Source organism: Chanos chanos, chromosome 2 (genome assembly GCF_902362185.1).
Source record: "Chanos chanos chromosome 2, fChaCha1.1, whole genome shotgun sequence".
NCBI lineage: Eukaryota > Metazoa > Chordata > Actinopteri > Gonorynchiformes > Chanidae > Chanos > Chanos chanos.
In genome coordinates this window covers 16,499,643-16,643,821 of record NC_044496.1, presented here as the reverse complement: position 1 = coordinate 16,643,821, position 144,179 = coordinate 16,499,643, and the positions used below count along the sequence as shown (strand labels likewise).

The 144,179-nt window shown below is 40.2% G+C and overlaps 5 protein-coding genes across 5 annotated transcripts in view; 1 reads left to right on the top strand and 4 right to left on the bottom strand.

Annotated features, from left to right (window-relative positions):
- Nucleotides 1–40,905: 40,905 nt before the first annotated feature.
- On the bottom strand, nt 40,906–52,317 carry slc6a5 (solute carrier family 6 member 5). The gene is made up of 15 exons (XM_030765112.1): nt 51,841–52,317; nt 50,514–50,661; nt 49,814–49,945; nt 49,494–49,667; nt 48,415–48,562; nt 48,094–48,226; nt 47,283–47,417; nt 47,005–47,108; nt 45,169–45,293; nt 44,921–45,033; nt 43,627–43,758; nt 42,669–42,768; nt 41,888–41,988; nt 41,228–41,395; nt 40,906–41,064 (listed from the first exon to the last, which is right to left on the bottom strand). The coding sequence occupies exons 1-15, from the start codon at nt 52,315–52,317 to the stop codon at nt 40,906–40,908; spliced, it is 2,349 nt and encodes a 782-aa protein (XP_030620972.1).
- Nucleotides 52,318–55,777: 3,460 nt separating this feature from the next.
- Nucleotides 55,778–90,341, bottom strand: prmt3 (protein arginine methyltransferase 3). Its single transcript, XM_030765844.1, has 16 exons — nt 90,321–90,341; nt 89,892–90,012; nt 89,620–89,702; nt 89,441–89,490; nt 89,154–89,259; nt 88,421–88,577; nt 86,472–86,616; nt 85,158–85,223; nt 84,268–84,389; nt 81,720–81,819; nt 72,421–72,499; nt 68,203–68,390; nt 66,727–66,813; nt 62,065–62,115; nt 61,451–61,538; nt 55,778–56,027 (listed from the first exon to the last, which is right to left on the bottom strand). The coding sequence occupies exons 1-16, from the start codon at nt 90,334–90,336 to the stop codon at nt 55,918–55,920; spliced, it is 1,569 nt and encodes a 522-aa protein (XP_030621704.1). The 5' UTR covers nt 90,337–90,341; the 3' UTR covers nt 55,778–55,917.
- Nucleotides 90,342–93,765: 3,424 nt separating this feature from the next.
- On the bottom strand, nt 93,766–96,575 carry htatip2 (HIV-1 Tat interactive protein 2). Its single transcript, XM_030765987.1, has 6 exons — nt 96,441–96,575; nt 95,861–96,044; nt 95,620–95,727; nt 95,054–95,191; nt 94,813–94,874; nt 93,766–94,612 (listed from the first exon to the last, which is right to left on the bottom strand). The coding sequence occupies exons 1-6, from the start codon at nt 96,554–96,556 to the stop codon at nt 94,396–94,398; spliced, it is 825 nt and encodes a 274-aa protein (XP_030621847.1). The 5' UTR covers nt 96,557–96,575; the 3' UTR covers nt 93,766–94,395.
- Nucleotides 96,576–118,770: 22,195 nt separating this feature from the next.
- dbx1a (developing brain homeobox 1a) lies at nt 118,771–121,720 on the top strand. The gene is made up of 4 exons (XM_030766881.1): nt 118,771–119,128; nt 119,405–119,503; nt 121,010–121,212; nt 121,388–121,720. The coding sequence occupies exons 1-4, from the start codon at nt 118,771–118,773 to the stop codon at nt 121,718–121,720; spliced, it is 993 nt and encodes a 330-aa protein (XP_030622741.1).
- A 3,633-nt stretch (nt 121,721–125,353) lies between these two features.
- nav2a (neuron navigator 2a) overlaps nt 125,354–144,179 on the bottom strand; it is a 75,764-nt gene continuing 56,938 nt past the window's right edge. Inside the window, exons 14-38 of the mRNA XM_030765111.1 lie at nt 143,617–144,179; nt 142,607–143,026; nt 142,091–142,156; nt 141,479–141,523; nt 140,630–140,796; nt 140,088–140,267; nt 137,255–137,307; nt 135,244–135,267; nt 134,736–134,810; nt 132,501–132,584; nt 132,243–132,366; nt 131,733–131,875; nt 129,542–129,714; nt 129,232–129,385; nt 128,942–129,104; nt 128,533–128,633; nt 128,227–128,322; nt 127,895–128,066; nt 127,524–127,759; nt 127,217–127,371; nt 126,890–126,961; nt 126,276–126,472; nt 125,937–126,055; nt 125,610–125,810; nt 125,354–125,479 (exon numbers count right to left, since the gene is read on the bottom strand). The exon at nt 143,617–144,179 is cut by the window's right edge and continues 146 nt beyond it. Of these exons, the coding sequence (XP_030620971.1) occupies nt 125,354–125,479; nt 125,610–125,810; nt 125,937–126,055; nt 126,276–126,472; nt 126,890–126,961; nt 127,217–127,371; nt 127,524–127,759; nt 127,895–128,066; nt 128,227–128,322; nt 128,533–128,633; nt 128,942–129,104; nt 129,232–129,385; nt 129,542–129,714; nt 131,733–131,875; nt 132,243–132,366; nt 132,501–132,584; nt 134,736–134,810; nt 135,244–135,267; nt 137,255–137,307; nt 140,088–140,267; nt 140,630–140,796; nt 141,479–141,523; nt 142,091–142,156; nt 142,607–143,026; nt 143,617–144,179 (3,909 nt within the window). The remainder of the gene's footprint in view (nt 125,480–125,609; nt 125,811–125,936; nt 126,056–126,275; nt 126,473–126,889; nt 126,962–127,216; nt 127,372–127,523; nt 127,760–127,894; nt 128,067–128,226; nt 128,323–128,532; nt 128,634–128,941; nt 129,105–129,231; nt 129,386–129,541; nt 129,715–131,732; nt 131,876–132,242; nt 132,367–132,500; nt 132,585–134,735; nt 134,811–135,243; nt 135,268–137,254; nt 137,308–140,087; nt 140,268–140,629; nt 140,797–141,478; nt 141,524–142,090; nt 142,157–142,606; nt 143,027–143,616) is intronic.

Below are 144,179 nucleotides of genomic sequence, written 5' to 3'. Positions count from 1 at the left end.
CAATAAAGCAAAATGTCACAGGAGATTTTTTTATATGGAACAATTAAATTTTAAAGAAATAAATCTATATGAGATACACTTCCCTCTACCCTCAGCAAGGTTGTTCCTGAATAATTAATCTCTCATGTTAATGCAGCATGTTAATATCTAACAGAAAAATCCCTGAAGAGTAGAGAGTATCTCTGAGTTAGAGAGAAGACTGGCATCTGGGAGCTACAAGCCAAGCAAGCAAATTGAACTCCAGTGATATATCCTTCTGGATTTACCTCTCCTACACACTCCGCTAGTCACCACACACACAACACATGTTGATTTCCAAAGTTCGAGGATGGCACTGGCAGATGTGAAAGTGTAACTGTACCCTGCTCTATCAGTAAACAGTAAACAGAGCCCTGCTCTGTCAACCCAGAGGTGAGTAAACTGTAAGAGAAGATATGTGTTCTGTCATTTTTCTTCTCTCTGTTCATTCTCTGTCGCTGCTTTTGTGGGATAAACGTTTCTCATGAGCATCAGTATAGAGTCAAGAAAGATTCTATTCATTATCTGAGCTGAGAAGAACCTTAAGTGGTGAAATAGAAAATACTTATGTTTGTGATGTAGACTACATTACACACATGTCCTGGGTACAGTGTTACACAATATGTCATTACAAATCTTAAATAATTACATTAGGCTTCAGATTGCTAAGCCGAAGGCTGATAAGCCTGTGTGTAAAGATTCACAGCCACAAATAGGAGTTCAGTGAGTGCCGTTACAGTTGCATAGAAGGACTCATATTTACAGTCTTTAGAATTTAATGAGCCAGATGAGATGCATTGAGGTGGTATCATTTATCCATTTTTCACTGTTTTCCATAACCTTCTGTGGATGCGTTGCTAAAACAAATTATGAACTTGAGATGTGACTAGGGGCACATTTAGAGTTGCCATGTTCATATTTACTGAAGAGTATTTGAAGAAAAGAAAATCACCAAGTGATTTTTTTTTCTGTCAGCACCTATGTAATTAAGGGACTTTTTTTTTTTCAGAAACAAAGTGCATCTCCTGAATAGTTCTAGATTGTTAGTGCCCTTGGAACTGGAATCCATACTGGGAAAATAGCTGCCATTATTTTATTTATTACTCAGAACCTGTGGGCTGCCCATTATTCCTGGCAACAATAATCATAACATTTCCTGATGTGAGTAGGTGCTTTGCTGTACATTTATTACAATGTCTTTAAGTGATAGAGGGAAAAAGCTATCCAAAAAAAACACAAGTTTATTTTAAAGATCACAACGCGAACTTTGGAACAAATGCATTTCTACATTCTTCAAAGAGAAAGAGGAGGCAGTTGGCTGAGAATAAACTCCATAGACATAAGACAGTATTATTGTGTATGTTTGGCGAGACAGGGTGGCAGGCTGTAGCCCACAGGCACTGCTACACTGTAAAAAATTATTAGTTGAATCAACTTAACTTAAGCCAAGTCATCCTGTTGCTTTGAGTTAAATTGTCTAAATACAAAGTATTAAGCTTGTTCAACTTAAATAGCCTAAATTTTGTGGAGGCAGCCATGCAATGAATAGACTCAGCTGTTTATTTCAAATAATATTGACTTTAAAAAAAAATAGTTTAGACAACAAGGACAATATTGGTTGAGCTTAATTTTTTCAATTTTTCCAACTATGCAGAAAGTCAACTTGACCTGATACAGTTCATTTTCTCAACTTATATTATCAAGTAATCGCATAAATATATCGAACTAGATATGTGCCACCTGTATTGTTTGTGGAGCTGCTGACTGCTGACTTTTTTAACAGCCTTCAGATGACTTTTCTGGGAAGCCACATGATGTGTAGAAGTTCATGCTATGCTCCCAAGATCCATACACCACTAATCAGGGATCCCTGCAGCAATGGTGAGACAATTCCCTGCCAGCTTCCCACTCACAAACACTGCCAGTTGTGTCGGTGTGGAAGCCTGGCAGAGCTGGAAGCGCTGCTACTAGAATGTGTAACTGGAAGTTACTGCAGTGTTTGGTTACTGTCGTTTCTGCTGCACCATCCAAGCCCCTTGAAAGCAACTTAAAAAAAAAAATCAAACTTATTTAAAAGGGATAGAAATTAGCTTCTTGTTTGGTGCAAAAGAATCATTTTTATTAACAAGAACAATTCACACTGTTTCCGTTAAGTCAGACCAGTGACTAGGAATCTCAGAAAATTTACATTTATACAAGATATACAATAATTATGCCCATTAACATACTCATGAAGCTCTACCATACATTACTTTTTCAGCTCAACTTGTGCCACATCCTCACTCACTCACTCATTATCTCAGCCGCTTATCCTAATTAGGGTCATTGGGGGTGCTGGATCTTATCTTAGCATTCATTGGACAAAAAATAGGGAAACACCCTGGACAGACTGCCCATCCATCACAGGGCATGTACCACATCCTCTCATCACATATTTACATGTTCACATGGACAAAGCAGCAGGCCACCAGTTCAGAGAGATTTAGATTCAATTTCCATTAAAAAACATTCACCTTACCCATTGAAAAAAAAGAAAATAATCTCACCAATATCATCCCCTTCTAATCTTAAAACAACATTTTTTGAGGATAATCCACCAGCCAGAGTCATAACTGAGCAATGAGTGCTACTGATACTACTATTTATTCAGTTCATCTGAAGGCAAAAAATCATTTCATTAAGGAAAATACCGCTTAGACTTTGAACATATTCAGGGACTGAGAATTTCTCAAAAGGCAAGGCTAACAAATCGGAGGGAGCTGGAGATCCTGTTTCAAAAAATGTTCAAAGGGGTGACAAATAGACTTAATGCTACCGACGAGCAAGGCAAAGCAGGATGCTTTACAACAGTGAGTAACAACACAAATTGTTTATCTTGAAATGAAAACATTAATACTTGTGAAACATTCCTCTGGGAGCTCCAGTTTCCTCCCACAGTCCAAAGACTAGCAGCCTGTCAAGGGTGTTTCCCCGACTTTCGCCCTATGAGCAATGGGATAGGCTCCAGCACCCCCCGCTTATCCTGATTAGGACAAGCGGCTTAGATAATGAGTGAGTGAGTAAACATGCATACAAAAAAGAGCCTTTCTTAATATATTGTGTAAATTACAAATGTGTAATGATGAGTAAAGAAAGGAATGGGCATTTGTGGCATCTGTCTCCTCTCTCTCTCTCTCTCTCTCTCTCTCTCTCTCTCTCTCTCTCTCATCTCCTCATGCCTGTAGCCTACCTTCCCAGTCAGCTGCCCTCTTCAGGGGCTTGTATGTGCAGCATACACAAACCAATATCTTGCATACCACACAGTTTTCACAGGCCACAGTCCAATTGCATTTGACAGCCTAGTAGTTTGTTCACTGCTCTCCTCCATTCAAGTGATTTCTCTGGCTGCTGTTTCATCATCAAATGATTCGGTCAGCCTCAATTCTTAACTCACATCGATCATGTCCAATTCAAAATATTTGTGAAACAAGGGAGCAAAGATAGGAATTTTGGTCCAGAGAAGAGGAAGAGTGCAATGTATGCTTTGGTTCCGATGCCAGTTGCAATATTTGGCATTACAAGGGGGTACTTGGCATGGAAAGCACACTAGCTTTTTTCAGCTGAATATCTTAAATGTCAAAATATATAGGCATCTAAAACACAACTGTTTAGGAAAATAGATGGAAAGATAAGAATACAGCTGTTGCAGGCCTTTAATATTTTAAAAACAAATTTAAAGACTGTCGAACATTGGTTTGACAGTTCTGTTGTGTACGGCTCCTTGCATCTCAGAGATTAGAAAACATGCTCTTTATCTGATATGTATGATGAATGAAACTGCAATGCTTATTGCTAATTCATCACAGATATAAAAATAGGTTTTTGTCCTGTTATCTGATCCAATGAATTTTGAAATAAGCTTCTCACACAATTACCTTAAACATCACTGAAGACATTATCCACATTTTCATCAAATAATATTCTGATTTACACCGTGACAATAAAAGCTACGTTACCGAGGAGAAGATTCTATACCGTGGACTGTCATAAATCAAGACCAGAACATGAGCAACATCTGGCAACTGTGTCATTTAGCATTTGAAATCAAATGAATCATGGGTCTATAACACAGCATACACATGAGTGTACCAGAGGCAGCAGGACTAGGATGAAGCAAAGAGACGGACATGATCTGGACTCAGTAAGTGATCATCTTGCAGCACCACGGGCCAAAACAGTCTCTGCTTTAGCTACGGTTCCACTCTTGAGCACAGTGATAGGAGAAAGAGAAGCCAACATTCAAAAGAGAGCATGTGTAACTGTGCGTTTCTTCATAAGCGTGTATAACCTTTGATCTGCTTTATAGTTTTATTACTGTGTCATTAACAATTTGTATGATAATTGTTACGGTATAATTACACGGAGGAGAAAAACAGAATAAGGCATCACTAAAATCACTCTAATAATTGTTGTAATCGGTTTTAAGGGCTATCAGTGCAATAAGAACTCAGTGTAGCACATTCTGTAACATACAGCGGAGGTGATGAAGAAAGAGGCCTGAGACAGTGAATATCAGGGAATAAATATAGATAAATATCATGATGGCTCATTCTTTTTGGGAAAAAGAAAGCAACATCAGCAACATCAACACTGATGTACCAAGTGGTGGCTGATTGTACTCCATTCACACATTGAGCCTACTCACTCGAATACATTTTTGGACTGAAGCTTTTGGATTGAACATTACAATATTGTTGGAGTTATTAGGTTATAAGGCTGACAGGCAAATGTTGCTCTTTTAGAATAATCATGTCCTTTACAACTACTTTTGAAAGAAAGAACATAAGCTACACAAACACGCAGCATGTTTTGAGAAAGCTTTGTGTAGCGTTTTCATGTCACACTCAAGTCCAGTTATGACTATACACAACCCTATTTCTGTAAGATTTCACGCAGTCCCTTGAGAGTTCAGTCGCTTGTTTCTTCACATTTGTCTAGGACTGCAAGAGTTCAAATGCAAATTTACGTCTCATGTGATCTCCATACATCCTCCCTTATGTAAAAGAGACAACGCCAACCAACTAACATTAAAAATAAACATAATGAGACCTTGATGTATTGTAGAGTTACTGGAATATTTCATGATAATGGTAAGCAATTCACACTCTAGCTCACATTGTGTTCTTTGTGCAGTGACAAGTATTGATTTGATCCAAAATTTTTGGATCTGAACATTTTTCCAAAACAAAAACCTCAGTGTGAAAACAGCTCAAGGGGGTGGAGGTATACGTCCCCTAATCAGTTTGTACCTTGGTTCTTCAAATTTTTTATTTTCTTTTGCGACCCCTGCATAAGTGAGCACGATTTAACTTTCGCTCTTTCGAAAAGCCTCTGGATCTGTTATCACGCAACTGATTTGAAAGTGACTTTCACAAAATACTTATTGCAAAATGAAGTCGTGAAGTTTAATCATGAAGTGTTGGCTGGAAGGGAAACCAGGGCACTGTGGCCTGAGAAAGGGATGGTGAAACATATCTGCTTTATTTAGTAAAAGACTCCATGCCTCACTCTCCCTCCCTTGAGATCTCAAAGGCAAGAGAAAAAGAGACATGGAGAGCTACTCTTTCAACTGCAGTGTGCTGCAATTGCAAAAAGATTCCAGTGGTTCTCTCTAACACGCCATTACATTCTATTGAAAAGCACAAAGGTGTTCGAGACTAAGGCCCACTCCAGGGGATGCAGGCACATGTAATTATGGTGAAATATGTGCCCTGGAGATTTGAATTCTGGGACACTTGCTTTTGAGAAGGTGTGGAAGATGGCTTCCCTCGCAACAGGACATGCGAGGGCAACTAAAATGCTGAGCACCATGGGAATATTTCAGTTCTAACCTGGTTAGTGTGACAAAATTAATCTGAATCTTTCAAAACTCTGTTTCAGGAGATTTGTTTCAATATTGACCTTTCCTTCCTGCAAGGCAGGATAATTGAACTAATATGGTTATGAAATGCAGAGCACCTGGCAAAATCCCCCCAAATAAATGTTTGCAATTGCAGTCCCTTTTTAATTACCGTTAAGAGTGCCAGAACAGAAGCACTTACACTTTGGCTGCTGCTACAGGAACCCTGGAGGGTCTGAACCAGAACTCTGGAGCAATGCCAGTCCTCTATTCGGGAATCCGCTTCCCCCTCTTTACAAGCATCTTTGGTAAGTGTACAACGGCCATATTAAAGTGATCTGGTGAAGCCATAGTATTCACAACAAAAGGGAAGAGAGAAAACAGTTGCTAGTTGCTGGAACCATTCCAAAACAGAAATTGTCTGGAAGGCACTTTGGTAATTGCACTGATGTCTCCAAAGACCTGTCTTTCTTCTGTCACCCATTCTAATGCAAGTTTCCATCTGAGGCCTGGTCCAGTTGTGTAGACTGTGATCAGGAAAGACAGTTCAATACATCCACCTCCTGTTTGGTTGTTCATCAATCAGCTCTGCTGAAAGCACAAATTATGCTCTAAATCCTATAATGACTGAGAACTACAATCTGTTTGCCTAGCACTCATTGCTCTGATTAAAGACTAATTTGTTTACTTGCCACTTAACACAAGCTTCTTTCTTTACACAGGACATACCTACACAACACTATGAATATACATATACACATAAATTATGTGCATACTTCTACATATGCCATACACTTATACATATATACATGCATGTATACATATACATTTATGCATACGGCCACAAACATATACATATAAATTATGGCACCTCTTCGAGGTGGTTGGGTGAGGGGCTTTTTTAGAATTCATTATGAATTTATTACAGTCTTTCTGGGTTTACCTGACACTACACAAACCTCCCAAGGCTTTGTTCCATATACATATACACTTCCATGCATTCATTGAGAATTACTGAGTGGTTTGAACCTTCTGTGACCGTCCCAGTGAAACGACACTCTGCTCTCTAGCTCTTGTTTTCCTGTCATGTCATCTGTTAGTTAATGACTGAAACCAGACAGAGGGACATTGCAGGGTAAAGAAATGCCTCCTCACATCTGGCAGTGCTGTGAGCGGTGCATGTGCAGGAGCAAAACTGTAGGTAGGGTCAGATAGGAAAACCATACTGAAATTAATTAGCGGTGCAGCAATGTGACTGTCACTCTGCACAAGGTACACATGGTACCAGGTGAAAGAAGGCAAAGAGAGCAGGCACAGGGCAGGGACTGAGACCTTACCTCTGCAGATGGTGCCACTGCCCACATAGCCAGGTTTGCAGGTATACAGGTGGCCCCTTATGATGTTGGTACAGATGGCATTCTCATCACAGGAGCTCAGCCCATACTGATCATGGGGAGATGGTGTGTGTGTGTGTTTGTGTGTGTGTGTGTGTGTGTAGGTATGCATGTTGATAAATTCCTGTTTATGTGAAGTATATTTTCCTTTCAACTCTCTCCATGTCCCCTCCTTCCCTGCCTTATCTCACCCAGAAGTGTGTGAGAATGGGATTTCAGTGAATGAGATTTCTTCAGGAGAAAAGTCTAAAAACTGTCCTCATCAGCATGCAGAAACTATTTTAATTACTATTAATACATTTTCCTCTCTAATGAGACATGCCCATCAAGTCCCTAAAGCAAGTTATCAAATTATTAATTTTCTCAATTTTCTCTTTCAAGCTTTCACAATCAAATTAACAAAGAGAGCAAAATACCATACTTTGATAGAGTGCAATTAGGTCAGTATGCTGCTCAGACTACAAATTCCTTTAGAAGTGTATTCAGTGGCCAAACTAAAGTGTTCTGTCTGTAGTCATCTCTGTTTAGGACAAAGCCAGAGAGCTGAAAGTTAAACCACCTTCGGAGAGCATCAGAGAATGAGATTTATCTCCCAGCATTAAAGTAATCGGTCCAAACAAATAGTCCTATAGCAATGAATTACAGAACAGCTCTCACAAACAACTGTTTCATGTTCCTAAATCTCTCAGTTCACAAACTAAACATAAACTTGGCAACAAAAGTCTAATCACTAAGAGCTACTCACCAAAGGCACTTATCTCACTCTGTGGTTCAAAAAGGATAAATAAAATTGAATGAGCAAGTAGAAAGCCAAGCTATTAAAGAGCATTCATGACCATGAGAGGCGATCCATTTTTGGGAGGATCAAAACCAGCCCTTGAATGCACAATGACTCAGTCAATGAGAAATGAGACAGTCACAAATGATACAGGATCAGATGTTACAGGTGGAAAAAACTAATTATGGTTGAAACTATGCTGCAAATGACCAGAATAATCTGGTGTGTCATTGCTGGTAGCTTTTAGGATGAGGATAGAGCAAACGCATGCTTTTGGCTCTAGCCTCTGCTCAGAGAGAAAGCAAGTACCTGCCAATAAACAGGTGTATACAGACATTTGAAAAAAAAATCACATTGAGGGAGGAACTGATTAAAAGTGAAATAACTTTTGATTGAACAGGATCAGCTAAAAATGGCTAAATCCTGACAGTAGCTATTTGAACAAGAAATGTTTGTGCTTGATTTGGAACAGGCGGTGCGTCAGCTTTTCCATTGTCCTTGAGGAAAAAAGAGATCTCCCTCAAGTCATTTACTCATCTATGAATATATGTATGCAATCATGCTGCTTCTGCCACATAGAGACATGTGCTGAATATGGATGTAGTACTAAGCAGTGGAGGCAGGTGAAATATGTCAAGCAAACTGAGGAGGTTCACCAATTTAAATACAATTGTATTTTTTTTCCCTTTGATAAATCTGAATGTAAACTATGTTCATTCAAGAAAGAAAAATATAGGGCATATGACAGGTGTTTGGTCCTGTTGGTCTGAAATTGCCTGTTGGTCATATTGTAATCCGGTAAGGACGAGAAGAGAAGGTGGATAGACACATCAGGAAAACAGTCAAGTGACATTTGCCTTCTTCATTTTCCACAGACACACTTTATGTTTAGCAAATCCTCTGATCTGGGGGTTCTACTGTGATCCTAAACCAAAGATCACCTATTACAATATTTTTAGCCACTTTTAAAATGTATAAACTGCTGCAAGCTCAGTAGTATTCTTTAGCTATACACAACAAGTACAATTTGCTCAAATCAAGAGTGACTTCCAAAATGTGAGAGTTAAGCAAAGAGATAAAACTATGAAATACTGCCTTCCATAATGCAGTCATGAGGGGGAAATGTGCATTTGATAAGTCTTTTGATATGCCCTGAACCCCAACAAAGGCCCTTTGCCTCTGAATTCATCTGGAAGCTCACTGAAAGCCAATGTGGCTTCTAGGACAACATAGAAGACACAGGAGGTCAAAGAGAAGCAATTTCTCAAAAGTCTGTTAGTAAGCATCTTGGTGAAAAGGTAAGATGAATGCTTGCTCAGTACATGTGTAAACTTAAACTAACTTTTGTTGCACTTGCTATTCACTAATGATAATGTAGGAAATAACTTCAAGTTAATGTGATCAGTAGCACATCAAGAGAGTTCACCTCTGAAGCACATCATCATTTTTGAAATCAACAAGCAGTAATAAAAATCACGTATGATAAATGTGCTGATTGCTGATTGCTTGAAAGTCCTCTTTTTTTAACTGTATTTTGGACTCTTTGTTAATAAAGAGCAGTTGCTGATTTCACATTAAATAGAATACGGATTAAGTCTAACTTCTTCCACATTTTGAATTTGAAGTACAGGTGGACGCTGATTCTTTATTTACACCAATTTCCAAACCCATGATCAAAGGCTTCGGCACTTCTAGATCAGTTTAGAGTTCAGAGCTTTCTGAGGAAAAGGACACCATCTCATTTGTTGACCACATCTTAATTTAGTCCCATTTAAAGCAGATCAACTGCTCTGCAATGATCTGAGCAGTTACCTTACAGGTATGATCAGATACCCTTGAGTGCAATGACTCATCCCCAATCTCTTAATGATATGTGGGAGAGACATTTCTCTGATCATCTGACTGAGCTGCTCAAAATTACAGTGTGCGTGATTCATATCATCTTTTGCTTCAGGTGACAGGCTCTGCAATTACCAGTGACCCCTGGACAATACCAAGACTCTTAGCAGATGCTCTTCATTCATTACTGGCCAGGTGCAACAAGAATACTGCAAAAAGCTGCTGGTATTCTTTAGGCAGATCTACAATGTTCATCACTCCACAAAGTTTGAGAAGGAAATTGGATTCTGTTGAACAAGCCTGTGCATTCAAGGCTCCGATTTGACATATTGAACCTGGCATTGGACATATTAGGAGTGATTCATGCCATCCTGTGAATTAAATGCAATTAAAGAGGCAATGTTCAGTCAAGAGTGTGCCAGTCACTTGGAAAGGGAACTGCCAACCCCAAGTCTTACGAAAAAATTTAATGTCGCTTACAGCTTGGATCTGAAGGCAGCATCTGAAATGAGCAGCACTTTCTGTTCCTATCCAACCCATTCAGCATTATTTAGTCTGGTATTGGCACATAGATCTTATCAATGTTCCCTGTTAGCAGAGGCCTTCTGGCTGCTGATGGGCTCAGGAGAGGCATGGGACACAATAACAGTTTGTGTTGTCTTACATCTTGACAAGGCTCATAAAGTCCATGTTCAGAGACTGAAAGCTGTTTGATTCTCACAGCACTCTCTTCTGTAACAGCAGGCAGTCTGAAGATAATGTGATTGCCCACCAATTATCAATTCAGTTACACTCTTTCTACAGAATATATAAAATCTAAACGGGTCTTTTTTATCCTTAATTAATGCTAAATCAATCTGTAACACTCTGATGATCATGTTTAAAACATACAAAGCTTCAAAATATGCCATGTCTTGTAAAGACCTGATATATTGTGTGTATTAAATATTGATGAAAAACAACCCTAAAACGTGATTCTTGTAATGGCTTCTATGAATGTCTTCCTCACAATGAATATTAAGTACATCACTAAAAAAGCATGACATAGACAAGAAAAAAAAAACTGCTAATAAACATGTATTCCTTAGCACATACAGCGCTTACGCTACACTAGTATTATAATGTAAAATGAGGCAAAGAGTGGCATAAACAGAACAGTCTACTCATACACGTTGACATACAAAACCAAACCTGTCTAAGTTCATTGACATGTGACTTTGAAATCATTGAGTCAATCAAGTCGTCATGTAGTGATTTGAGTAATTAATCACAAGTTTGGTATTTATACTTAATTAATCACTACAGATCTACAACTGGCTTTACAAGACAATGTAGTTATATCTGGTAAAGGAAGAGCACACAGCATTGCAAATTCACAAGTATTAAATGAACTCATACTGACCCACCCTCACTCACTACCCTTGGCAGTAATCACCGACTATTAAAATTGGTCATTTTCAATAATTGGTTCTGACAGCTGAGTTTCAACATGCTTACAGTAGCATCCCTGGCTCAGAACCATGGGAATGTATGAGGCCACAACACACTTTTCAAGCCAAATAATAAAATGACCAAATAGTCACTGTAAGATGTTCATGCTAAAAAGGTAGAACATCACATTCCCAATTTTCTCTAAATCATTAGAGATTAAGAACCGTTTTATCGACACAAATGCATTGCAGTGAATATTCTGTATATGCTAACTGCAATACCCTGTTACAGAACAAGCACTTTATAACTGCAGAGTGATGTCATAAAGTATAATGTGGTTTCCCTGATTTAGAGAGTAAATCCAAAACATGCATAACAAAATAAAGTCTGTTGGTGGGCTACTTGATGTTCACTGACCACCACTGAGCAGCAGGTAGTAGTGTAACTCTGTAACAAATCTGTCCAAGGGAACTTCACCGACAGAATTTCCTTGGACTTTGGGGAAATGCATCGAAAGTAGAATGCATGAGTGTTTGATTTCGGACACACTTGTATGCTGAGAGACAGAACAATACCAGGGTGTGTTGCTTGGGAATCCCCTACTGACTTCTTATAAGGTAAGAACAGAATGTTGAAAAAATGACATTCTTATATCTGAGTTTTCCCCTTAAAATGTTTAGGCTCAGTCTGAGATGCAATTTAACAAAGATTTCTGAGAGTCAGGCTTGAACTCTTGAACTCTTGAAGTTTCAGCAGCGCAAAAAATTGGAGTTCACAAGTATCTAGTGATCAAAGACCATTCCTGGTACTTCAAATACAATGGCTGGTAATAGGCCACCAGCAACTGAAAAATGCTGAGATCCTTAAGCACACAGACATGGGTTGTTGATCAGCAAGCACAGAAAGACCTATGAACATATCTGACACAAATACAAATAAGCATCTCAACACGTATTTCACACCAAAACAGAGAACAGAAAGTTAAGAATTATTTTGTATTCTTTTTCTCTCTCAGACCAGTATGTGCTTTACAGTCCATTAAGCTTGCTGCTTTTCTACCCAAGCTCCCTATCTGAACCTTGTCTGGCCCCTGTATTAATAGAATGGGCTTATTTTCTTTGATGGAACATTTACTTTGATTAGAAATCTTTCTTGGGATTAACAGGGGTTTCTTTCCATCACAGATTTCAAGGTGTACAGAGGGACTTTATTGATCACAGGAGGCTTCGATCACAGCTTGCTGTCTGTTTTTGACCCCCTCATTGGTCCGAAACAAGAGACTTAAGTGGCATGCTATGGATTAAATCCTGAGCATCTGTTTTTTTCCCTCTCATTGTCTTTTCAGTCCAGGACAGCACTGAACAAGTTCAGGAACATTCTAGAAGCATTAAGTAAATATCTTATCAAAGTGGAACAGGATATTACTTGCCATTTGTGGGCTGAAATTTATTTAAAGCAAATGTAGTAAAGTCAGTCAGAATCTAAAGGTAAATGTTTTTTTCATTTTGCTTACAAAGGTACGTGGTGAAGCTTTGAAAATTCTTTCTTAAAATCAGTTAGATGCAATACACAGTGCCACCAGAGAGATGCTGTTCTTTTGATGCATACTAGATGCAGAGGCACCTGCAGTGAGGGAGTAATGAGACTGCTTCACAATGCCTGAGGAGAAGAAACTGTTAAGCCATATTGCAATTTCAGTGCTGCACATTTGATCACTCTGGAGTTAAAACATTGATTTTAATGATAACAGACCATGTAAAACACAAAGGAAAAAAAAACTTTAGGGTACTCTGAAATTTATGAGCAATATGGTAGTAAAAATAAAGACCTGGCTCCTCATAACACTGCTAAAGCTGGCAAACACTCCCATCTCCCAAAGCGGTTCCCCTCTCTAAATTGCTTTCATTCACACACATAGCCACAGTGGACTGAATCTTGAGAGTGCCAATAACAAACCTCTTTTCAGAGCAAAGCTATTGTTGTGACTCATCCACCCCAAACCCTCTGTCCTGAAAGGAAACCAATCAGCACTAAACAAGTAGAAAACTAGAAGAAAAAGAATATATTCCTATTACAGTGTCACTCTTATAGGTCTACATAACATGCTCTCTATGTGGAACAACCAGGATATCAAAATGTTACTGGATAGGCTATAACATTTCAATGAACTACTGCAATACTTGCAATATTTTCCCATGAATTCTTTTTACTCTAAATTACAAAGATGCCTATAGCTCAGATTAACAAAAAGACACTTGGGTTTTGATAGGAAATCACAGACACACCTTAATGTGAACATGAAATATGTGGCAGTACAATTTTATTCAGTCCATTGTGAAATGCTTATAGAGCAGCTCTACTTCACCTATTTAAAAACTTCAGCTGATCACCAACTTTACAGTGTGGGAAGGCAGGATAGATCATTTTCTGTCTTTTTTGTATTGCTTCACATGTAGTGCTGTCCATGCTCTACTGCTGAGATGGAAAAGCAATGGAGAACATTAATTAAACCTCCTTAAACGCAAGGGCAGCATTTAGGATAGATAGGGAAAAGCAAGTGTGTACAATTTAATAACAACTCATCATATTACATCAAACGTATTTATATACAATGCTCCTTATCATTATTCACTAGTTTGGAATAAATATGTATGTATCCATAGCTTGTGATGGGGTCAAGGAAAATGTCAGTGTCAAACATTTGTCAGGTGTCTTTGCAACATGACACATGCATAAATTAGAACTGTCATTGGATCATACTCTTAAATTTACTAATTTGCATGAAGCAAATGTAGCCCTTCACATTAAATGACAGTCATTCAGAGACCTGGTGACTTGACATATAAGTACCTTGTTTGGCTGTAACTAATAAATCACTTGGATGGCAACTCTGGTCGTTCCATGGGGATGTTCATGTGCAAACAAACATCATTACTCAAACTGGAGACATTTATCATCACTAAAATTTAAAACTTCCTTGCAAGGCATGGAAATATTTACAGTTGTAGATCTGTACATTTAGGTTTTTGTTGTCCATTTGAAATGCACCAAAGATTCATGGAGGTTTACATCACTGAACAACAGTATTAATTAACTACTATTAATTAACTGTTCCAAGAATTACCTACTATTAATTAACTGTTCCAAGAATTACCTAATGTTCTCTTGCAAGAAACCCCCTACACACACACACACACACACACACAATTCTACTATGAAATGTGTGTGTTAACATGGGTCAAATCACCTGAAGCCGGTTGCTAAAACATGTTATAGATCCCAGAATTTGGTAAAACAGGTGTCATATTTCCTTAAAAAGGCAAGGCTTCCAATTTTCTTTTGTAACTCACAAGTTACTGGTGAATAAGAGGCAAACCTTCTAGAAAGGAGACAAGCGAAGTAGTTGAAGAGATAATAAAGAGTAAAATTCAAATTTTATCCATTAGCACACTTATTACCATACAATAGACAATTAAATGAAACGGAATTCACCAACTGGAAAAGCATCCTTCTTATTTCAGTTTATTCCAGAGAATCTGCAGTCCTTTCCCTGGAGAACAACTGTTAGCTGTGACAGAGAATATGATCATGAACCTTAGAAACAACATATTCAGTATTCACTGAGACACTGAAAACAATGACAACTCTCTCTAATAGGAACAGTAAGGAACATCATAATGAAAGATGTCCATTAGCAGACTTTCTGTGAAGGATTAGCTATCTGAATAATGTGAATGGACATAGAAATGAAGATTTACACAGGGTAGGAGTGCATGAGGGAATGCTTGTCACAGATTCTCAGTAATATTTTATTTGTGCTACAATTTTGTCATACACAAGGTGCTGCGAGATAAAAGTTGGATCAGGGCATGAATGATGTCCTGGCACGGTTAAGTCAAATGTCTGGGGTAAACATGGAGGCTCAGTGCCTTTGAGAACCATTCATACCATGCTGTTCAGAATCTGCTGTTATCCAGAAAATTCTCAGTCTTATCAGTGAAAACAGGCTCATCTGGATCTCTACACCGTTATGTTTTTGTGACCCCCAGTTAAGAAAGGCATGCTCACATGTAAACACACACACACACACACACAGAGCTTCAGATACCTGAATTACTTTCCTTGCAGACAAATTTTCTCAAGGCTCAATAATTCATCTCAGATAGGGGGGGGAAACACACTCACCCCTGTGGCCTGATTCTCAGATTCCATCCCTCCTCCTTTTTTTTCCTTTTTTTTTCAAAAACGATCTTTCACCACTGTCAGAGCACCTCATCTGCTGCAGTGTTTAACACTCACCCAACAGTTAAAAAATGTTTTCTGGTAGATTAGGCCATTTTAACTAGAATGGATTTAAGAGTCCTGAGTTCTGATGTTCCTTAACTTACCAACAGAATCACATTATCAGTCTATAGTTCAGCTTTTCAGCAGTTAAGTTGGGGATTCAATCATCGCAAAGAGTCATGGGACGGGCTTTGCTCAGCTGTAGCAGAGTATTGGTGGCATGAATGGCCAAACCATGATTAAAAAATGTAACTTTACATTCTTCACTATGTGAGGGTGAATAGTATTTGAAACAGACTTAGAGAGAACATCTTACAATGTATGGCTTTCTTTTTGCATATTACATAGTTCTAAAACGGGAGACAGAAGAGATACTTGGGCTTATGCAATGTCCTCAGCATTGGCAGAAAAATAAAACTAGACTATGGAAGGAAAAAATCAACGCAGAAACAATTCTAGATTTAAAAGAAATCACAAATAAGAAAAATGACACAAGTTTGTGATTCTGTCATAATATCAATTCATTGAAAAGTAGCAGTGGTCTCGAATGCTTGGTTTCCATGGAATGGCACAGAATAACAACAGAGGAGTTGATTATAGGAATAAACTTAATCTTACGTTTTCTTTACTTCTTTTTCTCTTTCAACCCTCACTCACATACACGCAACCACCTTTTAATCAAAACACATCAAGAGACGACTGACAACAAAGATAATAGAAACTGAATAGATTTAGCAGCTCAGATCCTGAAAATGGGTGACAGATAGATTGTTCTTAACAGGTAAAATACATAAGGTAATCACGAATTTGTTCTAAAAGACGTGGAAAAGTGAGTAAAAGGCAAAAAAAAAAAGGATACACATACGCACAGCAGGAAACTGGAGAAGAATACCATAGCTTTGTCTTCTCTTTCTAACATCCTTTTAAAACCAGAAGAGTCAAGCTATTAAAATATACGAGACATTGGTCCTAATCTTATTTAGTCCTCACGTACCATGTAAACGTTATGTCTTGCAATCCTTCCCATCATTTTAATACATGACTGCAGCACAAACAAATCTCAGATAAATAAAGTACTCATTGTTGTTTAATCATGAAGTCATTACTATGTTGAGTGCCCACTCTGAATTGCAAATCAGAGTTTTGTGTACGGAAAGACAACCCCCACTGATCAGCTTTATTGGCCTGTGTCGTTTGCATGCTCAGTAATGCAAACAGCATGCTGATGGATGATTACAGGTGAGCGTGATGTACATTTCTAAACCATCAGGGAGAGCAGTTCAAACGAATGGAAAGATTTTGGGTGGAGGAGATTCTCTCTGTTTACAAAGGATATTTAAAACGAACCCATCAACTTGAACCCTGATTCAAGGTGTAAACACTTCCAAATTCCTAAAATTGTGTTGTGGTTGAAATATTGATGTTGATAATTATTATATTATCATGCTGTGAGCACGGTACGTGCCATATCAAAGTATCATGTGACAATGGTGGATATGTAAATTTTTTGCATTTGCACAATGACAGTACATACGGGCTCCCCAGAAATCTATTCACATAAAAATCTGCACATACATCTCAACACTTGGCTCTTTGTAGCCAAGCATTGTGTGTGTGTGTGTGCTGGGATCATCTAACATCTATTAGGAGCAGAACCTGTAAACATTACTTGCATTGTTCACAGAGAGTTCCATGACACTGACAGTGGCTCAAACTCACTCAGCTCCTGGAGTCTTACATGCTGATGAATGATAACATGTGTGCTCTAATTTGAGGACAGGCCCGGCTGATCTAAATATTTAATCAAACTGCATATTCACATCTCTGCATCAAATTATTTGAAATAGCAAACGGTACACAGTCCAAGTGTTTAATCAGGGTATACAAAGTACACTGAGGCAGAAAGATTTCATTGTATTAGAACAGTAAAAAGGATATAAATGAGGGATGATACCATCACTCTGTTCATTTAACAAAAACATGGAAAAGCTAATGACCTTATAAAAAAAAAAAAATCTTGCTTTACATTATATAGATAAATTTATAACAGTGTCCTCAGATTTTCAGAGGCCAAAACATCTGCTCGGTTTATTTGAAAAAAAAAAAAAATCACTAGAAACATGATTTATCCTTAGAACTGCCATACTGTGGAACAGCAGGCACTTTGTCTCCATTCAGTCTGTGTGTGTCAGGGCTGCCTTTAATAATGGAACTCCTCACTTCCTCTCAAAAACAAACAGAAAATTTTGAAATGGATGAACTGACATTTCCACAGCCTGTACCTTGCACAAACTGGGAAATGCAAATAGCATTCGCTTATGAAGAAGTATGGTACAGCCCACTCCTTCAAACACTTCTGTAAGGAGACTGTAAACACAGACAGTAAGGTTACATCAATTTCCTTTATTCCATTTCATGAAGGATGACTGATGATGATGACCTGAGGGAGAGCAACTAAGAATTGTGCTCAGTTATTCATACTTGCCAACAGTTAGGGAAAGGTAAGGCTGGAGAAAGTTTCAGTCTCAGGCATGTGAATTGGTTCACCAAGTGCTTCATGCAACTTATCCCATAGGAAAATATATTTGAGACACTGAATGAATTTAATGTGGACAGCATTCATGCATATTTACTCAGCAGTATTCTAAAAATAGAAAATGATGTCTGTCCCTATTCTCATGAGTGTGAGACAGTGATGTACACAGCCTTCATGATGGAGGAAGTGCTCTACGCGCCTAATCTGTCCCTCCACCACACAAACATGTATTTTATGAAGAAAAAGAGCAAGTAGTCAAATGAAAATGAATATATATTTCAAGGCCCCCTTACACTTGTCTCAGGGGAGGGGATGGGGGTGGGAGATTCCAGATGGGCCAGAGTCAGAAACCTCAACGTAACCCATCTTGTAATAGAAAAAAGTAAATGTACCTTACATTTCCGGATACTAATATACAGTAGGCAATTTGTAGGGGGATGAGGGGGGATGCCATCACCCTTGTTAGCAAAATGACCAGAATGCATCTTCCTTGTTAACCTGCCATCCCCCTATATACTCTATAGAGCAGTGTCAGTGACCATTGGGCCATCCCCCCTGTTGGCCATTGTACCATCCCCCTGTTGAAAAAATAACAGATCACCTACTGCTTATATATTAATATCATAAGAGCACAAATGAGCAACAAATATTTATATGGCTGTCTTGCACCCAGTTAACAACATGTAGCATATGTCACCAAATTAAAACAATTTCCCCATATCATGAAGCATCGTATTTATTCCAAGATTCATTTCTGAGCGGGAATCATTATTTTTCCTACTGTGGGCATACATGCAGAAAACACTGATCTAATAACAAGCAGTGCTGTTCAGTGTTGGGCAACTTACTGTTTAGGGAACCTAAATTTGCTACATGGGACTCTAATTCTGACTTCCATAGCCTCTAAGCAATTTGCCAAGAATTATCCTGTCTAATTAACCCGACCACTCTACATTAGGCTTGATTTGTTCCGTAGGCACTGGATGGAGTCTCTGTTCCTTTAACCTGTTCTGGCAAGTAATTCTGAGTCACTTTAGTTCCACTGAGTATTCAGGACAACAATGCGCTTTCACCACCTATCAACTTGCATGCTGCAGCTTAGAATGGCAACACATAATCAGCTTACATCAATCTAGCGTGACAGTACGTAGTATAGGATTCACTAAACACTAGCCTACATGTGAGGGATATGTAAATACACTCAAATCACCATTTCAGCTCACTTCTTTTTGCCTGTGAATTTCACACACACGCGTCCTCAGACGAAATGTCTCAGCAGCCATTTTCATCATGGCATCTGACGAGACAGCAAGTCAGCTTGGAGCTGACAGCAGTCTTTTGTGCTATATATTGAATATGCAATAAGTAGCTGTTATGAGAGAGGGTTTTAGATGGGGTGAAATGAGAACACTGTGAACAGAGCTTGTGTTATATATCTGAGAACATCTTCAAACACAAACCCTGTGGAAAAAGCTTTGCTAGGAAGACAGACAGTCAGACAAGATGCCTTTTACTGTAACGCTCTGAATAATTGCAAAATTAAGGAAACAACAAAGCCTGTAGACTCCAGAAACTATTAACTCTTGTTAATGAATTAATACTATACCAGAGAGTGTGTATTATTGCTAAGTTGTTCCAGCTTAACACATTCAAAGTGTATTAGGTTAAGTCAGGCATCACTGCCCAACCACTGAGTGTGCTGTTGCAGTTAGGTAACAGATAACTGATCCTTGAAGATTTAGATTATATACACAAAACATTTAATTATTTCCAAATATTCTGCCTTATTTATTCAAGTGAATAAATAAACAAAAGTCCCACACTGTGATCATTTTAGGCATAAGCAGAGCACGGAAATGTTTGATATAGGCATATAAAAAAGATGAATGAAGCCAACTCAACAGCCTTGTAAAAGTTTGCTGTAAAGAATTTCAGGCTAGAGCTTTGTTTTTTCCTTTTCATTTCCAATTAACTGAAGGGTCATAGAGCAAGTGATGTGAGCAAGTCCTTTTCAAACGTTCATGCATTTCCCTCCTGTAAGTGTGATATTCAAACACCATCACACGTTATTTCTGGCCAACACTTATTCACTAATCTGTATGCCAATCCCCACTGGCTGAGAAACCGATGACTGTATTTATTTAGAATGGTTCAGGGCCATTTCACCATTTGAACAGACTGAATCAGCTGGTGTTTACAGAGCACTTCTGGAGGAACTTTAAACGAGTGTTTTCTCACCTGTGCATCTTACATTTCTCCCTGAGCTCTAGAACAGAGCCAGACCTGCTCTCACAATGGCTCTCAGACCCTGCTCCAGTTCATTTCAATCCCATGATTTAGCCCATCAAAATATCTCCTCTGGAAAAAAAAACATGGCTGGATGATGCTCCAGCTATCACTGGGGTCAGATTAACTTTGGGGAGTACGCCAAGTTTCTATGAATGAGGAGACACAAGTACCAATGCCAGTTAATGATGCACAAAAAGTGCTATGGAATCGTTTTGTTTTCTTTGGCGTTTTTACCCTAGGCTAATCTCTACATCATTTTGGGCATGAGAGCAGAATGTGTGTTTCATGAACATCAGGAGAATGAGACCCAAGAGAATGAGTGTAAGGCCATCATTATATGGGTCCCTGATCATGTGCAAGGAAGTAATGATAGTGAAAGGAGAATGGTCAGGGTATTCTAATTTGAAAGACAGATACTTGCTGAAATGGGAAGAAGAAATTTCGCATTGTGTGTGTATGTGTCTCCCAAAGAGAGGAAGGCAAAGGGAGAGAAAGAGAGAGAGGGAGAGAGACTGCACTCTAAATTAATTTGAGTTCTGATGCAGTATTTGAGCAAATAACTCACCGTGGAATTTACTCTCTCAGTTTCTTCTTATATATAATAATTATCTAATTATAGTGTCGTCAGTATTATAATTCCACTGTGTTTCACTGCTCTTAAGGAAATGTGTTTCCCACAGACCTTCTTTCACATTTGAATGTTACCTGGTCTACACTGGTGATTGACATGTAATTCTTACACACAGTAGGAATTATCCTCCTTCAATCAAAGAGCCTGAGCAGTTCATCCACTGGGATCCTTTTATTACCTTAGCCCAGAGAAAACTCCATTACCTCGTACAGAAAACATTTCTAGATAATGGTAATTTATTGTTTGCCCTCTCATTTCAAACTGAGGACTTGTTATGGCTACAAGAACTTCACTACACAGAAAAGCTATCAGTCTTATTTTATTTAAAAGTTTCTCGTCCAGCGCTTCCCTTCTCAAAAGCAGACAGAGTTCCCTTGTTCACTCCTGAGTTTCCTTGTTCACTCTCTCTTCCCAGAGCTCAGTCATGCTGAGAACCTCTGTTTGATAAATGAAAGAAAAGACAAATTTGATTCGAGCTAGACTTTCTGTCCATCCTTACCATCGTGTCATCAAACACCACTGCAGGGAGAGTCCCAGTAATAAAGTGAAGGAGCACTACATCAAGCACAGGATAAGTTTAAGGTATGCCTTAAACTTATCTATTTAACTACACTACCGAATGGTGACGTGGATTAGCGCTTAGCACTTGTCTGTGCTCAGACAGCTAAAAAAGCAACACTCCATCTTTTCCTTGGTTTGCAGGTGCAATTAGAAAGAGCACACACCTCCGTCCCACAGCTTTAGTGGCTAATGTACAAGTACAAGAGCAAATGTATTTAAAACGAGATTGATGTATTTCATTTTAACTCCATAGACCATAGCCTACTGATGAACTTCTTGAGACCAACAGAAACACCATAGATCCAATAAGTGTGAATGATAGTGAGCAAATCCAGTAGTGAGAGGATAGGGTGTACATGTCAATTTTCTCCACTCTCTGTGGGGGAAATGGGATCTGGAGAAGAGCAGCTTTCTTCAAGCATGACAGACTGGTTTGGGGATGGCAGGCTGTGTTGATTCCTCTCGCACAACAAAATCTCTGAATTACTAAGAGGTGCTGGAGGCCACAACAACCAGCCTTCTCATTCAAGGAGAAACCTGGCTACTTCGATGTTGTTTTATTATCCTCAGGGTAGCATTTCATTTAAGTGCCCAAATAACCGTGTATTTACAATAATTCCAGACTTAATTAATGTTTTAATAATGTTTAAAAAGAAACACTTTTCCAGTTCAGACCAGAAAGTCTTCTGTTGTGAAATTACTCAATTCCCAATTTAGTAACATAAATGGCATTCTCACAGGCTTGCAAATTACAGTCGCGCCTGTCTGTGCAATTCTAACGTTCACAGTGTAAAACTGTTTTTTAATAGAAATATATTAGATGCCCACAGATTCTTTTCCATGTTGTATTGCATGTAGCTCAGAAAAAAAAAAATTTAGGCTCCAGCACAGATTCACAACACACTGCCATGCCAAAAAAAGCAACATTTTGAGGAACCGGATGAGTGAGACAAAGAGAAAGACCACGAGTCTTTTTTTTTTCATGTGATGAGGTCTCTGAGAGACCTGAGTCTTAGTGAATTACATTCTCATCTTCACACAGCCATGGCTGGGAGACTGGGAAATGAGATGCCAATTAGGCCACTAATCCAGCAGTGCTGACATTTGTGTTGGAAGGCAATGCCGGAGACCATTGAGAAATCATCTTGCCATCCAAAACAAAAAAAAAAAAATAAAAGGGGGGGGGGGGGGTGACAAGGGTACAAGAAAACAGGTCCTCTCATCTCTCACTGATTTATTTCTTTTCCTAGAAAATGAAAAAGGACCAGTGATGATGATAATAACAATAATAACAGAAATGTCCTCAGTTACAAAGCAAAGATGGAAATGTTATTTTTTCCCCCCCTGTGAAAAGCTCATTGATGACTCAGAATATATAAATGGCAGTACAATGGGAGCTGATTTTGTATTTCTTCTCTTGCTGTTGTTCAATCACCACACTGGGAATTTGGTTTTCAGAATTAATTTCTTTTGGCTTGGCAGGACGAAGGGGAGACAAATGAGGAGAAAGAGCACACAAAATGAACAACAGACAACCCGTTCACTGGGGAAGAGGTTGAGAAATGGAGGATAAAGACCAGGAACAGAGCATTGTGTAGGAAGACAATGGGAGGTAATTCATTGTTATGGGAAGTTAATCCATCATTACACAAATTGGGCAAGAGCTACTCTATTTTTCTGTCTTTAATCAGCCTCCTTTATGGAGGACCTTAAACCTGGATGGGGAGAGATAAAAATCGGAATAACATATTATACCGTTGTTTTTGAATATATTGTTCACTAATATTGCTCTATTATAATTACAAGGTTAAAGTTTGCTTGCTTGTGGTTTTCATACAGAACAAGCAAAGAATAGTTCTCTTGGTTCTATGAGAGTATCTTTATTTTGTGCTGCATTTAAGCATTCAATAGTGTGAAGCTCTCACAAATCTGCATACTCTGAACAATAACAGAGGATTAACTGTAGCCCTAACCTATACGATTAGATGATATAATATCCATTTCCAGTGAACCTTTGCCCTAATGGTAAAATACCCAGAGCACCCAAATGTAATATAAACCTCTTTCTGTTTAATAAAAGGAGTCATGAATGTTGATAAAAAAAAATTATTCAGTGGAGAGTTTTTAACTGCTAAAGCTTTAAAGAGCCACTTTCAAGCATGTTACAGTGAAGTATTTTATTTTGAAAATCTTTTACATGTTTTTACGTAAACATATCAAGCATAAAGTTCAGATACTGGAAAGGATGCCAAGGTGCTATTCAGTATCTTTGGAATAAGGATCTTAGCTTTTGGTCAGTTAAGACATGCTACAATCTACCTACTGCTACGATATATCATTTGGTTATGTAACTAATCTACATCAAACATGTCACCTAATGTACTAAATAGCTCATTGTCTTGATACAGTATTTCCATTTATATTTCAATATTCAATGTTTCAATCACATTAAGGCACTGTAAAAGGAAGTACAATTGGTTTTGCGACAGCTTCATTAAACACTCACATCATACACACACAAACCATCCTACACACACACACACACACACATACATTCACTGTATACTTCATAGGCCCTGTTTGTGAGCAGTAAATACTGCTCAACGCAAGCTCAAAACAGTCGTTTTCAAATGTTGCTATGGAAACACAGTGATCATTATACCTTAATTTTGAAACTCAAACACAGCAAAAAATAAAAAGGAATTCATAACAAACATCTTAATGAGATGAAGTGATTTACTGTAGAGTTTTAGCACACAGCAAAAAATGAATATCTGTTGTCCCTGGAAGCACCAGATAAGATCCGTTCAGTTTATTGAACAAATAGCCACATAGTAGTCATAACAAAAACACATTTTGATTTGCAAACGTCTCATGAATAAGGTAATACCACCGTCCTCTTTCTGTATGGTGAACTGGATTGGAGTCTATCTGCAAAAGATACAAAGATTATGGAGTACACTATAATCTACATGTAATAGTGCAGTTTCAGATAGCCATACATTTTGTTTAAACCATAAGTGTTGTTGTGTTTTTTTTTCATCCTCTGCAAGCAAACAGAGGACACTGAAATAATGATGCATTTTTTACTTTATTTTTCATTTATTTTACAACAAAATGTTTTCTGTACTTGGCCTGTGAAAATTTATTGATCTCTAGTGTAAATTCCTGCATCCTAATACAACACTTCAAAGAGTGGATAGCTTGAGATGGGGCCCTCGTTTCAGTAATCACTGTAAAAATGCATTTCTAAACTGTGTGGAGTTTTAAATATTTCATAGTACATTCATGATTCATATCTAGCTCTTTACTCATTCCCACATATCCACAAATCAGGTATACTCACAGAGAAGTCATTTTATACTGGTCTCAGTCAATTCTCAAGTCTTTCAGCTAAAGTATGAGTCAAGTCTCAAGTCTTTGAGTCAAAAATCAAGACTCAGTCCTAATTTTGGCAATTGCTGTGTTCTGTTATGACTGAAAGTAATGAATTTACATTTTAATGAAGCTTTTGCTTTGACTCTTGCAGACCTGACTGATGCTTACTGCCTGAGGAAAAAACATTTTAGATCTATTTACTGTTAAATCTCTTAAAGTAGTATACAGGTTGTGCAAACTTTAACCAAACAGCACTCACACCAGCACGGCCCACTCAACAGGTCCTTTGAGCTGCTCTCAGAATAACACTGGCCTGCGAGTTTGAAAGATTTTTCTGCAAAGGGAGGAAAGAATTGATGAGGATAATACATTTTTCAAACGAGGTTGGGCAGACAAGTATTTCTTTTTTGTCAACATGTACAAAATTTAGAGTGAACAGTATACAACAGGGTTGCACATCTTTATTAGGACTAATCTATTTACTTACAGTGAAATATAAATCAGTGGGAGGTGGAGTCCAGATCAGAGAACATTTAAATCCTAAAGATGGATTGTGACATGTGCTATGACATTTGTATAGGGGAGATTCAAATAAAGTGTCCAATGTTTTACACTACATTTATAATTGAGAAAATATGATATGGTAATATTAACATTAACTGTTTTGTATACTCACCTTGGGTAGTGTTATTTAGGTAAGCAACAGATATCACTGTTGTGCCCAAATTGTATATAATTATATTTTTCCGCTGAAAGTAATTGATTGTCAATTTCAGTGGCCACTTCAGAATGAGTTACATATAGGGGTTACACACAAGTTCATTATAGTCACGGTCACTCTAAAGTAGGTCTGTGTCCTCAGGCTTATCAAAAATTGGCTCTGCCAGGAGCAGACAGCAGTTTAAATCTACATCCAACCCTCCATTGTACAGTTAGTAGAGAGGGTGCCAAAGAGAAGCTTCAACTTGCCATTCACTGACATTTAAAGTTGTCCTTCATTTAGCTCTATGGCAAAGGGGGTAATTATCTGGATGGGGACTGCCTGTGCATTGTTACAATGAACTGGAGGACATATCCCTTTATTTTTTGCTTTGACTTGGAAGTCCCTATATTGATTCTGCACACAAACTGTATTTTTACACTGAGTGAAATGTACAGCAGAGCAAGATGGGACATCTGGAACAGAGACAAATCAGAGACCCGCATACAAGTACAACAGATGTTCACCCATACTTTGTACTCTGGCATGCTGCGCTAACATTTTATGGAATACCCGGGAGGAAGGAGACTGAAATAAGAGCATTCACAAAATGTTCTATGCAAAGGGAAGAGAACTGCAATCCTGTAATGAGATACTTGAAACAAAGCAGGCACACATACACACACACACACACACACACACACATATGCATGCAAACCTGTATTTGATAAAAGAGATATGAAAAAGGCCCTTTACATTGCCTCCAATGAACACCTGAAAATACATCTTTAGGGATAGTCTAGGCCTGCCTCCTCTTCTGTTCTCTGATTCATTTCTCTCTTTATTCTCTTGCCTGTAGTCATCCTTTCACCCAAAGCTCCTTTTGCTGACATCTCTACATCTGTTCTCCTTACAGCACCTCATTGGTCTATGCTGCGATGTTACATCAGATGGTGTAAAGTCATATACAATAGTTAGCACTCAAACAGCATAATCAATATGTCCACCTGGTTATATCTTTGTTCCAGAACATTATACAATAAGTGCACAAGAGAATACACAATAAACAGGGTTACTGGGGATGAGACTAAGAATCAGAATCTGTGAACAGGCCATTATCAGTACCAGAACAGGAGAGCCAACTAGGAACAGGACAGCAGGCTAGGACAAGGAAAGACAAATAGGAAGTAAGAAGACAGAACTAACACATGGAATACATAGAACAGTACACTATGGTTTATGAGAGATTTTAACAATAAGTGTAAATACACAGAGCTAATGAGGCTTGATTATGCAGAACAGGTGTGAGTAATGATAAGTTAACCAGTCCAACGATCTAATAATCACTAGGCAGGAGAAGACAAATGTTGATTGGTGGATCCTATTGGGACTGGCAGTAAGGATATGACACCCACGGCATTTCAGCAAGGGGCAAGATGAAGCTGGCCAACTGGCATACATACAGATAGTCTGAGATACTAATAGATATGTTAATTAGTATAAGATTTGACACAGTCGATCAAAGTAAGGCTGATGCTTTCTGTCCTCAGGTTTGGTAAAAACGCATAACACCTCTTAGACATGAGAAAATTATTCAAACAAATCTGTGCCTAAATCATTAATGCAAAGCGGTTAACAAAATGCAAATCTAGTGCTGCGAGCATAAAGTTTTGTGAGTTTTGTGATCAACTGCCAAATGGTTGGATAACACCTATGCAATATATAAACCATGACATATCATGATTGACAATACCACTATAAGGAAAAGTGCTTCTTTGGGCATGTTAATTTAATATTTACCACACTATTTTAGTCAAATCAGGAATGTAGAATACAATTCTTCCCAAAACTGGCAGCAAACGGGTTGTCATAATTAATGCCTTTACTGTAATTGCTTCAAGAGAACCCTGACCTTTAAAGTTGCTGAAGTGAATTAATGATGTGAAGAGAAAGTTGAAATGGAAATTTTGAATATATATTCACAGACTAGAACATTATTCCTGAGCCAGAAACTACAGAGCTGTTTTTGGTAAGGAAGAAACAACTGATCTGCACCAACCGAAATGCAGTCAGTTTTAACTCGGCTCATGAAAAATAATGTAGCTCATTGTCTGATAAAATTTTGCACAACTAGCATCAGTGCCATGGATTTCAATGTTTGTCTCTGGTGATTATGCAGTATTTGTCACTTCATATTAATATGACGAATATGCATATTCATGAATCTAGATAAAGCATTCCGTGAACCATTTCAGATGGCAAAATTGGAAACATTTTCCTTTCTTCTTATTTTCGCATTAAAATCTTTCATCACAGAGGTTATAAAATTTAAAATAGATGTTTTCCTCCACTGGTTAAAATCATCAGGGAAATGGCAGAGGGGAATGAAATAAAGAAGCCGCTCTGGCCTTTTTTCCCGCAGGCCCAATCTCACTGGCCTGTCTAAAATCTGATGGTTTGTAGATAGAGTGTTCAAGGAGTATTGCAGGGGCATCACCTGCATTCTTTCTCAGGATCAATTTTAGAAGTGTGGAACCAATTTCAAACCTGTAGCACCTCATTGGTGACATGCAATGGAGAATGGGCTGCTCTCTGCATTGGAGGATTAAACAGAACCACAACAATCTGAACAGGAACTCCACAGACAGTTGTTACAAAGAGACAACTAAGAGTAGATCCAAAAAATGATAATATCTCAACTATTCTCAAGAACACTCAAAGTGTTCACCATACAGAATATGTCCAGTGTATCAGCCTGATCTGCTTTAGATGAGGTCCTTTGTCCTAATTTGGAGGTGTGTGTGTGTGTGTGTGTGTGTTTGTGTGTGTGTGTGTGTGTGTGTACGTGTGTGGGTGTGGTGTTTGCAGAGGAGAGATCTGAATTTAGCATTGTTTCTGAGGGAAGGACATAAGGGAAACTGATTAAAAGTATATATTCCTGTGGCATAATATCTTGTACATGGTTCTAAGATAAAGAAAAACAGAAGCAAAAGAGAGAGGCAACTCAGTCAGTTGACTGCAAATATCAGTCTTGTGTTTGAAGTGTAGCTTTCATCTGGAACAGTACTTCACAGAGAACTTCACAGAGAAGGGTACAATGGTTAAATTGCAGTGCGTAAACCTAAAAATCCACGCTGGTATGTAGTGTTGTGGTGAACTTGGTTAGTGGTCTGCTGAGCAGAGGAAGGTCATGTGGACAGACGAGTCATCCTTCACCCTGTTCCCAACAGGCAGATGAGTTCATGTGTGGTACAATCCTAAGGACACGTATTGGACTGAGTGTTTGGTTCCCATGACATTCTTGTGACCGTTATTGTGTGAGGCGCACTTTCTCAGAGTGGTTCAGTGCAATCAGCTCCCTTTACAGAAAGGTAACTACCAATAAATATAGAGCCATTCTGAGTGTTGGTCTCTCGATGACAATATCCCTATTCACGGGGAAAACTGGGGAAAATGCATAGTTTTCACAGTCTGTTTATATATGAATCAAAAACATCCATAAGCGTGTTATGAAACTTAAAAATTTCAGTAAGGTCTGCAAAACTTCCTTTTCCCTGCCGTACAGTGCACCTATATTTTCTCACAGGTCATCTGCTCAGTGCATGATTAAACTTAATGCATGTTATTTGATCTTTACTGTTGATTAGTTCCTACGATGATTGTTTGTCTTAAATATATTTTATTACTATTGACCCTTCAGGTCCTCTATAACCGGTTTATGTGAATTGTATTAAACAGCATACCTGCTAGAGTGGGTTCCTACTCCAGCTGTCTGTTCAACTGACAGTTATGCTGCTGTTCTTTACCAGATGTACCAATTCCAGTAAGACAGAGCATGTGTCATCACAATGTCATTTTAAGTGTAAAAATTTATAGTAAATTCACGTATCATTTTCTATGTGTTTCTTCCTGACAAGAAGTAATGAAAACTTGGCAAAAAGGTCTGTTTGTGCTGTGTTTAGCCTCTACTCAATAAAAGATTCACTGAAATGTGCCTTTTAACCAGGGGGACCCAAATTTTGGACAAGGCATAAAGAGATCATTTTTAAGTATTTGATCTTAATTACTCAGCCAGTACTTCAGCATTCAGCCTACTGATATTTGTATTATTGCGGGCACCATTTGGTTTGACTGAATGCAACAGCTACGCCACTTTGGGAAACAAATCATAAGAAATTAAGAGTATGCAGTTCTGAGAAGGCAAAGCGTGATTCTTTGTGCAGTGAAGAACAATAAGGTTGTCAGAGTCAAAATAAAAGTTTAAAATTTTTCTTGAAGGCATTTAAAAATGAATAAGAAATTCAAAAGTCCTCTTTTTTTAAAACAGTCTAAACTCCACGTGTCCATCCATCACTGAATCCATGAGTCCACTTCCCATTCTGTGTGGTGTCAGGTCTAGTAGACTATCATCGCTTGTGTTTTCCTAGCTGCCTGCTTCACTCAGCACTGTTGGAAAATATGGTTCTAATAGGGCTTCTGCAGTTGACATGCCTTGGCAAAATCAAGACTCTTCTGACTGTACTCTTTCTCTTCCAGCCTCGCCTTCTTTTGTTCCTACCACTACCTTTTTAGCTGTAGAGTGAAACAAAGTCCCCACCCCACAGTCAACTCCCAGTCAGCAGGCAATCAGCACCAGCAATATGGATTCGACACCTTAGCTATCAAATAATCAGTCATTTTTGAGGAGTCAAGACATTGCCCCTCAGAGGAGTAATGCCCCCCTCAGTCCTGGGCATGAAAGAGAAACAGTCCATTGTGAACCAAAAAAGCGAGCAAACATGAGTCACATGAGTCACAAACAGTAATATGCCCAACACCAAATGCCCCGTGAATACAGCAAGATTCAAGATATCTTAGTGATTAAGCCTGCAATTTGAAAGTCTTCAAGTCTTATTTGTAAGTGACAGTCAGATGGCTTCCAAAACCAAGCTTAAAATGGCAGGGTATTTAAACTGTAACATTAAGATAAGGTGATAACAGAACATTAACAGTATTAACACTAACACACTGCTCTGACAGCACACCTGCACTCCAAACAGTGTCTACCAAAAATAACATTTCAAAGTAATGTGTTGTGAGCAATGTGACTGCAATTGCCACATCAAGCACAGAGCATTCATCAATATTGTTTTCATAACACCCAAGAACAGGGTCCAAAAGTAACTTTTTGGTCTATCTGCCAATGGCTGGTAAACTGAAAAAAATTACCAGCCAAAATATTTTTCAACCGGCCATAGAATTGCATAAGATACAAAGTCATTAAAAACAATGTAATTACTAATTATGCATCGACTGACCTTTTCAAAGAGAACTATAATAATCAAAATTTCAGATGCTGTTGTAAGGAGTCTCAACTTTTATTTTAAAATGTTGATTGATATTACATCTTATACACATACTCTGCCAACAACACTCGAATCCATATGCTCACAATGCTCAAAATTAGGCTACGTCCACACTAAGCCAGGTAAATCGAAAAACGCAGATTCTATGTAAAAACGTGTATCCGTACACACAGTTTCCAAACTATTTTCCAAGTGTTCTGCGTCCACCACACCTGAAGGCTGAAACGCCTTAGAGTTGGCAAATTTGATAGACAGAGCGGCACTAACTACATTTCGTCCATTATGTTTTTTTGGTGTCTCGCAAGTGTCATGGCAACCATACGTTATCGTTTCTGAAACTCTCCGTTTTCCCTGTCCACATTACAAATTTATGCACCTCAGAGAGAGTTTTCAAAAAGTATCGTTTACGGTGGCGGAAAGGCTGCTTTAGTGTGGACGGAAGAGCTAAATGGAGAAATAATTATGAGTTTTGAAATCGACCTGGGTTAGTGTGGACAGGGCCTCTTATGGTTGTGTGCCGGCAGTGCGACATATCATACACAACCTACTACGATTTAAATTTCAATGTCTCTTGCGACGGCGGACAGCAAGAGTCAATCAAAGAATTACGAAACGCAGTCAATCAATGTATGTGTTGTAGCAATGAACATTTGTGGAAAAGTAGGCCTATTTCAACAAATGGCAACTTAAATCATTTACTTTATTCGCCAACCTGGATTTTTACTTGCATTTGGCGAGTGGCGGGTGCTAATTTTGGACCCTGTTCAAGAATGGCTATAATATATCCGGATTAAGATGTGTAATATGTGCTCACGTATGTATCTTTTTGCAACACATTGATCACTCAGTCAGTACTGCAGCCACGATAGAGCTGTGTCAGTAGTGCACAAAGGATTTTTTTTTTAGCAATGACTTAACCTGAAAGGTCAGATGTGTACAATAACTATGAAACACTGCACTGAATCACGCCCGATTTTACAGCTGAGACGTGTTGACAAGATAGAACAGTGCCCAACTGAAGTCTCTTTCTGAGAGTGTCTCTGGTTATGTCTCTTTTTGCCCGTCTAAGGAGAAAAGAGGTGGATGTTCTGAAAACTTGCAGCTTTGCAGCTGAAGAAAGTATGTGTCCAGAAAATCAAAACTCTGCTGTTATTTGTGATAATATGGAGTCAACGGGTAGACTACTGAGTCTCTCGTCAGAAGTCAGATCAAAGAGAAACTGAACTCTGGGATCTGGAGCATTTGGAATCTACACACACAGGGCTGCAGCACACAGAACTGCTGACCACACCTTTCACAGTACTGACCAGTTCACAAAACAACCCACATTGGTTCAGCTTGACCATCCCTATGCACCATGTGTTCAAGAATAATCTATTCAAATCCCCAGATTTACTGTAGTGTAGTTTAAAAATAGTGTAATTTACAAGTGTCTCAGTCTTTCACTGGACTCGATAACAAATTCATGGTTCAAGTTCTTTTTGATCTCCAGTATGGGTATGATCTACCCAGTATGAACGTGCGTGTATAACACAATTGATATTTAAGTGGAAATTCAACAAAGCAAATTTATTTCTTGTAAACCAATCACATGTGTTTCATTTTATTTAATATTCCATTTATTCAAAAGAAGAAAAAAGAAAGAAAGAAAGCATTAGTACCTAATGCTATGAATTCAGTGTCAAATGTTTTCATCCAGTGTGTGAGAACTACTCCACACATTACCCTCAGCTAATCAGTTTCCTTTTGAGATTTCGGAAGTTTCATTTGCAGACTTTTCTTTCAAGGTCAGAGAGTCCCATAGGAAGATATGGTTAAGTAAGAATGATTTCTATGTCAAGCCCACACGGCCAGCAAAAAATAAATAAATAAATAGATAAATAAAAGCAGTAGGGGCATTGTATCGGCTAAAAGTGTTTCCAAGGAAAGTTTACTGATGTTAAAATAAACAAACAGATAGCAAAGTGTACCACAGTCAAGTGTGGTGAGAATGTTAAACAGAGTTCAGTCACCGTTCACTCCCTCACTGAGGCTGAGTAAAGATTGGTCATACAAGGTCAAACTCAAATAAATTTCTCCTGTGGGCGCAGACAGGCATGCCAGGGAAGATCACATGGAATCCGGTTCTAGGCAGCACAGTACAAACTTATTGATTAGGTGCTTCAACACACATTCAGAGCGCGTTTAAAACCAAACTGAAATGTTTTGTCGGTCAGTCTCTCTGCACAACTGCTGACCATGACAGTAGAGAATAAAATATTAAAATCAAAAAGAATTCCAGATGTTACACCCTACTTATTGTTGAACAGCTCCTTCTGTCTCCCAGCTGCCTGGCGAAAAAGAAGCAGTAGAACTAGAGCTTTGAAGGAGCGTTGAGTTTAGAACATTTTCAGCTGCAGAACCCTTCTGTCATGTGACAAAGCACCTCTAAGAAATTACAAGATACAAAGACACAACTGTCTGTCACTAATAGGAAAGGCATATTATGGTATTTGTATGGTACAACATTTTCCCTTTCTTAACAGCAATACTCAAAACAAGAAACAGCCATGGGCTAAAACCCACTCTTGGTGCAGTTTTTAAATCTCTCCAGTCTTTGATCATGGGAGTCTGGGACAGAGTAAAGCAGGAGTTCTTGACAGTGCTGCATTAAAATGATTGGGACTGCTTCAGATTTCTGTTACATTTTATAGCTTCAACATTATCTGGTTGGTCTACATTGGACAGACAATGAATAAGTTGAAGTGGATAGTAAAGTTTATGACCAAACTTTTAGTTAGCATGCAAAAGGCATGCCTACAGCAGTTGGTTAGAGCAGTGAGTTATACATTGGCTTTGTAGTTGCGAAACATATACTGTAATAGAGAAGTGCTATCAACTGTAGTAACTGATTTATTGTCTAATCATGGCCATTCAGCAGATATGTCATCAGAATGGATGGACAATTAGTGTGGAGTGGAGTGTCAAATGTGACCACAGGGTTTATTTTCACATGTCAATTTTCCAGAATCCAAACTAAATTTCAGAATTCATCCCAGATTTAACCCCAGCCACACACACACACCCAAAAAATTATAATATGTGAGTGGTTTCTCATATTTATTACTGTCTCAGATTTCCTGAACTGGAAAACAGCATTAATCACTGTAAACAGACAGCTTTCTTTTTGATAATTAGTAAGCCACTCAGACCATTCCTACATCTTTTGTTGGATCTATTTTCATATCCCTCTCCTATGCTTTAGTATTTGCATACTGAAAATATGTGAAACTTTTTCCAAAATTGTCCATATTAAAAAAAAAATGTGTGCAGTGATTCCACATTTAATGAGTGGGAAAAGGTGGAGCCCTAGAGTCACTCAGCAAGGCTGCAGTAATCTCACTCTCCCCTAATTGCCTTATGTCACTATTACAACAGTACTATCTAGATTCCACAAACCAGGACGCTTGCCCAAAATAGTTATTCCCAATCTCTTTGCTACTCGGGTTCTATGACAACTGTTTTCTGTGGAACTTTAAAGATTAAGATTAAATGATGTGTGTGTGAGCATGCAGAGCATATGTTAGGGGAATCTGTTTGTTATAGATTTTATGTGCTGTGTGTACTGTGTATTGCGGTTACATCTTTATAGAATGCACAGCTTTGTTCACTATGGCAACGTTCCTGAATGGAACTCTGAACAATGAGTATACTGAGATGTGTGTGTGTGTGTGTGCGTGTGTGTTGTGTGCAGAGATGCGTGTAGTTTAGGTGTTGATTCATAATTAACATGATGTTTAACAAGCTGATTCCTGTAGAATGGGAGTTTTAAGTGCTTGAGTATTTTTGGGTGGTTACTGTGGCAAGTTTGTGAATATGGTATGTCTGCTGTCAGTGGTGTGTGCATACTCTGGTATGTTTTTTTGGTGTCATGTCTGTGTGATGTATAGAGGTGTACAGGGTTGCCAATCATCCATACATTTACAGAGACTCCGTAAAAATGTAACAAAATTTGAACCTTTTCGTGAATCCTTAAAAAAAAGCTTGACTGTCTGTGACAATATTCCATAACATTCCATCAAATCTAGAATCAAATCAACGATAGGTATAAGAAGAGTCATTTCCACTCACGTGAACTGACCAACAAGAACCATCTTCTCAATTCATATCAGTAAGTGTGTATACCAGTCAAAACTGTCAGAGCGAGTACAAATTTTATTATTGTCAGCAAATTCAACTATGCTAAAAAATAACAATAAAAATCATTATTCTAAACAAACTATTATGAATTTCTGGGCACCATTTCGTTTGTTTGTTTGTTTGTTTGTTTGTTTGTTTGTTTGCAAGACAACGTGCATTGTCTCTTGTGTCAAGTCCTGCTGGGTCCTGAGGCAGATCTGTAGTGTTTCCAGTTTGAAGGGACTAGGTGACCTAGTAACAATTTCATCATGAATCCTTCATCTTGAATTTCAAACAGTGGACTCAATTTGCACCTGGATACCATGCCAGTTATGGCTTGCAGGGTGTGGTTTGTGATTTAAATTTTTTGTGGACCACTGGTTGTCACTTCATAGCCCTCTCAGGACAAATGACAGCAATGAGGACATGTTCTTAAAATAGTGTTTAATAATAACATATTGTAAACCATAATGTAACTTATTTTAATGACTATTTTATCTAATATTATTTTATTCAAATAGCAGTAACCTGCTACAGTTTTTCCATAGCGCCGAGTAATCAGACATCATTACAGTCTCCTCATGCCACCAGAAGCATACTGAAATTGATATTAGTCGTGAAATCAACTCTTGCCACGTGCTACTTTATTTAAGCAGCTTGCAGGTGAACTGACCCTAAGGGAAAGAAACTGGCCTGTCCAATTCACAAAGGCTGTCCAGACTGGAGAACGTTTTGAAAAGTGATAATATCATCAGTGTGGACTGGTCTGTGGCCCTTTTTATCCTACTGGAGCACCACACTGCTGGAATTTTTCCTGGATATCCTGATTGGCCAGTCCATCACTGTCCATTGCTTAGCTAAAGTTTTGCTACTAGTATTCCATTTTCATGGTATTTCTGAAAACAGAAAGCTTCAAAATGGGCTAAAACTGATAATAATGTGTAATTATTAGGGTTATTTAAAAATGTGTTCTGTCAAGTTGTGTTCAGGCATTTGTGAATCCTGTGAATAATGACACTCTAATGATTGATAATACTACAGAACTAGTGAACATACTACATACATGAGGAAAGACGCTCACACTCACAGCGCCACCAAGTGGTCAGTGTTTACCACCTCTACTATGACATCACCCATGTTATCAGCAAGAGAGACCCCCTGTGGTCTTTCTGTCTTGTTGCAGGTAATCAGATGGAGAGAGAAACCCCAGGGTTAAATTAGTCACTTAACAGTGACGTGTGCTGTCTTCTGGATATGTGTAGGACAGCATCAACGATTAACTATCTAAATGGTGGTCTGAAGTCAGTGCTTTGTTCATAACTTACAAATAGGAAAGCATGGTACAGATGTGGGAAAGGGCTATGGCGTGAGAAATTAGCATTAGAAATTTGACAACTGAAATAGCATCAAAAGTAGATAAAGAACGAACTCTTGTGCTATCCAACCACTCGGTGCAACATTGGTATAGGTAGTATCAATGCGCTCCACTTTTTGTAAAAACAAAGCTGCAAAGCGCAAAACTATGACCTATGTAGCATGAAAACATTTGATGATCAGTTACCAATCTACAATGTCCACAGTTGTTCACAACTGTAAAGAATCACTCTGTCTGAATTTATGAGAACATGTGCAATACTGGGCAGCTCTGTGAACAGTGGTGCTAAGCCTGCCGGTCATCAGTGCTGCCTGATTCCCGCTCCTGCCAACAATCATCTCCCAAATCAACACGGCATGTACTGGGTGTGCCTCGGTGATGCATGCCACTCAATGATATCAGAAAACAAATGAAGTTGAAAACATTGACATTTATTTACTGATTTAGAGGTTATACATTTTATGACAGTTATGGTTTTTATTATATTATTGGCAAAGATTCTCTAATTCAATTGCATTTCTATACATAAATAGAAAATCTGAGGTAGGGCCTCAAGAATTAATGACATTTAAAATAAATAATACAGATCACATATATGATTCTTTTCTCTTTTCTGACACTAGATTCAAAACATACTTTTTTTCATTAGATATTCACATTATATTTTTTAAATTAAAGGATGTCATGATCTGTTTGAGGTATATCTGTATCCATAGGCAGATTTACCTCACATAAAACACACAGAAATATATGACATTACCCAAGTAATTAGAAATTTTACCTATGCAGTGATAGGTCCACAATAAAGTGCCAAAAGACACAACATACATTACATTAGATTGACTATATATAGATCTACTATTAGCTACTCTGTATCTTTACTTTGAAATACATACAATAGTCTATTACCAGAGGACATCTATAAGGCCAATGGTTACCTGAAGATGTGGTGTAACGTATTGGCAAACATCAATGATCACTATATGGAAGATGAGCAGTATCTGGCAGTATCTCAGTTTCCTAAACACGTAGATAATAATATATTTCATTTCTTTATGATTTTTTTTAAATTATTATTTTATCAGAACCCTTCAAAAAGTTCTCCTTCTTTGGTTACCTACTGCTCAGCGTTGTCCCGTAGGCATTAAATGGTGTTTTTTTTTTTTTGTTTTGTTTTGTTTTTTTGTCGTCGTTGTTGTTTTGTGGGGTTTTTTTCTGTGAAGGGAAAAACTAAGTTAAATCAAGGCCTCCTCACATTCTGAAAATGGTAGTCAGCTAAAGCTGCAGTATGAGAGCACATGCAGGGAGAAAGGGGGCGGGGAACAGAGGAGGGAGGAAGAGCATACATGGACAAAAAACACAACAACACAACCAGTACATGCAAGTCTGGTACCTATTTGTCTCCAAATATTAGTGATAATGTCATTGAGTAATAATTTTAGGCCCAAATACAGAAATACAGTAACACAAGGACTAATTTAGACCATGACCTGTGGTAAGAAAACAACATTTGTTGGTGCAGCCAACATGGTCCTGAAATTCCCAGCCTTCAAGCAGTTTTTGATCACTTGTTTGTTGCACTGCGTAACTCTGGTGAAATTAGTTGTGATGCAACACCGGGCATGGCTGTGGCACTCAATGGGGCACTCAGTAAGTGATAAATAAGTAACAAGGTTGAATCGCTGCCTGAGTTGTTTCAGCCCTGTAACAACTGTCAAAGAAATCTGCTTTTTTCAGGTTAAAGCCACGAGGGTGCTCTGAAAGGCAGCCATTTAAATAAGTCATACTGCACTATATAGAGAGCAGAGAGAGTGAGGCTTTGACCCTCCGTGGAACAGATCCATTACAGCTCCTGTCATTTCCCTAACCTGCCTGCCTGTGCTTAGCCATGCCCATAACTGGATGGCTGGTTAAGCATTAATGAGATCAGTTATCTACATCTGTACACACACACACACACACACACACTCACGCAGGGTCATACATACACACACACACACATGCACACACACATACAAACACACAAACACACATACAGAAGACATCAAGAAAAGACTGGACAATTACTGGAGAATGCAACATGATTAACACTAAAGTACTCAAGAAATTATTTTTTTTCTCCCATTAGCATCTTTTTGTGCTGTGTAGCTTTAAAGACGATTAGAGGAACATGTTTGTATGTTGCACTTCATTTCACGGTTATGAAACAGCATGCGGTGGTCCAAGCTGACTCAGAAATCTCCGTGTTACAGCTGCCAAATTGCTCTTATTGTATCTGCAGTCTTCAATTAACTCTGTGGCCCCAAAGTCTATCATATGACGTTAACTTTCTGAAGTCTATCAACCTAAATACAGACTTTTTCTTATACCAGGAACTGTATTCAGTTGTCAGGTAATGTTCATTTAAAAAGAAAAAAAATTCATTTAGATTGCGATGGAATGAAAGTGCATTCATTTTGATTTGTATTGGGTTACAGCGCAATCTAACGCCTGATTGCTTTCCCAAAGCAGTACCTTAAGGGCATTGTATCAGTAACGTTATCTACTTTTCCGAAATCACCTGCTTGTGTGTCATCTGCTTTAAGTTTCGACCAATAAGTCATGAAAGGACAAAGGTTTTAGTGTTTTGAGAAGAGTCAACTTATATTCACCTTCTCACATGTTGCTTTCAGTCGACCTTTGAGGGAAATGAGCAAGTTAGTTGATTGCTACTAACCACAATATTTTTCATTCAACACCAGTGGCTTATTACAGACCTTAATTATTGTTGTCAGCCAACGACACATGAACATACTATTTGTAATAACTGTAAATTTGGTAATCTGTACAGAATCAAAATCTAAGGCTTTTAAAATGAGTTTCCTCAAATTCTCATCAATAACGTGGAAAAAAAAGTCTATATGATTTTCACGAATCAACAATACCTCTCCATTCAATTCCAACATCTTGGAAAATAAGGCCAAATAAAGCAAGTATACCTGAGACCCTGTTTCATGAAGACATACAGACAAAGAGACAAAGTTCTGGAGGAAAATGGTCCCCAAACATCTATCGCAAGATTTCAAACAAAGAAAGCAGTCATGTTCTAGTCTACTCCTCTTAACTACTGCTAGCAACTGTTCAGAACACCGGAGGGAGTCAATAACATTAGCACACAGCACATCTATACATATATCTCTGTTTTTAAAATATACATTATTCAGGATACAGTTTAACTCTGTTCAATAAAAATAATTAGCCATACACATCTCACATTTCTCATCTAATGTCTTTTTTTCCCCTACTGCGGCTGAATATATGAGGAAGTGGGGCATCCACAATTTCCATAAGGAGATCACAATACATACATGAAAGCGTATTTAGTTTTTTGAATCATTTTAAACACATAAACATTGTATGGCCACTGAGTATTATTCTAAACAACACAGAGGATATCATTACAGTTTTGCATGGCCGTTTACGTATGTATTTACAAAAAGGGAGAATGGGCCTACACTTTTGCATCCTATATTAGTGTGTCCTTTATTCTGCAGTAATATAAGAGAGAAGGGAGGTCAGGTATTTGAAATCATATAAATAGACTGAGGATGACAGACATTAAAGTACCTTAGCTTACGGTGAGTAAAATGTGCCCTGTCCTACAGATGTGCGGAGATACAGTAGAGCAATTGATTAGTGTGATCAAATAACATATTAAGAGAGGAAGTTCGAGGCACAAAATACAGATATAAGAGGAAACAGGATAAGAGCAGAAATTTGCCATAGAAAACAAATTGTAGTTATATGCATACTCGAAGGCAGTTAATTTCACCTAGATTGCCAAATCGAATTGAAAAGGTAGATGCCAGGTTTCTTGCCCATAAACAGATGCAAGGAAGGAAAGTTTCCCTGTCAAACAGCTTCCCAATTCGCGAATGTGAAAAACACACATCATTTTGTCTACTGAAAACGCCATCTAATATTGCCTTGGCAGTCAACAGTGGGTCATGGTTCTCTTATTGCCTCTATGACAAACTGCCATGTTGCAGTGTGCTGCTGAGACTGGTGTGTCTGCAAGAGAAAGAAAAGAGAAAGAGAGAGCTAGCTCCACTCTCAGGGGGTGACTACAGGTGCTCACCAGAGAAAAACAAAGCCAGGAAAAACAGGAAAGGAGGGAAGGATGTGTTTTCCACCTGAATGACCTCCCCTCAAAGGAGAAAGAGCAGGGACATGGAGTGAAAAAGAAAACAAAAGGAAAGGGAGAAAAGGGACGAAGAGCCTGCTCATGGAAACTTCACCCATCAGCTATGGCTGGGAGCAGAGAGCCATGGCTACTGGTACTGTGCAGCCAACTGGAAGTCTTTCGGGGGTAGTTTGAGCCCTAGCGAGCTGGTGCCCAGGGGGTCGATCATGTTCTTGTAGCGGTCACCACGGTGCTTCATTAGGAATGGCCCCCAATCAGGCTGAGGTGAGCATACCAGCTTCAGCCGCTGCACACAGACAGAGGAGTCACACAAATGTCACAGATGCCTGACTACGATGCTTAGTGCTAACAGATCTAATAAAGTAGACCTATCCACTTCTTGTGTCTCCTTGGAGATTAAATAACCGAGAATACCTACATTCACCACTACAAAAGCTTTGGATATTTACCTCAATTAAGGACCCAGGGGCAAGGTGCATTTTGATAACAAACATGATGGGAATCCATATGACTGAACAGATGACCATCAGCCAGCCCAGAACCATAGACCACGTGGGGTAGACGTAATCTTCATATGTCATCACTTTCCACTGGTATAGACTTAACGCCAGAATAAACTATAAGAGATTGAGAGAGAGAGAGAGAGAGAGAGAGAGAGATAAATCGGCACCAGAAACCTCTGGCTGAAGGAGATGGGCTGTGAGGCAGAGGGTGGAGTGGCCGGTCAGCACTGATAACACTGATGTATGGGAAGTGTCCCACAGTACCGACACTGTCATTTAAAATAAGCATTAGCCATGTCTGTGCCTGCCGGAGCACTGACACTTAATGTATGTCCTGTGGGAAAGCCTATAGAACATCTGAGATGAGTGTGTGAACAACTCTTCATGAGAGATATCAGTGATGTATGTGTAGCAATCCTAAATAACAGCTTGTAGAAGCTGTCACAGAACCACAGCTTCAAATGAGAAAAAAACATATTTTTGGTTTGTTTTCCCTCCAGGTTACCACTTACCTTTCACACTTAAGTTTTGCTTCTGATTTTTATAGGAGATAGAGGAATAGATGAGCACGAGCGAGTAAACCTATTATGTATGGATTGGACCTACTGTAAGAATAGTTGGAGTGACAAAAGCCCAGCAGAGCCTCCAGAACTTGTTTGGCTGAAACCCAATCATCATTTCGATGTCCTCACAGAATCTTTGTAAGCCTAAGTCAGATAGAAAGAAATAGGGTAGGACCAGAGAGTAAACAGAGGACAGCAATTCATTGTTCCATTCAAGCAAAGCAGCAACACTGAGGCACAGTGGAAAAAATGACCTAGTTTCTGTTTGACTGGAGTCAGAGGGAGGTAAAACAACATGTTTAAAAGTGTAGCATCTCCAGGGAAGGACAAGAAGGCTAACGAATACAAACAATCTAGAGTCACATAATTTTTTTGTCTCCTGAAAAGAAATAAGTTATACATAGAGAATGAAACAAAATTATCACAGTTCACAAATATTTCTGAATATGACATCTGTGGATAGATTGTAGGTATTGACAGAATATAGCTACACAGAGACATCTAGTGGAAACAAATGGAACAATCTTCCGATTCTACCTCTACTGTTGCATAAAACTGGTCTGAAGTAAATAAGAGGCTTCAGGTGAGGGAAGACTTTATTTTTATTAAATATCATTAATTGCATATGCATCCAACATACTGACTCGAATTACTGTTGTAAACCTTTTGCTGTGACAGTATTGTACCTCACCAATAAACGAACAAATCCCGATGACTGTGGTGCTAACATTACAGTTCATGGCTTACACAAGTCTCCTTGGCTTGACCAAGAACGGAAAATTCAGAATGACAAGACTGAGCCGACATCAATTTCACAAACTCACCATAGATGTATGAGACTCCAATCAGCTCAAATATGGCTATAATGACCAGAGAGTAGGAAGCTGCATATGTGTCAACCAACTGTAGCATGTACATTCCACTCTGTAGGAGCAAATACAGAGAAAGCAAGACGGAGAGACACAGATGAAAAGAGCAAAAATTTAGACTCTGTCTCCACAACCCAGTCTGTGGACCATTTATTCCTGCTGGCCCGCTGTGTTGACAGGATCAGGCATAACCCCTTTAGAGGCGTACATTTGTCCTAGATACACACTCAGTTAGCGCTGGAGTGATGAGGTTCTAGGATGGGGAGTGGTGCAGGCTACATGTGTGTGTTTTTAATTATAATTAATAACAGTGAACACGGCACTAGGTTTCTGTTGGCTGTGGATTTAATGATGGCAGTTTGTCCAGTGTGCTCTACCTGAGGGGTCTGCTCATTATCATGTGTTTGACTGATAGGGGGGAATGAGACACTCAGAGAATCATGTGACCACACCTGTCAGCAAAACCCCACTGTTAAAATAATAACTCTAATTAACAGGAACAAGAAGGATTACGTTCACTTGTTCCTCCTTCATTTTCATCTCCTCATTTTCTGCTCTTTTCCTCTCTATATATGTCTCTCAGGACTGCTTGTGTCACACTTGTCATCCCTCTTCTACCTGTCTTTTCACGTTTGCTCAGGCCCCCTGTTCTTTCTCACTCAATTCTATCTCTGTCACACGGCAAGTCAATGAGTAGAATAATGTTTTTGGAAATAGGATGAAGAGCTAACATATCCTGAATCAGGCTTCAGTGGACAGGTTGCTGTCTAGTTCTCCTCCATAGCTGTGCTGGATATAAAGCCAGACTAAGCCTATAACCAGATATGGGCAGACAGGGCCTATGAGGGATGAGCAGTGGAGCTGTCACATGTGAAGTATGTGAATGCTGTAGATGGAATGAGAGCTTGAGTACCTCTGTTATCATGGGGAAGCCCAGCACAAAGAAGCACAAGCAGCACACCAGAGTAAAGAGGGGCTTATGTTTTCGCAGGTATTTGGGATACTCATCAGACACAGACGTCACTATGGTCTCAATGGTCGCAAACTGGGGAGATAAGAGGGTAGTGGGGAGAAAGAGAGAGAGAGAGAGGCAGACAGACAGACAGACAGACAGACAGTTCAACAGACAGACAGAAAGAAAGAAAGAAAGAAAGAAAGAAAGAAAGAAAGAAATGGTTTCGGGGCAAAAAGGGAGAGAGAGAGAGATTCAGGAGAAAGAAGAAAGACCCATTAAGAATCACCAAGGTGAGAAAAGAGAGCTGAACAGTGAACCATCACAATGACACCTGTAGACAGAACTGGAGCAAAATACACCCAAAGAGACTGAGAGGGCAAAGCAGAGGGCAAAACTGCTCTCTGGTTTGATGTGTGCATAGTGTGAATGAAGCATCAAGGACAAATATTATACGTTTAAGATAAAAGAAATTCAACCAATTAGAACTTTGTACAGAGGCACTGCTGATGTGGGAGAGCAGCCACATTAACATTTGACACACTCCCACATCTGCTGTGTGTCACATATATTCACATATTTTGTGCCACATGATGATTCACAGATTCACACTCGCATCAAACATGGTCATATACATATACACATAGAAGACACACGGTTATGTTAAAAGACAGAGGGTTATTCACGCTACTAAAATATATTTCTCTTTACGTTGAAAAATGTTGTAATTCTAGTATTTTTACATTCACAGTAGAGCTGAATCTAAGGTGTTCTTTCCAGTGGTGGAGAAAACAGTATTCATAGAACATGCTTCTCTAGAGTGCTAATCTAAACACAGCGTTCACATACTCAGAATGAAACAAGACATGTAATAAAAAAACCGTAAGTGAGGCTGTGCTGCATGTTTTCATGTGTTCTTACTTGGTTCAGTCATAGTCTATCTAACTGTTTCATTGTGATGTATCCTGGATAAATGAGAGTTGAGTTTTGGGAATTAAGTGTTAGGTTGACCTAAAGCTTTTCCCCTGAGCCTCAGCTACTACTGACATTAACTCACAGTGGCCATGGTAACAGCACTACTCCATCAAAGTAACAACATTTCTGCAATCTGTGGTAATCTTCAGAGGCACACAGACACAGACACACACAGACACACACATACACACACACACACACACACAAACACACACAAACACACACACACACACACACACATTAATTTTCCACGCTGGATGGTCAGCAATGTAATTGTTACCATGGTATCGAGGCCAAGTGTGAGCAGCATAAGGAAGAAGATGATGGCCCAAAATGGAGAGACTGGCAGCCTGGTCAGAGCCTCTGGGTAAACCACAAATGCTATGCCTGGCCCTACATACCACATAAAACATGACATTATCACACTCAAGATTAATACAGAAAATGTTTACACGCACATATATAACATTTGTTAAAGTGCTTAAAAAATGTCATAAGATAAAGTGACCCACTCAGCTTCCACTTTACCTTCATCTGCCACTTTTTCTATTGGCACCTTCAGCACATGAGCCATGAATCCAATTACCGAGAAGATGACAAAACCGGCAAAAATACTGGTGGCACTGTTAGTGCACGTCACTATGATAGTGTCCCTGGAGATGAGGAAAACCACAAAGAAAGTACAGTAAATATTAATAACTAATACAGAAACATTGTCAGCTTATTACTTGATTAATTAATAACACAATTATAAATGTCACATTAATTTTCACCTTATTCTGTTAAGAAGCTCAAAATTATTGTAAACATGATGTGCAGTCACAATTTAAGCTCAAAGGAAAGCATCAGAATATTTCGTTATATTTTATACAATTATTTTCAGCATTATGGGATTATTTTGCATTAGTAAGAGATTATTTTGCAAAATGTAATAAGAACACCTATCTGGCTTCAAATGAACATAAACATTAAACATGAACATCCCCACTAACCTCTATCACTCGTGCTGCACAGTTCACATTGTCAAAGTGAAGTTTTAAAAAATTGGTAAAAAATGATCAAAAAGAAAATAGCAAGACCTTAAAATGTTGCCGGGGTGCACAATTGCTCGCAAATTTTAGCAAGATGTCTCCAAATAAATGATATAAAACCATCATGTTGTTGTTTACATTCACATTTAGTCATTTCACAGACGCTTGTCCAAAGTGACTCATAGAGAACATAGCAAATAAACCTAAATCAACACATTTCAGTATGCAAAAACAAGACAAGATTAAGTGTTTTATTGGGTCAAAAAATAAGTAAGTAAGTAAGTAAATAAATGAACAAATAAATAATAATAATAATAAAAAAATACAAGTGCAGTTAGTGGTTGAGATATCTGAAAGATTTGAACAAGGTGCGTTTTGAGGTGTTTATTTTTAATATATCGAGTGTGTCAGAGCCTCAGATAGGACCTAGTCCTTAATATGTTCTGTCAGTGTTTTGTAGCATGTCCAGTGCTATTAAGGCAGATGTGTCTCAACAGCTTGTCAATTTAAAGTGTTCATCACTGACCTCTAGTGCATGAAAGTGGAAGTTCAAACAATCACGAAACTGTTTATTGAACATTATGTTATTTATGGCTGTTTGAATCAATTTAAAAACCAAAGAACTGGACACAAATCTTGCTAATAAATATATAGCATACTCATCTTGCACTGAGACTTTAAACCCATAAACATAGTAAAAGAAAAAAAAATGTATGTATTGTGATTAGTGAGATGTCTGTGGTACATTTATCCTGAAACTGGTGTGAAGGAGTAACTATCACTTAGTATAACTAACTGACCAACCTGTAGCATATCTCATACTCTATTAACCCTACAGTATCTGACTGTATATAATCTATTTTATCTAGGACCACTAGTGACCACTTGTGGTTGTAAGATACAGTTGTGTGAAGTGGGGGGAAAAAAACAAAACATACAATATAGTGTTTTGTAGAGATATTGTAAAAAAAAAAAAGTGCTTGATGTAGGTAATTGTGAGTTTGAGGAGATGATCATCATCTGGAGATTCATCTGAATCTTTTGCTTTCTAGAAAATATAGATATCTTGTCGGCCATGACACTCTTTCCGTAAATCAGTGCTTGACCCAAACTAGACAAAATATTGGTGTCTCAGGACAAATGAAAATTCTCATCATAGTTACAGCAGGATGTCTGGCTGTAATAAACACTGTCTGCTTTCTTAAGTAAACCATCCATTGTGTTTTGTTGAATGGATTAGCACATTTTCGTGATTTTACATCTTTATCTGTATAACTCAGTTCAGCAAAGGTTTTTGCCAAGGTTTAGCAAGCTGCGTGGCAAAGCTGATTACCTGTAACAGTTGTTATGGAATTTATTGTAGGAGGAAAGGGTAATGAGACCTCCCCATGCTGCAGACAAGGAGAAGAAGATCTGGGTGGCAGCATCCTTCCACACCTACACAGAGCAAAAGCGAGAGAGAGAGAGAGAGAGAGAGAGAGAGAGAGAGAGGGAGAGAGAGAGAGAGAGAGAGAGAGAGAGAGAGAGAGAGACAGAGACGCTGATGTCTAACAGTGACAGCAGCTAAACACACCACAGGGGAGAGTAAGAGTGACGTTATCTGCCTTTTACCTTGGCATCATTGAGTTTTTCCCACTTGGGCGTGATGAAGTAAAGAATGCCAGATCCTGCTCCCGGCAGGGTAACCCCTCTGATGAGCAGGATGACCAGTACCACATAAGGAAATGTAGCTGTGAAGTACACCACCTGATCGCCAACAGGGAAAAAAACAGTTTAAGTCTCAGTGACTTGCAGCATTCAGACTGTTTATGCTGAACAGACTTTTTTTTTCCCCCTTTGTGGCCTGGTTAGCTGAGACCTGATACATATGTGAGTCCACTGTTCCCTAAACCAGAAACTGTCTTACTATAGGTTCAGTTTGAATTTAGTACTGATCTACAAACAAAATCTTGCTTGGAGTGATTCCTACTGCTGCCAGTGTTTGTGCTGTGTGAAAATCAGACCACCATCTACAGCTTGATGAAACAGCAATGATTATTAATTGGGACAGGCATTGGGTAATGGTCTTTCATAGTAATATTTTCTAAGTCTGGGAAGACTGATCCACAACCAAATGGACTCTGTAATGCTTAGTTTCTATTTAATCTCATTTTTTGGTTTCCATGGAAAATATTAAAGCTATCTAATACAAGCTAAAAGTAACACTTCAAATAGAATGCGCGTGAGGTCTTCAATAACAGACATTTATCCGAAGGGAAGTTAATTGGGTAGGCTTGCAGCTACAGTAAAAGAATATATCCACTAGAGGGCTCCCATTTCATTAGGATGGAAAAGATCTGCAACGGCATCTCATTCATTGAGTATCTTGCAGGTCCTTAAGCCTGATGCTGAAAGAGGTTGGTTAAGAAATGGTGAGTCTTACCTTCCCTGATGACTTTATTCCTTTAGCCAGAGAGGCATAGACAATGAGCCAGGCCAGAAACAGGCAAGCAGCCAAAGGCCAACGAATATCTCCTGGGTACTCAATCCCCTTAGAAATGTGCAACACATTATACCTGATGAGCAAGAATGGACATCAGAGAATGTTATCTTATGTGCTATAATGCAAAGCAGCAGACATCAACTATCATTTTTCTGCTCTATTATTTCAGACAAAATTATGTGAAAATGTGTAATTCAGATCAGCACACAACTCTTCAGATGAAGCACTTATAAGACTAAGCTTCCTTTTATTTTAACTTACTTAAAGTACTCTTCACTGGGACTGGCGTAGTTTTTGTCATCTGATGTAATATTTAACAGTTTACTCAAATTTCCAACGGCATTTTCAGACAAACAGAATGTGGTGTTCCTAACAGATGTGATGTTTCTATCCCGCAGAATACATGCATCTGTCAAAACGGAACAAAAGCAGTCATAAGAATACAAACACATATTTGACTTGTTACATTTTGGTTGAATATGGTCTAATAAAATTTGAAGAAGCTCATTCTTACATATTTCCATTGAAAAATACAATATGATCGTAGCAATAGACATATAACACAGCAAGATAAAAATTGGGAAAATTGCCAATCAACCAAAAATAAAACTAAATCAAATAAAAACGGATAAATCAAAATTAAGTTACATCGCATTTTGGTTAAAAACATTTACTGAGCCGCAAGAATATTCCACAAGAATATAGCTGATTCAGTAAAACAGCAAATAATGGCCATAAGGAGGCGCTCCAGCACACTGCGGCATTGCAGCACCGGCTTTACAGTAAATTTGTCAAGCAAGCATATTTTTCTGCTGAATTCACTAAAACGCGTCGACAAATAATTCGATTTTTAAAAAGTTTAAGAGGCAAATCTCAAAACTATTCACTACCTCTGTAAAGAAACTATACCAAGACGCCCTAAAGATCACTGTAGATGAAGAATTATCAATTTAATACACAAATTTCTTCAGGAATAATTGAATCATTAAGCATTTCCACATTAATCATTTTGGTTATTCTTAAAATACATTTTACACAGGAGAAAATCGTATGTAAAGTATATATCTCTTACAGAACATGATTGACTTTTACATGAGGTTAATCCTTATCCAACATAAAAAGATCCAAGCATTTATTATTTTATTTTAAGCAGTTTAGAAATGGGTGACAGTATGGAATGAACACATTAAAATAAAAATTTCGTTTTCTTTCTGTCTACAGAGTAATTTGAACATTGCGCATAATTGCATTGCGCTCCACAACTCTGTGCTGAAAGCGGAGGTAAAGACAAGTTGCGCAATGCGCATCTGTAGTTTAAAGAAATGTCCGCTCATCCTTACCTAAAGCCAGCATGTCTTTGTCTTTGCACTCCGGCGTGTTCCACTCATTTTTACAGTTAGCCCAGGGTAGTGAGCCCTTCAACGAAGCGAACAGGTAGTACAGTGTCCAGCACATAATAATATTATAGTATATGGCTATCAAGACAGATATTATCAACATGGCAATCCCGCAACCTAAAATAAATAAATGAGACGAGATATATAAATTACTCTTAAGCAAGCAAAACGCTGATTACCATTAGTTAATACATGTAGTTATGGCGACACTCTTTTATTCGGAGATGTTGAGGCTTTAATTTGGCCGTTTAAGCGCAGTTTACCTTGTAGAGCCGGAATGGCCTTCCAAACGGACACTGGGCCTTGGCTGGCGAACTGGCCCAGTGAAACTTCCAGTAAAAATATAGGGATGCCAGCGAGGCCCAGCATGATCAGGTACGGGATCAAAAAAGCACCTACACAGAGGAATATACTGTCATTCAAATAGCTTTTAAGTTTGAGGATTTTTTTAGAATATCTAACTTTCTATACTTTATTGGTGCATTAGTAATAAAATAATTTGATACTGATATTATCATTAGATATAATTTCGAGCGATAAACTATAATAATAATAATAATAATAATAACAATAATAATAATAATAATAATGTCACAGGCTATAAAAAAATAAATACTTTTTGTCTATATGTATATTTGTATGAATCAGATTTCTGAGCAATAAGTCCTACTCCCAGAAAACGAAAAGAATGATTCGAGCTAACAGATAAGGTAACTGAAAATGAGCTGATACTGCAATAATATCTGAGGAGTGCGCATAAAATCTTACATCAGGTCTGCTGTTTTAATTACTTACTTATTCTATTTGTGCTTATTTTACAGATTACTAAAAAATCTGTAAAATTACATTCATTTGACGTTTAATCTGACTGATTTGACTGATTGAATAGCCTTTCTGGGACTGTTGCGATGACTCAGAGCTGTGCTTGGTGCCACATGGCAAATTTAGTGGTTTAGTCCTCACCTCCTCCATTTTGGAAGGCAAGGTAGGGAAATCTCCATACGTTTCCCAACCCCACCGCATAGCCAACCATCGATAGAATGAAATCCAGTTTATTAGACCAATTTCCCCGGGCCTTATTCTCATCTCCTCCGGCGTCATCATCATCGTCCTGTGGGGAACAGTTTTATATGGAGCAATACTATAAGTGTGTGACTGTCAAATTTGAACCACCTATTACGTTCATTCTGGGGAACGCATTCTACCAGCAAAGTCAAAGTGGTGATGCAAACTACACAAAACTTTTTTTTTTTTTAAGTTTTAAAATGTAGTTCACCAAATACACCGAGAAATGTTCTAAAAAATTATTTCAGCATAAAATGGCTCACACCATGTTTGACTGAATCCATTAAAAGTAATCCGTTAAAAATAAATAAATAAATAAATAATTGGTTGCGCATGCAAGAGAGAGAGGTGAGAGGTGTCTTTTGACTTGAGCTGAATTGCTCCTGAGGGAACTGAACAATGGAAAGACTCCGCAATCTTATGTAATACATTATCACGTACTACAAACGCTTTAAAGAAACTAATCCCCAGAGACAAAATCACCGCAGCCCTCACCTGGACGAAAGATAAGACTGAACACAAGCAATCCAAGTGACATCTGGCCATTGCATAGTGATCGCGATGCAAACTGACACTTGATTTTTTTTTTCCATTTTCTAATTTTTTTTTCTGTATTGTTGAAATGAACGCATTATCCCAGCAGTGTTCTTCGGCCTAACTGAACTAGTGATCCCGTTGGTGTTGAGGGTTAGAAAATGAATTCGCTTTATAGATTTATGATTACAACAAGATCCACTTCCTCTTCCCTGAGAAGACAATAGTAATTACTGAGGTGTCAGCGACAATCGCAATCACCCAGTGTCGCAGAAATGCCTGCGCAAAAATCGAAACATTTCTAATCTGGCAGTTTCGTTCTTTGTTTGGAGAAAAAATATATATGTTTGAGGGATTGCATACCAGAACATTAAAATATTCTTTAAATACTGGATTCAGCTGCAAGGCCGACGAGTTCTAGTCTATCTCCAGGGAACTTAATGACGACTACACAAAGCCAGACGTTGCATCTTTGGGGGGAATAAAGCACTATACAAATAAATCTTATCATTAATCCCACCGGGATGGAAAAGTGACAAAGCGCTGTGAGGTTTAGAAATATGTATCTATCGAACTCCACTGGCCAAAAATCGTTTGTTCTTGATCAAAAGTAGCCCCTATAAATGATTAAAGCCCGCGGGGTAATTGGCTAACTCTGTCTGAATTGAAACGTTCATTTGAAACCACTTACCCCAGTCACGGTGCCAGGCAGAACAGACGTATTGCCATCTGTGCCCAGTACGATGGTGGTCTGGCTAATGGATGTCCAGTTGCCGGTAGCGTTATTTTGCTCCGGCATGCTCCTCACGGTACCTTGCTGAGGAAAAGCGTCAGACATAGCTTTACCTTGAACGGTTGTAGAACCATCCGTTTGGGGCGGAGCTGAACCAGAGGAATCCTTACGAAGTGCGGAGTTAAGTTGAGTAGGCACCGGCGCCGGTGCGATATTTTTAAACGTCCCATAGACTTTACTGGCTTCAGTTTCTCCAGGTTTATTTTCCGTGGGACAAAAAGTTTTCCTTTCGTTTGCAAGTGGAGGCTGCGATGCCGGTTGCGTGTCGGAAGACAGGCTCTGGCCATTCTCCGGTTTATTAGCTGTAAGTCCTACGGCCCCTTCGGGCTGCTGTGGTTGATAACCAGCAGGACTGTTCGCGGGTTGTCTCAACATCTCTCTCTGGTCAGAAAAATCCTGTAACATTAAATCTGAATATCAGTGTCTGAAATTACAACGATATTTTAAAAAAAACAACTAACAGTGAAGAAACAACATATTTTTCCAACTTGCGACTATGCCCTGTATAAAATCTGGCAAATTCTCATTTAGCATTAGATGTATGCAACCAATAATGCAAGATATTCTGCACCTACGAAGCCTGTTTTCTGTGGTATTTTAAAGCCTCTCTTCGCATGTTTGCTCCGGGTCTTTGGTTTTCAGCTCACGACTGGTCTCTGTTTGGTTCTCGGTTTTACCATTACAGAAAGATTCTTTCATTTTACGCCCCATTTCCCCGCTGTCATTCAACGAGACACATCCCTTGGTTTTATAGGCAATAGACAAGCTGCCGGGCTCAGCTTAGACTCTCCTCCCCGCGGCAAGCACCAGCCCCGGTACAAGCTCTCCATACAAATCCGGCAAAACGTGGTAAATTACATCAACATTTACTCTGCTTGCAACGCCAGAAGAGAGGGAACATTCCAAAAGCAATGAGTTAAAACGAAAATACCGGGGTTATTTTTAACCTCCCAGGAACAGAGGTTGGGAACTTATAAGGTCCACAGGCTGTACAAAAAAAAGAAGCACGACATGCATTTTTAAGGTACAAATTTTGACAGATGTACAGATGAAATTTCTAATGGTTGATTATGTGTGCTAAAGTTGCAAACGCTCTGTTCACGAGAATCGTAACGTTGTACTATTCACTGTTATGTAGCTGAAGTAGCTTAAGTGAGCCTTACAGAATTTGTCAGGACAGTTTAAATAAGTTGTGTGAACTTCAATGGGTAGTGAGTACTAAGCAAGCGCATTAAAGTTTCAGCACCATGGACAAGACTAATTTATCCACAATACACGAAAACCCATTCTTTAAAAAAAAAAAGTTATTTTAAAATATAAAGGAGCACAAAGAAATATATCAAAGTGCACTCTCAGAATTAGAGCGGACATGCAAAGAAAATGTGATCTACTCACCATTGGTGCAGAGTCAATGGATGTTTGTAAGAGCCTGAAAAACAGCTCTAAAGACAGCAGGCAGACTGAATTTGGTTGTGCTAAGTGCAAAGCTTTCTATATCTCCGTGGGAAAGATTTGGTTTGCGTCAGTGCATAGCAAGGTGCCCTTCGCGTGACATTTTCTTGATAATAGGAGTTTGATAAATCATTGGCCTTGAATTCTGATTTTTAAAGGGGCAGCAAGGGAGGACGTAGACTTGTGTCACACGGCAGCTCGAGCCTGCGTGTTGGGACAGACTTGTTCGCGCCTGATTAATAAACTTGTCCCAAGGGAGTGTGTAAGCTATAGGTGTTCAACTACGATCGTTACAGAAAAAAATGCAGGTAGAAGGGTTGGACACTGTACGTAAGTCTCCACGCATAAAAAATAAAATACTCTTTAATTCCTCATTTCTAAGTAATCTTATTCCTGTTTATATTTCACTCACTAGTATTACTTTCAGCATTCAGGGGACCTTTCAAAAGTTATAAGACCTTTCGAGATTTATCATGTTTATTTTCATAACGAATAGGGGGGCAAACACATTCGGGACATACAGTGTGTCGTCTATATTTTGCGTGCCTTGTGGGCTATTTGCTATATACATAGTTTCTTTATACATAGTTTATATCGCAGTTGGTTAGTTTACAGAAATGCCAAAATGTATTTAATTGACAATTTCTTTCTACAGGGTAATTATTTTAGGGGTTATACATATTTTCTACAGCTTTGACAAATTACACTGTGAACTTTCTAATTAAACTCAACTGTGCAAACGCCAACGCATATATACGTTAATGTGTGCGTCACTGACACAAAGACTGATCAAGTGAAAAAAGTGGGCGAGGTCCTCAACAGCGTCTGAACTTACTCATTTGTTAAACTTTTACGCAAGCGAAGGAAGGCGTGATATTGTCTATTTTTATCTTAGGCCAAGTGTAACTACCATTCGCTCTCCGCCGTAGATTACGAAGGGCCAGCATTATCGTGAAAGAATACTGCATTGCGCTTGGTCGTGTAACCCCTTAAATAAAATGCAAATTAGAATGTTTTGAGTCAGAAAAAATGTTCTATTTCATTTGAGTCCCATTTAAATATCTGCATTATTAAATGAGGGGCCCTACTTTTAAAAGCTAATGTGTATAGAAAAGGTGCAATGTTGTTTAGCCTATTACCCGAGTGATAATTACCCGAACTGCACGCTGCGACCGAGACGTTCATAAATCTGCAGCCAGCAGTGATAAGCTTCTCAGTGGCCGGATTAACTGCCCACTCCTGCTTTAATTACTTTGTCAACAGAGAATAATTGTAATTGATTTCTGCTCCATTCTCCCCATCCCCTCGCACCGTAGGCTACTCTTTACGCTGCAGGGGAGAACGGGACTCAGTTGGGTATGTACGCCTGAGTTTGGACATATCCTTTTAACTCAATGCCTGGTCTTGAACAGAATGATCATGGGGAACCGCGGTAATGTAATTTCAATTACATCAAATCAGTCGGATCTTTGACACTTTTTCGGGTGAGAGTATTGTTAAATCTTAAAAACTGTGCTCGGTTACTCACAGAGCTCTTATCAAATTGTCGATAAATCACAAGTATCTGGTCTTAAAACAGTATAAAACCAAAACAGTTCAGTAGGCATTGCGACACTCCTTGACCCGATATGATAGTGCCGGTAATCAGATGGCCGTTAATTAAATACGCGGCCAATATAATTAATTCAGCACTCAGCTGCTTTTTTCCCCCTGCAGTTCGAGCTTGCGCGATAAGAGCGAGACTCCAGAACAAGAGTCGTCAGAGAAATGAGATCTACTCACGGGTCAAGACACGAGATTGGCACTTGCAGAATGTTAAATACCTCTGTGCCAAGCCGGCATACATGCACGCACCAACTGTGTGTATAAAGTTGAAAAAATAAGGTTCATTCTGTTAAAATGTATTTTATCATGACTCTCATATTACGGTAAGTGAATATCGGCCACACTACACATTAAAAAAAAACAGTGAGGTATTCATTTCAGTCTCGGTGCGATAAATTTAAAAATGAGCATACCTTTATTAGAACAAAATCTCACAAAATCTAAGCACTATCATCAGTTAATTCGATGGATGTGGCAAGGAAGTTTAGAGCTACTGTAGCATCAGCAGGGATGTTCAGCGACGTATGCCCTCATCTTCTGCTAGCACTCTGAGTTGCAATTTCATTGGCTGCTCTTTTTCAAAGAGGAATGGAAGAAAAGGGGCTCTCTCACACAGAATCACACTCATGAAGTCAGTAATTTCTTTTCGAAATATGAAAAGTAGATAATTATATTAATTTCATGTATAAACACCATACTGTTAGGAAATCATGTGAACATTAGCTGTCCAGTATTGCATATTTATTTAAAAGCACATTATGACAAGAGATCCTTGTGGTGGATGATCCAATAAAACAATTACATGATTACTGAAAACATTTCATGAGTGTTTTTCAGCTTCAGAGCATGATGCTTTGAATGAGGCTGAAACGATGATGTCTTTGTTTGTCCCATTTGATCCATTTTAGAGGTGTGTCTTCACTGAACGCTGTAGGACTGTTTCCTGTCTGCGACGGCAAGGGTTACGAGCAATGATCGGGGGTCCTTCTTGTTCTTACGAACTGTGATCTGCCCTGGCAGCTCCTCACCTGGACAGAAAACAACAAGAACACATATTTAAATTTGTTCTTCACTGATTCTTTACTGAAGCTCAGTCAGAACGTCTAAAACAGTTTAGTATAGACCCAAGTCTGAGACCAGGCACAGGCCAGATAGATGGAGCATCTTTCTAATTATGATATTTTGGTTTTGTATGATGATCAACCTTAAGAGCAAGAGGAACACACACAGCAATATGAGAAGATAACATCAATGCTTTTCTCTGCATCAGGTCTTGCATAAAATGTGAGAGCCACATTCAAAAAATGAGTCGAGCTGATGAAGCTGCTGTACAGAACAACTCCAGATGGCTCATATGACTACAGTAAACTTCCAGGCCCCACACACACACACACACACACACACACACACACGCGCGTGTACACACACACACACACACACACACACACGTGTTCACAGGGCTAGAAGACAATGATGATGATTATAGTAGATAATCACTTTGATTAACTTCACGTTTCACTGCCAGGGGTAAATGAATGTTTATCCATTTGGCAAACAAGCATTCGCCTCCTCCCTCTCTCCTCATCTCCTCTCATTCTCCCACTGCTGGAGGTTAAAAGGGGAAAACGCTGACTGCAGCATTTTGTGCCTGGGGACGGAAGCAGTCAGACATGGTTGTCACCTAGCACTGCAGATGTCACTCTACTACAGATCAGCCTCTGATACTGAGGCACAAAAGGGGGGAGCAGGAAGGAAGCCAGCTATGAAGAACAAATTTATTTACAGGTATTCCTTCAAAAAAAAAACAAGCCTTCTCTCTGTTCCTGATCTCATCCAGTCACTTAAAAAATAAAAAAAAATAAAAGCCATACCAAAAAAAAAAAAAAAAAAAAAAAAAAAAAGGCAAGGTACTCTTTCCTTTGAGTCTCATGCAGGTTTCTCCTCGTGTCCTGGTAAGGATACAGAGCAGATACGACAGGAACGCTAATGTTATTGAGTTTTGCAGTGAAGTGTGAGGACTGACTACGTGGCTGGGATGATTTTGCATTAATAATTGTGACAAATGTAAAACTCAGTCTGTGGACGCGAAGGAGGGGGCAAAAAAAAAAATCCTTGGCAACCCCTAAAACAAGACAAAGACTCTTAAAACAAGAGGAATGAACTGTCATCGGAGAGTTCCCAAATCTGTTCATCAGCATTATGTGGAAGATTTCTTAAATGGTGAAGAGAGAGCATATTTCGCAAAAACAACTGCACTTACCCTGGCTCTTTTAATTAAAATCATCCAAGCAATGAAGGGTTGGCAGAACACAATACATTACCTCCTTCAGTTACAAATGTTACACATTAAGTCATCTCACAGACATAGAGCAAAATGTGTAAGACGATAAAACACCTATTAAAAGTCATTTTCTACAGTTGGTGAAGGGGCTCCGGAGTTCACAAGCTATTATTTTCATTCTGACATTGGAATAACAAACTCTTTACTCAATATCACAGCTTGTGAGTTAGATACACTTTTAAACAAAGACCAGTGCAGTCAACTCTACAGGCCAGACAGAAGTCTCCTGAGGTCTGGTCACCAGACCAAGAAAGGGCAAGAGTGTAATTGCTTGACCGCTGATTCCTTTGATAAAACTGAAACTGTGTAAGTAAGATTCCCTCTGAAGAGGGGGAAAAAAAACCCCAAAGTTTTAAAAAAGTTTTATTTTTGTTAAAAACAAAACTTAAAAAGTAAAAATAACTGCTCTCAAAACTGAATGTGATCTAAGGACAAAAGCACACGAGTCCATTATTCAGCAACGGCTGGAGAGGGAAGGGTGTAAATTAAGGAGACTTGCTCCTTCTAGACTTGTTATGATTTCAGAAGGTCCCTGCCGTAAGGGGCTTAACCATGTGTTGAAGTGAAACCCAGACATTCTGTTGGTCCAAGATAGACATCATACATCACTGTGCCATTTGCACTGAACAAATCAGTTTCCAAATCTGCAATCAAGAGCAATGGAGGCTGTAACTAGAAATGGACGCACGGCTGTAAAATACCCACAATATTCCACAGAGAAAGAGCAAAATATGCAAAGAGGAAAAAAAAAAAAAAAAAAACACAGGATGAATAACATCCAAATGATTAGGATTACTGCTTATGAACTCTCAGCAAATTGTAAATAATGAACAACCCACAATATTGTACCTGGACAGAAACAGGTTAGATGAAAACCGTACATGAATACTGACAGAGGAGCACAGGCCATCACTAGTTCATTAGTTCAGTGGATTCCTAAAGCTGAGGGTGGCAGTTTACAGTTGTGACTGTGGACACTGCAGTACCTCATTATCATACAGCTCCTTTCTGCAGCACAACAATGTGTCGTATATTAACAGCACCTGTCTGAGAGAGGAATAAAACAGGCCTTGATAATCAGCATCACCAACCCCCAGACCTCTTCAAATATGCCCCCACCCTCCTCGCTCTGAACTGCACAGACATTTCAAGGACCCTACTGCATTACAGACAGGTCCTGCTATTCTAAAGAGTTACGACTGCTCGGCGGGGAGGAGCAAGGTTCGGCATTCTGTGTTTGGCCCAATCAGAGCCTTTGTCTCTGAGTGTATCACCCATGCCTCAGTCTCCGAGTGCCTTATTGGAGAGTGTGTATAATAACAATGCTTTTGTTGTGTCCAAAGCATCCTTAAGTCTGTGCACAAAGTGTGACCTCTTTCTAAAGTCAGCTCTCTCCGCTAGGTGACGGCACAATAGACAATCGTCCTCATGAACATTTCCCACCTTCCTTTTTTTAATTGCCAAAACAAACTAAACCATGACAAATGACAGCCTGTTTAATTTATAGACCTGCCAAGTCCAGGCGTTTCCAGAAATGTTTTGTTCCACACTGTCGCACGCATTCCCTTTTAACACCCCGACAGCACTAATCACAACTCAAAAATTTAATTACCAAACTTACATAAACAAATCACATCAATTCTGAGCTGCTTCTGACTACGATGAGGTCTCTCTATTTTACAACTGTGCATTTTTTGTTAATGCACCATTTTGAGCAGGGACACCTGCACTCAAAGCGTTTCCCTGTTATGGAAAAAGAGTGGGATAGAAAGGGTCTGAGGAGTTTTTGTCAGGGAAAAAAAAAGTCTACGAATCATAATCTGTACACTATAAATGCTGTTTTGAGATTTTATGTGACAGCTGCTATTAGTAGTGTTATGGATTGAATGAGAACATTCTGAGTAGTAAAGATGTGAACATAAAGGGTTTTAAGTACTGAGTTTTTATATAAGAGGAGAGATGGTGATAAGGTTTAAGGTATTGCTAAGGGATTGTTGTAGATTTTTTTTCCCCCCAGTGTGCTTTGACATAAACTGAGATCTGTTATTCCAGGTTGTAACAGTGAAGAATCACAGATGCACTCAGGCTTTCCCTGTGCTGCTGAACGTCCAGGGAGATGTGACATGGTGATGTTGGTGGTAAAAGGCGTAATCGCCTTTGGACTGACTTTGAGAAGTTTGCTGTTCTCGGAGTGTTGATTCACACAGGGAGCGGGCCGTGCAGTGTGTGTGTGTGTGTGAGAGAGAGACCTGGTGGGAGCTGTAAAGCGCTCTACAGGACCATGGCAGGCAGCCAACCAGCACTGTTAAAAACTTCATTTCTGTTTTAACATCCAGAGAAAGGGGGCCTGGGACTGCCTGGTTACTGGATTGGAGAGAATGAGTCAAATGAGAGAGTCAATAAATCTCTCTCTCTCGCGCTCTCTCTCTCTCTCGCTCACGCTCTCTCACACGATCTCACACTTTCTCTGAGTTTCTTCTTCCTGCTATCTGTCTGCCATGTTTCTGAAGTGATCGTTTCATTACTTTCATAAGAATGAAACATGAAATATCTCATCAGGTGAATCATTTCGAGACAGTCTTGCACCTGGTCTTTTCTTGAAACAGACAAACAAACAAACAAAAAAAAAAATAAACTGATTCGACTCCAATTTGATGACAGACCAAAAAAAGACAGGCAGTCAGTTCCACATTACAGCAGCAAAACTGGTGAAGAATAGAAGAAACTCCAGAGGCAAGACCTCTTCTGAAACGCTGTGTGTGTGTGTGTGTGTGTGTGTCTGTGTGTGTGTGTGTGTGAACATTCACAGCAGTGGCAGTGATGAGAGTAGCACTTTCACTGCTGTCAGAATCACTTAGTGAACACAACCACATACAGCTATGAGTTACATTACACTTGAGATTACAACAAATTCTCCCTCTATCAATTTCTCCCCTTCCCCTACTTTCTGTGTCTCCATGACGATAATTCCACGCTTCATTTCTCCATAGTTATACGTGCCTATCTGGTCTGATGTAGTAAGGATACCACATATATGCTGTATCCTGGATACTAAGGTCGCATTGACCAATCATAAAGGACTTTGCTGCATGTAATTAGTTGAGAAAAGACTATGCAATTATCTGACGTATACATCAGAAATGCCATGATAGTGTTAACTGAGAATCAAGAGGATGGAGCTCTTATCATTAGAGGGCTCTGGCCAACGTTTCCCCAATACAGACGCCTGCGGATAGCGAGCGTTGAGCCAGGGTCATTTATAACGGCAGACTGAATGTGAGACAGTGGAGAGCAGGGACGAGAGGCCTCATCCATCTGTACATCTGATGACACCTCTCAGATTCCCATTACGATAAGACACACTTAATCTCTCACCAGCTAGACCACGACGTTCCCGAGGCGGCCGACAAATTTGCAGCTTTGATCTCCCCATAGATACGGGTTTCGTCCATGCTTAACCATGAGCCCAAATATTCTGAGATGAATCATAATTTATCTTCTTTCTGTCCCTGTACGAATATGGTGTGATACTCCTTTTCAAAATTCTGCTTTTAAGCATCAGTGGTGTAATTTAACTATTCTGTTATTAAGACAATAAGATTGCGAATTTCCTGTTGGCTGTATTGCACAGAGATTCTCGTTGTGTGATGAAACAGAAGGGGCACTGATAGTTTTACAGGGTCTTCATAGATGTTTCCCGTCGGCTGTCTGTCTCTTCATCACTGACAGATAACTAGAGTCAGGCTGGATGACTTCACTGTCACAGCGCTAACAGATAAGATACATCAAAATGGCATATTCACAGAAACTTTGAAAGTTTAAAAAAAAAAAAAAGAAAGAAACAAAGATATGCACAGACAAAGGTGATGTCGATGTGCAGCGAGATATCTTGATGGGAAGAAGGATAAGGGAAAAGGATAGTTCAAAAGTTAAAAAATGCTATGGTGGTAAAAAATTCTTCAGTTGAAATCAAAGAGAATAATATGGACAGATTTCAACAACGATGTAAAATGGCAAACAAAATGTATAAATCAGTTTAGCATGAGCCTAAACATACATTCTCAGTCAGAAGGTGTTAGGCAGGAGTGAGTCGGCAATAAAAGTACTCACCTGCATGTACAGGGATGGGGTCCTCTAGCAGGAATACTGTCTGTTTCCAGTGGGTCTTAGTACAGTGTGGACCAGTGGAAAACATCACCTAGAATGAGAAACAAATTTCCTCACAAAGAGTGTAACAACACTAATGAAACAATAAAAATGCACACAGAAGGGGGCTACATAAAATATGTGGATCCCAAGAAAACCCCAAAAACAAACAAACAAACAAAAAAACACGTGACATCGACCGCAGATTAGCCACATAAAATGGCTGTTTGACAGCAATACCTAGCATGCTAACTTTACTGATAAAATACATTAGTGTATCTGAGAGAATTTTATTAAGATGCCAGTCTTTTACAGGATACATTTTTCTTTTACTACTATGAAAAGAAATGGTGTGGTGTGGCAGAAGACATGAAAGCGCTATGGAAGCACTTTGGTGCCTTGCTGCTGGTGTGTGCCATTCATTGCCTGTACCGTTTGGCCACTGGAGGAGAGTAAATGCTTATTTCAGCACTCAGGTAGGATGGCTGCCGACTGCCCTCAGATTGCCTCAGGCCCAAAAGACACCAAAGCGTGACCGTAATTGGCTTCCTGTTAAATAGCACAGCAGTCCTGCTTACCTTGTTTTCACAGCCCTTGTCGAAGAAAATGTCAAAATATCCCACAACAGCCTGCAATGAAATATGAGAGACATGTCAGAACATGGCAGAACTATAAACACTCACATTTGTTTGATTCACCAAAAAAAGGACGGAAGGAGGGATACTCAATACACTACATGCAAACTCAACATAAAGCATATTATGATTATACAGCATGAAAAAAAAAATAACACATAACAGCAGTTATTTGTAAAATAATAATTTCTAAAGTAATACCGCAGATTTCAGCTGGTTGAATGCCATATAAACGTGTGCCATATAAAGAGTGTGCAAAGACATCAATAAAATATTATGCTTCAGTACTGCTGCATCCCTTCAGTACAAATAATTAACTGGAAAAAAAAAAAATTACTGCAGTTCTACTTCAAACTATTTGCAAATGGATGTGATTTTTGATGAACGATTTTATATTTTCATAACGGACGTTAGGTGAATATTATGACTTTAAATCGCTCTGAACTGTTAAAGTATGTGATATAAACCATTTTAGCATTTGTGCTGCATGACATTAGGTGTGCACTCTTCATGTAGTCACAATGTTCATACTGCTAAATACAAATTTCATTTGGACTAACCATGAGGAAACAGTAAACTGGAGACGGTTCTTCTGAGATGGGCTATACGGGAGGGGGAAAAAAAAATACCCTGAACGGCTTTTTCCACCCAACCTGCCCCTGAGAAAGAGGAGCAACTCTATCAATCTGTGGAGCATTACTTGTAGTGGCAATGATGCAGAACTAATAGCTTTTAATCCTGACGCAGCTGACAACATGAGGACCGACTCTCACACAAAGAGCACAAATCAATGCGCGAGGGAGAAAATGAGAGAGGGAGAGAGAGAGAACGAGGGAGAGGAGGAGAAACAGGAAACAGAGAGAAAACATGGGAGGAGAACCTAAGATAATGCTTAGGATGAGAAAAGGCTACTACAAAGTGAACAAGATGCTGTACTGGGTTATTTAGCAGTAGAGGGTGGGAGTTTCAGATAAGTAAGAAGGGAAAGATGGCATGGCTCTTCATTACAAGGTTTAACATTTTTTAAAGACACTACAGGGGAAAAAACAGCCATGACAGTAAAATGGGACAACGGTGAAGCAGCATATCTTGAAGTTTGATAATTAAACTTCTGATGAAGAAAAACAAACCAAAAAAAAAAAACCTCGCAAAAAATTATAATGACAAATTTGAGTCAATTCTAATTTATTTTCTTACCTACATCTTCAAAACCTCCGCATTATGCACAACAATAACATTTTGCAGTTACCAAATGACATTTCCATATGTCATAAGAGTACACCTCACATAAAACACCTCAATGTTTCCTCCACTAATGTCTTAAAACATAAAAAAAAAAAAAAAAACCATTCTCCTAACACATGTCTAAAACACATCATTTCACGTGACACGTGCACAGCTGTCAAACACATTCTTCAGACACAAACAACAGAGATTTTATTAAAAGAGACAGCCAAAAATGGGAAAAGCCACAAAGGAGGAGAACAGAGGAAAATCATGTCAGCACAATGTAATTATAGTTTTAATGAATAGCACAGGACGTTAAGCCAGGTCGTAATTACAGGATTCATTACTTGGTAAGGGGAGTCAGGAAGGGTGGAATCACCTACACTACATTTTGCTGCAGAGATCAACTTTTGCCTGTCAGTCGTGACAAGAGCTCATAAACAAGATTGATTGAGGGGCTGCTGTCACCTCTTAGATTTTAGACTTTCGGGGGAGATTTATGGTTACCGACACACAAAATCTGAAACATTCCAGGTCACGATAAACTTCTGCAATAGTTAAGCAGTGTTTCAAGTTACATAAACTGTGAATATATACGGATGACAAAACGATAACCATTTCTCCTCTTTTTCCAGTTAAGAAAAAAAAATTCAGATTTGTGAATGTCATCTGACCTTCAGGAAATAGTCATACAATTCAAGTAGAACTGGTTGTTTAAACGCAACCTTCGGTAGCTGATACCCCCATCCCCTCCACACGCACACACACACACACACACACACACAAGATGGGGAGAAGTCACCCTCTCTCAGCTCCCAAGAGACAATGAAGTGATAATATGACCCTTCCAGTGAAAGTATCCCAGAGACCTTGCGGAACAGAAATACAGCCTTGACTTCATGCCAACACCTTCCTCACTGCTGGACAGGAGCACAGGGAAAACCATTAACACGCTAAAAATAGCCTTAACTAAGACAAATCAAAACAAAATAAATCCTGAACCTTCAATTAACATGAAACTTCAGGCATGTAACAGCCAGTGAAAAAAACTGTTACATATTAATATTAACGTATCAATAAATTTAGCCACCAGAAAACTTTACAGCAAGTTGCAATATTAGCGTTTTCCTTTGATCGTGTCTATCGGTATTCCCTAGTGTACGCCCAAAATCTGGGTCAATACAAAAGAGCAGGAGAGACCCAAGTCTGTGGGGTCAGAGCCAAGTGGCTCAAAACCGGGGTGCGACTCCGTAAACTCACGAAGGCGGAGAGAGGAAACAAAACGGGAGAATGAAGGTGTGAAAATGGGACAAATCAAAATGACTGCTTTTTATTCTCATCAGTGTTCAGCCTTCACACGCGGGAAATGTCGTGGATAAGTGATGAGCTCGGGCTTTTCACCCGCCCGAAGAGGTGGTGCAAGGACTCGAGCGTTGGTTCTCAGGGAACAGGACCAGGGAAAATTAATAATTATCATCATCGCTAACACCAACAGGGAGCAATTCATCATCGAGCCCTTTCCGCCGCTATCATGTCGAAGGAGCGCGTGGTGCAGCCAGATACAATTATGCGGCGCAGGCTGCAGAGGAGGGCGGGCTAATGCGCTTTTGATGGGGTTTATTCACGCGTGCAAGGCGTTACACTCGACCACCTCGCCTACCCTACCCCCTGGTGCACAGTGGTAACCGCAAAGTAAGGCTCACACTACACCACCATTCACTAGAACAATACTACAAAACCCAGTTGCGATATGTTGGGAGACTTTTCCATTCTTGTGTTCCGCCGCAGTGGAACGAACGGGAATTAATTGAGAGCGATTGCAATACCACCACATAGCTCAAACGCACATGCACGCCTGCGACTATACATGAATGGTAACCTTCGGGTAGATTTTCTTGACTTCAAATACTACACAATCCACACGTTAACTAAATGATGGGATTTGTGAATTGTAGAAATTCTGAAAAATTGATATCAACGCAATTATTAAAAGTAAGCAGAAAAGCAGTTAAACTTTACAATATAGGTTACAAAAGACAACAAACAGCCTTTGTATATATGTGTGTATGCGTGCTTGCGTGTCTGTCTGTCTGTCTAAGCGGTGTGTAAACGGACACTGTCGTGCCTGTATTTCTGTGGACAATGTGTGCTAGGCCCTGGCGCAACCAACTGCGTTATTTGTCTTCCATCGGCGATGCGCGAGTGCGAGGGGTTGCGCTGTTCATTTAATGCAAGGTTAGGCAGCCTGATGTGATGAATGGACTGTCGGTGGTAGAATAAAAGCACGCGCTCAATCACAAGACCGACAGCATTTTTACTCGTTTTTAGGAGCCTCAATAATTCCCACGTGAGGCACAGCAAAACGTAGCACAGAATCTCATCCGCCTTTATCAGCGAAATCTCTCCCAGTAAAATCTCATCAGCATTAGTTTACAATCGTTTGCCTGGTCTTGCACGGGGTTCCAAATATAGCAGTAAGGTTCTGTGTTTATAGAAAAAGTACCAAATCAAGAAGACCCATTTTCCATTATTGGACAGAGTTAGAAAAATGAGAGGATGCGCACAAACTCCATTAAACCCAGAGCAACTCCAAAATGGGAAGGAAGATAATAACGTGGTATTGATTAATCCATAAAACCAATAACAGTGCACTAGAGATAGGGATCCTACCATACAAAACAAAACCTTAACAAAATCAAGAAACAAGAGAAAAATTATTCTGGTTGTGTCAAAAGAATTCTTTCTACCTCTGTCTTTCTACCTCTCTCTCTCTCTCTCTCTCTCTCTCTGTCACACACACACACACAATAAAAAAAAACAACAAAACATACATTCAGACCCCATAATACACATCAGATAACATTCCTCACCAAATAGAAAAGAAAAAGAAATAACACATGCCACAAGGCACACACATGTAACAACACACAAGTTTATTCCATAAAGTGCACCTAAATCAAGTAAACAATCCTGTTCCATCCTGGAGTTACTTTCACCTGTAGACAAGCAGGCCGTCTATCAATCATGCAGGTGCCTTAGCCACCTGATCCATCCCAGCCAATCAAGCACCCCATCCATCTCTGCACCTCTAATTAATCTTCACACCTGACAACCTTGATTAGCTCAGGAGATAGACTAAAGTGTGTGTGTGTGTGTGTGTGTGTGTCTCTTTGTATGTGTCTGTGTAAGTTTGCTTTTTGAGGAGGAGGTGTTGAAATTTAATATGCACTAAAGTGCACTTAAACCCACAATATAACCAAATTCTCTTTGAGAACAGATATGGGTATGTTTCATGTTTTTGATGTGATTTGTGGGTGTGGGTGTGGGTGCGCACGTGTCTGTGTCTGTGTATGTAAAGGCAAGGCTGACTCATCTCACCGTGCAGTGTGTGTTGCTTGTTATTTTCAGGGTGAAGTCTGCAGTAAACTCCAGCTCAGAGAGGCACACTGTGTTACAGTCAATTGTCTAAGGAGAAAGAACCACAACCATAATCAAAATAACTCAAAGGAAGATTAGAGCTACATACATGCTCCCCATATACCCCAAAACAATGGCATCCAGATCATGAGAAACTAATGCATGTCATATATAGCCTTTGTCTTTGTACAGGATGAGGGAGGTGACATAAAAACATACAGACAACGAGACAAACACAAAATTGAGTCATTCATATATGAAAACAGTGACATGGTTTGAATACATTTCTTTAGACTAGACAGATTCATATATGAAATCAGGTACTTTGTGGTTAAAATGTGCAGTAAAGTTTGACCTTAAACATACACAGATGAACTACTGTAACATACATGATTATTTAAATACTACGAAACACCGCGAGTCTGAACTGAAGGACTGGTAGAAGAAAAACCATTTAACTTTCACAAGGTTCCACTCAAAGAGGTACTAATTTTATGGCATTCTGACCACAGTAAGAGAACAGTGTTAGATTGGATCAGTGAAGGAAAAGATGGGTTTGTGTCATTTTTCAAATCTTCAGAAAAATGACTGAGTTGAATGACAGATTTTTATTACTTCCCATGTTATAGATTTTTAGGAAAGAAGAGATGGAGTGTGCACAGCCATTAACATTTTTCAATTCAAAATCACAGCTGCCATCTAAATCTCACATTAAAACATCTCTGACTAGACAAAAAAAAACCCCAAAAAACAAGCAATTCTGTAATATCAGAATATACATAATGTAATATACGCATTGCTTCTTACAACAAGTATCTTCTTTTAAACTAACTGTGGTTCTACAATACCCTCATGAGCCGTACAAACAACATGTGTGTTCACATTACAGTAATGAAAAGCAAACATGTATATATTGTACGTATAGACAATGCTGAATTCTCATAAAAATTTTGATTTGATAAGTACTATGTGCATAAGAAACTTTGTTGTAATAGCAGTCTTTATAACCTAGTAATGACTATGTAATGGATAACTTTGCTATTGCAGCACTCCTGCTTGTGAATGTATCAGCCTGAGTGTAGGTGTCAAACGGCTGGGCTGTGTTTCTTGTTCATTTGAATGATTGTTTGAAAGTGTCGAGTTCTGGGAGGAGACGAGCGGCGAGAGCTGATTGGAGGATTTCCTCATCAGCGTGCGAGCAGAGCCGAGGCCGCAGGGGTGTAGGAGTAATGAAATTTACTAAAGTGGAATTTAAACAAAGATTAGGCTAATCAATCAGCACCACTGTCACAAACAGCCTAGTGGTCAACGCTTCACTTCCCTCTTCATATCTCTCCGCACTGTCTCATACACACATGCACAGTCACTCACACACACACACACACACACACACAACACAATATAATATAAAACAACCCAAGTGTCTGTGTTGTGTACCTGAATGATAGCAGGTTCTGAGATGACCGTTTCGGGCTTCAGTACTTCCACCACCGCCTCAGGTACCACAGCCTTCTTCATACACGCCATCTTAAAACCATACACATCATCCCAAAACACAATGCGCTCACTGTGCTTCTGGGTGTCGCCAACCGCTGCCAGGCTGATGGTGCAGAGGTCAGGGTATACTGAGGACAGACAATAATGAGAATGAGTGAGGAAGAGTGTACACATTTAAATTAAATCTACATGTAACACACTCACATAAAGATAACAATATGCACATAAGGTAAAGAGACAAAAAGTATATATATATATATATATATATATAAAAAAAAAGACTAGCAAGATGAGGAAGAGCTTGAAGAGATTACAAAAAACTTGACAAGGATACGGGAAAGCCTAGTGACGAGCACAGGGCTAAAATCAGTGTCAATTCAAACGTTCCAAGGACTGTGATTTATTACAAAGAAGAAGGGAAAAGAATTGGTATTTAAGAGGGTTTATAAGTAGTGGTGTTGAATGCTATGGTATTTACTGCGACTCCAAATAGTGGGAAGTGAACACAGATCACACACTTTACATATCTGAACTCAGTTTGATTATTCTGACTGACTGTGCAGAAAGAGGGAAAAGTACTGTTCATACGTATTTGAATAGTTTCCAGATTACATCTGTTGAAAACGAATGATTATTTGATTAATTTACACCAAACATTTTTGCACAACGTGTTTGAAATAATATTTGGTGAAAAGGACATTAAAAATATATATAAAATAGTGGTATAGCACAATTAATTAAATAATTTCATTTAATTTTATGGTGTTTTACTTACGGTAATTTATACATTCACTTCTAGGTTGTGAAATTTCATGCATTTTCATCAAACTGTGCCCTGATGCCTGTAATTCTAATTCAGTTCCAATTCTGCATCCACAAAGCTAATGCCCCTTGAAGCTTCAATTCAAATTTTCCATGAATTCGCAATACCACCAATAGTTGACCTTAATCATAGATAATAAAGCTGGAAAAGTCTTCACAGACTTTTCCATCTGACATCTGACATCTTCAACATCACAACATGTCCCACATTCATGGAACTCTTCACATTAGGCCATCCATTTACATTAGCTCAGAAGACAACTTTGTGAATCATATCTGATGAGAGCTAACAACCCTCTTCCAATAAAAATCTGAAATATATACATATATGGGCTTTTACTCCTCAACACCAGATTTTACCATTTAAGATGCTTGCTTAGCTGAATCAAATGCACTGGATTTGGGGTTAAAGATAAAATCTGCACATACTACAGCTCCACAAAAGGACAGTTTCCCTTCACTGAAGTAGAGAGTTTAGCTGATACTGAATTTACGTTCAGTAACAAACATACAGAGAAGGGAAAGAGAAATGTGTCAAAGTGATTTTCAGTGCAATCCTAAACTGATTGCGACATCAGTTAGTGCGCAGTCCGAAAGCCAAACAAAACAAAAGGTTTGTCTTTGTGTGGGTGTATAACATCTCATCTGTTACATAAATGTGCAATATGAGAATATTCATCATGTGATGGCAAACCATGAACACTGTCCAACTGTTCCATCTCTTGGTCTCTTCCATTTTCGTTTATTACTATCCATCTCTCTCAGAGAGCTAATGGAATTTAAGCTCACCAAACAGCCACTGGCTAAAAAACTATGTTATCTAATGGTCATAATAATATATTTCTACATATATTAATAAGCCATTAATGCCCTTCTTAGTTGCCATAACCCAAGGGTTCAAAGCAATGTCCACCTCCTGGAGTGTTCTATTATGTAAATGTTAGAAGAACCCCCATCAAATTTCCCACATTCAAACTCTTAAAGAATACTAAAATCAAAAAGAAAGAGAAACAGAGAGAGAAGATGGTGTAGTTTCAAATAGTTATGGTGAAAACTGCAAAGCAAGAAGCCTGGATATTGAACACATGAAGCCAAAACAGTCCATACATACAGAGTCCAGATTGTGTGCAATATGTTCACTCCCCAGAACACTAAGTGTTTGTGCCTCCGTTGGGAGGTAGTAGTGAGAAGCCTAGGCAATCAGAGGAAGGTAGGCAATCAAAAGGTGAAACAACCCATTTTAGATTACAATCTCACAATTTCATTACAACTCCAGCCAGGCCGGTGGGGATCGAAAGCTAATACGGACAGGATACTGTATTATCTAATCATCATTGAGCATCCACTTTTAACAATGCGTATGTACCATCAAATAATGAACCCTGTGCCATATACACCTGAGAGTTCTCACTCCTAAGGATTATCAAAGTGGGAGGGTCTATGAGCATGGATGGATGGTGACAGCAGGGTGACTGACAGGAGATGGCCACATGTGATTGGTTGAAGATTTCACTGTGACCCTGTAGGTGTCAAGCGGGGTGAAAAGTCACATTTCATTGTCACACACCCTCTCTGCCTGGCTATGAGGGATACGGGCCCTCATTTTTCTCTGATTAGCGGCGCTCTGAGTAATTACCATGGGAACCAGGTGAGTGCTGATTGGGCAGGAACAGAACTGTCCTGTGCCATAGAAGAGGGGCTGTCCCAAGATTCATAGCTTTGACATCTGCGTCCTTCTCGACTCGGTGCCCATGGCCCGTTTGTCATGCGCCTCTCCCCAACCCCCAGCTCTCAGGGCCAGCCATAAAAGGTGGAGTTTGGGGGGTGGGGGGTGGGGGGGGTGCCGGCTGAGAAAGTGAGAGACACGTAAGGAAGACAGCGGTTAATGATGAGGGGAGGAAGCAGAGCTAGAGACTGTTCGCTGCATAGACTTACGGCCTGATGAGAAAGATGAACACGGGACAACACTCCCTGCAGTACTTAAAGCTTTAGTGACTCAGTGTCACGCTGCTTTGCAAATGTCATTTTGTCAATCTGTTTCACATCAGCTGTGCAAGCTATAGGCTTAACAGCAATCGGAAAAACCAGACATAAAGCGCTGTGTCCTGAGGGGTAATCGAGCATACGCCTCCAGTCACCCGGCCCCTTCACCTGATGGACGGTGGGAAGACTTGGTCCCAGTGAGAGATTTGAGTTTAGTTTTGTAGGCTCTTCCCTGTGTTAGGCCCCTGTCAATCACTAATCACCAAACTAAGACTACAATGTGACACAACGCATTATATCTCAAATACTGCACAAAGCATAAAGCATAACATTTCCTCAACACATCTGGGTTCTTTCTAAAATGTCTACAAATGTGTACAATCTTGAACAGGATTCAGTCATCCAACATGAAGGAATATAAGCACATGAATATACCAAACTACCGAGCAAAACACAAACCTGCGACTGCAATTAAAACCCCTATGTAGCTGTTTAATTTCTAGCGGCAGGGAAAAATACTGTGGAATGTGACAGAACATAGAGCACTCTCATTCCCAAACTGACCGGTGAGCTAGAGAAGGCAAGAGAGAGAGGTCAGCGTCTTGTTCTTCCATCACTTTGGTTACGCACTAATTTTTGCCTTTGAATTTCACAGAGTAAATCAATATGTTGTAAAATTGCGAAGCAATGTGTATGGTTGGAGATAAGGGATTTCACTTGGCAAGCATAAAGCTATACTGCAGTAAACACACTCATTTACTGCAGAGAAGCAGCACAGCGGATGTACCAATCTGTTGTGTCAAATAACGGCTGGTTTTTCAAGAGTGAATACAGCACCCAGAGGTTACTCCCCATCCTTTAACAGCAGAGGGTCCCTCCCCACGCATATAAATATACACACACACACCCCTTCCCTCATCTTCAGGGGAACGGTCTAACTCCTGCCGTATATAACTCATCGCCATGGATGAGGGAGCAGGCATGTTTGTGCTCAGGCAGATGCTGGAGGGAGTTTCTGAGGGACAAGAATCCGCCCTGGATACACTTAAAACGCTGCTGTTTTTTACGAGTTCTTTCAGCTAGACTATTTCATGCAGTTTGCCTATTCACCCACACTAGACCGCGTTTAGCGTGACTCCGTGCATTGCACTAATTGCAAAGGACTAGCATTCCTTGTCCTTTTTTGTCCTTTGCCCACATTCCAACCTTTGTTCAAGCTAAATGAATTTGGCAACTCAACACTGATGGATCAGCATCCTCATGAAGATGTTTAGTGTTTGCTTGGGTGCATGCATGAGTGTTTTGTCAAATGGTGAGATGGGAGAACAACTCAGACACACTGGCGTGACTCACCTGTGCCTCCCTCTGCCAGGTACAGATCCCTTGCGTGCAGGACAGAATCCAACATTGATTCAAACAGAAGAAAATAACCCTGAAGGGGCAAAAAGAAGGAGTGATTAAATTATAACAATCGAAATGAACCAAAGAGAGATAAATACAACCACAATAACCCTCTTTGCCATCTTTACTGATTGAAAATCAGGGAGTGTAGCAGACGCACACTGTACCATGTGGAAATTTAGCTGTAGGATGTGGTGTGATGAGTTTTAATGCAAGAGCAAAGTTAATTAGTATTGCTTAGTAGTATCTTCACACACCAAATAAAACCGATGTTAAAACCGCATGTGAGGATACGGCTTTCCCCTTCTCGATTTTCACCATTAACCATACATGCGTTTACACACAGAAGCATGGAAAAATTTATGATGAGTCAGTTTGAAGCCTTCTCCCAGCATCCTCTCTGTTTGAGATGACCTCTTGCTGACCCTTGCTCTGCTTGAGTGGGCAGCATATTACCCTCGGTATTATTTCATTATTGCTGAAATGGTGGTATGGCTACATCTTGTTGGCTTCATCCTCAGCTGAAGCACAGACAAGCGTGACAGTCTGATTTATACATGCCAAGATCGTCCCCTCACATACACAGCACTGAGCGCCGTGTCCTCACCTCCATTTAAACAACACCGTAACTGTCCTCACTCTCCCACAATGCAACAGCTTTGACAATACTATGTTGATCAGCTATCGTAGAAACAACATAAGAACAGTAATATAGAAAAATGAAAGTGTAAAAGAGGCACATAACTGCTATTCTCTCATTCAGGGGACGTACAGCTAAACAAGACAGCAAGGGGGTGAGGACAGTAACTGTAGTGGCATGAGCTTAATCTCTTCAATGCAAAGTAGCCAACAAGATCTGACAAAAGATTTAAAAAAAAAAAAATGTCAAAAATTCTACAAATACATTTCAGCTGCTCAGGGCCATGCCCGAAATTAAAGCGATCCAAGTCCAATGGGAACTATTTTGAGCCGAAAGCATGAACCGCAAAGCATTTTCCAAGCAAACGTTTTCGCGGCCTGAGCGGCGACTGAAGCTACGCCTAGAGCTGTAATCAGCTGAGATATTAAAATCTTGGCTGACTGTACGATCAAAGGCATAACCATAAACACTTTATTTAGATGGGATTTATGTTCATTAAAAGCTGGTCACTGAAATACAGGAGTGGGGAAAAGAGCCATGTAAGAATGGGAACCCACTTCAACTAAATCTAAGACAAGAGGACTATGGCTGGCAGTCAGCACAGTGTTTCTGAAGGAAGCTAGAGTAAGAGATTAAAATGCAATTTATATGTGACAAAAATTCCGACAGTACTCTAGGCCTAATTGTTACTGACAGCAAAGAAATAATAGTCTTTTGTGAATAGGCCATTTCATTCTTTTTTACCAACACCATCAGTGCATTTTACTGAGCAAAATAAGAAAAAAAATTATTTTCTGACCATTTCTAATATCCTCAGAGAATCGGATCCGCACTGAAAGCAAAGTACATTTTATGATGTTTAGTAAATTTTATGATTAGTGTTCTACCAGCTGTTCAATTTGGCCGATTCACCACATTATTCAGAAACAGAACTGCCAATGTAAAAATCCATTTTTGAAATAAAAAAGAAAGAAAAAAAAATCGACCATATGCTTGATCAACTCTTTTTCTCATTTCTCAATCTCTTTGTGAAAACGGCCAATAATTATCCAATAACTGTCATGGTATTTGAATTAGGCTGTGGTTGGTGTTCAGGTTTCTCTGCCGTATGTGTGGGTCAGTAGAGTCTGCACTGTGAATGATCAGAGGGAGGACTGCTTTGGCTGGGATTTGAACAGCTTTGTGTAGAGCAGATGAGATTTCCCCCCATTCTCTCTATTCTGTCTCTCCATGGAAAGCTTTATCTGCAGGCAAAAAGAGCTCCACAGCACATCACTCTCTTTCTCCCCCTCACACACACACACACACACACGAAAAGAGAGAGAGAGAGAGAGAGAGAGAGAGAGAGACAGCCAACCCACACAGATAAGGCTCCTAATGACTCTCAGATGAGGACACACTCACAGCGTCCGAGAAACTGAGCAAGACTAAAAAAAAAAAAAAAAAAAAAAAAGGAAAAAAAAAAAGTACAAATTTACTACTACAATTGCCATCATCTCCGTCCTTTCTGTGAACTCTGACGATGGTGATGGTGATGGTGATGGTGACGGTAACGATGGTGGCAGATCTCTCATCTCTCTGCTGCGTCACTGCCGTGATGTGATGAGTGAGTTTGGTTACTCCCTAATGGCCACAGGCCTCTGGGCTGGAAGACCCTCACCTGGGCTCGTCCTTGTTCTCACTCTGGGTCGTTTTTAAAAAGACTAAGAGTTGGCCTGATGGCTGAGCTTCTCCATGCTGTAATTTAGAACCCAATTTCACAGGCGGCTGCCTCTGCTGCAGTGAGAGAGAGACGGGGAGAGAGAGAGAGAGAGATAAAGAGAGAGAGAGAGAAAGAGAGACAGAGACAGGGAGAGAGAGAGAGAGACAGAACGAGGAGAGAGGAGAGACTTCCAGAAGCAGAATGACACCTCCCCAAGCTCTCGTCTTCAAGGCCTCTGTGTCGTGACTCTAACTCCTCTTACTCTCCCTCCTTCGCACTCTCACTATTAATTACTGGGGAAAAGCACGCTCTCCATACTTCACAAAGCTTTAGGAAGAATACTTAAAGCGGTGGAGCAGAAACAATGAGATGGAATATACCATTCCTGCACGGTGATGTCTGATCTCACCCCATCGTAAAGGCATTCCTACTCAGTTTTCTATTACAGCAGTATCTATCCAGTCCTCTACTGTATACCACATGTAAATAGCACTCTATGTAGATGACTTATGGTGTACAAAGAGTCTGTAAACAACTGCATCTGACCAATGAAGTTGTACAAAAGCGTCTGATTATGAGATGAACAAAGCAGCTAATGCTGGGAATCATAAGTCAAACAAATCTTAACTGTTTCAGAAGACAAATATCTTGCTTCATGACGACTCCAAAATAAAGAGCGTCTTGAGGGCTGTGTTGTGGAGATTTCTGACTGCGGTGTTGTTCTGAAGATATATTTCTAGTATTCATCACAACCCCGAAGGCTCCGGCCTTCACACTTTCCGAGTTCATTGATTGGCCGTCATTGAGGTCATTGCAGAAAAAAAAGAAAGAAAGAAAAAAAAAAAGCAATGCCTACATCGCAACGCAAGACAGCAAATCCATGAGTGGAGAAACAGTAGGACAAAATGGAGGATTGTAAAACTAGCCATGGCAAACGGGAAGGTAAAACTGTGACAGCGTCTCTTGTGGTGACAGAGGTTCTCTCTAATCCATGCACAGTTAATGTTAGGGCTCAATGAAAAAGGGAAGCAAATTACAGCCGTTGCCTCGGCTCCTCGGAGCACCTGACTATATTTTAGACTCCTTTCACAGGGCAGCCACCACAGACAGCTGAGAACAATTACCTATTTGAACATTTCACAAACCGACTGTTACAGGGGTTTCCTCAAATCCAATCCTGCTTCAGTCTTCAGTCCTGCTGGTTTCTCAGAAGTACAGAACATTTTGATACCTTGATAGCCTAAGAGTTTACACATCTGTGTCCGGGTAAAACGGAAATAATCAGCTTCCAGTAATGAGGTGTGGACAAAAACTAGCAGGATCTCAGTCACCCACTTTCAGATTTGATGAACCCTGAACTGTAAAATATTACTTCTTTGACTACCTGCGAAACGCCAAAAAATGGGGAAAATGCTCATCAACATGAAATTACTGAGGCCACAGATGGATCACAGACAACCTTACACGAAAATACACAAAAAAACATGAAAACTCAGGTGATATTCTGAATCCAAAATACTATACCCACAGCTACCCACAGTGTCCTAATTTAACAGTTAAAATGGTTTGTTAAAACGCTTTATAAAACTGGAACACTGGAGTAAACTGTGAAGGATCTCTATTGTGCTTTAAAAAAAACTACAACTGTGTGCTCACAATGTACTATCATTGCAAAATTTGACCAAATTAGTGGAAAACAAGCCAATGAATCTGGGGGAGGGTTACTCTACAGCGTGCTTTTGTAGTCAGTTTGAGAGAGAACATGAGAGAATAGTGGTTACAGGGCCCAGAATGGCTATTCTGGCTCTATAAACACCTGGCATCAGCAATATTCCCCACTTCCCTCATCGTCTGCATTCACTGAACACTCTACACAATTACAGCACAACATCAGCTCTTGTCCTCAGAGGCTGTGCAGTCACTCACTCACACTCAAACATACACACACACATGCGCGCACACACACACACACAAATGCACAAACACGCGCGCGCGCGCGCGCACACACAAGAGGCAAACAGTCTTAACATAAAAAAGGGACAAATAAAGACAAACATTTGAACAGACCCTTAGGTGGCCCCTGCACCAAAACACATAACACACACTTCAATGCACAAACCCAATAAAGCTCTGCTCTGATCCTAAGCAACGTCTTCACATTTTTACGAGAATTAGCTTAGTTCATGAAAGTGTAGCACACATATTCTTATTTAGGTTTGAGCAGTATAGCAGCAATCATCCATCTGAGTCAAACTGCATTGGACAGTATGATCAAGCACTCTCTACAAGTACCTACAGTACCTGCTGTTGGCATACGCATTGAAAAAGGTTTGCATTGCAATTTCTCTATGAGTCTGTAACGTGAAGGGAATATACAGGGCAATCAAGTGAGGTATTCTGACGACGTCTCGCCACAAGCCAATGAATGTGCAAGTACAGCACTTCTCACTGCTAATGGAAATACACATTTCAATGAAAACTTTGGTAAGAGAAAATGAGATTCTGGCCAGCTGAGTGTAATTCATGAGATACAAGAGTAGAATAACCAAACAGCAGTTCTATTTAACACTTCTGCTGCAATAGCTGTTTATTATCTCTTCAATCATATTAATGTCACACTGAGACAATACCCCGTCTGGCTAACTAGTTATATTCTGTCGTGGAACAGTAGGAAAATGACTGAAAATCAGCAGGAAACATAAACACAAACATTTAGATATGCAAATACATTTAAAACAAATTTGTTCATTTAATTACTGATTGAATTCTTTTATTATGCATTAAGATCAAGCTGAAGTCAAGCATGGTATTTGGGTTATGCATTGTACTTTACAATAGATATCATTCAAAACTGGGTATGAAATTAGTTGCCTGATGTTAATATCAATGAATGCAATTTGCTTTTGAGTGAATAAAGGACTGTGCAACATCCCAATAAAAGAAAAAGATTAAACAGCCATTTAAAAAGTGACATGCTCATTCTTGAGAGCAACACAAAACCTGAATGTGAGAAATTATAGACAATAACAGGCAAATCCGCGAGACTATCCACAACTGAAAAGAAGTTTTACTTTTAAAATGAAGTACACCGCTATTCATCCAGAAACTGACGTGCAATTCTACAATTATACAGGTATTGTGGCCACTTTAGCTTGTTCCATTATGGAGAAACCATGAATAAACAGATATAAACCAACATGTTTGAGATGGATCTGAGTGTGTGGTAGTTGGGGGGGGGGGGTGGGGGGGGTGGCTAGCATAAAGCACTGTGGTGGCAGCATTATTCAGTGCTGACCTGATTTGCATATGAATGTAGCAGAGGGGAAATGTAGCATATCATATAAACGTATTCAAATGAGACAAGCTCCATGTTTGCCCAGTCACTTCAGAAGGACAAAAGTGGCATTGTTGACCAGTGACAGATCCAGGTAAGCAATGTGACAGGACTGTTACAAAACGGAAAATGCAAGAAAAGGGGTGGCTGATTGTACGAGGAGCGAAAAATGTTCTCCTGTGCATACATTCTTATTGGAACAGATTTCTATCATAAAGCTTTCAGCACAATGCGCGTAGCTCTAATACATCTCCCAAAGAATTTCAATTTTCCATTAAAAATAAACAAATGTCTGAAAATGTCTGAGGAAGGAGGGAAGCCAAAGAAAGAAAAGGAGTGAGAGACAGACAGGAAAAACAGACTGGTAGTGTGTGTGTGTGTGTGTGTGTGAGTGTGAGAGAGAGAGAGAGAGAGACAGGCTGCTGTGCTGTGCTGTGTGTGTGGACTGAGTGAGTGATTGCGGCTGTCCTCTCCGGGGGCAAGTAAGACTGCTATCAGTAGGTAATGAGGCCGAGGATGGGAAACTGTCATTAATTCAATCACACCGTTCCAAACAAGAGAACCACACACAACTCCACACAGACTCGCATCTGTCTCTCTCCGACACCATGCACACAAAACACAAAATTCTCACACATAGCTATGTTAAACACAGACACACACACACACTAAACAGAGACAGAGGGAAAGAGAGAGAGAGAGAGAGAGAACACGACTGCAGATGGCTTTACTATGAGGTAGGGTTCATGGGTTAACAAACTAATTTTGTATTCAACAATGAATTTTTTGAGTCACTAGGATCACTTTTTCACTGGATGTACCGCAATGACAACTCGTATGCCTAATACACTCCAGGGTGGGTTAAACTGAACCTAGCTTTCCCAAGCTCAGGTAAACCCTAACCATTAAAAGGAGACTTTTTAGTGATAAGCTTTGTCCAGTGGGTTTTTCTGTGAAACTGGATCCTGAGAACACAGGTCTCATAAGGAACCAGATATAAACTGCTCTGGCTTGCACATCAGATGAGAAGTCTGATAAGAAAAAAATAATTACAGGGAGTTTGCTGCTGCATTTTCCAAGTCTTTCTGCAAAGAGACTGTGGCTAAGTTCAGGACATCCGCCCAATAACGCATCAGCTCACGACTCTCAGCTGTCACCGAGAACAGGACGACCAATAACATCTGACGTGATTGATCTCACGGGGACAAACTTTATTTAGTCCCTTCCTAATTCTCTCCTCCCATCATCTCCCCTCACAAGTCCACGCCGTTCTCTCTCTCTCTCCCGCTCTCTCCCGCTTCTTATCTCCGGGGGCCTGTTTGTTTTGTTCACCGTTAAAAGTACAGATCAATTCTGTGAGTTATGAAATGACAGCAGAGCGCCTCAACTCTGTCTCTCCATGCCAGACAATGCCTTGTCCCTCTGAAAATTACCCCTGCTGATTTATTGATCCTCTCTCACACACACATTCACACATATACTACGAGCTGTCTGAAAGCAAGACAGCCAACCGCCCTGAAGAAACTTTTCCAATGAACTCCACCAACAGCAAAGAACACGCTCTGTGGATACCATCAAATTCCAATGCAAAAAAAAAACACTCCCTGAGCAAGCTTCAGTTGTGCTGACAAACTTCCTTCCATTTTATCTGCACATTCTGTCTCTCTTTCTTTTTTTACTTCTTCATCTACTGCAAGTGTGGGCAATTGTACCATGCTTGAATGACAGAATGAGAAGTGCACGATGATATTTTATTTAGGTCTCTCTGTGGCCTGACAACAGCACAAAACCACTGAATGAACGAGAGAGTAACGGAAAGTCAATGGGATAAGTGCCCTTTATTTCTCCATGTCACCACTGAGCGACAGACATAAGAGAATGGTCTCAACTGATGCGGCTCTCAGCTTAATGATTCAGAAAATCATGAAGCACCTTCCAAAGTGAAGCTCAAAAAATGATCTGTTTTGTGTTCAGCTGAAATTGTTTAGTACACTCTGAGACAAATGAAAAAATAAAACGGCCCTCTCAAAATGGCACTTGGAGTCATGTAAACAACCAAACTGAGTAAATAACAATGTCACATAAATTCTTTCAGGAAAAAAAAAAAAAAAATACTGAACCAAGACTCTTTCAAACCACAAAGAAAAAGATGAGTTTAAAGCAGTAATCACAAAAGAAGTCCTAAAAGTTGCTAAATTCAGCCCGGGGATCTCAGGTGTATTAGCCGGAGCCTCTAGGCTGGTTGGCACACTTGAAATGACCCAATTTCTCCCAGTCCCCTCAGACCCATTAATGAAAGGCTGGGTCCCAACCGCACATCCAGGGCTTCTCTCAGGGTCATTCATGGACAAAGCTGCTATGCATCACAGCCTCCATAATACTGCTGTTCCAAAACATCTCCAGGCCAAAACATTACAACATACAAAATATTCAAAAATGTGGTACTGAAAGAAAGACATTATAAACCACTTCTGATTAAGAGGCTCGAAATGAGGCTCGAAATGATTCTTTGTTCTTTCACTTCAAAAACAAAAATGATTGAAAAAGAACTATGTACATCTGCCATCCAAGATATCTGGGGAGCAGATTAATTGTCCTGATCTGAATACTTTGGTGTATAAAAGCTGCCATGCTGTTATACCCATGTATTCTTTATCCTGTGACAGTAGGTTAGTGTAAAATGGGTACACTGTAGCCTTCTCCTAAAGTAGCTCTCTGCTGCCTTCCTTAAGAGCAGGCACACAGAACTTACCCTCTGTTCAACAGGAATAATCCCACCGTCTGAACAGAGATGAGAGGTGACTGGTGGATCCTCAGATTTATGAGTGCTCACTGACTTTACACTGCTCTAGATTATCTGGTTTTCTCTTCTCATTTTTATTTATTTTTTTAATGTACAAGAAGAGGAGCAGAGGAACATAAAGCACCTCAGGACCTTAGACTTTCTGGTTTGGATGGATCAGAAGATTTGGGTAAATTACCAGAGAGGACTCTCTGTTTCCTGTCTGAACCCTGGGCATCAGATACAAAAACCTTCTTCATAAAACAAAACTGCTAATTAAACATATACACACAATGAGCATGCTTGCACACACACACACGCACACACACACAAACTCTAAGGTACCAATTTTAGATCAGTATTAGTTTGTGCGTGTATTGTAAGATAACTGGTGAACTTTATTCTGTAGTGCTGGTAGTGGTTACTTTGGTATTTATTTCCTCCGAAAAGGACTGTTAAATCACGATTTTACACTTACTAACATGTTGAGGGAATACATTGTGTGAATATGCTTTTGTATTTCCAGTCCGACCGTGGCAGTAGAACCACTGATCACTGCACTGTCACAGATTGACTATGTCTCTTCTTTTGAAAATGTGAAGAGTGCTCTTCAGTTTTAGCCTTATTTCCAGTTTTTGACTTTTGCTCACTGGCAACTGGGTGAGTTTTCTATGCCAGTACACCAGCTGCTCAACATAAGAACATCAGAAATCAAAAATGTAAAAAAAAAAAAAAAAAGAAAGAAAAGAAAAGACAAAAAAAAAAAAAGAAAACGGGGAAAAAAAACACTCACCATCCACTCTGAGATGATGATGTCCACTTTTTCAACAGGTAGATTCACCTCCTCTATCCTCCCTTTGATTAGAGTAATGGTGTCTTCAAGATTGTTCGATCTGAGGGGGGGGGGGAAGCCATATAACATGTTGCTTTAAAACTTTCCGAAATCTTATACAGCTGACACTGATATACTGATCATTTATTTTACTAGCATTCAGCTCTCTATGACTTATCAGTGTAGCTGTCTTTGTAAATTTGATTTAGTTACTTCACAGACTGTGTCATTTTTAATATGAAGTGTCCTTCACTTTGTCCACTCTCTGTTCTCCTGCAGTAAACTCGCTTGTGACGAGATGGGGGGGGGGGGGTGTTGGACAAGAGTTTGAGTCAGTGGAGAATGACTCTCTCTCTCAAACAGCCTTTTGTGATGATGACCACTAATTATAGTCATTTAGCTGAGAGGTTGAGCGTCTCCTCCAGCACAGCCACCGATCTATCCCAATTACAGTGAACACAAGGGCAATGCAGCAGTGGAGTCACACACAGTAATACCTCCTTCCCCAACCTCTCATACCTGGGTCAACAAACAAATTGAACTTATATTATCTGTTTGTGTGAGGGTACATGTTTGACAAACAAACATACATACGCAAGTATGCTGTAAGAAAAGCCCATGTTTAAGTGATCATTCCCTCTTTGACCGGCAACCCTTAGTATCAATCTCTCTAAATACTCCATTATCATGACAGCTAATGTTACTGGGGACAGAGTCATTACTCACAAGCACAGAGCGTGTTTCTGCCCAGCCGATGCTTATCTCTGCCCCTTCACGCTATCACACCCTCCCAGAGACGCTCTCTCTTACTCTCTCTCTCTCTCAGGACCATCTTAGTGAGGGGGAAACACTGTAATCTCATTACTGGGGTAATTTAGAGGACAAAGTCAGATACAGAAGAAAGAAAGACAGAAAGAAAGAGAGAGAGAGAGAGAGACAGAGAGAGAGAAAAAGAGAAAGAGAGAAGGGGGGGGGTGGGGGTAGTGCATGCATGAGAAGTGAAGTGGGAGCGAGACTGTGCTTCACTGAAGGGAATGTGGAATACCCCAAAACCTGCATCTGTCGGCTAAGCTCACCAACCTCACACGAGTTCACATGAGGAATCTGGGGCCAGCCATGGAACTTCTGGTTCAAATGACTTTCTAACTCACCATGACTCTGAGGTCTTCCTACTCATCACAATGAGCAAACAAGCTCAGAATTCTGCCCCAAAGCACCTCAAATGAACCAGTTAATAGCATTTTTTTTTTCTAATGCCATTGTTTTTGAGGACACTTAAATTGTCTGCACACGCTTAAAATATTATCCACATACTCATTACATATTACATTTAAGAGAGGAAGATTCAAACAATTTGCAAAAAAAAAAAAAATTCAGACATAAGCAATAACAAAGCGGAGCAGGGCAGACGAGAAATGTCTTTGTCATGATTAAAGGGCCAATTCTCCAGCAGGACCCCTTCTGTCCCTCCTAACCCAGTGTAATAAAGGCAATTCCTCAGCTCTGTGGGCTCAGACCTCGAGGAGGGAGAGAGACGGCAAAGCACTGCGGCTCTAACCGAATCTGCCATCTCTGAGACATGCAAACGGCATGCCAACATCATCCGCGCACAGCGGCCCAGTGATCTGTAAAATTAAACTTTTCTCTCAATACGTCCTACTGCTTGCTTATACCTCACCAACTAACGTAGTCATAACAATAACAATAATCTTAGGCATAACTCATAAAAGCACCTCATGCCGCGAACATATCAGAGTAAAAAACGAAAAAAAAAAATAAATGAAGACGCCGCGTGGCCCGATGGCAAACAAGCCCCGGCGCTAATGCACGGAGCAGTTTCAGACGCAAGAACAGTCATAAACACACCAGAGAGTCTGTGTGTGCGTGTGTGTGTGTGTGTGTGTGTATGTTGGTGGGGTGGGTCAATGCCCAAGAATGGTAGATAAGGGGAGGGGAGATCCAAAGCCAGCAGGGCAGGCTTCAATTCCGTGCCTTACGACTGTGGCGGCTGACATGAACTTTATTGAAGTCAACCAGCTGAGACAAATAAAATAGGCCTGGAGGTCAGACAGTCCTCTGTAAGCTTTCGCTGCGGAAAGAGTCCAGTCCTCAAAGCATAAGAGAGACAAAACACACAACCCTGATGGATGGAGGTTCAAACACTTTAAGGGGGTTGGGGTACTGCGAGAGAATGACTACACATTCTTCAAATGGGGTCTTCTAAATATCTTTGTATTATGAAACACTCATTTTCATGCATAAAAATATCCGTCGTGACATGTGAGAAACTGCTCTTCTCTGTCCCCCTCGGAGAAACCATTCACAGTGCCACATGATGTGATCTTAACCCATTATTACAAGACACATTAGGAGAGCATGCTCTAGAAGTTTTTCAAGACTTGGAAAGTCATCCATCAATCAAATAAAGGGACAGTTTTGATTTGGTGCCTGCAAAATGTTTGGTTTGTTCATCGTTGCTACCACTATAGTAATGACAGTGATGACTCACCTGACGATGTCCATAGCCTGATAGATGATTTCTGATTGGTCCACACCAATGACCCTCTTGGCCCCTGACCTGGCAGCGAACATGGAGAGGATTCCCGTTCCGCAACCAACATCAAGCACCACCTACAGGCCAAGGGAGTCAGACGTGACCTTTAAACGCAAGACAGAGCAGGACAGAGCAGGACAGAGCAGGACTGAACGGACCCCTGATCTACCAGCTTGTCCTTGCCATTCTGGGCTGTGGACGTATAATAATGGCCCCAGAAGCGTTTATCTCGCTGACAGGGTCGCTTTGGCTCAATGAACTCAACCCTATTCAGTAGACTGGCTGGCCTGATGTCTCAGATAAGCCTCTCCACCCCCACCTCTCTCTCCCCCTCTCTCTCTCTCCCCCTCTCACTCTCATCACTTCAAAACTGTATCGCTCTACCAATCCCCCCCTCCCCCCCAACCCCCAGCACAGCTGCTTAAGGCAAGTAGAACCAGTGTCAGCACGTAACAAATGGGTCTGTATGAGCCACTGTGCACCGCACTGACAGCCCGCTTGCATGAGTGTGTGATTGTGTGTGTGTGTGTGTGTGTGTGTGTGTGTGTGTGTAAGTAGTGCTGTTATCAGTCCACTGCAGTGGGTTGGTTGCGCTGTGCGGGAAAAGGCTTGTGCTCATAATAAAGTGTAAGGGTTTTAAATCAGTTCTGTCATCGTGTCGTTATCCATACTCCTTCACATCTACCTCCCCTCCTCCTCCTCCCGGCATTAACCGCAGCACAACACAGATTACATCCATAACAGAGTTATCCCCAGCACGGGGCCTAAACCCAGACCAGAGCTAACCTCAGCACAAAGCACAGAGACTAAACCCGGGATAAGGGTCAGCAGGGCCACATTCTCACCTTGTCCTTGAAGACGTCCTGGTTAGAGTACATGAAGTCTCTGTAGCTCTCTGTGCGCACCTTGTCCTGGAAGCAGAGAACAAAGACATGAGCAAGAGGAGTGGTAAGTACAGTGATTATGCCATCGTTAATTTTTCCCATTACGAAGACGCAATGCACACATCAACATGTCACATGTACATGTACGTCACATGTACATGTATGAAAGCTTTTTTTGTGGTGGATCAAAGAAAGAATCACACTTACAAGCACGAAGCACCTAAGAGCACATTCAAAAGACATGAAACTGGTAAGCATTTTTTTTTTGAGGGGGTTGACACCAATGTTAAAACCAGACAGAAAATTTTAATGAAACTGACGCTAACACTAACTGCTTTGTCAGCAGAACCTCAAGCGGAAATGCCTAATTAACCTGTCAATCACAATATGTAGCATCTGTAATGATGCAAAAAAAAGGAATTCTGTTCAAAAGATGATATTCTCCCTTTCTATCAGAATAACATATATTATAGCAACGATGGAAAAGGGCACAATGAGGTATGTTCATTCCAACGCGTAAAAAGATTCAGAAACTTAGTATGTAACACAGTTGTTCCATTAATTCTCCTTTGTGTGTGAGAGCACGACTGAAACGACAATCCAGCTGAACATATAAGACCACAAGACAACTTTCAACACAAAGAACAGGTACTGAATACTGACAGTACCTTGAAGTTGAAGACAGAGTAACCTAGGACAATGGCAAATAAGTTTATCATTTGAAGACGAGGGGAGACAGGGAAATGGTTAAAAGGAATGCCGTTTGTGCTGACTGTGATGGTAAATGATATTATTTTTATAGTAGCCGGTAACAGGCTTCAGTGATACACTGCACCAACTGCTCTCCTCCCCCGCAGTGTGTGACGGAGTGTTAACTCTGACGCAAACTCCGTTAACGTAAAGAGAACTGGGCACCAATCACATTTCAGCTCTTTCAAGCATATACTGCAGTAAAAGAGCTGATCTGCTCCCAGCACTACTTTTATACGACTACGAGAGAGATGGTTCTTCACCCTGCAAAGTCAGTGATACACTTCTCAAAATTAAAGCAAAAACAAAAAGTCCATGATTTTATGATGGTGTGAGGGCTTGTGTGCTGTGAATCGCACACTTGGTGAGAATTCTCGCTTTTTACGAGGACTGTGAGGTGTTTGAAAGGGTGTGCTTGTTTTGAACGTCCCCCATACCCTGGCAATGACAGTGAGGTGGTGACAAGTGTTAGAACGAGCGCGCACACACACATATACGCACACATACGAACACACACACACACACCTTGAGCATCTCCTCATGGATGCTGTAGTGTCCATAAGAGCTGAAGTAGGCTTCATCTTCATCCTCTCTCAGTTCAGCTATGGCCCCTGCTGCCGGGGGCCCGCGGCTGGTGTCCGCATTCAACACCAGTCCCTGCGCCAGCACCCTGGAGTCCAAAATCACAGCACACTGTGTTCAGTTAAGAGACACATGCACGCGCAAACACACGCACAAAAACCCTTCACAAACTCCACCACTGCAATGGAATTTTACCCCCTCCTCAACTTCACCTCCCCTTCTCCATGTCTGCCTGTGCTTATGAACTCAATGCTGCCCCCTGCTGGTGATATCAGGTTATCATAATTCCAAAAGCATAATGTCTGTTTCTGCACCTCTGGTGATGTTTGAGAATTGATTACACAGAAAAGTTGTGTAATGTAATTAGGTGAACAGATCTGAGTGGACACTGCAGAAGTGTATAAATTTCTAGCTGTTAGACTGCATTATTTAGATGGATAGTTCTAGCAAAGGTTGTATGATTCAGTCCTAATAAATCCTATGATAATCTAACACCTACAATTAGCACCATAAGTGTCTATTCTGAGTGTGTTTAAATCTGTGTTAAAAAAAAAACGGTATAGCTTATTTCAGGATTTCAGCAACTCTTATTACATTAATCATTTCCAAATGTCATAAGTGTCACTCTGCCTTGTCGAGCATTTTCAAACTTCATTAGGGAAAGACTCGCGACACAAAATCAAAGGAAACCTTGCCTTCAGTCCCACTTTGCAGTCTATATTTAAACTATACTGAGCATTACAGAGAGTGTTTAAACTGGGTTAGGCTTCAGCTGACTCACCTGAGTTTGTGCATTATAGAGAGTGTTTAAACTGGGTTAGGCTTGAGCTGACTCACCTGAGTTTGTGCATTATAGAGAGCTGTGTCGGGGTAGTTACTCAAAAAAAAGTAATTAGTTACAAGTTACCAATTACTTCTTTAAATTGTAATGGGATTGCTTTACTCGATAGTCCTTTTGAAAAGCGAATATACTATTCATTACTTTACTTTTGAGTTACTCACTAGAACTACAAATTCCCCAATTTACCATATAAAAACACATAGACAAACATCACAGTTACTTTATTTTCGATGCAATAGCCTGGTGCAAAGTATGAACACTGTTAAAGGCATAACTTATCAGCCTTTAATTAGAAAACAGTGTAGCCAATACTAGTTGGAGGAGCCTACACAGTAAAAATGATGCATTGGATACAGTGGTTAACTACCGGTAGTTTCTGAGGTAGCTAGTAATACGTTATGGTATCATCATCAGCCGACAGCCGCATTATCTGTAACATTATCTGCGTTATTTTGTGATTAAAAGTAACATTAAGCTCTCCATATTATTGTCCTGATTGGCTACACCGTATTTTCAGGTTTTCTCAAATTAGCAGACCTTGTTAGCTAGCTAACTAACCAGTTGTCGGTCTTGTCCCATTCAACGGGAGCTATTGTTAAGGACCCAATCTCTCCTTATTGACAGTGGGTAGTCATATTAAGATACAGGTGAACAGGTGTGTGTCGCGTCATAGCTGCTTCTATAATCATGTATTTTAACATCGCTGGAACACTGTATTGTCCAATTAACACCCAGGACCAGAACTATCCGTTTTAGAAGTTAAATTTAAGTATTCAGCGCAAACAACATTCACTCTTTTGAAAAGGCGTGTGTAACGCAGGAAAGGACATTTTAATAATCCAGTGACTGTAATGTGATGACTGAAATTTAAACTGCAATGTTTTACTTCATTATGGAGGAAAGGAAAGTAACTACAGTAACACGTGACTGTGTAACTCGTTACCCCCAACACTGATAGAGAGTGTTTAAACTGGGTTAGGCTTGGGGAGACTCACCTGAGTTTATGCATTATAGAGAGTGTTTAAACTGGGTTAGGCTTGGGGAGACTCACCTGAGCTTGTGCAGGTCCTCCATGGCCCTAGCCAGGGCGTCCTCTGCCTGCTGGGCTCTTTCCTCAGCCTGCCGGGCCCTGTGGAGCAGGACTGCTGTCTGGTCACTGCAAGACGTGCCCATCTGTGTCACCTCTGCCCCACACAACTCCTCCACATCTACAAGAAAAGGACACCGATTTTTCAGGTTTCAGCAGATAACAAATACAGTCAGTAGTGGCTGGAGCTCAAGATGGCTTGATTTTAGCATCCGTAAGGGATTGTTACTTGATGAAGAGCACAACTATTGTGATAATCAATCAAAATTGCTAAGCAAGGACACCATAGCAGCTCAAGTCAGTGTGCTTTTCATTTTCACGGAATGCATAAATGACAATACACAGACATGTGCTGAGTGCTAATTTTAAAGTGTTAATTTTCCCATTGGCAACTGGCCGATTATTTTGAAATAAGAAGACTGATGAAATGGATTCCAAATGGAATACACCATGAAACTACAGTGATTCAAGCTGCACTGTGACATTTCTTTATTCATGAATTAGACCACACCTCCAAAGCCCACTTCATCCCTTTTCTCCAGCAGAAATAAAGAGATACCAGTAAGGACGGAGAGGTCCCCAAGCGACACTCTTAGCAAAGAAAAATTAATAAAATGAACAGCTGCACTGGAGACACGCAGCTGGAGAGGTGGATCTGAGTATGAATACTGAAGAAAAAGGAGTTTGGTTTATGCACCTATCTGCAGTAGAGGGTCATCTGGGAGAACCGGCCTCATGTACTCATCCTTGTCCCACGGCTGGGAGCTTTCTGAAAGTTGTGACAAACTCTGCCCTGTGCATTTCTGGAAAAAGATGTAAACAGTTTTAGTTTTGCCAATGCAGTAAAAAGATAGGAAGTATATGGGAGACCTGTTTTTCACCATTCAAGTAAGGTAAGAATTTGTTGTTTGTTACCAATCTAAAGAAAACGTGTGAGAATGATTACCGTACATGAACGTAACACAACAAACCAATGTTACTTACTACTGTTCGAATGTAGTTTATCATCTTTATGAATCCATAATCATCGAGTCCTATTGAGAGATAAAAAAAAAATTACTCCGAAATAAACAAAAGAAAGTCAGTTGAGTCTCACTGGGGTCTATGCATATAGTCCAGTGGGTAACATGTAATAATCAGTGCATTCCCATTCTCATACTCACTGTGTTTCCTTACTAGTTCGGGAATGTCTACACCATGCTCTGCTTTACAGTGCCCTAAAGTGTCGGAGACCGAGTTAAAGGACCTAGTAGAGATGCAAAGACATTCTTGGTACCTCATTGTTTATTTCAGTTTTGGGCAAATTCAACATGTGCAGTCTGACAATAACCAAGTAGAGTTTTCAGAGGCTGGAAGATTCACAGCTCCGCTTTCTGTTCGTAAAGAGATCATAATGCCGCTACTGTAGACATCGCTCACAGACTTTTTTGACTACCTGTCGCAGAAGAGACATGAGATCGCTAGAGATTCAGCGCACTCCTCCATACACTGCCACTGTTCCTCATCATCACTGTCCGAGAGCTCTGGTACATCATCGCCCGCCGCACCGCTGTAGTCTGTCGAAACACGGAAATGAATGTTCATGGATATCATAGCCAGCACTGTATTCCTTATAGCTGAAATCAGTAATGAATTAAAGATTTAATGATTTTATAGTAGATGTTCGGGTCATGTTAAATGTAAAAGTAGCTACACAGTCAACCGCACCGGTTATCATAGTCAATTCACTAAAATATAGATTCAGGATTTGAGAGTAACAATGCCGATGTTGTCCCAAATATTGTACTATATTGCAATTCAGTTACGAGTTTAACCACGCAGTTTCAGATGCTCTACATAATACATCAACTTATTTCACGTGTACCTATGTATTCCGCCATGCTGTCTCCTTGGTTATCAACTTGCTTCTTCCGGGTCACATTGGTTGAAAAAATTGAACATCATTATTTGTTACCGCCGCCGGAGGTCGCTATTTTACAGGACTATTTCACCTAAACGCCACTATTTACACCTGTACATTTTTAGGGCTTCCCAAAATAATTACGAGTCCACGGAACTCATAAATAATCCCTGAATTTTAAATGGTCTGGAATCGTTTTATTAATTCATTTGCTACCAAAGTATAGAATAAGTTTTGTATTCACAGAAAAGAATGAATCAGAGAGTGGAGTCAAACTAATTTACAGATTATAAATGTAACAAGTTTTAAATTGATATGATTATGCAGTATGATTTAGAATGATTCATTCAATAAATGGCTTACTGTTTGCACTAATTAGGATTTCAGTTCAGCAAACAAAGCATGTTAGATTCAGTCTTTTACTGAAATCATGACGTATGCTCAAAGAAAAACTGATGTGTAAAGGCTCTTGCAAATATGACAAATACAACACTTCAGGGGCAAGGTTTGCTTTAACACCAGACAATCAACCAACAGCTGTAACAGACAAAATTTCATCAGTTTATTGATATAATTTTAACTCTTTCCAAATGAAGCCCAGAATTGATACTGGGTAGCATTGTGTTGTCAAGAGGCTGGTTAAGCTTCCTCATCCTGAAGGAAACTGTGTTGTGTGCCATTGTTAGCTAAATTACCGGCTACCCATTCTAAGGGAGCTCTGGGTCGAGCTGGTGCTCGTGGTAAAGTGTCTGCTGGTGTAAAGCCCTTCTGGAGTGTTCTGAGTGCTCAGTGCAGGGGTCATTGGAGCAGTAGTGTCAGAGGGCTCTGTAGTAGTGGCGGGTAATCCAGAATCAGCAGAATCAACGGAGCTAGAGACAGGATTTATTGAACGAGGAGGTGGTATCAAATCAATGTTTGTAGTTGTATCTGTCAAGTTGTCAGACTTCTGAGTCAATTCCTTCTGAATTGTTCCATCTGCACCATTACCAGAATCATTACTTTTTAAGTTACTAGTTTGGAAAGGTTTAAATTTTCCTTGAATATTGTAATTTGAATCCAAAAACCGAGAGACAGGTTTGAAGCCTCTTGGGGAGAAATTTCTCTGATGGACTGATCTGTTTGCAGAAGAGCCATGTGACCACCCAACATACCTAAAGTCCTGACCACTAAAACCAGGTTTCTTTGGTACATGATAGTAGTTGCTTTGATTATATTTCTTTATATAAAACTTTGGTTGATTACGCTGCTTACTGGCACTGAAATTAACTCCAAAATAACCATCAGAGGGCGTTCTTCCACTTTCATGTTGCTGGTGGTAGGTAAATCTGGTAGGCTGATGACGACCAGGTGCACTTCCAGTGTGATACAATCCAAAATGTGTTCCACTAGGAGTGACCCGATTGTGAACAAACCTGTGAGGGTTGACGCTAGTAGAAATTTGATGAGAGCCAAAATGCTTCGAAGCAGATTTCACACCAGAAGGCAAGTGTCTGTCAAGGTAGACAGAGTCCACACTCTGTGTTGTAGCGGCTTTGCTTGGGTCAGAGTTCTTATATGAAAGCGGAACCTGGTCTCTTCCAGCCTCAATTTTGCCACTAATTTGGGTTCTGGTGGATGCCTGATTATCCTCTGCCATCTTGAAGTCATCTTGTCTCAACACACCAATTCCTGGACTAGTTTGAGCGTACTCACTGCTTTTGTATGCTCCAAGGTATCTTGTACTGAGATATGGTTTAACTTCACTTGGTCTTCGTCTGCTGAGGGCAGGATCCCTGTTCAATGTAGAATCACTGCTAGGGGCCTTTAAGGTGGAAGAAGACCTGACTGTGTGGCCAGGGTGTTTGAAAAACTTTGGCGCTGATTTGTTTTTTTCTTGATAAACAGTGCTCTTGACAGTGTAGCTAGGCACTCTCTGGTTTGCATCTGTATTTGAATATCTGGTGCCTGCAAGGATCGTTGAGCCATGTTGGTATCCTCTAGAGTTAGTGGCAGAGCCCACAAGGATATCTGTGGTACCAGAAGCTTGGCTTTGAAAATGACTGAATGAATTCTTTACGTCATTCTGAGTACCCTTCACAGCTGCAGACTGACTGAACTTAATATATTTACTGAACCCACCACTACCAGGAGCCACAGGAGAGTTATCAGGGTATTTTTTGTTCAGATGTAACCTACTGATAGTTGGTTCAGTTTGGCCAGGTTTTACTGCACTAGACATAAAGCCACTATGATAAGGACGAGGTGCACCGATTACATTGTGGTTTGAGTTCAGACTTTGCACAGAGTTAGGTACAGTAGATCTAAGAACCCCAGGAGATTGATGCTTGTTAAGGAAGCCTCCCCTCTGGTAAGTGTTAGTTTTTCCATAGTGATCTGTCTGATGTGTAACTCTTCCATGCTGAAGTGAGCCAACAGCATTTTGTTGAGAAACAGAGTCTACATCTGCAAACGAGTGAAAGGAGTTAGTCAAAATACACTATTGTGATTCTACTCGTGATACAGCATAAACAGAGGAAAAGAGTTACGTGTAAAGACTATAGTCAATATAGCCTACATGCTGATTCCATTGTCCTTATATTACCTTCTGTTTCACCAACACAATTTACATCAGCCACCAAAATGCAACAGAGCAAACACACCCTGAAAAAAAATCAACAACCTGTATTATTATTTTATAAAATCCATGAATTCAATCAGTTTGTATCAGGCTCCTGACATTTTACCTCAAAAGAGATCCAAACGTTATCATTGTTAGCAACGTTAGCAATGTCAGATGGGTACTCAGAAGCTCCACTAAAAATCATGGATCCCACTAATGCCCCAGCAACTAAATGAAGTGAGACAACTGCACTGACCCCTATTTATAACCTTTCCAAAACACACACATACGCATCACTCGTGCAGTAACAGACCAATGGGATTCAGTCATCAACAACAGCTGCTAACAACTTACAAGCTAATTGCATTTTAGAGTTGAAAGCCAGAGAGGAATGAGTGAGTGAACAAGACTACGTATCCTTATTTCCTAAAAATCTTCATCAACCACTGTTTGAATCAAGTATAGACTTTTGTGCAGCCAACTTATAAAAGAGTGTTATAGCTCGTGCATAATCATACAGATATCACTATTTATATCATATAAAGCATTGTTGGGTACCATTAGAAATTCAGTTTGTCAGCTCGCAAATTTCTAACTCACTAAATCACTGACCTGAATTGTTAATACGGACTCATTGCACAATGGTGTTCAAAGATCTTGAGTTTAATTCATTATGCTGTAATGTTAAGCTCTTAAAATGATCAAACTGTCACCAATGACTTGCACTCTCTGCTTCAGTCTAGCTTTCAGCCTTAAATAATTTTAGTGGACTTTCAGATGCAGTCACTTGAAAATACAGATTCAGTCGTGTCACATTTTGCAGATTGTTTTTTAATCAATATGGCAAAAAAAAAATGTTTGGAGCATTTTGCAAATGTCAAATGATAACCACTGCATTAATTTGTTAGAAATTATGCATAGAAGTACATTGGAGTTCAAATGAAACATGAATAGAGTTATGTTTATTTGTCCCTGATACAATGCACAGAAACACAAATTTATGGATAAATGTCCTAAAAGCTCTGATAATACAATACAATCTGTTCCCTCACTGAGGTAAGGCAGTGCTTTTTTGGCCAGAATAGAAAAAAAGGCTTAACATAAGGTATAAATGTTGTTAAAATGAAATATCCACAGAGTTCTGTGTTCCCTTCTTCATTGCCAAAACTGCTCTATAACTACACTAATACTATGTATAAAATATTTTTGAAAAAGGGATTTCTTTAAATAAGGTCATTCTGATTTGTAGTGGAAATATATTGCTTTTGTCCAATCAAAACTCTGTTTTAAAAAGACAAGTTCAACAAGCCCATTGTAAACACACAGTATTTTACAGTGGCAACACAACTGCAGAGTAATCTTGTTTTTAAATTGAATTATATCACATTAGCAAATATGCAATAGCAGATATCAAGTAAAAGTGCAGTGAGCATGTGTTGTTTATTTTCCCCCCATCTTCCCAAGGTTGTAGATGTCCTTGTTTTCTAATATCTCCACTTTCTTCTGTCCCTCAATGAGTGTGTTAGCCACCATAGCTCTGGCCACTGATTCGATAGGAATGGACATTGCTGTGGGAAACACTGAGGAAAGAGCACCCAGGAACTTCCTGGCCATCCACTCAGCTGGCCGCCTTTCCTGCCTGTCCACCAGGAGCACTCTGATGGACCAGTACAAAAAAAATACATTAGACAGACTGACATTTAAGATATTCTGAAGTTATGTTTGATGTTATCAGAGTAAATGGAATTCATTTTTCATTTCAGCATAAATAAGAGAGCAGTTTTACAGTTTCCATCAGTATTTTATTTCTGGAGGAGTATACTGTGTCATAGATATGGAGAAAAGGTGATTACTTACGCAGGCCGATAAATGGAAAATCGGTCAAAGCCCAGTTCCTCGATGTCTGCTTCTACCTGTCCCTGAAATTGTAAAACAAACAACATTTCTGTCCAGACTGTTTCACTATCAAGCCTCACATGATAGCTTCTATGACATGTATTAAGCTGTTTCTCACATTCAGTATGAATGAGCAAAATGAATAATATGAGTCACATGGGACAGCTGAACACAATATTATTGACTTTTGTGTATTTCATACCTTTACTTTGAGGTAGAGAAAACTGCTTGTTTTGTCTGCTCCATTAGAAGACTCCAGGTGAAAATGGGAACAGCCTCCTGCTTTTGCAAGTTCTGCTGACTTGAGTACATAGTCATGATCCACACGAATAAACCCTTCCTGTATCACAAAAGAAACCCTCTGACTGTTAGAGCAAGGAACTTACTGGCACAAAGCCAAAGTGGCAGATTACAGTACCTGTGGACACAGCTTTTCCAAACAGACACAAACATATAAAGTAGAGGTGGCTCAATTAGAATGCAAACCCTGCCGCAATTCGATTTTGCCACATGATCAGAGGCTGATTTCCACCTGTGAAACAGAATTATTCCACAAAGCAAGCACGGTTAGCCAAATTTGAGCCAAAAGTCAAAAGTATCAGGCACAAAAACAGTTAATGTAATTAAGGACTCAGTTACTGGTGAGGTAAAACAACAATAGCAGCAACAACAACTACAGCAGGGTTTTAGGATCATGCATGGATTGTGCATCACTAACAGACTATCAGGTTAATGTATACAACATCTTCTGAAAAGTTCAAAACTTACAGTTCCCGCTTTGGCTTTGGTTGTTCCTAAGCAGCAATATCCAACATCATGTCCCTGAAATGCTGCAGCGTAGTCATCCAGCTTTTCAAAATCTACTACCTCCTGAACCTAAACAAAGAGCCACAACAATATTTGATGGCAGGACGAACATGTTGCATGCGTGAGATTCAATGCTGTTTTAATAGCGCATCACTTTTAGACAACTTTAACAGTTACTAGGCGAGACCAACGATAATATTACCAAATTCTCGTATGCGTTGTCCTCGAAGGTCAACTGCCGTCGTCCTATGAGTGTAATTTTAGTGAACAGTTTGCGCTCAACTAGTTCACGTAGCAATACCTTCCCTGTCTCTCCAGAGGCACCAAGAATAAAACAGCTTTTATTTTTCCCTCTGAAACTTTCCTCCAAAACGGGTACATCCATCCTTTAAAATAAAGAGAGGGACATTAACATCAACGGCTGTTGTCGAAGCAGGGCTCAAATATTGCAAACATGTCATCATGACAATGCACTTTCTGAAGTTTTGATCATCGCGCACACATCTATCACGGAAATACTGCGCAACGCAGGTTGTTGCTGAAAGAAAGATCAGGCATTATACACATGAGTATATGTGTGATTGAAGCTTTAGATAAACCTTGCACTGTAAGTCAAGCGGTAGCTTGTGGTATCAGCTAGGCTAATACTGTTATATTTTTGCATACATGACGAATGCATAGCCTACTATCCTTTCAAACTATATCACATCGCCGACGTAGAGATATATTGTTGTGTGGATCCTGCAGGAACAACGGGCGATCGTACCCTGACAGCTTCTTACCTTGGAAATTCAGCTGAATCAGTGTTCTCCAGATAATAAAAAATAGCTGCGACTATAACGGTAAAAACTGCTAAGAAACTGAGAAGTTTTCCCCAGATGCTTTCTTCAAAACTCATATCCTTCAACTATGTGTCATTGCGCATGGATCCAAAACAGCATCAAAACGCTTCCTGTTAAACGAGATGGCATGCGCAGTGATGAGTAGTGATAGAAATTCCGGCTCTTTTAGTGATCCGGATCATTTGGCTCAGCGCAGCAATAAGAGTCGGCTCTTTCGGCTCCCAAGCGGAATACCATTATTTTACGTTGCATTTGGTATAAAACATTAATGTAAAAATATCAAACAGTATTACACATGTGTATTGAACGTTTTATTTATTTTGAACATTGAAATTAGCGTTTCGCTACAAATACTAAACACAGTGCATATTGTCCTTGCCTAAATGTATGTTACAATTCTAATCCTGCTGTGATCTCCATATCAAACAAAATAAAATTAATAAACTATCCAAAACACAAACCATTCCAAGCAAATCACACTCAAAACGTCTGTGTTATTAAAATGCATCCAAATGTTACTTCGTTTACGACTGTCACTCATCTTGTTTTCTGCTCTTCGCGCACTACTCTCGTCTCTATGCTCTGTGGACCGTCAGCCCCCCCACCGTGATTGGTATGATCCTTATCTGTCATCACACGTGATCGGTCGCACGCCTCGCACATCAACACAGCATTCAGTCAGTGCATCGAGTGCCCGTGGCCGAACAGTGTGGCACACAGATCATCCTATTATTCTGTCTTGTACTAATTAAAAAAAAGAGAGAAAGAAAAAAAAGAAATCGGGTCTCAGACGGGAGCCTGCTCCCATCGTTCACGTAAAGGAGCCGGCTCATAGAGCCAACTCGTTCGCGACCGACACATTACTAACGCACAACTGCACCGCATCAACTGGAAGATTTGTGAATCACGACCTACACTGATTTTATAGTGAAATTTCTGATGCAGTTTGTCGTGTCGGTTTTTGTAATCCATTTTAGACCTAATGTCACCTTTCTGTTGCAATGTCCCCTGCGTAGTCCACCCTGTCTCTTACAAACAATATGTATTGCATATTGCTATATACACTCGACGTTTCTCCGCTCATCTCCTACCGGGTAATTTACCAAAGGTTTTGAGTGCTATTAAAACGACCCTGGCGATTACATTCATATTTTTACACATGTTGACACGCCTTCAATAGACAGAGCGTATGTTCACATCGACATCAGCAGAGGGCAGTAAAGACTGAGATTGTTTGAGATTATCCCATATAGTGGGAGCTCGAGTTGACAAGCATTCCAAAACTTCTGCTCTGGCGAGGCCGTGGTATCCCATCACGCAAACTCTCGAAGATTGTAATACAGCACAGTGTTGATATGAATAAACTTTAGTTTTTGAGTGTGTACACATATCAGTCTCTCCCAGTGTCCTTGAACGGAGTGAGATCATCAACAAGCACGCGCATTCAAAACAAATATCAAATGATGAATCTCTCTGAAAATGTCATGCATTTCATATCCACAAAAGTTCATAATGACAGTCGGAGTTCTAAAATGACTTATTATGACACATTATGCCTCTAAATATGAGTGCTGGCTATGTTATAGCTGTAAATGAAAGAAAAAATCTCGAAAAAATATAATTATTTTATTTCTACCGACGTCGTTGCAGCTGACTGTGCTTCTGTTACGCTCGAATTATAAAAGAGTGTTGCTCCCTGTATGCTCTTGGGAAATGTTTGACATCTTTGTGGTGACATTTTTACTCATTTTCTTGTTTGTTTGTTTGTTGTGTGCACATTTCTGCAACGAACAAATGTTTGTTTTACTTGCGTCAAACTCATTTCATAAGCGCATTATTATAAGAAACTGAACCATATACTCCATCTTTTGGGTGTTAAAAGTGTAGAATTGTGTATATAACTGAAGTATTTCTCTTAAATGCAGAAACAGAATAATCACACCACTCCTTGTGTCACAAAAAAAAGAAAGAAAGAAACCATTTATAACCAGGATTAATTGTACATTTTTTCATCTGTTACTATCTGTTGAGAGAGTCTATGGTGTGTATCACAACTGTGCCACTGCTTGTTGCAACATTTGCCTCTTGAATAAATGGCACAGTGATGTGGTGAGCAAATGGAGAAAAATACATAGCAAATTTCTGGTCTGACTACTTAAGCAAACACTCATCTTTTTTGGACAGCATTATTAATCAAAGAGAGACATTCTCTGTCAGACTGTCATACTCTCTTCCATGAATTTCAACTGAAAACCACTTTGTGAAAAGCTGTTATTGTTATCGAACTCCATACACTAAACTACTACTAATAATAAAAAGATGCATCTTGAGATGAATCCACATATCCCTTGCTGTTAGAAACAAAAGACTTCGATCTACATGTCTGACTGACCAGAGACTACAGAAGGAAGCTTTGCAAATGCCAGAGGAGAAGAGTCTGTTAATTACCCCTGAGTGGAAACAAAATGGCCTCCCATTGTCCCATACTAGTGGGGGTTTGTGGTAGCCTGCAGAGGGGAGATGGCTGACTCGAAACTGCTGCCATACACACATGTTGAGTCATTGTCACCCTACATTGATTTGCATTGAGAGTGTGTTTATGATAGAAATGTGCAGGTTTAAAGCCATATAATGTTTGTTAATGACCAGCCTGTAAAAACTAGAAAGCTGTACATTTAAAATTAAATGTTGAGCAATATGAAATGGACTCAACCAACAAGATGAAAAAGCTTCCTGGGAGATGCCTAACAGTCAGTGAGTAACCAAATGATAGTTTAAGATTTCTGTAAGGGAGTTCATGACTACACATACATACATACATACATACATATATATATAAATATATATGTGCAACAGGAGGTCCTCACTAAGCTCTTTGGTTTTAGCCATGACTTGCAATTGTCTAGTAACTGACTAGAGAACTACTACATGAGCTGATCTCAATTTTTAGTTGATTGAATGCTCTAGAACATGGTAGAAATTACCAGGACCATTTGGAATGGTTTAGGATCTTGTACTTTCTCAAAAATTTGCAACAATTTTAATGTGTATGAATAATTTTGGACATGTCATTTTTAGTAAAAATGTAAAAAAAAACAACAACAAAAAAAACAACAATAAACAAACATAGATGTAGTTCAAATTTATCAATAACATAATGTCTTACTATCTTTTGTCACTTGTTTGTCATTTCCAGCCAGATGAAACCTATGGGTCAAATAAAAATTCACTATAAATCCAAATTTGGCATGGGATATATATATATATATATATATATATATAACTACACATATGTATAATTTGTTCGATACATGAGTATACATTAGTATACATTTGTTTTAAAGCAGAGTTTTAAAGCATAGCATATGACTGTAACTGTAAGACTTCTGTGAATAAACGCCACACCGTTGCCTTTTCTACATGAATAGATGAACCTAACTTCCTTTTAACTGTCAGCTAGCGTGGCTCAGCAGGAGGACTAATTGTTCAGTGCAGTGCAATATGTCTCACATCTTGACCAGCTGAAATAGACACAGTGAGCTTAGACTGTAGAGCCACTGACTTTGGAGTGTGATGCTAATGATGGTCATTAATGGGGCCTGACAGCACAATCTGCTGCTCATTCTTGCCTTGTTGCCAGATCTGCTGCTCATATGAACACAGGGGTGTCTAGGGACAGGGGTGCAAATTTTGGAAAAGAGAACTGGGCTGGGGAGAAGGGTGGGAGACATTGTGTTAAGGAAGGGGACATGACCGATTTTAAAGGCAGAGGGGCAATTGGAAAGGGATTGAAGCCTATCCCAGCTGATCCTTGGATAGGGATTTGCCTAATTAGGGCTCAACACCCTTACAGTCAAAAGCAGCTATTAAAAAGCACTGTCCAATAATATGTGCTTAATTCTTCAGTGGTCCCTGAGGTCTGCCCCCATGTATCTGTCTCTCCATCCCAGTGCAGGGGGATGAAAGCTACATCATTAGATTTGACTACTGGCCTTTTATCATTTATCTTCCTGTCAGCTGGTTTTTAACAAAAGCTGGTCTGATGCCTTGTGTCTTTTTAAGCCTGTACCCCTCTGTTGATTTTGTAACCATAGTCTCATATAAACATAATACATTGTTAAATATTCATTCTGAAATCTTAAGTCATGCGAGTATAAGTAAGAGTCATTTAACACTGTCATCCAGTGCCTCACTGAATTTATGTGTCTGTTTGCTTTAGTTTTATTGCAAAGGGTACCATTTACACTTCAGATTAATGTTAGTTTGTGATTCTGCCATAGAGTAGAATGGGACTAAGCAGCAAAGAGATGAAGCTTGAGCTGAACTGTTTCTGTGTCATCTTTGTCACATGTAGGGACAGGAAGACTGGATGTATGTGCAGAGTGAGTAGTTTATTAAAGACAAACTCAGGTCAAACAGGTAGTGGTCAGGTTACCAGCAAAGGTTACCAGTAGGCTACAACACATATGACTAAACAGGGCACAGGAAACAGTTCTGTAACACAAGAGAATTTCACATAATGATTATTTCATGAGTCCATTAATGTGGTGATTGATAAATAGGTGAAGATGAGCATTGATAGATTGGACCAAAAGGGGCAGGGGACGGGGGAGTTAGGAACAAAGTCCACGTATCAAGTTGTTCAATGTGTTGAAGAATTCAGTTTGTCAACTTGCCAAGGGATTCTTGACTAATACTTGCATCAATCATCAATCTGTGACTAACTGCAAAGGAGAGTCTGTCATCTCTTTTTATGAAATGCCAGAGTTGTTAAGCCAAGCACACTAAGCTAAGTCAGGTATAAGTTAAACTCAAATGGCTTTTTGATCTAAATGTCATCAACATAAACCATCTGCTAAATGAATACATGTAAATGTAACTATGCAGTACTTTAGCAGACTCTTGCTTGGCCTGTGAGAACAACACAGTCATTACGTAAGCAAACAGATTACTACAGGAGTAGTATGTGAGGCCCCTGCATTGTCCCAGCAGGTACACTGATAATGAGAGAATACCCTTGCCCATCTGTCCAACCTACTATCTCACACCCAGTTCCTTACCAGTGGTGAGCAACTGATCTTGTCCATCCATGTTTCATTAATGTCTCACTAGTTATCTCACCGTGTTCAGTATGCACTGGGATACTTTTCAGACATTGTCTAAAGCAAATTATAAAGTAACTGTTGCTCCTCTCAAGCTTTCAACTATCTTTGTGTAAAACATTTGCACTGAAGTTGTGTTCTCATAAAGAGACTTAACAATTTATCTTAAATGTGACAAAATATGTCAGTTTTCTCTTACAAATGTTATAATACATTCCATAAACAATCATTGCCGTTTTCCCATTGTCGCAGCACAGTGTTTCTTGTTTAGCTGAAAATAGACTTCTTAAAAAACATCAAGGAATGTTCTGAGAAATTCAGACCATTTATCAACAGTCTCTCTGAAACTTTCCCAGGAAGAAAAAGAGTGAGTGAGACATTTCAATCTCTTGTTTTCTATGAGACAATAATAAGCAAAAGCCTCTTAGTGAATATCTGTGTTTGATTTTGGTTTTCTCCATCAGTTCTGTTTGCTGATTTAAATCTCTCCATTGTGCGTTGTTGGGACTATCCTAATGACTCCTTTGAACTGCTGATGTCTTTCACAGCACAGCTTTATGTTCATCTCAACCTCTCATCTGAAAACATGGTCACATCCTAACCTCTTCACTCTTTCCCACATCCACTAAACATGACCAGAGAATACATGCCAAGCTAATTTTCTCCTAATTCTGTCTTCTCCCCCACAATCACACTCTGTGAGCAGCTGTCTTGTGTACTCACGGCTACACGGTGTGGGGTTTGCTTTGGGATTGCTTAAGTTGAATCACAGAGAGCAGTAAGAAATGACAACGAAAAAGTTCCATGTGAAACAGAGAATTACATGGTAGTGTCATTTTTCCCGTGTCTTTCAACTTAGAACACTGATAAATGACCATTATCAAAGCAGTGGAAAAACAACTCATACAGGGATGAAATTTCCAATGATAACCAAAAAGAGTGCATAAATCTAGAGAGACCAGATGCTGCTATGGCAGTTTGCAGTCTACAGAGGGTCCTCCCAGCATGAATCCTGGTTCTGCTTTCTGCTTGGCTTTAAGACTCTCATTAAAATGATTCAAAAGCAGCCCAGAGTGTAGAGTCAGCACTGAAAGCAGATCAGTCCGGACCCACCACAGTACAGAGGAACCTTCCTGCCGAGGTGCAAACACTGCCGCAAATGGCAGGACTGCTCAGACAATCCTGTGGTGAATGGAGCCAAATTAGCTGGAGGCTAACAACAATTTACCAACACCTGTATTAGTATGATAGCACAGCGGGGAGCACAGTGAACAAGTGCTAATCCCAAATAAGACCAAACCTGCTCCTCCCACTAAATCAGAATTTGCATATTCTCTCTTTTTTGGTTTATGAGAGACCTGGTGACAGCAGATTTTCAGAGGTGGAGGGAGTCTCATTCCTCCACTCATACTTCTGCTGCCTGGGTGGCTAGCTGATTGTCTCCAGCTCATGTTAGGGAGTGTGAGAGCCATGTGTGTAAGGGATTAGAGAGCATTAGCATCAGTGTGTGTGTGCCACTGTGGACACACTAGACTTTTCTCACTGCGACAATCAGTTCTAATTTGAGGGGTGGAGAAGATAGGAAATCTATTAGGCCTCTCTGTTTGCTCAGGAGTCAGTGCACTCTGATGTTCACTCTCACTCTCTGGTTTCTGATCTTCATCTCTTTGTGAAAGGAGAAACACAGGGGGTAGAGGGACGGAGCATCGGCAAAACAGAGGCCTGGGATGTTTGTTCCAAGTTCACTGAGCTTTGGAAGGTTTGTGTGCGCACAAAATGAATCTTATTCGGCAACAATGCAAACAGATCAAACAAACACAGAGATGTAACGTTTTGAGGGCTGTCTGAGAGGAATCCAAATTAGAACTGACAATCCAATTTACACATCAATCACACATCCATCAGAATGGAACAACATGCAGTCTCTTTAGCACATTTGGGGTTGTCTTGTGCCTTCCATAAAGATAATTCATTACAAAAACACTGTAATGACATACATGAAGATTAAATACAATGAAGAGGTAAATATTGATGTGTTTGTGAAGCAAAGTTATCAGATCAAATAAAAACCATGATGTGTTTCGTTCCCAATGGTAATTGTGTAATGTGCCATTATAGTAGCCCCTTACAGTCAGCTATTACAATGCAATAACATTCTTCTGAAAGTATTATGTCGACAGAATTACATATGTTTTCTTCATAGTAGTTATCATTGCTGTGAAAGTTTGTGTTTCTGAAATATGATGATATATTTTTGTAGGTAAGTAAGTGAATATATTATTGTATCCATAGACTGAATCTGATGAAGACTTTGTTCCTTAATTCAGTAGGTCTTTACAGTGTGTAAAGCATACAGCATTCCTGAAGTCAGCACTGTTGAAGTAGAAGTTTGAGAGATAGCATGTTACAGAGCCACTTGTACATGGTGTTTCAGCATAAATACACGGTATTATCCTATTGTGAACATATGGACCCAGTATGTAGCAAGGCGAGACAAATGAAATAATTTAACTGCACGTTTCTTTTATTCGATCACGTCGCTAAATATTCGATTTTGTCCCATATCGTGAGACAAATATAGAAAAGAATTGTTGAAAGGTCCATTTCTCTTTATTTTTGAAGCTTCTCATTATTTTTTAATACCTTTCCTGTTTGTATTTACAGAATATTAGTGATTTCAAAATCCCAAATCAAGGCTGACCTGCTGCTGCCTCAGAGAGCCTGCTCCCATCGGGAGTGCTGAGTTAAGGAGACTAGACACTGCAGATTGGCATGATTTTGACTTAAGTGAGGATCAGATCAGATGTCACTGACTATTCCCACAGGCAGTGACCTGTCAAATACCCCTCTGTGCCAATTAGTGGACTGTCAAAACAAGAAAGGACAAGGACTGCAGGAATACACATGCTACCCTAATAGGCCCTTGATATGGGGGTGCACATGCTGCCCAGCCACTGCAATAAGCCTGTTGGCATGTATGCTGATGGCTAATCAGAGAGCGTCTTATTTTCCTCACTACGGCTGGGGTAAGAGAGTCCTTCTGGGGATTATAATCCTGGGAGACCTGGGTGTATAACACAAAATCCAATAAAGTGAGATGGGTGAGCTATATCACATATGAGAGTGGACTAATCTGAGAGGACCCAGTGGGAACAGACTGTCAAACTGCCAGTGGTGTCAGAGTCTTTGATAGGGTAAGTAGCCTCATGCAGAGAACTGACTAAACGCAGACAACATGATCTAACATGATGTAAGATATGAGAAAAATTATTTTGAACCCTGTTTGATGATTTTTGAAGCCAAAACAAAAATTGTACACCTGATTGCGAGAGAGATATGTAGTTCAGTGTATTTTACATTGAATCAGAGGTGCTAACGTCACAGTACAATTAACTGATGACCTGTGAGTTTGAAAACAGACACTCAAATTCACAAAAGATGCATCTCTTTTTAAACACTTAATATGTGTTGGTTTAAGCTTTGCGTTATTTATTGACCATCAGAAGATCTGTTTGTCATAGCAATAAGGCTACAGCTGATCTGATGCAAGTGAAGAGAATAACAAGAGTGTGACCTTACAATATCGATAAACATTGATAGAATAGCATATGACTATAAGACCATGCAGGCATGGACAACTATTGCCAGTACTGTCAAAATTGCTTTGGTTTGGGATGATCAACACTGAGAACAAACCTTTTTTAAACGGATGGTAGTTTTGCCCAGAGGATATAAAGTGTTCCGATGACGTTTCACATTAAAGCCTGGTTAGCTATGACTAATGACACACACTCTCCGCTCTGCTAATACACTCCTCTGATCTTGACGTTATTGATCACTTAATTCATGTCTCTCTGTTCTCTTTCCAACCACCATTCTGTCTCCCCTGTCATCTTCCATTGAGTTGACCGGTTAGGGAGGGGCAGATCAGGAAAGTTTAGAGATGAGACTGGTGTTGGAGGGTTGGGTCACCGTCTGTCGCTGCTGTCATCAGTGTGTGTGTGCGTGTGCAAATGCGCGTGGTAAAGTGAAAAATAGGAAAAGCAGGTGGTGTGACTAAATGTGGACTGGTGCAAACTGGACAGAGGTTTTTGAGGGGCGTGTGCGGATGGGACAGGGGTGTCACCTCCCTCTGTCCGGAACAGAGAAGCCCTCCACACCCACCCAACTGTTTGGCATTCAGCAGTGTCCTCCTCTTTTTCCTCTTTCTCTCTCTCTCTCTCTCTCTCTCTTTTTGTTTTTCTCCTCCTTTATAATGCATTGTTAACAAAACACTTTTACCAACCTTGGCTGGTACATTATCCAGTGGGCCTCTGGAGAGGGTGATTTAGGCAAATGGATTCAGAAAGGGGTGTGGCCATAGTTTCTTAACAAAACGCCACATGGGCTGAGACTGAATTTTTCCTTTTCTGTCCCATTCACCCTGTTCCATACATTAAACGCCAATTAGGCCCTCTCTGTAAGGGATAGTCTGGGGAGCAAGAGGATGCTATAATCTTTCTGCATATGCATGGATGGCCTATCCTGAAGGGACCACAGTATGTGTTCAGTGTATTATGAAAGGAATACTTGACTTTCATAAAGGCCAGAGGTGGCCAATGCCTTTAAAGCCTCTGATTTTTATGGTTAAACTCAATATGTGAAATTATAATTGCCTAGAAAGAAAGAAAGAGAGGAAGAGTTTCCTTTTGCTTCCTGGTACAATAACTAAAACCAATAGAGAGGGAGCAAGTCATACTGAACAAAAAAGTCTAAAATCTTCAAAAAAAAAACAAACAAAAAAAAAAAAAACAGTCAAAACATAACAAAACACTAAGTTAGAAGTGCACCAGTCCTCTCACAAGACAAACTACTAAAATGGAGGTAATGCATGTAAAATCTGAATTTTGATCTTTTACGTGTCTTTGGCGTCATAGAATGACACCCACTTTGATGGGAATGTTTCAGACCCATCGTACACTCTCCCTGTTATCGCTGCACAGAGACACACTCCTCCTATAGCCGGCTCACTTTTCACTTCAGTTTGATTTTTTACACTATCTTCTAGCTTAAAAAGTTGTCTTTGGCCCAAACAGTGGACAATGGGTTAGTGATGGAGAGGTTGGAGGCCAGTGCTGAGCAGAGGTGAAAGTGGGCATCTCATCCTGATAAATCAGCCCTTAATGAGGCCTCCATTGTGCTTGTTATTGTTCACAGCTCTCTCTCAGTCTTCTACCTTCTGCCTGTTAAGCTGACAGGAATAATGAACTGGCTGCTTTGAACTGTCCTCACAATATTGACTGGTTGCACACAGCAGATGTCTCTGGCCAAAGCAACTGGTAAATGCACATTAGATTTACAAAAGAGGCCTTTGCTTTTGAGTGGGAGGTGCAGCCAGAGTGGGTGTGTTGAGTTTAGGGAGGGGGGAGAGAGTTGGTTCAGTCAACAGTCAGACAGGGAGCTTCATTTTAAAACAATCCATTTGTCAAATGCACTATTCATTCCAAAAGCTGTTTTGTCAGTGTGAATTGTTTGTGGGTATGGGCCAAAATTTTGGGGCTTGAATTTTTAAACACATGCCTTTTGGTGAAAAAAAAAAAAAAACCTTAGCACATTGCTCCCATTTCTGATTCTAAAAGTTAAAATTTTAACGGTTGTTTAAAGCTTTTACTCACTGCTGTTAAAAAAAAAAAAACTATTCATAACTTACATCAAACTAGTGTCACTATAATAGTTAAGTTGTCATTATGATTGTTATTATTATGATTAGTAGTGATATTATCATTTTTATGAGACTGAATGAAAGTGCTGGTCCCCTCTTGTTAAAGGGTGTGCTTTAAAGTGTGACGGCTCTAATAGTTTGGTAATAAGCCGTGACTAACCATGCTCTGGAGTACCAGCTTGGACACACAGAGAGGCAGAATGCAGCAGAAAGGTATGGCAGGGCAACACTGATTAGCATAGAATTGCTGCCATTGTATCTGACATGGGGAATTAGGACCCTGCTGGGTGGCAAGACGTCCATTCATCTAGTCAAATGACATAAAAACGGACCAGAAAACATACGGAGAAGAAAGAAACAACAGTTGTTTGTATAACTGAAAGCAGTCACAGCAGTAAATATTGCCTGCTTATTGTAATTTTACTCTCCACTTCAGCTGTCTGATGAGAATCCAACAAGTGCTCTGCAAGGGCAAAGAGAGCTGACAGTAATGTGCAGTGATATCTAAACCTGAGCTTTTTTTAAACAGTTCAGTTAGAGAGCCGACCAACAGCTGCATTAGCCTGTTCCAGGAGACAAATGGATTCAAACGTGAGGTGGACATGTTTTTAAATCACTCAGTCATCAACGCTATGGTTGTTGCAATATGTAAAAAAAAAAAAAAAAAGGTGATATTGTTCATTGTAGATATGGATAAAATAGATGTTTCCCACAAGCTAATGTTATTTTTGATAACAAGTTTCTCCTCTACACCCAGGAAGTGACAGAAGGAGAGACTTCTCTGTCTCTTGAGTAGCTGTAAATGATTATTTCCCTCATCTGCCCTCTAAAGCCTCCAGTCTCTTTTAACCTTCCCGTTTCCCTCTTTCCTGCCTGACCGCTTCGCTTTGGCACCAAAGCTCAAAAGAGTGAAAGTATTTCTTTTCCTTCCTTTAAGTTTCTCTCAAGTGACAGCTGAGCAAGTGAGTATTTGGGTGGAAAAAGAGTAAGCCAAAGAGAGAAAAGACAGAGAAAAGGCAGCCTACCACAGAATGACCCGACCAATGGTAACAAAGCCTGATTGGTCACGCTGGCTTGTGGGTAATGGGGCAAAGAGGAATGGCCCCTGTGTGTGTGCGTGTGTGTGTGTGTGTGTGCGTGTGCGCGCGCACTATGTCTGTGCCTATGTATGTGTATATGGTGGGGGGTGTGACGACTGTTTTGTTTTTTTGTTTTGTTTTGTTTTGTTTTTGTTTAATAATTTTGTGGTACTAATGTACAACAAGACTAATTATTGTTCAATAGTTCAATGGTCATAGTAGAATTATTGTCAAATGGGAAATTTTAATTAAAAAAACAAACAAACAAAAGGGCATGTGACCCAAAAAATAAATTAGTAATGCATACTGATTACTTAAAGACTAATATAGTTATATATACAGACTTTGTTACAATAATGAGGCAAGATACTGTGTCCATTCAGCCCTCAAGATAACCGCAGACAGAATGATAGACTCCTCAGGATTGTTATTCGCTTTTTCAGGCCTTTGCTCATCACCCCTGCAGGCGGAAAAAGGCTCCTGGTGGCACATTTGAGTCCGTCACAGGTAGTGCAGAAAGAGAAGAGTCCCCTACACACACACACACACACACACACACACACACACACACACGTACATACACAAGCATGTGCACACATACACACACAAACATGCACTCACACACGTGCACACGCACGCGCGCACACACACAAACATACAGAGTTATACACACACACACACACACACACACACACACTCACACACAGCCCTATGGTTGATTGCCCTCTTATTGACACTCACTCTCAAGGCCACAAAAGCAGCCCTTAGACGGTAGTGAATAGACTCCTCAGTGCCCCCCACTTCCCCCAGTAACCACCCCTCTGCTGAACCTCTCTCCTTAATCCAGACCCCACCCCCATGCTACTGAGAAACTCTGTTTTACCCTCTGGATCGACATCTAAGAAAACTACCCTTTGCACTCTCTCTCTCTCTCTCTCTCTCTCACCCCCCCCCCCCCCGCCCCCCCACACACACACGCACACGCAAGCCCATACACAAATAGTTTACCATACAAATAAGAATTCATCATCTGGCACAGCTCCCCATGTCTTATTCATCTATAATAATGATACATTACAACTGAAGAAATTTGGCTTTCCAGACTACACCTCGTTTTGCGCAAAAAAAAAAAAGGCCCTAAAAATAAACCAAGAAATGTAGTACATTTTCTTTCATTCTCTAGCACTCACTTCCCCTCTCTCTTTCTTTTTTCCTCAGTCCTTTCTTCCACTTCACTGTGAATTGTCTTCCGTATTGAACCTGTGCTGGCATGCTGAAGTGCTGACCCAGGAGGGGCTGGGCTAACCATTAGCTCTGATGAGAAAGACTCAGCTTTTTTCACTGGGCTGACTCCATCAGTGCAGCTGCTATCTAATGATTTATCAGTGGTGTCAATGGGAACGCAACTTCATTTCCTTTACATTGATAAACTTCTCTTCATCCAAACATGTGGCTGTTCGCCCAGTCAGGCCCTGTGTCTCAATTCAGCGTTCACCCACGTCAGACGAAATCTCACACAAAATCAAAATCAGCACAAACAGATCAATATCTATGTCGGGAATGTTCTCACTAGGAGCAAATGGTGCTAGAATTACAAATAGAAATGTTGAATTTGTCAGATGAATTTAAATGAATGTAATTAAATAAGATTATGTGTATTATGTGTTTCGTGTCTAGTGCAGGGTATTCTATGTCTGAGCTGTCATGTACTACACATCACAAACCTTCTTTAATTACACAGAGATTTCATCACCATTACTAACAGCCACAAGGAAAATAGTAGATGATTGGTGTTCGTAGGCTGCAAGACATACATGACTTTCAAACAAAATATTCCATAATGCAATAAATATGAGATGTCACAAACCACTACGTAAAGAGATACTGTTAATCTGAATTTATGCTATAAATCTTATGCTATAAATTTATGCTGTAAATCTAAATCTGGAATGCGGCTATGTAGAGAAAACCCAAATATTTGTTGTTTTTCTATTCAGGAAAGCCTCACTAACTTCCCCCTGAAATACTTTTCAGTCACTCTAACACCCTTGTGCTGAATGAAGGCCAGAAACAGCTCTGTATAGAGGTGATAAGAGGCCTTAATTAAAACCCAACTCTCCCATCATCCTCCTGTTCTCCAGATTAACCTCTGTGAAATCACAGTCAACCACACGGACTGATGGGATGTCTCGTTGACTTGGATGCTCACACCCCTACTTGTACCCCTGGCATCAATGCAGGGTTCACATTAGATACAATGACTGTGTGCTTCTAAAGGGAAGCGGCTGGAATGAAAGCTGCCTGCTCTATCTAATCAGCCCAAGGCACTGTCATTAGTCTCCAGTCTCAGGAAAGGGTCTGGGCAGAAGAATGGAGAGTGTCCTCTAAAACCTCTTCAAGGCACTTCTTTGGGCTAATGAACTGCCTCTTTTGTGACGGTCTAGAGCGTATTTCGAGATCCAGAAGCCTGGGAGAAATCCTTAATGAAAAAGAGTGCACTTACCATCTGATTGATATTTTAATTTTTTTTTTTTTATTGTAAGTGTCTAATGTGCACTGGTCAACTAAGCAATACTCACTTGATATGTGCTCTGTTTGTTCTTATTGTTTTATCTGTTCTGGGCATTTTAAACACTACTAGATTGGCAACACAGCTTGAGTTCCTTTAGTTATTTTAATTAAGAGAGATAGTGTTACACTGTTGGTGCTCCAGGCAACTAATGAGATGTTCAAACTTGAACTCACAGGGGAGTAATTGGTAAGAAATGCTGAAAAATTAATTAATACGTAGAACACAAATTCTTTACCTCAGTCCAGCCTTCATAAAATGAAATGATAATGGCAGTTACCCTACGCAGTTTTTGAATTATGCAGAGTGAGACCTGTCTACAGTGCAATGGCATCCCTCCGTTGGAAAGAGAGGAGGACCTTATCAAGAAACAATTACCAAAGCTACAAAGACCATTTCTTTTTCTTTCTTTCTTTCTTTCTTTTTTTCTTTCTTTCTTTCTTTCTTTCTTTCTTTCTTTCTCTGTCTTCCACCCTCCTCTTTGTGTGTGTGTGTGTGTGTGTGTGTGTGTGTGTGTGTGTGTGTCAGTGTGCAACAAAGTGTAACTATATGTGGTATATGTGTTACCAATCCACTAAGCAAACGTGAGAGATCACACAATGATGAAAGCAGTATTACAGAATAATTACAAATTCTCTCTGATGTGCCGCCATTCACTGAAGCCACACAATATTTGAGGGATTAGCCATGTCAACTCCACATTCACCTCCAGAGGCCAGAAGCTTACGCACACATTCACATGCAAAAGGGGGCAAGTTTAGTGCAGGCCTTCGTTTCACATGACTGACATAAATTTGGGCACAGGGAGAAGAATTCCGTGCCACTTGCCCAAATCTGTCTCCTGAATTAGGTCACTCTCACAAAGCGTCCGGCAGGTGCTCTGTTGATCAGTTCTGCCGTGTTTGTCTCAAAAAATCATTGTTAACTGGCCTGCTGTCAAAGAGCTCCTTTAGAATAACCACAAGATAGAACTCAGGTAGGAACTCATAAGGCTGATGGCCAGCAGATGTTTATTCATAATTTGATCTGATTCCTTTGCCATCATTTGCTTAAGTGATTTTTAAAGAGTTTTCTTAATTTCTTTTTTTTTTGTTAATTGTCTGAAGACATACAGTATAAGGGACAAGTGTTGTCTCTCTGCATGATTTTGAATACGTCGTAAAGATAACCACATTTGATACTCAGACAAAACTGTAACACAGAGATCAGCTTCTCCTCTGATCAATTTCACAATGGCAATTTCTCTCTCTTTTTGTCTCTTCCAACTCTCTCCATCTGTGTAGGCTGACTGGGGCCCATGAAATCCCCTCTACCGTGTGGATTTAGAGATGCCAATGGGAAAGTATTCTGGGTAAAGCAAGGGCCAAGAAAGTTATGGCAATTCAACAACCAGAAAAGACAGTGTGTGTGTGTGTGTGTGTGTGAGAGAGAGAGAGAGAGAGAGAGAGAGAGAGAGAGAGAGAGAGAGAGAAAAGGAGCACATAAAGAGGGAACATTAACAAGAAACCATGAGGTCCCCATTCATTGCAATAGCCCGAACACTCCAGAAAAAGCTTCTTCACATGGCTGGGTTTTGTGCAAAGGCTCCCATTTAAACTAAGGCCTTTTACCTCACAACAGAAAATGACTATAAATCTCACAGAGAATTGTGGATGGGGAGAGGGACAAAAACACTACTGATATTTTAAGGTTGATTCTTAAGTTCACTGAACCATTCCAAACACCAAACGGTCAGACCTGTTTGTTATGTCCTTGTAGATAAGTGGGAATAATTCATTACTGTGGAATAAATGTGACACACTAAACTACACAACGCACAGGAGCATGGTGCAACCAGAGGAGCTTTTGCATAAAGCCTCTGTTTTAGTAACAGTTTGGTTGGTTTGCCAGGCTCCTGAGTATGTAGAGATAGCGTGTTAACATTTTTCTCTATATATTTACATATATGAATTGTACTATTAAAGCATTTGATGGTTTATATTCTAATTTACATAGATATGACAGGCATTAATGCACTCTTGAAGGGCAGCAGAAATTGTGTACATGTAACCATAAAGTGACATTCTTCCCGTATGACACCTGCTATGACAACATTTTGATGCTGTCATGTTTGGGACAGGCGAGTTGTCCAACAGAATAAGCGGGATGGCCTCATTTTTAGGTTGAGACAAGTTAAGGTTCTTCTCTCTTTTTTCCCCTTCTGTGTTTCTGCCCCATCGTGCTCTGTATGAAAAAGAGAAAAACATCAGGGTTAACCCCATATCCGGGTAGTGCTATGTGTTTGTGTGAAACTATTGTCTCTTGCACAAAGCATGAAATTCCTGCTATATCAGAACTCTTCCTCTGATCTCTCTCTCTCTCTCTCTGTCTCTCTCTCAAGAAAACAGCCTCCTGAAGTTAAAATGTTTAATGGTGCGTGTTTTTCTGCGTGTTTGTCATGGCTATAACCACAGTCATCTTGAAAGGCTTCGCTGTTTTTTTCACCTTGAAGCCCAAGGTCTTTGTGACATAAGGAGGTCAATTACAAGCTGCATTAGTCCACATGAGCGTTTGTGTTTGGGTGACTCTTGAGCTTTAAAGCAGGCAGAGCTTTAGACACACTGGGGTCTTACCCACTGCCGAGCCTGAGTGTAAAGTCAATCGGCGCTTATTAGGGGCATGAGTCTGACTAAAGGACCTGACCGTGAATCTGGTCACGTGTGATGACCAAAACAGTCATTACAGTTCACAGACTCTGAGGTCCCTCTCATGACTCATATCCTGGTTTTGAGTAAATCCAATTCTTTCTCTCTTTTCTGTTGGACGCACACACACACTCGCACATACACACACACTTGCATACTAAGACAATCCAACATCCATGCAAAGTTAAGGAAAACCTCTGTAAAATGTGGCTTTCTGGCCGCAGACCTCGGTCTATAAAGCAATAAGTGACATACAGCGGCTGCCAGCATAAAACCTGTAGAATGTTTCTCCGCTTTGTTTCATCTGATCAAAGGGATTGTGGATCGGGCAAAAGTTAAACGCTGCGTTCTGACCTTAAAACACCCTTTCTTTTCTCATTTGATTATATTGAAATCTATCAGTCACATAAAAATACATAGACCATGTTAAGATATCTGTGAATGCTTCAGTGCAATGTTCATGTTCAAGTGAATTAGATAATGATTTAGGATGGGTTTTTTTTACCATAAATACTAAAGTGTGTACAACTAGGACTGTAAGATTGCCTTGCATTCTGCAGCCACGCATATGTTTTGTCTGATGAGATGCAATCTGACATAAGTACCAGGGCTTGGTTACAATCCAATTATGAAGAACGGTCAATGCTGGCCAGGCAACTAACACTACAGAGGGGTACAACCATTCATTCACTTAGCTCTCCAGGACCTTATCTCAACACATGCATACACACTAACTCTAACATATTCTATACTGTCTCACTATCTCTTTCTCTCTTTCACACTCTCTCTCATCTGAGCATAGGAAACAGGTTATAACTCTAAACTATATCATATTTATAAGGCATGATCTTGTCCTTACATTTTTGTCAACTACCCTACACATGTTAAGCAACCTCTGATGAGAGCTGGTAAGGCTTTTCCAGGGTCTTTGTGGGTGGAATGACAAAAGACACTTCTTCATGTGGAAAGCACGTGTGTAAAATTGTCAATAAACCAAGGTCAGACATCTCTGAATCAAAATAAAGAGCACATTATGGATGTTTTGTAAAATCAGCAAATCAACTGTAATCTCTATATGATGCAACATAATCTAAAATCCCCTGATTTCTCTACGTAAACTGCCTAATTTTGTGATAATCAACATTTCATGTTTTTATTTGATTTTGTTATATGTTTTTACAATTTTGAGAATCCTTTTTTTTCGATAGACAGCAAGCTATTCCAATCTTCTAATGACAGAGTCAGAGAGAAGTCATTCTAATCTCAGAATGTGTTTGGCTCAAGTATGGAATCTCTCTCTCTCTCCTTCTCCCTCTCTCTCTCTCTCTCTCTCAAGTTAATTGCCCTTGCTGAACATAAGACATAAGGACCAGGTCTAACAGGCCTCTTCCTGCCAGGCTCAACGCTGTAATCAAGGATATATCGACTTGAGCCAATTTATGAATGAATGAGCAAGACGCCTTTGAGAAGAATAAACATCACCTTTTCTGTTTAAAACCAGGCACAGTGGAGGGAAATTAATTCCATCTAAATTATTTTAAGAAACCTGTTCCTGAATTTGGTTTCAGTCCCCCCTACCTATTGTGTTGTATTAGAGAACTCCGCGTACATTCAGTGACACTGACAGACAACAAAATAGAGTTCAAGACTGAGGGTAAAAAAAAAAGTTAATCTCTCGCTCTCGCCTTGCATGGGTTGGCTGCTTGGCATATCAAAGAACAGGTGCAGACGAAGGGCTTTGTCCAAAGTGATTTGAGGCTTTTCTCCGTTTAAAAAAGAAGGAGTTATGTTAAATGCAAAGTTAATATCGATTTAATGCTTGTCAGTGCTCCTCTATATTTTTCAGCGCTGCTAATCCTCTCAGTGTCCCGCAGTCTGCGGGAACTAGCGTAGAACAGATGCTCCGATGGGACAGAAGCCCTCTGCAGTAATAGGAGTTAAAATGTGGCAAAACAGGTTTTAATAAAGATTGGCGCTGTGATTTGTCTAAAGGTTGGGCACAGTATATTGGCCGCCGCTCGTCATTTGAGTATAACAGTATAAGACTATTATACTGTTTATAGTATTGCTGCTTCTTAAACCCAACTAATGAATTTACTTCTGATTTTTAATGTTTTTTCGTCTTTGTCTAACATTATCGCCTGCAACTCTCGTTTTACTGTGAAGATAAAAATTGTCGATATAGAGGAGTGGAAGAGCCTACTCCTCAGCCTCGTGTATGCACCTTATACATTTGATGCATTCACGTCGCCAACAAAAAGGTCGAGAATAATAAACAGTTAACCACCTGTCAGACCCACGCACCATAAAGCAATCCAAAGAGAACCCTTCACGCATGTGTAATATATTTACTCAGCCATTCAATTACGAGGCAAAGACCGACGTGGGACAATACTCAAGTTAATCTATTTAGTAAATTGTTTTGAAACGAGGACGCAGTTCTTAGGACCGAGACGACAGTGACTGTCGTCCAGTGTTCAAGACCAGAGGAGGAGCCTTTCTAGGGCGGATAATATCTCAGAAATATGCATTTAATGGGCTTATCAAAAACCCGCCAGCTGTTTTTCATTCTTTGCTAAAAGAAAAACAAACGTGCCAAGCTTGCACAGCTATTAAACATTCGTTTCGGTCATCGTGGCTAAGCCATGTTTCCTGCAAACCATCTGCTTGCTTGCTACAAAAGAGGGATTTTCTAAGCAAAGCTCAGAAATATAAGACCAATAAAGACCTTTGAAAGTCTTGTTGCAGGTCTTACTGTGTGTATAGAGCTATAGTGTGTATTAATATGTCGATGTGAGACAAGCGAGACTAAGGGTCACTTCAAGTGGCTTGCTGCGTGGACGAGTGGTCAAATTTTCTATGGGAATAATTTCACGGAGGTTGGATGGTTTCGGTCGATTGCTGCTTTGTTGTCGTCTTTAATTTAAATGTATTTAACACATGATGAATTAAATTCAGCATATATATATATATATGTGTGTGTGTGTGTGTGTGTGTGTGTGTGTGTGTGTGCGTGTGTGTAATACGCTAACTTCGTTTGAGAGAGAAAAGTGCATCCCACACTTAATGGCCTGCTTTCATACTAAAAGCTGATATACATTTCAAATGTTAGGATGGCCTCCTGTTTATTTTGTCTGTTTGCTCAAAATAAGAGAGTGTGGCAAGAGGCAAGAGAGTGATTGTGATAAAACACTCTCTTGTCTGCCACACACGCACAACGTCGACTTTGGGCTTCGGAGTGCGTAAAGCCCCCCTACAGTGGTCAACGTCATTAGTCACAGGTCTTAAATTCATCTGTTCGGAGAAAAGTATGTCCAGAGTTCGAGTAAGGATAGTTTCCCTCGATTTAGTCTAACTTAATTTAATTCTGTATCTTCGTGCCCTCCACGCAACGCCGTAACAAATTATATCAGGTTCTTTTAATTAGTCATTTTATAGAAATAATACGGTAAATCAAGTGCGAGGTAATAACAATTAACAACATAACATTCATAGCAATTCTCAGCTCTCGATACTTTTAAGGCATTAAATCGAGCAAATTGTGAGAATTATCTTCAAAGTTGAAATGGAAGTTCCAGTAAATTCCTTATTTCAGTACATAGGCCTAAACATTTTTTTATTTACAAGGATTTCAGCTTTGTAAATTCATTTTCAAATAGACTCTTTTTTAAGATAATTAGTATTTAAAAACAGGTACGCCCAAAATTGGTCTACTGTTTTCTTGTCAGTGCATTTGCGTAACTAAGCGGACAGTGTTACTAGGACGTCTAACTGAACAGCGACAAGCCCGGTTCACAGTGCATTTAAGATGCTTTTCATATTCGTTTAATGTGAGTTTAAATGCCCAGACGTACGCATTTCAAATTACAGATGCACTTTTATTCAAGCGGTTAAACCAGCATAATAAGGCCCGTCCACAGAAATAAAGCGGCATGGGATTTTTTTTCCAGAAAGCTTTGTGAAAGAAAAAGAAAGAGAAGGGGCGCGAGCAGCTGAGGGTGACAGTTACTTCATGGTTAACAGGATAGAGCTACACAGCCAGAACCACACACTTCTGCTCGCGAGTGTGCGGGGACGCCCGGGAAATGAATGAGACTTTTTAAAACCCGAGATATTTAACACATCTGCTAAAGCGATTCAAGCACAAATCCCCTTACAGCCTTACCCCATGACGGAGTTCAGATTGGATTTTGGAATTATAAAACCTTGAGCTACTTTAAGAATAATTCAGTAGAATAGCCTCATCTATTGATTATTTTTAGAGGCATTAGCAAATGATAGAGGGTAATAACGACGATGATTTTATTATGATGACGTTAATATTGACGGTGATGACATGATCAGGATGCTAGAATAAGAATAAGAATAAGAATAGGAATAGTTACCACAAAATTGCCCCGTCGAAAACTTGAACAACCGATTGAAAGGTTTGAAATTACATTTGTCAGTATTAATCTCCTGTTATAGATTAGGTGAGTGATATGAAGACAACAGCAACATCATCATCACAATCACAACAACAACAACAATAATAATAATAATAATAATAATAATAATAATAATAATAACCCACGCCTAACCTACATTATTTTGTTATTACCGCACTACTATTATTGACGAGATATTTTGGCTTTTATACGCATTACAGTATAAAAGATCTTTTGGCAAAGCCACCACTCATACAACCGAACTAAGTCTGACTCTTGTGAAATAGCCCTGTAATAAGTCTGTATGTGCGTTTTTTACAGAAAAAAGTAACAGATTGAAAGAGACCTGGTCAACATGCAAAATTGATGACTAGACCTTCTTTGTTGGGCGTGCATTGTCTATTACATCCTTATGGAGTCTAATCCAATCATAAATTGCGGTTTTGGTCCAATCAGAGGGCTCGAGGAGCTGCTTTTAAGAGGCTCATTCGGAGGACTTTATGGAGCCTTATTGTTGTGGCTGTCAGGTCTCAATAGAACTGAGCTGCGCGGCCCGTTATAAAGGGCAACTTCAAAGTTGGAGAACTAGACGTAGACAGCCAGTCACACAAGAGAGAACATAGCAAGAGCACAGAAAACTCTCCGTTTACCAGAAACTGGGAGAAGTGTAATTGCTACATTTTGGACAGCCTTCGCACAGTCAGGACAATGATGATCCCAGCTGTTGTTGCGCCGCCAGCCATGTACCCGAGTTTTATGCGCCCCACGCCGTCCTTGCACCCGTCATTGCAGTCGACGTTTCCTGTTCACCCAAGTTTTTTGGTGGAGGACCTACTGCGTATCAACAGACCGACTGTATTACTGAACCGCACTGTTCCATCAACAAACGCCCCTCTGGTTTCAACAACTACGAACACCATCCTGAACAATTCAAATCTGTCCGGCCCAGAGAGTCCTACACCGACTAATGGATCATGCGCGCCGAAAACATCTCATTCTGTTAGGAAAGACCCAGCCTTCCTCAAATTTGGTGTTAATGCGATTTTGGCACCATCGCCAAAAAAAGGTAAGTGTTTCAGTCTCTTTTCTGAACAGAAGAATGAGAGAGGCTATTCACTGACCCAAAACTGTCAGTTAGACTACTAGCAGAGAGCAGATCTTAGAACTGTCAGGGTGACAAAAAACTTCCTTTCTACTCTTAAAACTTTCTGTGCAGCAACGGGTAAAGTCCTATTCCTTTCAATCCATACCTTCAGTTTAGGATGACATGTGGGTATCAGTGTTTATCAGAATGAGTTAAAATACTGTATAATAACCAATGTCACATTTCCTACCCTAACAGTGTCCCCCGTTACGGTTCACGGTGTGCACCCTAAGGGCTTCCATTCTCCTTACTTCGATGGATCATTCTACCCGCTCGTCCGTTCCTCATACTTTGCCTGTGAGTATTTAATGTTTTCATTACATTGGGTGTCATGTACATCTTACATCTTTCCAATTCACTAAGGGCCGACAGAAATTGGTAGCACTGTCAAAACAAATTACCCAAATCTTTTAGCGGCCACAGATACAAATTTGTGGATTAACAGCATTTTCTGGCCCAGCTCTTACATCCACGAACTAACCGGAAGTATCATGGCTGAAAATTACAACAGATTCTCTTCGGTCTAGTAAGCCACAGAGTGTAGCCTACGTTTGCGTTGCAGCGAAACCAAGGTTTTTCCCACAGTGAGGGGACACTCAACCTGCTGACTGCCAACAATGCTTTCAGCACCATAACGAATTTGGTCAGTTCCCTCCCAGGCAAACCACCCACAGTCCCGGGAACGATTGACTTTTACCAGTCAGCAAATGGGCGTTTACCAGTCATGGACTAATTTCCCAATTAACAGCTATTGACTGAGTTCAATATTCTCACAAGACCACATAGAATGTTCGTATATGCGGAGAGAACAGCAACAAGTGTATATGGATAAAGAATTGTTCGTTTAGAAAGAAAGAGAGAAACATCTATACTGTCCCTCATCCTCTGAACCAGACTGAAAGACGATAGCCGAATCAACACATGCACTGAGTTATTTCGGATATTCAGTGTTCAACAAAGTAGCCTAAAAACGTACAAACCATGCGATGGACTACTCAAATTATCATATTCCCACATGTCTTTGTCTGTATATCGCCCTGAAAACTTTTTTGCTGTTGTTGTTGTTAATGTTTTGTTGTTGTTTTTCATTTAGTAAATGCACGTTTTCTAGGAAGTAAACTTAATAAGCTGAATCATTTCAATCATATGAAACGTTGGTAGTCTGTTCTTTCACTCGCACAAATGATAATAGAGTGAGGTTCTTTTCATGGGCCACGCTGAATACGTCAACAAAACAACTCAACTCAACTCAATAGCTTTTCGTGTTCATTTAATGAAAATGATTTGAGGGCAAAAAACGGGGCCCTGGCCATCAGTATTCTGGCATGCAGTTGTGTTTAGTTTGAAAGTGTAAATCTCCTTTTGTTGCAATAATATATGGCTTTACCCGCCTGTCCGGAGTCTTTTCTCCGCCAGTTCATTACTACACAATTACCGTTCACGCTATATTAACTCCTCTATCCTTCTCTGGGGGGCTCCTGAAAAAAGATACTCTCCCTTTTTACCATACCAATGCGGTGTGGATCCGGGCAATGTGCTAATTAGTCACCTCGTGCCATTTCACTCAGAAAGAACAGGGGAATTTCAAGGGAATAAATTCAAAACAGTGATTTCTGTAAGATTTTTTTTCCGACAGATTTTAGGCTACTTTTAATATAAGCAATGCCGCAGTGGGCTACCTTCTGATGTCCTAACGTATTGTTTATCTTTTGCCTTCTTTCACTGAAGTGGTTGATGGGTTACAATTTAATTTTATGCGAAGTCAATTCTAATCTTTCTTTCCCCTTTTTTCCCTAACACCAGCCTCCTCATCAGTTGTGCCTATTCCCGGCACATTCTCCTGGCCGCTTGCTCCCAGAGGAAAGCCTAGAAGAGGGATGCTCCGCCGGGCAGTGTTTTCTGATGTTCAGCGTAAAGCTCTAGAGAAAATGTTCCAGAAGCAGAAGTATATCAGCAAACCCGACAGAAAAAAACTCGCTACGAAACTCGGCCTCAAAGACTCACAGGTAAAAATACGCAGACTCGGTCACTCTTCATTCGTCAGCATGATTTGAACACGTAGATATACTCGTCATCAGTACAGAAAGCAAACATTACACTCAAACAGTTCTTACTTTTAGGCTGTAAAAAGCAACAAATGGGACAATTTTTTGGTGTATAAAAAGTCTCCTTTCTCTGCAGGTGAAAATCTGGTTTCAGAACCGACGTATGAAGTGGAGAAACTCAAAGGAACGAGAACTGCTGTCTACGGGAGGCTGCCGGGAGCAAACCCTGCCCACAAAAACAAACCCTCACCCGGATCTCAGCGACGTTGGGAAGAAGTTATTAGAGGAAGAGGAAGAAGAAGAGGATGAGGACAATTTAAACCGAGAGAGCTCAAACGTACAACGTTTCTGCTACTCACCAACCGGACGTGAGCTATCGGCCAGCAGAGAATCAAACAATTCCTCGCCCTACCTGTCGAGCAAACACTCGGATTTCTCAGATTCGGAGGATTTCATAACAGTTTCATAATGAAAAGTCTCGCGATCTCAACAGTTACAATTTAAACAGTGACTTTTCTTTATCTCAAAATTGTACGGCAACCGAAGGAAGGTTGTTTCCATTTAAAGCGTACAATTACACTACAAAGGAACTGTTTTTGTCCGGGACGGAAAAACACTCACTTATTAGGGGGATAGACCTTCTTATAATAATTTGCTGTGTTGCACAGTCTTTTGGGAACTGTACAGTATTTTGTACAAATATTTTTGTATGGATATTTTTTACCAAGAATATTGAGTTACACGGGCATTTCATATAGCCTAGATATTTTTATTAAAAACTAGACGACTTATGTATAATTTATGGTGTGCTACTTTTGTATGATTATTTGTGTTTATGTTTTGTACATTTTGCAAATAAAGTTAAACATTAATATTTACTGAGACTACTCTTCTGTAATGTAACAAATAGGGACAATTATCATATAGTTCTCACAAATCATTAAACCGTGAAAAATCGAACTTTTTACATTACCTATGTATGCTCAACCCAATCACTTCATATGAAAGTAAGTTCAGAAACTATAAATTGTAAAAAACTGTATGGTTTCAGCTATGCCTGGCTATTTTTCTGATTCTCTTTTCTGAACCATCAATGTTTTCAATCTATCGAGACTAGTTCTAATTCAGAACAACTACAAGAACGGATTCTCACTACCGTTACACTATTCAGAACAGGATTTTCATACATCGGTTTGCAGATTTGAACTTAAAATAGCAAACAATTCCAGCTTTCCAATCTCTGTCATTTTGATATTTTAAATAAATAAATTAATAAAAATTCATTAGTTAAATTATATGTAAACTTAACACATACACATCATAAAACATGTTTATACCGATCATTAATAAATAATCATTAGTTTATTGAAATACAAATAATTTAAGACTGGTACATTGATCATCAGAACAACTGGTTTAGGGACTTCATCCTTTTACAGACTACTACTGACAAACTCTAGACACCAGCTCAGATGAAAAAGACACTGTACACAAAATACTCATTTTCAAGCACTGTTATAAATGGCTAAAAAAAAAAACCCAACAAAAAAACAAAACCCTCAAAACAAACATAATCAAAATGCAGCAGGTTACTCAAATATTTACATAGCTATATTACACAGAAATAAAATGTACACGGCAAAGTACACATTCGTTGACAAGATTGTATAAACGAGATTCATCAGTAGCCCTCTTTACTTTACACCTCTAGTCCTCAGAAGACTCTCATTCCAACACGTCAAACAACACACTGCAGTACTAATTCTGTCAATGACTAATAGTCCATTTGCCTCATAATTCATCAAAAAAAAAAAAAGAAAGAAAAGCGTTAGGCACATATCCTAAAATATACACAAAGTATATACACACCTGCATTTACTATATCTTTGCAGTGCTGAAAATGTATAAAGAACTACTGTATTTGGCTTCCATTTGAAATCCAAAATGATGTTGCATAGGACTGATGACTTGAAACACTTAAACACTGAAGGGTTTTGACATCAGTGTGGCCGACAGTGAGGCCCCGCAGTGTCCACAAAGGGAACAGCTGTGGAAGAAATCAATTACTCAAAATAGTTTTTTCTTATTAATAGAATAATTGTAAAACTGGATTTTACTCTAAGTACAGATGTCCTTAAATCTGGGATCTCACTATATTAAAACACAAATGACAAAGTGAAATGTATGTGCCCTTCAACTGTAAATTTAAAAAGAAAAAAAAAGGTTTTCCAAGCAATATATCTTCAGAGAAGCAACAAACACACCAGTTATCACATATTAACACACAGCATGAATCGTTCTTACAATTAAACATTAAACTAAAGGCAAAAAATTACAAAGGCGCAAAGGTTGATGAGGTATAAAATAACAAACCCTTTTCAAAAAAGTATTCTTTCTCACCACACTGGACTTTTTCACCTGTCTAGAAAAAGATACTTGCCTTTGTGTACCGAACTTCTTTTTTGTTTGTTTACATGCAGGAACATTTGTGCTGACTGATAAAATGTAAATAGTGAGCATTGTTCATTGCCTTTGCATTAATGTCAAACATTCCCTGTGCTGATAAAAATCAAGGGAGAGCTGGGTTACTGTCACTCAATTCCCCTTGTACTGTCGCTCTTGGATCACCTCTCTAAGTCACACACTAGTAGAGCGTCTGATATGAACAAACATGCTACAAAACTAAGAAACTGCTACTAATTGGCAGAACTCATAAAGCAGCAGCCATATAGCCCTGTAGTTTCATAATAACATTTTTTTTTTAGAAAGTATCGAACGTAGTGCCATTTAATCATCATTTTTTTTATTAGCAAAATGAATTAAGGCACCGGGTTCAATTCAGCACCAAAAAGCGTATGAGTGAGCGAGAGAGAAATGAGAGGGTAATAGAGAGAGAGAGAGAGCTGTGTTACAGCAGACACATCTGTAATGAAGACATGGCTATCCTGTGTCATCATGTCATCCTTGTAATGGACCAACATCAGGGATGGAGTTACAGATACACTAATGATATCTGATATGAGGTATAATATCTGATGAATCCAGTTAATTCATTTAGGTTGATACGATGATCAATGAATTCAACTTTGTGCTGTGCTCCTTAGAAAAAAAAAACACTTCACACAATGTGGCGATGGACATCATCAGATCCAGTTTGTCGTAAATGATCCAAGGAAGGACTAAGTGAATGTGAGGATAGCACTGAATGAAACACCATAATGTCTGAATGCAGAGCCGAAAGATAAGACGCTGGTCAAACAGGTGGGGACATTAAGTATAAATACTGAAGAACGACACTTTGTTAAAAACTACTCCGGTACATTTTTATAGTGCTTGTACTTTACTGAAGTAATTCAATTTTGAGGTTTTATACTTTTACTCCGATTAAGTATTTTGAAACATCATACCCTTGATGTCAGACAACAACATTTCACATTAAGGAAGCAATGTTGCTTTTTAAGAGTGTAGTACAAGTGTAAATACTCAAAAATTAATTAACTGATTAAAGAACAAGTTTTGTAAAAATGTACAAATGTACTTAGTAGCTAAATAAAAAGTGCTGTAGTTTTCTACTAGTATCCCTAGTATCTCTACTCAGTGTCCAGGCCTGTGGCTTATGGAGAGATGAGAAGCTACGTCAGTATAACCATAGTTGATTAGCGGTCTCACAGTCTGAGTGTTTTAATACAGCTCACCAGTAGAGGGAGCTGACAGCACCATCAGTTGCTGAGAATGTCATTACCCTGTGTGGATGAAGTTTCCGAGAGGCGTTTGACCAGAATGGAGAAGCAGTCCTCTCTGTTATGAGGTAATGGATCGGGGAGCAGTGTTTCATACAGAATACTCTTCTGCATTCTTCAGATGAGACAAATGGTTCACAAAAAAAAAGGACTTGAAGTATTGTTTGCTATTTGCTTAGTTTTCTATTTGTGTTCTCATTTGGGTTTCCAGCACCCATTTTTTGTTTTTTCACAAAGTTATGAAATGTTAATAGTGGCTGGTTTCTGCTGCCTGAGCTTTAGTAAACATTCAAAATGCGTCTTTAGTGAAACTAAAGGACAAAAGAAGGTAAAAAACAAACCAAAAAACAAACAAGGGTAAATCACAGCGTGGACTCAAGTGAGGAGTCCAGAATGTCATCTTGATGACTGTTGCTATTGGAGTCACTGTCGTAACTCTGAGGGCTGGAGCAGTTCGCTGCTTCCTTCAGTCGCATGAGCATGTTCATCTGTGGAGGGTCAGAGGTCAAAGAGTGCAGAAACTGAGATATGTACATTGGCAGTAACGCAGCTAAAAGGCATGTGAGTGTTATGTGCGTGATGAGAGAGACAGAGAGAGTGTAAAAGAGGTGTGCTCACCAGTGGGTCGGCATCACTGTCACTCTGTGTGGACTGTTTGTTGAGACCCTCTCTGGAGGCGGAGTATCCATCAAAACCTACATCCTCTGGGCGGAGCTGCAGCAGCGATGGCCAGTCTGGTTGCTGAGGGCTTGATCCCCATGGAAACGTCTCCAACACCCATTGTGCAGGGTCCTCCCATGCTGTTCTCCGTCCATAAAGCTATGGGGAGAGAGAGAGAGAGAGAGAGAGAGAGAAAGAGAAAGAGAAAAAGAGAGAGAGATTTAATAGGAAACAACACTACCTCAGCATTGTAATTTCATAGTATAATTTAAAGGTAGAATTTACCTGTAGTCCCTCTCGGACTGCCTCCAGCATGTAAGGGATGATGGAGTAGTTCCACAGGTCAGTGAACCACACCCTCGAACCATCAACATCCATTGGGCATGACAGGAACAGACGGGGTCCTGGAAGAGGCAAGTGGAACATTGTTCAACGCAAGTCTAAACAACCCATATCAAATTATGTAGAGTATAACGTAAATGAATGATTTTTTAAATACTGAATGAAAACAATAGACAGGCTAGAATCATGGACATTACAACTGAATAACTGACCAGAAGCTCTTCTGATCATATTCATTACTTTCACTGCATATTTTATTCACTTAATAATTGCTTTTCTCACCAATGGTGACATCAGAGGAGCTGTGAGCCTCTAGGAAGCGATTCAGATGATGCCACACGCGTGGTACCCAATCAATGATCTTCACCAGCTCCTGATTACGTGTGCGGCTGCTAATCTCTGTCTCAATAAGCTTTCTCCGCAAGAAACGGCCCAGAAAGCCTTTCACTGGTTCCATGTGATTGGCACACAGCACCCATCTATGGTGGATGTGGAGAAACAGTCTTGTAATAATTGTAACAGTAATAATAAAAATAACCTTTTAATATCACTGCTGCCTCATTCCATAGTGACAGGCAATCATTTTAGTGCACAGATTAAACACTGTTCACAGTTTCCTTGTCTTTTAAGCAATCGTTTGAAGAGATTCAGTGAAAATGGTAGTGACGGTGACAGTGATGAACTGATGCCCTCTGCTGGTTATTTTGCAAATAAAAACTACATATTTCTACCTGCTGTCAACATATGGTGCATACACCAAACAAAGGGACATTTTTTTTTATACCTGAACTTAAATCAATGTAAACATTTACTGTAAAATGCAAAATTTACAGAAAGTGGTATAACTGACATGCATTTACTGCATAAAGAATGTTTCATTTTGAGGATGCAGGTACCTGAAGTTATGATGGAGCTGCAGGTTGGGGGTTGAAGACATAACCTGACTCATTGTACCAATTATGTAAGGGCTACAGAGAGAGAGAGAGAGAGAGAGAGAGAGAGAAGGCAAACAGATATTAAGCACTTTATTATAAATATACCCATGCAGGTACCAAAAATGACAGTTATTGCTGTATGCATTGTGTGTGTGTATGTGTGTTTAAGTGTATGCCCCTAGTGTCTCTGTGTGTGAGAGTGTGTGAGAGAGAGACAGAGAGAGTTCAGCGTGTTTCCTGCCAAAGAGTGTTCATACGTATGTATGTAGGGGGGTGTGTTGTCCTCACCAGCGCTGGTATTTGCAGTTAAGCAGGCCATTAAAGATCTCTCCCAGAGAGCTGACGTGATGGAGATTGTCCAGAATAAGAACGAGCGGGGCTTCGGCCTCCTGACCATCAGTACTGCACTGGTCTGCCAGACTGGACAAATACTGACGCAGCTCCTGAACACAGACAGACCGGTCTACTCAGCTACACTTCAAACACCACACTCACATACGTACACTACATTTGAAACTACAAAGTCTTTTGACATATTAATATCTATAAACATCTTTATGTGGGGACTAGAGTTAATTAACTGAATTGTGCCCACCTTGCTAGACTTGTGGTCGACGTTGAAGGTGACAATGGTACTCTCCCCGGGCACTTTGCCCTCCTGCAGTACTAAATGCTCGGCCAGGCGGGCAGCAAGGTAACTTTTGCCTGTGCCGCTGGGGCCAGACAGGATGATCCTGTGATGCTCCTGAAGCAGAGAGATGTAGCGCTGCAGTATGGGCTTAGGGATCAATGTCTCAAAGACCAGAGAGTCCGGCGCCTGAGAGCTCACACCTGGTACAGCAAGACAGATCCGCACACACAGGTTACACAAAAACATAAACAGTTTTCGGAAGTCTAACAATCAAGAGTGCAGAGAGAGCGAGGAAGAACCTGTGTGTGTGTGTGTGTGTGTGTGTGCATGTGTACCTTTAAGAGAGATGTTGATGGTGTCATTCTCTCCCACTAAGTATCCACAAGGCAGTAGCTCAGGGGTGCTGGCTCCAGCGGAGGGTCGTTGGATATCTCCGATGCGGTATCCCTCTACACTATCAGAGCCTAGACCAAGCTGACTGACTGGGTCAACATGCCTGATATACTCCTAACAAAGCAAAAATGGATGACTATATATTAATACAGAAATTGTGACAGCTCATGTTACACTGTTATGACTATAAATATGAAACTGCTGTATTAACCATGGCCGTGTCATTCGAACGAGGATTTTGGTATAAGTCAGCACAAAAGTAAAGTGTTGTTACCTTAAAGAGGTGTTGGACCACACCATCCAGCACATCCCACTTAGTTTTGCCACTGACACCAATGCAGCCAATCAGGAAGTCTCGTGTTCTGCAGTCCTGAGGAGAACAGAAAACATCGCGTCACATATACAGCCAGACTCAGGGCTGTCCAGTCGTAACACTGCCTCCAAATTATGTCTGAATGCTGTCCTCCAAATGTCCTAAATCATTTTGTTTGATTAGAAAGCATAACAAAATATTAAGTATTCATCCACATGTTCTTCTAAGTGAAATTAAGTGAGTGAGACAGGTGGTGACATGTCTTACCTCTCTCCATGTAATGTCGTCCTGTAGGCTGACTACAATCTTCACATGTCTGCCTTCCTTACGAGAACTGCCATCTCCACCAGCATCATCTAGTAACATGTCTGAGCACATGGGTAAAAAAGATATTAGTGAAGCTACAAACACACAAACAAAATCATTTTGAATGTTTACTGAACAAATTTCAACACATGAAAATGTCTGATGTTCCCACAGTTTGGGTCATTCAAAACAATTAAAAAAATTAACTCTGATGCTGACATTTGATATATAGGAGCTTCCTGAGTAGCTAAAGAACTGAACTAGGATGCAATTTCAATCTCCCCACAAGGTGGCAGCAACAGTAAGGACAAGATCAGGTGTGCATCACACAAAACAGATTGGACACACACGCACACATGCAGTCTCTTACCAAAGCTGGTGGACTCTGTGAGGTTGATGCTGTGTTGGGACAGTCCAGGAGTGGGAGTGGCCGTGGGGTGCGTGATGGAGGCTTGGGATGGGGCTCTGCTATAGCTGCCCTGAGTCTCCAGCTTCAGCCGATCATTCTCTGCCTTCAGTTTCTCAATCTCAACCTAGTAAAGGACAACATCACATGTCACCACAAGCTAAGGTGTCGTTTCTTATCTCAACACAGATCATATGCCATGATACAAAAACATCTTTTTTTCAGTATTTTCATTGAACCTCTCAGTGTCTGACCTGCATGCGGTTCATGGCCTCGCGGAGCTGGTCCAGCTGGTGGGCGGAGCTAAGTGCCTCCAATCGGATGTCCGTCAATTTCATCTCTTTCTCCCTGAGCTCACTGCGTAACTGCATCACAGTCTCTGCCTCTGCATCCAAACAGTCAGAGATTCTACAGAGAGAGAGAGAGAGAGAGAGAGAGAGAAAGAGAGCAGCCACAAGAGAAGGATAGCAGAAAACAGTTATAAGTACCTGTTTTTTTAAGAAGGGATTTACATGAACAAAAATATCTCACATTCTCATTCCTAAATAGTGGAGGGCAACGTACAGTGAATTAGAGTGGGAGTTCCTGAGCAGTGGTGTGGAGGTTGTGGATCCATTGTGAGGGAGTTTAGGGGAGGAGGGGAGAGAAGAGTCGGTCATCTCCTCGATGTCAGAGTGTGAAGACGCAGACTTTGGCGACTTCTTCTTACTGAATGCCTGCTTGAATGAACTCCGCAACTGCAGCAAAGCAAGAGAGAGCAGAGCATGAGTGTGTGGAATTAAACAGAAACACTCCCACACACATCAACAGAAACACACAGTGAAAGGGTGAACGATAAGGCAGCAGGGAGGGTGAAAAAAGCAGGGATTAAGAGGAATAAAACCATAAATGCAGAAGTCTGTCTCTCTTTGCAGTTTTGAAACTGCTCTGGAACTGATAAGCCATCATAAATACTAAGGATACGTACATGGTGAAAGATCATTTGTTGCTCATTATACCTCATTAGTTTGTACATGGTATCTGCATGAGTACAAAGAACATTTGAAAGAACATTCTAGCAGACCTCAGACTCAATAGAGTCTGGGTTGATGCTTGACAAAACACAGCCCACCTAAGAAAATGTGCTGAGAAAAGTCCCAGTGAAATCTCACTGATTATTAAGTCCCAGTGAAGTCTCACTGATTATAAAGAGAAAAGTCTACTCAGCAGAGTCTGGTTTGCATTTCAAACCAAACTCCTTTGAGGTTGCTTGCAGAAGAAGGAAGAAAGAGATACATACTGGGAAAAAGAAAGAAAGAAAGAAAGAAAGAAAGAAAGAAAAAAGGAGAGAAAGAAAGAAAGAAAAATCATGTTAGTTAGGCTAGGGTTAGTAATCTACAGCACTGTGAAACTGGGTTAGCCGGGAAGGGTTAAGCTGGATTCTCTAACAGCCAATCTTACCTCATAGACCTGCCATATGGAGCGAAAGCACACAAGGAAACAGAGAAAGACACAGAAAGCACAGGTTCAGGAGCGTGAGTGTGTGTGTGTGTGTGTGGGCATCTAGGTGGTGGGAGTATGACGCAATTGCAAGCTTAACTGTTCCAAACTGCAGCTTGCAGCTATTAGCACAGACAGATCAGGACGTTTGGTTTAACTGTAGCAACATGAATTCATAGTTCTTTTTACAGAATGTCCTTTCTGAAGTATTTTTAAGGGAAAGGCCACCAGTGGAAGCTACACAGTTGCTGCCTTCTGTATAATCACAGAGGAAAACAGGGGGGGGGGCGGAGGGGGCAGTACCCCCTCTCTGTCTCGGGGGCCTTACCAGCATGCCCCCATAATCTACCCCCAACCCCCATCCTTCCTCTGCAGTATCTCCAACACCTGTGCTAACATTCTCCTGAACAGGATACAGACTGCAAAGAACATGACTACACAACTACATCACAAATGGTCTGTTCAGATCTCCTTAATCGTTCTAGTAAGCAGCACAGGAACAAATCTACATAATCAAACCATTAACCATCTATGGCTCTAAGTGAACACACACACACACACACACACATTAAGAAACATAACGTCTGGGGAAAGTTCAGGGAAAACAACTCTTTTAATTGCTAATACAGGATCCAAACACACAAATCCCCTATTCAGACATTTGTGAGCAACAATACTGCAGTAGATCCTGTTGTCAGAGATGTCATCACTGACTTTTGAAATTTTCCTCATTTAAAACTTTCATTCAGTGCTGTGCTGATGTTGCTCACAAAAGCTTTGTCATGGAAAATCTGCAGTTCTACAGACTACGTGTCATACGTATTCATCATCTGACTCCTGTCCTCCGGCACACGACACGAGCTTTAGCCAGAATGACGCAGCAGAAAACAGGAAACGCAACATTAACGTTGATACTTCAGAACAAAAAAAAAAAAAAAAGCATCATTCTATCACATAAAGCCGTGTCAACAAAACTAGCCTCTGCGTTATTTCATTAGACAGCAATTACTCAAGTGTCACTCTGCTGACTCCAAAAAAAATGGAAGGATTCTTTCTGTATCAGATCACCGCAGACTAAACAAAAACACACTCCTGCACGCACAAAAAACTTAGTTAACACACAGATGTTCGGAATGATACACAGTTCATGACAGACAGATTTGTAAGAATGTCAGAGATACACACGACACGTCATGGAATGCATATATGAAAAACCCCGCTGTTGTGGTATTGTGTGTTTGTATGTTCGTACATGTCATAGGAAATGAGCTCTTACCCAGTTTTTCTTTTTCTTCTTGCTGTTGGCTGTGTCGGGGTTGTCCATGTTGCTGCCCAAACTGGAGTGACTGGTGGCACTGGTGATGCTGGACACACTGTCCGAGGAGTGCTGTCTGCGCATGCGCAGGTCTGGCACAGGGGCTGAACCATTACTGCCACCTGCCAAAACAATCACACCAAATTATTCACAAGCAATATCCTATTTACTAACAGCAGATATGACACATTGCATATTGGACAGTGTATATGTAATATATTGTGTGTGTATATCTACTAAGAGTTACACCCGTTTGTGGTGATAGTGCGGTACCCTCAAACCAAAGCTAAAATGACTGCTTAGGATTGGTCCATGATTAATAATATAAAATGAAAACACATATGATCTAATAACAAGCTCTGTGTAGTCAGTTATATGATGTAAGGTTTGTGTGTGTGTACGTGGTATGATGTGATCAGTATTTGGTGGGCAGTAAAAGCAGGGTGTCAGGGAGCAGGGAGATGCTCTAACCTGTGCGCTCAGACTTGCAGGTGAGCTCAGGTGTGTTTATCACTCCATTAATAGCTGCCTGGGCCACAGCGTTCTGCTTCTTCAGCAACTCAATGGTCTTCCTCAGCTCATTCAGCTCAGAGTCCTATCACACACACAAACACGCACACATCACTAACCAGTGGAGACAAGACTCCTAAAAAAAAACCCAAAAACAAAAAAAAAACCACAGTGTTTTGTGTATGTCCATGAAAGGTTGTGTTTTGGGATTTTTCTCACTTTCTGCTCAGCAGTCATAGTGAGGCTCTTCAGTCGAATGGTCATGTTTGCCAAACTCTGTTCAAAAGCAGCAACTAGGTGAGCCTAGAGAGAGAGAGAGAGAGAGAGAGAGAGTGGGAGAGAGAGAGAAAGAGAGAACATAAACAAATGGCAGACAAATGAACCACAAATTTAACCTGCACAGAGCTTCCTTTCCATAGACATCACCACAAACAGACACGCTCTCTTTAAAACTCCAATTCTACATAAAACCCTGGACAGTCCGTCACAGACCAGTGAAAGAGTACTTAATTCAATATTCAGTATTTCTAACAGATATTCATATTACCATCAATTTCCATTTGATCCCTTTTGACCTGGGCGCAACCTCGGTGCTCGTCTGATTCATAGAGTGCTGACACAAAGTACTCAGACAAAGGCAGCATCAACCTTTTTTTTAAAGCATTCTTCATATCCCTACCATTATAAAGAGCTAAGGCCATGCTAACAACAAACCGACTCGAACCATTTTTCCTATTCCTACCATTATAAAGAGCTATGGCCATGCTAACAACAAACCAACTAAAAACCATTTTTCTTATTCCTACAGCTAAGGCTGTGCTAACAACAAACCAACTAAAAACCATTTTTCCTATTCCTACCATTATAAAGAGCTATGGCCATGCTAACAACAAACCGACTCAAACCAGAGCCAGAGTTTTTCATATCCACTCAGCCATTAAAACACCTTTCTCCCACCTCACAAACAGGCGGCAGGGATGGTTCTCGTTTTCGGGGGCCGTGGCCCTGTTCTTTGGGCCCTCCTCCTGCTCTGCGTATCCGAGAGGGGTAGCTGTTCAGGGGGGACCAAGTCACAGAGTTGCCCCTCTTAGGGCAGAGTTCTCTGGAGGTCATGAGAACTACACCCTTAAAAGTGGTTGGTTGCGGAGGATGTTGGATTTCAGCCTGTTATGGAGCGGTACTTTAAGAGCTGAGCAGTCTGCCAGGCAGCAGAGCGGCAGGTTGTATTAAGCACCAAAAGGCTCCTCCTCATGCTGATAGCTGCGCCAGACAAAACTAGACACTGCATAGAGACCTTGGCATATTTCACCAATGACTGAGATCCCCATTCTCTGCTTTTTTTCTTCATTTTTCTCTTTCACCCAACACCCACAGACCACATCATCTCAACCAGCCATCAGAGCTGAGCAAACACGCTGTGACATCTCCAAACCCAAACAGTTCCCTACGCCAGCCAACAAACAGCTAACACACACACCACACAAGAAGAGTTTAATCCCTCTCAGTCACAATTCATTATTGGGCATACTACTGTAGGATTAACTCCTATTAAAACACATCAGTTACATTTACATAAAAACACATGGCGACAGACTTTTTTTTTTCTTTTTTTTTCTTTTTTGCTACACCTCTGATTAACAAGGCTTTTTTAGTGTTGTGTCTTTACCTCTGATTTTAAAGGCCTGTGCTTTGATTTACTGAATCGTTCATCTGTGGAAGACATATTATAAAAACATCAGATCAAAGGCTTGTGTCTCTCTCCTCCCTCTGAACATAAATCCTCATTTAAACAAAACAGCAATGCACTGTTCAGACTTGACTGTACAACTTGACTCTGTCTATATATACCTCATATAGTCTCCTCTTATTTGGACATGCTACAGTCACTTTCCATAAACACACACAGAGCCAAGGTACACCGTGTCTATTCTTTCTTAGTGTCTGACAAATGATTGTGTTATGTTACGCCAAAATCTTAAAAATGATGGCATATTATGTGGGATTATCAGATTATAATCAATGACTCCTCTAATTAGTAAATCCAACAGGAACTACGTATTCCTTTTTTTATGTGGCTTTGTCTCTGTAATTACAGTTGGTGTTCTTCATTTAGAAAACAGTAACTGGAATCTCCACTTACGTCATGGTTGTCTCCAACAAAGAGATTAGACAGCGTAAAGCAGTGTTATTCAACACATGCACACACACACACACACACACACACACACACATTAAGTCACAGTTTCCGTGTCACTGATATTATCATGTCACTGGTCAATGAGTTGCCCCAGAAACAAACACCAGGAAATTCATTTAAAATACTTTTGTTTGTGCACAATGAAACACCCATAGTAACTAGCAGAACGCATAAAAAACCAAGAGTAAACAACATTAAGATGTGGTCTTTCTGTGCTCGGGGTTTGTGTGTGACTGTGTATTTATATCTACACTCACATTGGCAGAGAGTTGTGTTGTCAGTGCAGACACTTTTTCCTGGGAAGCATCCAATTCTCTCCGCAGTTTTCGAATCTGAGAGAAAGAAAGGGAAAATGAGAGAGGAAAACAAACATGAGAAGAAAAGGGGGGTGGGGGTGGGGGGGGTGGTTGGAAGCCGGGAGATCTTTGTGGTGGTGCAGGTGTGTGAGGAAAAGAATACTTTTACTTGTGTGATTCAGAATAAAAGAAACTCAGCAGGTGTATATATGCAATATGAGTGAAGTACAGGCGTGTGTCACAGGTGTGTATAGAGACCAATAGCTGACAGGAAGGAACTTACAAAACTGTTCAGAGTTTGTGTTCAAAACAACTCATTGACAGTTAGGAAAGACATATTGACTCAGACACTTCAGTGTACAGACAAATTACAGCAAGCATTGCACAAGACATTACCGAGTTAAAGAAGTGAGAGCATGCCACTAAACTGTCAGTGGAAAAAATAAGAAGATTCTCATGAGATTCTTACCTCTGACTGAGATTTCTCTTCATTCTGAAAAAAAAGCAGAAAGAACATATGAAGCAAACTAGTAATCAATGATTGCATGTGCTATAACTGAGAAAGAATGTAGTTTTCCCATCAAGAACAAAATATAGTATGGCAAGCTAACGGCATTTGCGTGCCTTATCATGTCTTCTGTCTATTTTGAACCAACTGAAAAAGTCATGAATGTTCCCTACAGGGTACATGTTGAACATCAGTGAAAAAGCAGTCTTCCTGACTGAACGGTACATTAAACTTGGCCTGGAGCAGTACTCTCACCTAATACTCTCTCTCTTTCTCTCCGTCTGGTGTTTTATTTTATTAGACTCTGAGTTGAAAAAGCAAAGCTGTTTTGCTCTGCTTAATAATATTGTGTCTGGCACAGAGAGCCTGACTCCTGCAGGCAATCGCAACACAAGGCATGAACTTCACACAGCACAATGTTGTGTCTGGATTTTACTCAAAACCATCACCGGAGAGCACAGACATGTAATTGTCTGAACATGCACGTTTACATGCACATCAAGATACATACTCACACATCCACACACACACAGAAACTCGTTTTCTATAGGAAATCACTGTTATGTGGTTATTTCTGGAAACCACTAATTAGCCAAACATGTTAGTCCATTCATGATAATTACAACCTTTCTACTCATAACTCAGAGGGGCTAGAAGACAATCTGGAAAAAAAAGCTACCTAGCACTTTAGTACCACAAATCATTGCACCTACTCTGACTTTTTTTCAATCTGTTGTGGTTGCTATGACATTATACATATTAGAGGACACACACACACATATAAATACACACACACACACAATAGGTGTGTTATATAATGAAACTCAAAACGATTTTCCCCCTCTCGTGTCTGTCTGGCACCCATTCTAAAATTGAAGTATGGTATTAAAACCTGCTTCTTAACAGTCTGTCATAGTAACGGACAGTCATGCTGTGTGTGTGTGTGTGTGTGTGTGTGTGTGTGTGTGTGTGTGTGTGTGTCTGTGTGTGTGTGTGTGTCTTTCAACCCTGTGCAGAATCACAGATTACACAGTCAGAGTTTCTGGCTTCTTCAGTCACAGCATCACTGATTTTTACAGTCTGTATCTGAGCAAATGAATGTATAATAAGACATCATCTATATAGCATCACACACAGTCATGTTCATGCTAATGTACGGCGCAATATTTCTGTTCACATGTAGGTTTAAATTCATAAGACCACTGACAAATACATACCACCATACCAAATACATACCACAAACCACGCAATATCTATAGGATTTTTGTCTGTATAGACCCCCATCTGTTACCAAGAGCCTTACCGTGTTTCCCCATGAAGTCATAGCTCCACCAAAAGACAGCGTGGCCATCATTTTGGCCCAAACACGCTCTTTCCAAACACTGTCAAAACACAGTGTCGTCTGTCCTCTTTCTAATCAACAGCTGTTGCCCAAGCGGGCTCTCTTTAACTCTGCTTCTACTTTGTCTGAGAGTCTCCCCTGGCTGGATAAACAGGATCTGTTTGAACAGTTCTTTAACCCGTCTCTAAAACTCCTCTGGAGTCCTTTTCACCGCGCCCTCCACAGCCAGTCGTCATATAAACACACCTGTGTAGCTCTGCAGGTGAATGGACACTGCTCTTAAAGGAGCAGCATTCATCCGACTCCTTCTCAAACAAATCTCTAATGATCGCTCTAGTGTGGGGGCGGAGCTGGCACCACAACAACCTGCCAACATTTATTCTCAATACATGCCTATATTAACTGAAGTTGCTAACTTTGGAAAAGACATAAGAAAGAATATGAATGCCTGCAAGTTTTTTTGGGTTTTTTTGCATAGCAATTTTTATTGCTGTTTTACTTTTAAGAAAGGAGTTATCGCATTGCATCGTTCAGGGATAAGTATTAACATGTTTAAACTTTGTAAGCCGAAATTAAATCTTGGTATCTAATTGAGTATGTAAAAAAAATTCAAATTGCCTTGAAACTCACCGTTGAGTAGATGGAGGAGGTACTGGACACCAGGGAGAGGGAGGAGCCATGAACTAGAGAAAGAGAAAAGGATCACTTTATGACAGAAAGCAAGAGGTTTCTGATTCATCTAAACTTCACTGATAAATGTCTGCACAAGCATGGTTTTACAGTATATACTATATCCCACCAAAGTGGCTGCCTCTTAGTAACAGGAAAGAATGGGATAACTGTTTCGTTTTGGAATGAACAAATATATGAAACCTACACCAGTCACAACACCCAGACTTAAGTAACAAAAGAGAATTTTATCACGGCTGATCTAAATGCTCCAAAATGAATGCCCAAAAAATCCAGCAATATTTGCTTTGGTCAAAGGTTAGAGTCTTTATTTCACATACTCCTCATAATTATACACAGCTCCGCAACATGTATACAACAACCGAGCATTTATTAAAATATGAAAATCAGAAACGGGACATTTCAGGAGGGGTAAAACATATTACTACATTTTGACGTCCTGATCTCCTGACTACCCGTAAACCTCTGGCTAAAACACTGCCAACTTGTCCTAACAAGACTTTTCAGTGCTTCATTTAACATAATGATAGTAAGAAACCCATCCAAGAACACTTAATCCCACCACTCATTTGAGGACCTTGGAGGTAAAGCGTGGTAGTTTCCAATCCCAGTCTATTAATCAAAAGCTTTACCTCATCTCTACTCCTCAATCAGGGTGCACCCACCCACTGTGCATTCAGGCACTTCCTGATGAGGCCACGCCACCCCGGACACACGGCAGCCACTGATAGGGGTGATGACAGATATAACAGCTAGCTGAATTTCACCGGGGGGTGGGGTGGACAACCAGAGCTAGAACACCCAGGAAGCCAAAACATTGTGGCAAAGAGTCTGCAGCATGAGCAAAGGCTGTGAGTTTGTGTTTGTGTGCGCGTGTGTGTGCGTGCGTGCGTGCCTGTGTGGTCATGTATGTTAGAGAGCCAACCCACACGAACTTAGTTCCTTCCTCATATAAGTTTTAGAATAAAGCTGAATTGTATGTCAGAGCTCAGAGGGATATTGCATTTCAACGTGTTCCTTTCAAAATGAGCCTCTGAGCAATGCAGTTACCACATTCGCAAAGAAGGATTGTGGGTCAGAAGACAATGCGTATGTCTGTGGGAAAGCCACAATGTAAACGACCGACGTATGGACTAACACAGTCAAGTGTCATTGTGTAACAGTAGCAATGACACTACAAGTCTGACAAAGCATGTGGGAGCATATGACAACAGGCTATCACACTGATCCACACACAGTAACTCAACTCCAGAGACATTACAGTGCTCTTAACGCTCCTCACTCACACACAGACATATACACACACACACACTCACACATACACTCACTCACTCACTCACATGGACAAAGACAAAGACACTCACTCACTCACTCACGAACACAGACGCACACACACACACACACACACTCACTCACTCACTCACACTCACACAGACACAGACACACACACATACACACACTCACTCATTCACTCACTCACTCACTCACTCACTCACTCACTCACTCACTCACTCACTCACTCACGCACACAGACAAAGACACAGACACACACACACACACACACACACACATACACATACACAAAAAGAGAAAAAGAAAAGGCCTGCAAGTCTCTTTGTGGTCTCTGAAAATCATCACGTTCCCTAATTATAATGCTGTCTCACGTCATCTAGGCCTATCTGTAATTAGAGGATTTTTTTTCCTGACTCCTCAGGGTGAGAGCTGAGCAGTGATACTGGGGACAGAGCACAGTATGAAACACTAACATTAAAGGCTCTGGAGTGTAGCCCACACCTCAGCTTTGTGAGCTGGGATTTGACTGACTTCTAAATGAATTCTCACAATATATCCTGAGGGAGAAAAACCTGCTCAAGTTTCAGAGTCTCTGGGTTCGTCGCCTCTCTCAGACGGACTTAGGATCAGGGAAAACTGTTACCAGTCACATTCTCGTTTTAGCACTAGTTTAAGGATCTTCACTGGGAATGTTGGCAGGCTAAACTGTATTGATCAAATAACACATGTATACTATATAGTATATTGACAGCTACATGTTTTGTCTAGAGGCACATTCATGGCTTTACTCTCTCTTCCTGTTTTGTGAGGACATACCTTCCTGGTCTAAGAGGAGATAACAAAGACTGATGGGTGTTTCAACCCCCATAACACAAACAGAAAATATGTAACACTGGACCCTATTCATATCACTTTGTGTCTAAAACTAACTGACTCTCCCACAGAGAACAAACCACAACCATTGATTCGAGTGTTTTGACTGTGAGCTCTCATAACAGGAACTGCTTTGAGTCCGGACAAGGGACTAGTCGATGCTGGAAGTGAATGGATTCACTGCTGGCTGCGCCTAGAGGACACAAGGCTTCACACCAAAACCAAAGTTTGTGTGGTGTATTGTAACTAAATCAAACCAAGGAAAGGATGCAGTTAAAGGAAGGAAAGGATGAAGTGAAAACAACAGTATACTGAGTAAAACACAGAGAGAGAGAGTGGATCTTTTGTCTCTGGTCACGCTACAGTCTCTCATCCATTATGTTCAATACATTTTCCATAGCACAACTCCCTTTGGCTGGTTTGCTTTTTTGTTTAAGTATCAACAAGCCAAACGGGTGCCCTGAGCAACACAATAAACTCAGTAATTATCACCGTTGTGTTAACACATGACTTTAGCAGTGACCCAAAATGCATACGTAAACCCGAAAGACAAAGATCATAAAGAGTTTTTCATCATCACAAACACCACGTCTGATCGACCTCTCACCTTCCTCAAAACCATCTCTAAATGATCCCGATCGGCTCATGGTGCGAGTCTTCTCATCCAATGACATGCAAGAGTTTCTCAGACGAGAATCGCCGCAGGTGTCCAGCGGGTTGTCCTGATTGGTCAGGCTGTTGTTACGTAGGCTGGAAAGGTTAATCTGTGCAGCTGTGGTAGGGCTGGCTGCAATCCAAACATAAGTTTGAACGATAACATCAATAACATAATATCATTAAGTACACTGCTATAGCAAGCCTCGTTTCTTGGCAAAGCACAATTACTCCATAACCTCACACACATAAATATGCTTTAAATGAGACTCAAATTATGTCCCACTCAGTACAGTCTGCTTATTTCACAGGGCTCAAAGTATATTCTTTGAGTTTACTGAACTGAGAAATTGTCTACATTTAGAAAAAACTTATATCATCCTTAAGTTTATCAGGAATTTGTTTCTATGACTTGTTATGAATTGCCCTAATGCAGTATGTACTGTAGCATTACACAGACTGTGAAATACACCACAGTGCTGGTGCAGAGCGTACCCAGCTGAGAGAAGTTGAAGCGTGTGCATGTGCCTGAGGGTGAAGTCAGACTGGAGCCAGTGGAAAAGGGAGAATTACTGGCTGAATCCTGGAGCCCACCAGCAGAGTGAGAACGGAGCCAATCCCTGGCCTCCTCGTGGGCGCGGAGCTGGGCAGAGGGGGCATATCTATAGAACAAAAACAACATGATCACCAATTGATCCCACTTCACAATTAAGATCAAATAAGTACTACAAACCGATAGGGATTTTAAAACAAAATATGTGGGTATAATCTCTAGACATGTTTAAAAGTCATCAGGAGAGCACATTAAAATATTCTTGATTATTACAAGGTGATCCTGACTCTAACAGAAACATAGTGCTTTCAGCTCTCCCTTGCAAATATTGAAAATTTTCAGTCCATTCATATCAGCACATTATTACTGAGAAGAGGGAAAGGATTCCCTTGAAAGCTAACATTTGACACAAACTTTTATTAAACAAAAATGAAAAGGAATATACAATCTCAGGCAAATAAAGCTTTGAAGAGATAAACTATAATAAATAACTGAAATGGTGTTCAAATAAAATTTCATTCTCCACAATACGCCTCTACAAAATTACACAGAAACAAGTGCCATGCCTCCACACTGAAGCGCAACAGAAAATTAAAAGTGCAAAAGTGAAAAAACACTGTAAGTTAAAAGCCGGTCTGCAAGGCTCAAATGGTGACACAGAGAGAGAGAGAGAGAGAGAGAGAGAAAGAGAGAGGGAGAGAGAGAGAGAGAGAGAGAGAGAGAGAGAGAGAGAGTGAGCAAGAGCGTGCCAAACACTGCGTGGTTAGCGTGTGCTGATAATGCACCTGTACCTGAATCCCTTCTTAGGCAGCGTGTTTCTATCACTGTATGGATCACTGAGACAGAGGGAGGGTGGACAGGAGGGGAACAAGTAAGGACCAGAAGTGGGTGCAACCTGCTTCATTACCATCTCTTTTTCTCTCACTCACTGCTTCAATTGTCAAACTGTCTCCATCTCACACAAACATAGACACACACACACACACACACACACAAGCAAATGACTACTACAGATCTACCCCTTTTTATCTCATATAGAAGGTAAACACATTTTAAAGGCATTCTACAAGCTAAGACTTCAACACATCTTAGGAAACCTTCAGGAGATCTAATTGGAGCAACTTTAAGAACTTGCGTGAGCAGATATACTGTAAGTACTAAAGAGCTGCAGGGAAGACTACTTATTTGCAATACAATCCACACCACCAGGTGGCACCACACCACACAGCACAATCAGTTTCAGCTCATTATGGGTTATTTTCCAAAGCAGAGATGCACTCTCTCTCTCTCTCTCACACACACACACACACACACACACTTGCAAGAACATAACACAAAAGCTGGAGTATTTAGTCACATCAGTCTACATAAGCAGTAGCCCCACAGCACACAAACACCTTTACCTGTCCTGTTTCCTTGGCAACGTGTTGCGGCTGAATTTGGGACTAGCAGAAGGGGAGGAGAGAGGGCTGAAGGAGGAGGAGGAACCAGAGGAATGAACGAGTGGAGAGAGGGATTTATATCGGGATGGGGGAAGAGAAGTTGTAGGTAGGGGTTGATACAGAGAAACAAGAAACGGGGAGAAATTATTCAAAAGGGAGAGCATCCCAAATTTCAGAACTCAAAGTCCACAATTGTATTACTGCCCATGAGACAGCATGGCACAAGAAACTAAGATGTGATGAAAGATGTTGGTTACTGTCTGATATTTTTACTCTAACCATAATTTAGCATAGAGAAGGATGAGCAGAACTCATAGATAATTTCAAGGGGGACAAAAGTTCAATAGACATTGCGTATAAAACACTAAAAAACAATTCCGGTGGAAATGACTTTGATTCGACCTTATCTATCACTATAAGGACAGAGTAAAACAGGTCCACACTTCCTTTCCTCTTCGTTCCTGCGCGGTGTCTTACCTCTCAGACATGCCTGTCTTGGCACTTCCTGTACGTGTCAGTGCGGTGTGGATGTCGTCACGGTGATGCCCGCTTCCCAGAGAGAGGTCGATGGATTCGCTGCTGGTATGCATGCTGCTGACAGATGGGTATCCCAGTGCTGAGGAGCTGCTGATGGTGGTTCCCCAGGTTCCTGTTCCGGTAGAATATACCGACCCTGGACTGGAGGCCTGCTCACTGCCTGCTGTGCCCACTCCACGACCCCCATACAGAGGGCTGCTGCCCCCGCTGCCAGGCACCGTCGAGGGTGAGTCCAGAGGTCCTCCTGGTCCTGACTGAGTGTGACCCACCGTGGCGTGAGGGTTGGAGATAACCATTGAGTTCTTCATATTTTCTGCTGTGGTCACAGGAGCTTGTTTAGCAGCCTTACCACCAAACAACCTGAGAGAGAAAGAGAGCGGTCGAGATATGGAAAGAATGGGGAGAACAGCTCAGACCAAAGACAAGACTATAGCAAAGTTCAAAACAGAACCTGTGTTGTAAATGATTAGATTGACAACCTGATGATATGCAAGGTTTCGCCGTCATGTGAAACAGATAAAAAGTACTCTATGAAAGAGAAATATCAGAGGAGATTAAAAGGATTGTTCTCATCAATGACACGAAGAGCCTGAATGGAAGATGAGTTCCACACACTCATGGCCTCATCAAAGCTCATGTGTAAACATTAGAGGAGGACGACCTCCATGGTAACTGTGGCCTACAGCATAGAGGCATCAGTCTCACTTTAAGAAAACACACTCTTCCATTTACTCCTGCATCCATCTTCAGGAATGAACTCTTTTTACAATCAGCCTGTAGAAGAGTAATGACAAAAGAGGCCTTCTGTGTGATTAATGGAACTCTTAATCAGGGAACTCTGGCTCCAGATTACCCTCAGTCTCAGGGCCTCATGTTTTAGGCTGGAGCACACACACATGCGAGTGTGTGTGTGTGTGTGTGTGAGAGAGAGAGAGAGAGACCTAGCGTACCTGCGTAGTGTGGGTGAGGAGACTTCTGAGTATTTGCTGCTTTGTCTTGCTGTCTGGGGAATGGTGGCTGCTCCTCCACTTGAGCCAATAGGACTGGCCCTCAGGTTGTCAATCTCCGTGGCCACACCCTTTTCACCATCGGTCTGATTGGCTGGGGAGCTGCCATTGGTTTTGGGGGCGGTGTCACGGGTTTTGTTACCGGTGACTGAAGTGAGGGCTGGAGCGCGGTTGCTCAGGCCAGACTCGATGCTGCTGGTTGAAGAGCGGTTTCCATTGCGTGCAGCCGCTCCAGAGCGGGTGGGCCGTGGGAGGCTGCGGTACTGCAGGGCAGAGCGTGCGCTGGGAGAGAGGTAACCATCCTCCTGAGGAGGTAAAGCTCCATCCACAGTTCCCTTCAACCCAGATCCCCGACTACCCACCACTAGGCCGGCAGACTTGGGAATCTTCCCCAGGGTCGCAGAGCCGCTAGTGATGGTGGCACCGCTGGCTGTCACCATGGTGTAGCTGGAGGTGGTGACCATGGAAGCACCAGTTATGGGGTTTTGTTTCTTAAAGCCAAAGGT

Coding starts and splice junctions, on each gene's coding strand:
- slc6a5 (XM_030765112.1), bottom strand. CDS start 52,317: ATGTTGAGACAACCCGCGAACAGTCCTGCTGGTTATCAACCACAGCAG. Junction 41,396..41,887: donor TCACTCCAACTATTCTTACA/GTAGGTCCAATC, acceptor AATCTCTTATAG/TTTATTCTGGCGTTAAGTCT. Junction 41,065..41,227: donor CCCCTGGGTCCTTAATTGAG/GTAAATATCCAA, acceptor GTCTGTGTGCAG/CGGCTGAAGCTGGTATGCTC.
- prmt3 (XM_030765844.1), bottom strand. Junction 89,260..89,440: donor TAAACTACATTCGAACAGTA/GTAAGTAACATT, acceptor ATCTTTTTCCAG/AAATGCACAGGGCAGAGTTT. Junction 56,028..61,450: donor CCCCATCCCTGTACATGCAG/GTGAGTACTTTT, acceptor TTTTCTGTCCAG/GTGAGGAGCTGCCAGGGCAG.
- htatip2 (XM_030765987.1), bottom strand. CDS start 96,556: ATGAGTTTTGAAGAAAGCATCTGGGGAAAACTTCTCAGTTTCTTAGCA. Junction 94,875..95,053: donor TTCTCTACCTCAAAGTAAAG/GTATGAAATACA, acceptor TTACAATTTCAG/GGACAGGTAGAAGCAGACAT. Junction 94,613..94,812: donor TTTTCCATTTATCGGCCTGC/GTAAGTAATCAC, acceptor CTGGTCCATCAG/AGTGCTCCTGGTGGACAGGC.
- dbx1a (XM_030766881.1), top strand. CDS start 118,771: ATGATGATCCCAGCTGTTGTTGCGCCGCCAGCCATGTACCCGAGTTTT. Junction 119,504..121,009: donor CCGTTCCTCATACTTTGCCT/GTGAGTATTTAA, acceptor CCCTAACACCAG/CCTCCTCATCAGTTGTGCCT. Junction 121,213..121,387: donor TCGGCCTCAAAGACTCACAG/GTAAAAATACGC, acceptor CTTTCTCTGCAG/GTGAAAATCTGGTTTCAGAA.